The sequence below is a fragment of the Stylophora pistillata genome, chromosome 5 (assembly GCF_964205215.1).
Source record: "Stylophora pistillata chromosome 5, jaStyPist1.2, whole genome shotgun sequence".
In the NCBI taxonomy this organism is placed as follows: Eukaryota; Metazoa; Cnidaria; class Anthozoa; order Scleractinia; family Pocilloporidae; genus Stylophora; species Stylophora pistillata.
In genome coordinates, this window is record NC_142523.1 from 23796620 (window position 1) to 23935994 (window position 139375).

At 39.5% G+C, this 139375-nt stretch overlaps 13 protein-coding genes, 6 long non-coding RNA genes, 1 other non-coding gene and 1 pseudogene across 31 annotated transcripts in view; 15 read left to right on the forward strand and 6 right to left on the reverse strand.

Annotated features, from left to right (window-relative positions):
- The window catches only part of LOC148730920 (uncharacterized), a 45050-nt gene extending 39089 nt beyond the window's left edge, over positions 1–5961 (forward strand). The window contains exon 4 of the long non-coding RNA XR_016001934.1: positions 4105–5961. This is a non-coding gene — a long non-coding RNA (uncharacterized LOC148730920). The remainder of the gene's footprint in view (positions 1–4104) is intronic.
- LOC111344307 (uncharacterized) overlaps positions 1–19588 on the forward strand; it is a 34290-nt gene extending 14702 nt beyond the window's left edge. Inside the window, exons 6-11 of the long non-coding RNA XR_016001935.1 lie at positions 6903–6952; positions 7561–7621; positions 12099–12213; positions 15526–15580; positions 17683–17858; positions 18861–19588. This is a non-coding gene — a long non-coding RNA (uncharacterized LOC111344307). The remainder of the gene's footprint in view (positions 1–6902; positions 6953–7560; positions 7622–12098; positions 12214–15525; positions 15581–17682; positions 17859–18860) is intronic.
- A 1951-nt stretch (positions 19589–21539) lies between these two features.
- On the forward strand, positions 21540–22904 carry LOC148730921 (putative skeletal organic matrix protein 5). Its single transcript, XM_088761673.1, has 2 exons — positions 21540–21855; positions 22172–22904. Exons 1-2 carry the CDS (start codon positions 21835–21837, stop codon positions 22625–22627), a joined length of 477 nt encoding a protein of 158 aa, XP_088617799.1. The 5' UTR covers positions 21540–21834; the 3' UTR covers positions 22628–22904.
- Positions 22905–25260: 2356 nt separating this feature from the next.
- On the forward strand, positions 25261–26234 carry LOC148730922 (uncharacterized; annotated as a pseudogene).
- A 6618-nt stretch (positions 26235–32852) lies between these two features.
- On the forward strand, positions 32853–37036 carry LOC148730923 (uncharacterized). Its single transcript, XR_016001944.1, has 3 exons — positions 32853–33031; positions 33410–33523; positions 35894–37036. It is a non-coding gene; the product is annotated as an uncharacterized LOC148730923 (long non-coding RNA).
- A 266-nt stretch (positions 37037–37302) lies between these two features.
- On the forward strand, positions 37303–54935 carry LOC148730924 (uncharacterized). 6 transcript variants are annotated; one of them, XR_016001936.1, is made up of 7 exons: positions 37303–37950; positions 41327–41354; positions 43649–43763; positions 49971–50020; positions 51414–51558; positions 51996–52076; positions 54710–54935. It is a non-coding gene; the product is annotated as an uncharacterized LOC148730924 (long non-coding RNA). The 6 variants fall into 6 exon arrangements; XR_016001937.1 differs by lacking the exons at positions 37303–37950; positions 41327–41354 and adding an exon at positions 49392–49448; XR_016001938.1 differs by lacking the exons at positions 37303–37950; positions 41327–41354; positions 51414–51558 and adding an exon at positions 49392–49448.
- Positions 42087–43538, reverse strand: LOC148730925 (uncharacterized). Its single transcript, XR_016001943.1, has 2 exons — positions 42608–43538; positions 42087–42504 (listed from the first exon to the last, which is right to left on the reverse strand). It is a non-coding gene; the product is annotated as an uncharacterized LOC148730925 (long non-coding RNA).
- Positions 54936–55691: 756 nt separating the features above from the next.
- LOC148730926 (ATP synthase F(1) complex subunit gamma, mitochondrial-like) lies at positions 55692–66402 on the reverse strand. The gene is made up of 8 exons (XM_088761728.1): positions 66283–66402; positions 66163–66197; positions 65228–65359; positions 64157–64375; positions 58816–58951; positions 58284–58354; positions 56680–56835; positions 55692–55889 (listed from the first exon to the last, which is right to left on the reverse strand). Exons 1-8 carry the CDS (start codon positions 66333–66335, stop codon positions 55786–55788), a joined length of 906 nt encoding a protein of 301 aa, XP_088617854.1. The 5' UTR covers positions 66336–66402; the 3' UTR covers positions 55692–55785.
- Positions 59358–61598, forward strand: LOC111332583 (uncharacterized). The gene is made up of 2 exons (XR_016001497.1): positions 59358–59917; positions 60280–61598. It is a non-coding gene; the product is annotated as an uncharacterized LOC111332583 (transcript).
- Positions 66403–66464: 62 nt separating the features above from the next.
- LOC111324630 (translation machinery-associated protein 7-like) lies at positions 66465–69371 on the forward strand. Its single transcript, XM_088761733.1, has 4 exons — positions 66465–66567; positions 66657–66712; positions 67719–67806; positions 69183–69371. The coding sequence occupies exons 1-4, from the start codon at positions 66552–66554 to the stop codon at positions 69215–69217; spliced, it is 195 nt and encodes a 64-aa protein (XP_088617859.1). The 5' UTR covers positions 66465–66551; the 3' UTR covers positions 69218–69371.
- Positions 69372–72238: 2867 nt separating this feature from the next.
- Positions 72239–77704, forward strand: LOC111324625 (uncharacterized). Its single transcript, XM_022928233.2, has 4 exons — positions 72239–72422; positions 73362–73494; positions 76379–76654; positions 76979–77704. The coding sequence occupies exons 1-4, from the start codon at positions 72389–72391 to the stop codon at positions 77232–77234; spliced, it is 699 nt and encodes a 232-aa protein (XP_022783968.2). The 5' UTR covers positions 72239–72388; the 3' UTR covers positions 77235–77704.
- A 1214-nt stretch (positions 77705–78918) lies between these two features.
- Positions 78919–82031, forward strand: LOC148730927 (uncharacterized). Its single transcript, XM_088761729.1, has 3 exons — positions 78919–79124; positions 80837–81124; positions 81687–82031. Exons 1-3 carry the CDS (start codon positions 78955–78957, stop codon positions 81988–81990), a joined length of 762 nt encoding a protein of 253 aa, XP_088617855.1. The 5' UTR covers positions 78919–78954; the 3' UTR covers positions 81991–82031.
- A 1276-nt stretch (positions 82032–83307) lies between these two features.
- LOC111324622 (uncharacterized) lies at positions 83308–89740 on the reverse strand. 2 transcript variants are annotated; one of them, XR_002694277.2, is made up of 2 exons: positions 89635–89740; positions 83308–83798 (listed from the first exon to the last, which is right to left on the reverse strand). It is a non-coding gene; the product is annotated as an uncharacterized LOC111324622 (long non-coding RNA). The 2 variants fall into 2 exon arrangements; XR_016001942.1 differs by lacking the exon at positions 89635–89740 and adding an exon at positions 87811–88168.
- On the forward strand, positions 83637–86653 carry LOC111324621 (neuronal pentraxin-1). Its single transcript, XM_022928231.2, has 3 exons — positions 83637–83871; positions 85185–85416; positions 86159–86653. Exons 1-3 carry the CDS (start codon positions 83637–83639, stop codon positions 86544–86546), a joined length of 855 nt encoding a protein of 284 aa, XP_022783966.2. The 3' UTR covers positions 86547–86653.
- On the forward strand, positions 88183–97862 carry LOC111324627 (uncharacterized). 4 transcript variants are annotated; one of them, XM_088761730.1, is made up of 5 exons: positions 88183–88307; positions 90005–90136; positions 94874–95024; positions 96557–96838; positions 97541–97862. In XM_088761730.1, the coding sequence occupies exons 2-5, from the start codon at positions 90103–90105 to the stop codon at positions 97827–97829; spliced, it is 756 nt and encodes a 251-aa protein (XP_088617856.1). In that variant the 5' UTR covers positions 88183–88307; positions 90005–90102; the 3' UTR covers positions 97830–97862. The 4 variants fall into 4 exon arrangements, with proteins under 4 accessions (XP_088617856.1, XP_022783970.2, XP_088617858.1 ...); XM_022928235.2 differs by lacking the exon at positions 90005–90136 and having other exon boundaries at positions 88186–88307; XM_088761732.1 differs by lacking the exons at positions 88183–88307; positions 90005–90136 and adding an exon at positions 93936–93956.
- A 7936-nt stretch (positions 97863–105798) lies between these two features.
- Positions 105799–107891, reverse strand: LOC111324618 (uncharacterized). Its single transcript, XM_088760987.1, has 2 exons — positions 106957–107891; positions 105799–106397 (listed from the first exon to the last, which is right to left on the reverse strand). Exons 1-2 carry the CDS (start codon positions 107754–107756, stop codon positions 105869–105871), a joined length of 1329 nt encoding a protein of 442 aa, XP_088617113.1. The 5' UTR covers positions 107757–107891; the 3' UTR covers positions 105799–105868.
- A 3641-nt stretch (positions 107892–111532) lies between these two features.
- Positions 111533–115321, reverse strand: LOC111324606 (neuronal pentraxin-1). Its single transcript, XM_022928213.2, has 3 exons — positions 115040–115321; positions 113883–114114; positions 111533–112024 (listed from the first exon to the last, which is right to left on the reverse strand). Exons 1-3 carry the CDS (start codon positions 115272–115274, stop codon positions 111637–111639), a joined length of 855 nt encoding a protein of 284 aa, XP_022783948.2. The 5' UTR covers positions 115275–115321; the 3' UTR covers positions 111533–111636.
- A 2996-nt stretch (positions 115322–118317) lies between these two features.
- LOC111324607 (uncharacterized) lies at positions 118318–125816 on the forward strand. 2 transcript variants are annotated; one of them, XM_088759947.1, is made up of 4 exons: positions 118318–118545; positions 121269–121407; positions 122070–122336; positions 123678–125816. In XM_088759947.1, exons 1-4 carry the CDS (start codon positions 118488–118490, stop codon positions 124096–124098), a joined length of 885 nt encoding a protein of 294 aa, XP_088616073.1. In that variant the 5' UTR covers positions 118318–118487; the 3' UTR covers positions 124099–125816. The 2 variants fall into 2 exon arrangements, with proteins under 2 accessions (XP_088616073.1, XP_088616074.1); XM_088759948.1 differs by lacking the exon at positions 118318–118545 and adding an exon at positions 120723–121001.
- A 1066-nt stretch (positions 125817–126882) lies between these two features.
- Positions 126883–130942, forward strand: LOC111324620 (neuropeptide FF receptor 2). The gene is made up of 2 exons (XM_022928230.2): positions 126883–127743; positions 129761–130942. The coding sequence occupies exons 1-2, from the start codon at positions 127319–127321 to the stop codon at positions 130542–130544; spliced, it is 1209 nt and encodes a 402-aa protein (XP_022783965.2). The 5' UTR covers positions 126883–127318; the 3' UTR covers positions 130545–130942.
- A 38-nt stretch (positions 130943–130980) lies between these two features.
- LOC111324603 (neuropeptide FF receptor 2-like) lies at positions 130981–136747 on the forward strand. 2 transcript variants are annotated; one of them, XM_022928208.2, is made up of 3 exons: positions 130981–131122; positions 131199–131643; positions 134126–136747. In XM_022928208.2, exons 2-3 carry the CDS (start codon positions 131231–131233, stop codon positions 134886–134888), a joined length of 1176 nt encoding a protein of 391 aa, XP_022783943.2. In that variant the 5' UTR covers positions 130981–131122; positions 131199–131230; the 3' UTR covers positions 134889–136747. The 2 variants fall into 2 exon arrangements, with proteins under 2 accessions (XP_022783943.2, XP_022783944.2); XM_022928209.2 differs by having other exon boundaries at positions 130986–131122; positions 131202–131643.
- LOC111324610 (uncharacterized) overlaps positions 135706–139375 on the reverse strand; it is a 4275-nt gene continuing 605 nt past the window's right edge. The window contains exons 2-4 of the mRNA XM_022928218.2: positions 138070–138205; positions 137232–137480; positions 135706–136558 (exon numbers count right to left, since the gene is read on the reverse strand). Of these exons, the coding sequence (XP_022783953.2) occupies positions 136225–136558; positions 137232–137480; positions 138070–138205 (719 nt within the window). The 3' untranslated portion in view covers positions 135706–136224. The remainder of the gene's footprint in view (positions 136559–137231; positions 137481–138069; positions 138206–139375) is intronic.

Below are 139375 nucleotides of genomic sequence, written 5' to 3' on the forward strand. Positions count from 1 at the left end.
CTGCTCTGCTTCAACGTATTGAGCACTGTTCCATGCGAAAATCGACTTGCAGACTTCCTATATATATATATATATATATATAGGAAGTCTGCAAGTCGATTTTCGCGTGGAACAGTGCTCAATACGTTGAAGCAGAGCAGAATAGATATTATGAGAGGAAAAAAGGACGTAACTACATTTCCCGACAAGCCTGTTTCGTGAATCGCTTCACTCTTCAGGGGTTTAATAGAGTTTCATTAAACCCCTGAAGAGTGAAGCGATTCACGAAACAGGCTTGTCGGGAAATGTAGTTACGTCCTTTTTTCCTCTCATAATATCTATATATATATATATATATATATATATATATATATATATATATATAACTGCAGACAGTGCACACTGTTTCGACCTATGTGGGTCTCATCAGTTTTTTTATGTTTAAGGTGGACGGCCGGGCCCCCGATGAAGGGCGTGTGCAATGCCCGCCGACCAACAGGACTAATCCCACCCATGGCTTGCGTGCAATGCCTTAGGGTTGGGGTCCACCAGAAACGAGGGTCACCAGACACCAAACTCGCTGGGGAATCGAACCCCACCTCAACAAAAATTAACACACTCACACCAAAAATTGAACACACACACTCGATAACTTAAATAACTTAAACTACTTTTTAGTTTTCATTTTTAGGTTTTAAATTTTTAAACTAATATTAAACTATTTCTTCGGAGTGTACTTTAGCACATGTCTAGGAGGACCATTTTGCGGGTTGAGAACAAAGGCAATTGAACCAGGAGGAACTTGAAGGTGTGATGTTAACCGTAGGAGGTCTACTCTATCACCTGAAAGGCCAGGAGGTGTGGATAGCAATTCGAGAATTTCACTTCTGGACTTGGAAGAAATGACCGACGTAACGGAGGGTGGCGCGGTTATCTTATAGGCGACTGGTACGGAAATCGACTGGGTTGTATCCGTTGTAGCAGGCTTCTTTACAGTTCCTTTTGAAACCGGAGAAGTCTGGGGAGCAGCGCGTTTACGGGAGACATTGTCTGATGGTACTTGGTCAACCGATGTGCAGGTTGGAAAACGGTCCTCGCTGGCCTCAAGGTTATAATCGCACTCTTCAGACTCAGCAACAACGTCATTAGGGACGGGAGCAATTGTCTCAGCTGTCACATCATTTTCTTGAGCTACAGACGAGGGTATGTCCATCTCTACTGATGTGTCTACAGCAGGTTGAGCACCCACGGTCGCCTGACAGTTCCGAGCTAGATGTCCACCTTGACGGCATCGGAAGCATTTGCCCCTAAGGGGACACTCCGCCGACTTATGACCAACTTTATGACAAGTAGTACACTGGAGGGGTTGCCCCCTATACCAAATTTTACAGCGGACGCCACGGATAGAAATAAACGGTGAAATGACATTCCTAATAACTATTTGGACAATGCGTGACCCGGTGGACACTGAAGGCCTTCCGGGCCAAACCTGATTGCGAACAGATTTGACCGTACCATATGCGGACAAAGCTGTGCTGATGGCGTCGTTTGATCCCTCAAAGGGAAACCAAGAGACTACAACAGTAGTAAGCTGGGGAGGAGGAGGAGGGGGTTTAACCACCCTACACTCTACATCGCCCAACTTGATGACACCTAGCTCCTCAAAAAATAACTTAGCAGCATCGCCGTTCTCAGCAAAAGTGACTCTCGCGACACGGCCAGGACATGCCTGCACCGCAGCCACCCGATGGTCAGACTCACGGTCAAAAAAACCCAGCAACAAACCAACCGCTTCCGAGAAAAGTACCTCCTCAGGGAGCCCCTGACAGTCAACGTCGATGGTCCTATTAAAGGACACGACCATGCTGAAACTCGGACCCAACCCAAAGACAAGTCAGAGGGATGGGTAACCGAAACAGAGAAAAAGCAAAAAGGAAAGCAAGTTCAGATCGACCGAGAAATCAAAAAAAGGGATGGGCGACCAAAACGGAACCAAAGAAAACAACCACTGCCAGGGAGGAAAAAGTCGCAAGTTTTCCCTCCCGGCAGGTACTCACTTATCCAACTCAGACCTCGAAAAACACCAGAACCAACTTCAAACTACAAGAGTATGAAGCAACACTTACCATGCGAGACGTGGGTCTCATCAGTTTTTTTATGTTTAAGGTGGACGGCCGGGCCCCCGATGAAGGGCGTGTGCAATGCCCGCCGACCAACAGGACTAATCCCACCCATGGCTTGCGTGCAATGCCTTAGGGTTGGGGTCCACCAGAAACGAGGGTCACCAGACACCAAACTCGCTGGGGAATCGAACCCCACCTCAACAAAAATTAACACACTCACACCAAAAATTGAACACACACACTCGATAACTTAAATAACTTAAACTACTTTTTAGTTTTCATTTTTAGGTTTTAAATTTTTAAACTAATATTAAACTATTTCTTCGGAGTGTACTTTAGCACATGTCTAGGAGGACCATTTTGCGGGTTGAGAACAAAGGCAATTGAACCAGGAGGAACTTGAAGGTGTGATGTTAACCGTAGGAGGTCTACTCTATCACCTGAAAGGCCAGGAGGTGTGGATAGCAATTCGAGAATTTCACTTCTGGACTTGGAAGAAATGACCGACGAAACGGAGGGTGGCGCGGTTATCTTATTAGCGACTGGTACGGAAATCGACTGGGTTGTATCCGTTGTAGCAGGCTTCTTTACAGTTCCTTTTGAAACCGGAGAAGTCTGGGGAGCAGCGCGTTTACGGGAGACATTGTCTGATGGTACTTGGTCAACCGATTTGCAGGTTGGAAAACGGTCCTCGCTGGCCTCAAGGTTATAATCGCACTCTTCAGACTCAGCAACAACGTCATTAGGGACGGGAGCAATTGTCTCAGCTGTCACATCATTTTCTTGAGCTACAGACGAGGGTATGTCCATCTCTACTGATGTGTCTACGGCAGGTTGAGCACCCACGGTCGCCTGACAGTTCCTAGCTAGATGTCCACCTTGACGGCATCGGAAGCATTTGCCCCTAAGGGGACACTCCGCCGACTTATGACCAACTTTATGACAAGTAGTACACTGGAGGGGTTGCCCCCTATACCAAATTTTACAGCGGACGCCACGGATAGAAATAAACGGTGAAATGACATTCCTAATAACCATTTGGACAATGCGTGACCCGGTGGACACTGAAGGCCTTCCGGGCCAAACCTGATTGCGAACAGATTTGACCGTACCGTATGCGGACAAAGCTGTGCTGATGGCGTCGTTTGATCCCTCAAAAGGAAACCAAGAGACTACAACAGTAGTAAGCTGGGGAGGAGGAGGAGGGGGTTTAACCACCCTACACTCTACATCGCCCAACTTGATGACACCTAGCTCCTCAAAAAATAACTTAGCAGCATCGCCGTTCTCAGCAAAAGTGACTCTCGCAACACGGCCAGGACATGCCTGCACCGCAGCCACCCGATGGTCAGACTCACGGTCAAAAAAACCCAGCAACAAACCAACCGCTTCCGAGAAAAGTACCTCCTCAGGGAGCCCCTGACAGTCAACGTCGATGGTCCTATTAAAGGACACGACCATGCTGAAACTCGGACCCAACCCAAAGACAAGTCAGAGGGATGGGTGACCGAAACAGAGAAAAAGCAAAAAGGAAAGCAAGTTCAGGTCGACCGAGAAATCCAAAAAAAGGGATGGGCGACCAAAACGGAACCAAAGAAAACAACCACTGCCAGGGAGGAAAAAGTCGCAAGTTTTCCCTCCCGGCAGGTACTCACTTATCCAACTCAGACCTCGAAAAACACCAGAACCAACTTCAAACTACAAGAGTATGAAGCAACACTTACCATGCGAGACGTGGGTCTCATCAGTGCAGTGCAGACACTGGGCCAAGCTCTGGAATAAACCATTGCCTGGGCGCTACACTTGTGGGACCAAGTGCAGACATGTTGCCATGCGAGAGTGCTCAAATCACAATATATATATATATTGCTCTTTGGCATTACAAAGCTTTGCCTTCATGCACTCTCAGGAGTGAGAGTGCACTGTAAATGTTGTTTTGTTAGAAAAGGTTAAATGCTTTGGCTTTGATGTAGTTTGATTGTTTGTTTGTGATTTTTTGCAGCACGAACATATTGAGCAAGAAAAAGTTGTGCAAGGAGATATTGTGTGTGGGGAGGAATTGAATAGTCTAGTAAAAGTTTGCCTTGCCAGTGTATGGGACCATTAGATTGGAAAAACTGAGTGAGGGAGCCTTGTTTCATTTTTCAAGAATCAGCCAGTTCTTGGCGTTTTCACCTTTTTCTTCGTGTTAAAGGAATGTACATGTAATTACAGTTAGTCTTTAATTGAATGTCTGCTTTTTGACTGGTAAATCTTACAGTAGCAACTGCAATGTACATAGGAATGTTTGAGCTTTGAATGAAGGTCGATTAAGTGTAAATCTTAATGTAACAGACCTGTACAATTCGTTGATTCTGTGAATGACTGAGAAGCTGTGTTTCAGAAGTGCAAAGACTATTCCTTGTGAACATATAGCGAATATTATAGACTGATATAAATATAAAGGGACTTCGTCCGTGGATTGTGATTACAAAACCCGATTAGGAACTATCTTCGTTTGTTTGGATTTGGCTTTTAGAATTTATGGGAAAATAAATGATCGCAGCGTTAAAAATAAATAATTGAAAATAACGAAATGCTTAATAATTCCATCGTGGCTACAGCTCTTGGTTTTCTTTCCTTTGAATAATTTCATTGTCGAGTCAGAAGACAGAGGATTATTCCTCATTGAATCCCACCTTTCTCCAGCCTCCCCCTACGCTCTACATGTGGGTTCTTCTGCCAAATAAACGAATGTAGTTCCTAAAATCACATTCTGCAGGTGATGCGTCCGCACCTGCGTTTTGTTTTGGCTTCGAGCGAGTTTTTTCCTGATTATTCCGTGATATCTCTTTTTTCCATGAAAATCGTACATAAAAGTGATCTTATCTGCGCACGCGATCAGATCTGCATTCGATACATGTCCACAGGAGGCAGTCTCTGCAATTGTGAAAGGAAGGACTTTAAAGAGCAGGATGGTTGAAATTCCACATCCATCCCAGATTCTTCAGATTTTACTGGTCTGCTACGAACAGCCCGCATCTATTAACGGTTATTTGACCCTCCTCCAAATTTCGAAATCATTAAAAGGTTTGATAAATTTTTGTGAATAAAGTCCAAGCGCGGTCAAGTTTTGCGTCATTTCGGTCACGTGACCGGTGTGTGTGTGTGTGTGTGTGTGTGTGTTTTTTTTTTTTTTACTAGCGTGGTCATAAAGTTTTTGACTCGAGTTTTATGTGGATTTACGCTCTTTTAGCGTGCCTTTTTCGGCCCTTTCGCAGTCCCATGGCTGGACTAGGTAAAGAAGTGTTTTTTTATATCCTACTATTAATTAGCTTCTGATTTGCACTTTGTTTCAAACTTTATTTACTTTTTTTATGTAGCTTCGTTCGGGAAAACATTTGCATTATTTCATCAGTGTACTTTTTCCATTTATCTTAGTTTTAAGGCTTCCGTTTTAGGTCAGTAAACTTTACCAGCAATAACTACATTGGCTTGTTTAATCTATGTAGCCACAGGTTGTAATAAAGGCCAAAGGCGTTTGAAGAACGTTTGGCCTGGAGTCGTCATCACGTAGTCTCATTAATCAATAGTAGAAGGTGCTCAAGACAGTGAAACGGCCAAGTAGCGAGGAAATTTAGCAGTTATCGTTCTAGTTTTACTGCATGATCTTGCCATTGGAGGGATGTGTTCGTTTTATAATGATCTCTTTTGCAATAATAAATCAGATAAATAATATGATCTCGTTTGTGTTGATATTTGGGATCGATGTATCAGCTTCTTTATCACAATACTTACAGACGATAACGATCGTGCGTCACTACATCAGACATTGGAATACCTAAGGTCAAAACTGAGGCAGTAAAATTTTTTCTACGTATCAGGCTCACTGGTGTTTGGTGTCTTTGTAGGAAAGAGTGGACAAGCGCCCCGCCAATGAATACAGACTTTCTTCACTGAAATTTTTAGCTTCACGCTGTGTCTAACTAACTTTTGACTGAGACCCTCGACTTTCATTATAAAAGCAAATCTGAGACCATGAGAATTTGAAAGAAAAAACGTAATACTAAGGAAATGAAACTAGTGCAGTTCAAACGAAATTTTGCGACCTATACCAAAGGCGGACAACACACTCGGTGTGACGTCCGCCTTTAGTGTAGGTTTGAGCAAGTGGTCTTCGTCTGAATTTTTAAACCATAGTGACCCTGCTTACCCTTTAAATAAAAGATCTTCTGAGCGAAAATCATTAAAATAGAGAATTCTTAAAATATTTGACAAATTACACTGACTGGCGTGTCGTCAGTATCTAGTTCCGGCCATAGACAATTTTGTCTATATTTTGAGACGGCGTCAGGGTCCAAAATCTAAAAAATTAGGCTCACACCACATTTTTAGTCCCGCATTCAGTTTTGTCTCTGATATATGGCCCTCTGGGCCCAGTTCATTTTATATTGCATAGAAAGAGCTTCGCGTCGGTCAATAGCAGTTTGAGTGGCGTCGGTTAAATTGTGGGGGAGAAATCACAGTGTAAAGTCGAGCTGCGTTGAGTTATTTGGGATGGTTGAGGACACACATGCTATCACTATCATGGAAATTTGGCTATTTATGGGATTTTTTTCGGAAAAAGGAAAAAAACCCCAATAGAGCTCGATATACATACTTCTCAATTATCAAAGCAAATGTCGAGTGCAAGTTGGCTTAGTCCAAGTGCACGGTCTTTGTGGTTGTGACTTGTTACCTTGGGCCGTCATGGTGTCATGGCTTCCGCCAGCTATCGATTTTCTTAGTATTCTTAAAGACCTTTTTGTTTTTTTGTTTCAGCTCAGGGATGATCATATCTCCTTCTTGGCTTTGTGACAGAGGACTGTCAGGTAAGACGGTCTGACAAAAGATTATTCATAAATAAGCTGCCGGTTCAATTTGAAATAATATTGTCAACTGGACCACTAAGAAGTTCATCCCAAATGGGTCTGCGCTTTAAGCACACGAATGATATATCGAGTCCGGGAAAACTCAGGTCAGCAAAAAATTATTTCGACCTCAAACGATTTTTTTTTGCGGACGTATCATCTTGGTTAATACTTACCTTGTGTAAAAAAAAAGCTAAAGGGCACCTTTCAAATCTAAAGATGGTCGAAGTGTGTTCTCTAAAAATTTTTCTAACAGAACTACTTCTAATATGAAACATTTCCTTTAACGTTCATGTGGAGATTGCAATTGAGATTGAGGAAAATATGTTATTTAACTAGCTTCCACGAGGTGTCTTTTAGGCAACGGATAGAATTTGATAACAGAAACTGCAAGCAAAATGTGGGCACGTACAACGTATAACAAGGTGCTGATCAGATCATACCGTATACTACTAAATACATGCATGTCACCTATAATAAAGTGTTCCCCAGGGAACAATTTTGGGACCTCTTTTATTTTTGAAATATATTAATGACTTACCACATTGTTGGACATATTCTGAACCTAGAATGTATGCAGATGATACCAGCCTGACGCTTGCCAGTACTGACATTGAGGATCAGTTTAAAGTAAGATCTTAGACACGGCCTCCATGAAAAGCATAACTTTTTTTTTATTTCTTTTAATTGAATTGTTATTATCAAATTATTATTGTAGCTAGATAGATAGGTTTCTAGTATAGAATTAACTAAATCAACTGATGGAAAAACCGTGTATAAATAAAGTTATCCTTTTCTATCCTATCCTATGCTAATGATTTTTTTTTGGGGGGGGGGGAGAGGGGTAGGCCTGTTTTGATTGTGCTCGTAAAATGCTTGCTCACTGGAATGGATAAAATACAATATTCTTTTGGTATATCAACAAAGTTCAAATGGTAAATTGGCCACCGTAACGATTACAAAAGCTGACGTTTCGAGCGTTAGCCCTTCGTCGGAGCGAATAGAGGAATTGTGGGTTGTGTGTGCCTTTAAAGGCAGAAAATGGAGCAACGTTACTGGTGGGAACATGGCAACGAGAAAAACAAGAATAAATTAGTATGTTGCATGCTTTGACGTAGATATAATATGATACAAACAATGACCTTCTAATACAATTACCGTGAATAGAGAGAAAAACGACAATCATAGCACATTAATTCTTCAAGATGAGAAACATTACTAGCAAACTTCAGGAGCAAAATAAGAAGTTTATGCTTAAAATTATTTAATCTAGATAAAAACAATAGCAGAAGAAGGAGATACACAAGCTATTTGCTTAAGATCAGTGTCAAGGCAATTAATAAGCAAATGTGCGCTTTCCAGAATTAGACCGGAAAGGAACTTGAAGATTGAGAGCATAAGCTCTGGTTCACGAACCAGTTGAACTAACTGAAGACAAGAAATTGAATCTACGTTTAAGACAAAGAGGAGCACCAGGATTATTAAGAATCAAGGAATAACCAAAGTTGCAAAGAAATTGCCAAAAATCCAAAAAGTTGCAGACCAAATTTCAAAAGTTGCAGCTTTAATCTCCAGATATTTTTATGTGAAAGTTAATTAAAAGCTGTCTTTTTCGTTTTTCGCAATAATTGCTGATATTGGTCAAGGAATGGCTTGAGACTTAGCTCTAAAGAGTTTCTTCCAATGTCCTCGCATTTCCGTTCGTTAATGGTAAATTGACTTTGACAGCCATTTTTGCGCGTCATTATCCGTTCTAATATTAGATAATAGGCTTGCGGAACGTTTTCAAATTACAGTTTACGTGTTCGAAAGGGCAATAAACGTTCAAGAAATTCGCATAAATTAAAGCTTTCATATAAAACAGTCGACTTAATCGAGCGTGATATGTGCTCTAAACCTAAATGCTGCTCAAAAACTGCACAAAAAGGCAAAAAAGTGTTCGAGGTTGCTGGAATCGCAAAAAGTTGCTCCAAACGCCAAAAGTTGCACAAAAGATGCCGAGTGCTATAGGATTTTCTGAAATAATTGATAGTCTTAAGATATGTTGACTTTTCCCACAACAAACCAAAAGAAAACAGGAAACGGATTGAGGAAAGTTTGGTAGCTTAGAGCGTCGCAGAGACAGAATTAATAAACGTATTGAAATGATTAATCGCCTCTTTGTCGACTTCATTTCGAGAATTTCTCGGCGATATTTTCTAATTCCTAGTGAGTAGAACAGAGTTTTTAAAAATAGCTGCGACTTATCCCGAAATAAAAGAAGAAACAACGCAATTACCAGTTTAGGAGGACCTTAGAATTCACGACACAGCTCTATGTTTCGGTGTTCCTTAAAACTTCCGGACGCACCAGAGGACTTTTAAGAAAAAAATATAAGTAAGAAATTAGTATTATTTTGGTGATACTAATTACTTACTAATTTTTTTTTTCCTTAAGCAAGAAAACCCTAACATTTATCACAGGATGTCATATAATTTCCTCTTCTCATTTTAGACTGTCTGCGGATTGGCTATCTCTATTCTACATTATTCCCGCAGCGCTGTTACCGATGACTTCTCACGCAGATGAGCAATCGATTATGATATCATCTGTCAGTTTTGAGGTTCTACTCTAAATACTAATGCTACCTAAATTAAATAGATTTTTGAAGCTCCGAACTAAACCACCAATGACATGCGGCACTGTTATCATAAACACCGAGCAATCATGTAAATTCAACTCTTAATCTGTATTCCTTAGCAGATCAGTTTCAGCATCTCAGTTTCAGCATCTCAGTTTCATTATCTGTTGGAAATTTTTCATGAATATTAGATTTTTTAGTTACTGTCCACTGTGAGCTATGCTTTGATCGTTGGTGTTACAACGAAGTCTGTGGAAAAAAGCTTTGCATTTTGGTAACTTCACGTTTTCCAAGGTATGTTTTAACTGAAAAAAGTTTGTTATGATTTCACGGTAAAAGTCTTATTACACAAACAAGGCACATTAGAAGTTCTTATGGTCTTGCTTATGGACCCGTGGCCCAGCAAACAGAGCTCAGGCAAAGCAGCATGACCAGCACTTACTTTCAAGCAGGTAGTTATAAGACGAGCATAAATTAAAAGTTTGTTATGATTTCACTGTAAAAGTCTTATTACACAAACAAGGCAAGTTAGAAGTTCTTATGGTCCTTATGGTGATAATGGATTAACCGTGAAATATGATACGGAGAATAAGAGTTAGCCTTAAGGATACCGTAGACCTTAGCGGATGTCCTTCGCCAAAAAAAAAAAAAAAAAGGATTAACGCGCCATTTGAAGCATAACCACCATAAACTAAATATCAGTGAAAAGCGTTTGAAATGCACTCTCCGGCAAAAACTATTTTGCTTTAGCTTGACCTAATCGTAAACCTAATGGAGCGCGACAATTCGAAATGGACGATATTTCCATAAGCGAATTAATTGCATATCAAATCTGACCGCGCTGTACAAATAAACCTTCTGTGCACAATTTCAATTTCTCCCATTGTGGGAGGTCTATTTTGAAATACGGAATTCCCCCACACGATTTTTTTGAATTTGTTTAGCAATTTTTCAGTAATTTTATGGCATTCCAGTGAGAATCTTTCCAAAATTTTACGAGCACGGTCGGGACAGGCTTACTTCTGATTACTGATCGCTAAATTGGTGACTGTTCAAGTTGTCTTTGTTTGATTATTTTCAAAATCTATTTTTCCAAAAACGAAAGTTTAGCATCGCTGATTGCTTATGTTTTCGGGACAACAAATGTCTTGTATTGAAATGTTTTAATTCACAACACTCCTTCATAACTCTTTCGTTGTGGTAATGTAAAAAAATTAATTGTAACAATAACAATTACAGTAACATACACCGTAACAGTTATGATGAAAATAACAAAATACAAAAAAACCTTTCAACTTTCTCATGTAAAAAACCTTCGGAAGAAATTGTTTAGAATGTGCAATTTCTCCTTTGAAGCATCAGGTTTAAACCAAGGGAGTTTGGTTGTTTCAACTTAGCTGAATACTTAGTCAAATTCTTGTTCAACTGAATAAGATCTTACGAACAAGACGGAAAAGTCTTCATTCCCACATACTACTATGTCTTGTGTAAGTTTAGAAGATCGTGGAGTCGTAGAGCTTATAAGATTGAGCCGTGAGGCTCTCCCTACGAATATATTGTGTTGACATAGAACGTTACACAGTAACTCTGGTCAAGGCTAAAGCCTGAACTTTTTCATCTGAAGTCCAGCGGTCTTCCCGTCAATCCCTACATTCCCTCTGTGGTTCGGGTACATTGTGATGCATTCGCACAAAAATAACGAGAGTCTGTGAAAAGACATCTCTTGATTTGCTAAAAATAACTCATAAAAGAATTTTAAACAAGAGAGTGAATACGTGAAACCCATTCGTCAGAACTAATGAGTTTGTCACCAAATGCTAATGACAAGAACAGTTATTAAAGATCGTTGTGAACATTCATTCAAATCAAATACATCTTTACCGCTACAATCAGCAAAATACATCATGCGAGTAATATTCTCATGACTTTTTGGGCACGCACGAGTAATTCACATTGAAGTGTACTGGACTGTTCCAAATAAGTGGTTTTCCGCAATTAGCCAAGAACGAGTGAAAAACAATTTGTGGAGCCAAAAGGTCAAGGAGGTGCACACATGCGTATAGAGCTTGTGAACATACTTGCCTTTTTGCAAATTTCTAATTGTGACTTAATTGTGACCAACGAAAATCCTTACCCTTAGCTGCATCGGTTTACTGGGTATTTATTGCGAAAATACAGTGGTGAAGATGTTCTTAATTGTTCATCTTATTGGCAATTAGCCGAAAAACTCTTTAGTACATAACGAGTGGTTCATTACTGTCATAAACTATTACCATTTGCGCATGTTTAGGAATGTTCGCTTCGTATTTTCCATTTTCCAAGAAAGACTGAGGCTTTAAATCTTTATTATAAGATTTTTATCAAACTATTTCTCCCGTCAAGTGAGTTTGTAAAACCAGCTTTATGAAATTCTACACTGTTTTAACTCAGAGTTGGTCAATTTGAATACTTTGCAAAACTTTCCATTCGTTTTTCTTCTTATTTTAGGGCTACAGAAGCAGTGACATTGGCAACTTCGGCTTCTTTTACGTCTGTCATTAACGTTTCGCTATGAACTGAGCGAAAACTGCACTACTAGATGAAGTTTCGATATTTAATTCAGGTATGTCAAAGTAGCCACAAGTCAACAGAATAATGATAATAATAATAATAATAATAATAATAATAATAATAATAATAACGATAATAATAAGTTTTTGTATAGCGCACATTTCAAGAAACTCTTATGGCGCTTAACAGCACTTTCGGAGGACTTTAGCCAGACTGCATCAAACAGTTTACAATATCAATCGAAGGAAACTTATTTAACGATGCCCCCTTCCCCAATTCCTGGTAAACAGGCCAGACCACATCACAGCAATCTCGTGAGTGGGTTCTCTAACGTCCCCTGCCTAACCAAATTAAATAATTAATAGATGCAAAAGACGGGACCTAAAAATTTATTCCTCCTTATTTGAGAAGACTAGAATGTCTATCAATTTCTTGATATTATAGAAAGGTAGCACATTCTACTCAGTTCTTTTAAGACCTTAAGTGTTGGTCCGAAATCTCGAACCCAACAGTCCGGCGCTCTAACCAATCGAGCTAACTGGGAAGTGATTAGATGAAGTTCTTATGGAACTGAAGTAAACATGATAGCAAGCCTGACGCAATTGTTCCTATGAAATGTGTGTGTTTTTTTTTGGCTGTGCACTAGTTTAATGCAAACTCGATTTCTCTCAGAAAATCAAAATGCAAAAGTTTAAATTTTTCTAAAGGAATTGACTCACAGTTATTCGACGCATGTCATACGCTAATGGTCACTAAAAATTATTTAAAATTTGTCTAAACTAAGATAGGAAAAAGTCATTAGTCTTAAGCAGAGAAAACAAACAAAAGGAAGTTAACACAGCCTCAGGCTAAAGCAGTCAAAGATTTCCGAGAAACGCAAGCCTAAATGTTGTGACATTCACAGCACTTTCAATTCCTTCACAGTGAAACTCCTAGTACTATGTTGGAAAAAAAGATTTTGATCCCTTTTGGATATTTTCGATAGTTTATTCTAATAAGAAAACAATATTATCTGATTAAGTGTCTCTTAGATATTGAGATCGACGAGGAAAATCACAGTGAGTGTTAGTTTGTCTGCGAGTTCAGGAAAGCCCACCGTGTATGTAATATTATTCGACTACAACTTTGCAATCTTGATCAAGAACTGGCTTTTTATACCGTCATATAGTTTCTTTAATTGTCTTTCATCTATTTCTTATTTTCATTCCGTGCTCGCGATAATAAAGCTATCGAGAAGAGGTCGTCCTGCAGGGATAGACAGCCGCCATAGTATATATACTAGATCGAAGCTATTAGAAAAAGGTCGTCCTACAAGGGATGGACAGCCGCCAAATCATATATACTAGATCAATTTCAAAGTATTGAATGAACGTAAGACACCTTAATTAGGATTTGGCAAAAAAACCAGCGGCGAGTTCGTAGAGGCCCTGCTACACGACATCTCGGATGAAGTCAAACAGAAAGCCCCTATTGGCTCTTGGGTGACCGTCAGATGGGAAATACGTTTTCAATCGATCGAAAGCCTAATCCCATATAGGTTTTTGAGTGACCTTTCTCTCCCAGTAAAATCGAATACAGAGATACATTTATCCGAAATTTCATCTTGGTATAGTCTATTCTTTAAGCGCATTTAGAAACACTGCATATTTTTATCAAGCGTGGAGCGTGTCGAGTTTACTCACGGGATGTAATGGAAGGAGGGGAAAAATAATCGCTTCGGGCCAGGCAGTGCACACTAGATGAGCGTGGCCCCTGCTCAACCAGACTGGATAGCGGGCGAAGTGAGCATCCTCATCGAAACACTTTGCATGTCTTACAATTTCTTCTATTTCGTATTTTGTTGTGCTCTACAGAAAAAAAGGGTCGTCATAATTCCTTTTCCAAACAAGTGGTTTAGTTTTGTTCTGGTTGATAATAGCTTTTATATTTTGTCATGATAAATATTGGTAAAAACCACGGCCATTGCCGTCTCGTGGGTTTATCAGAAGCAGTAATGCGTTACATTTGGTTGCCCATTAAATCTCGGCCAATGAGAACACAGGATTGTCCAAGATGGCTTCCCTCGACCATCTTCTCTTCGATGCGGACCCGGATACTCGAGGATAGCCATGATTCCACGTTGTCATTCGTGCAGGGAGGCTCTCGGACGAGTGTTTATATCCAATGAATCTAAAGAGCACATCCTTGAAAAACACTATGACCTAAAAAATTCCATTGATGTCTCCGTATTTTATCCAAATGTTGATCTCCAGTCGGTCTTCGAAATATTCAAGGCCAGCCTTCGCGCAGGCATTCTGGAAGCAAATTATGATTATTCAACCCGACATGAAAGGCTGGTTTATAGATGCTCATTCGCTTTTGTAGTGGGTACCTTTCCAATTGAACATCGATGGGGCATCACAACACACGAAACCTGTTATTCCAGAGTCGTTTGTGACACCTCCAGATGCCCACGATGTCATCGTTCTGTGCCCACAGGGGTAATAACAGCTTTTCCGGATGGACGCCCCAACTAACCATCCCACATCGAGAGTGAAGCGTGCTGAGCTAAAATCCATAGTTTTCACTAAATGGAACTGAGGAACTATCGAGTATACCCGTGAAGTAGAATAGTCAATCAGAATGATGTACCTTAATCATTGTAAATGGGTTAGATGATGGCTGAATTGAATTGAAGCTGAATTAAGAAACAAAGTAGAGCTGTAACTTTCTAATGTAGGTGATATAATTGCATCAGATTGCAATGACATAGTTCAAGTGCTGTAGGTGTTACCAACCTCAGATCCATTTCAACTCAATCAAGAAGCATCCGATCATCTCCTGCCTAAACTACCTGAATTTCCGCGTGATCTAGCTCAACATACTCCAATTCATTCACTCTAATTCCTTTGAATACGTTCTGTTCACACTGTTTGACAGATGCAACATGGAGTGATCTTTACCTTTACCTTTAGTGATAGCTTCTCAAAAAAGTTATTTCCAGCCCTCCTATGTCCTTAACGAAGTTTCCTTGCATTTTTGGAAAGTGGGCATTCAGCAAATAAAGAAGATAATCATGTTCTGCAAGTCCACGAGTCTTTTTAAATAAGCTGATCCTATAAAGGAGGGGCTGGGGGACAAGGGTAGTTTTGAAAAGTGATGAACTGAGAATAACTATACTAAGACTTAGGGAAACAAAAAGTAGGATAAATTTCTAACTGAATCAAAGTACTGCAGTATAACTGACATGTGTAATCTCGAGGTATTCCGAAGACTTCTCGCATAATTCGTTTGCGAAAATGTTTCTTAGGGAACTGACTTGTGGGAAAGCTTAAATGCTGTATTTTGGATGTAGTTTGATTGTATTTGTGTAATTTTGTTGTAGCAAACTCAACAAGACCTGAGCGGGAAGATGTTGCATGGAGGAATTCAATAGCATGGTGAGATTCTACTTTGCCAATGTATGGGACCGTTAGACTAGCAAAAGTGAGGGGGTTGTTTCATTCTTCAAGAATAAGGTAGTACTTTCATGCCCAAAAAATACATGTGATTGGATTTGCAAAAACCTGCTCATTATGTTGCAAGATTGACAGTCTTGTTTATACCCAGACAGAGCTCAGCCATTGGGTAAATACCTTGTATTTGTAGGGTGGTTGAGAGCTTATGACGGGCAGCTAACTCCTGTTGCATCCCCTGTCTTCAAGCCTGCCTGACATAAGAAAATGCAGGTGACCAAACGTCAAGACTAGTGCCGACATGCAGCCCAGCCACCAACCTATATAAAGGTGGGTTGTAAATGGCTCAGTGCAGAAGGCTAAGGGCAAAGGGAGTATATGTTTTTAAAACCCTTTGACAGACTGGCATTTTTCTCCAAGGCTGGAAGGGGCTAGTCTTATTCATCGAGGCTCAAAGACTGCATTGTAGGATTGGTAGTCAGGCTTATGCCCTGTCAAACCTCAGTTACTGGGCTAATAGTCCATGGCTAGAGAGTGGTTGAGTGTTAAAAAGCATATCATTTGGGGAGAGGGTTCAATTGACATTGCAAAGCCTGATGGCTAAGATCTCGATTTGGATTTTCACTTTAGCCATGGAGTGTTAGCCCAGTAGCTAAGGTGTGACAGGTACAAGCCTGGTTACTAATTCTGCAATTCAGGCTTTAAAAGGCGGTGAATAAGACAAGCCCCTTACAGCCTTAGAAAAAAATTCCAGTGGAGCAAGTGGTTTTAAAAACCAACCATTCCCACTCTTTAGTTCCGCACAGATTAACTTGGAAATCACCCCAGGATAGAATGTTGCGATGCCCATCTTCAAGTGAAAACCTAGCCACAAGATTTTTGCAATGTCAATTGAGCCCTCTCTCCCAAAGGCGTGCTTTTTAGCATTCAACCACCCTGCAGCCATGGAGTTGCAGATCTGTGGCTGGTGTGTGACAGGGTACAATCGTGACAACCAATCCTGCAGTGCAGGCGTTGAACGTGGATGAATGAGACAAGCCCCTAACAGTCTTAGAAAAATATGCCAGTTGACCAGGGGGTTTTGAAAACCTACCCTCCCTACTCCTTACCTTTCCCCACAGAGTCCTACGCAGCCCTCTGTTGGATAGGTTGGTGGCTGGGTTGCTTGCGTGGATATTTAGGTTGGTGCAGGCTGGCTTGAAGTTGGGCGATTCCCGCCTCGAAGGGAAACCTAGCCATCAGGTGTTTACAACCCCTTCTAAGCCTGCTGCTGTGGACTTTCAACCACCCCTCCAACCACAGGGTGCTCACCCACTTCCTGAGCTTTTGCAGGGTATGAGCCTGAGTCTCAATCTTGCACAAATAGGGTCGGTGAGTCTAATCAAATATATATCTGAGTGAAATCATTAAAAACATACCCGGCAAATAAACAACAAACTCGAAGTCAATTTCCAAGCACACACCTTTCAAAATTGAAAATTTTCCCAACCCAACCACACCCCCAGCCGAAATAATCTAGTCCACTAGAAGAAAGGTAGAAAGTATAGGTCTGACTCTGACTTAATGAAAAAATTCCAAAAGAAATTCAGCCTGATAAGAACTAAACCAGGGTGTCCACTTTTATGCAAAAAGCAAATCTCCCATGAAGCCTACCTTCCCAACCCCTGAGCTTTCCAATCAAAACCATTTGAAACCCACCCTTAGTGGTTGGGCTGCAGGTAGGAATTAGCCTTGTCGTTAAGCTCACTGTATTTTCAGTGGCCAGGCTCAATTGATATTGCAAACACCTTGTAGTTGTTTTCATTTGAAGGCGGGCATCGCTCACCCTCAAGCCAGCATGGCTGAAGAAAACGCGGGAAGCTTAACGTTTAGGCTAGAGCCACCATGCAGCCCAGTCACCAACTTATCCAAGGGCTGGTTACAAATGGCTCTCTGAGGAAAGCTCAGGGATGGAGAGGGGAGGTTTTGAAACCCTCCTAGTCAACTTGCATTTTTCCTTTGGGCTGAAAGGGGCTTATCTCATTCATCTTGGTTGACACCCTGTATTGCAGGATTTGTAGTAAGGCCTGTATCCTTTCTTACCTCAGCCACAGGGATAACATTCTAGGACTGTATGGTGGTTAAGTTTGTAAAGAATACCTTTGGAGAGAGGGCTCAAGTGACATTGCAAAAACCTTGTGGCTCGGAGGTAGGCATCGCCCGACTTCAAACCAACCTGGCTGAGAAAAATTCAAGGGGCAAAAGTCAAAGCTAGCGCCTGCAGGTAGCCCAGTCACCAAACTATATAAAGTTGTGTTGCAAATTCCTTTGTGTGGAAGATGTAGGGGGTGGGGAAGGTAGGATTTGACTCATCAGTCATGAGAGATCTTTGGTGGAAATCTTGGTTGAGTTCTTACGAGGTTTAATTTGTTTTGGACTTTGTCCCTTTATTCAGTCAGACCCATGCTTTATAGCATTATTTATCATTTATTTATTATTATTTATTTCTTTTATTGAACTTTATTTATACACGGGTTAAACATCAGGACTTAAACTAAATATTAAAATTACATTAATTACATTGTTAAGATACTAATCTACTACTAGTTGAACCTAATAACAACAAAACAACAACGAAGTGCCTACTTTCCATGAATGCTGTGTGATTAATTAATTCATTTACTATCAAAAAGGAAACCTCTGCAACCGGATTTAAAAGGAGCGATAGTTTCTGCTTGCCATAGATTAGTAGGTAAGCTGTTCCACATCAGCGCACCATTATAGCTGAGACTGTTTTTTAGAAAATTGATACGGGGGAGTGGAACAGCTAGTTTGCCCTCACAATTCCTAAGAGAGTAGGTAAATATTGCACTCCGATCAGTAAACATTGATTTCAAATAATCAAGGGCGAGATCATTAAGAGACTTATAGACCATAGTGGCTGTCTTTAATTCTCGTTGAAGGCTAAGTTTTGCCAGCCTAGTCTAACAAAGAGATCATCCGCATTGGCATCGTATGAAGAAGAAGTTAAAATACGCGCAGCGCGATACTGTAGTTTTTGTAATTTAATGGAAGAAGACTTGTTGAAACCCCTTGTAGTGGACTAGATCATTTTGATTGGAGTTGGGGTGGGGCTGGGGAAGTTTTCAACTTTGAAAGGTCACTTGTTTTCTTGGATATTGACTATGAGTTTGTTGTCTTTTTGGGCATGTTTTTTTTTTCTAAATATATATAATCGTCATTATTTTTCTTGTAGTTTGATTGTTTGTATATGATTATTTTGCAGCAGGAACATTTTGAGAAAGATGTTTTGCAGGAAGATATTGCTTAGAGGAAGGAATAAGATAATATAGTAAGATTTCGTCTTGCTAGTCTATGGGGCCATCATGAACAGAGAAGCCCGCCGCTGCAGCCACGATCAAAACCGGCTTAGTTTTCAACGAATTCTTCGTAGCTCACTTTTCACATTTGTACTCTTTATACTGTTAATACAAATTTTTCTGAAAATTCTGAAGGAAACCATGAAAGGACTGACAATAAATCCAACTAGTTCAAGCATGTGTTCCCATGCAGTTTACCGTGGAACGTTTTGAGACTATATGTAAATTACGTCTCGCTCGTAAAGCACCACAAAATTTGCATATCAGGCTTACAAGAGTTCATGACATTAATTGGTATATAGGGTGGATAAGGTATTCTGAGTGGCCAAGATTTGGTCTTTTAGCCATATGTTTCTTTTCTTTTGTTTTTGAAGATCGTTGTACCGAAGTTTTCAATCAAATCAGTTCAAAACAGAAAGGACGTCTCGATGGTTTTACCCTACGTAATTTGCATAGCCCGACATTATAATATGATAAATTTGCGAACATGGACTGGCGACTATACTCCCGAAAGAGCAAAAACCTCTACCATTTCTCCAAGAGCAGGAACACGCAAAGTATTGTATTTCTTAAATTTAGAATTTTTGTTTAGTTCACTTGGGAAATAAAACATGCACTAATGAGGTTAATTTAATTACATAAAATTGAGGTGTTCGATTCTTTAAAAGTAAGTAACAAGAAAGATAAATTCTTGGTAAAATAGTTTATTAGCGAGCTAAAGAGAAATCTGTTGCCCCAAAGTAACTCATTACAGAGAAAGACCGCATACTTCCTTTCCCCTCTCCCCCCACTTCATGAACAAATTCAACTGTCACGCAGGCTCGTTCGGCCTCCATGGTAATATTTTTATACATTCAAGCGAAACAAATTTGTACACAGTCTATATAGTCGGCTCGATCAGTGTTTTAACGAATTTTGTCGCAAAGAACACCACCACGTTGTATCAAGCACACAAGGAATACAAATTGCTAAGTTGAGACGTTTTCAGGAGCAGCGGCCGTTCTGATCGAGCCGCGACATAAAGTGACAGCGCAGATGTCAAACTTACAGAGACCGCAGAATGGAGAAAACGGCAAAACAGACTGAAACTCTGGACTCATGTGAATAGCTAAGAATATAATGTTTGAGTTAAGGTTATTATAGTTACTTCCAATTTGTATATGCATCGGAGTCGTGTCTTTCTTCACGATTTTCAAAAAATTGTAAAAAATTCCAAATTCATTTCCCCAAACTAAACTTTACATATTCTGAAAGACCATTAACTTTAGTGTCATCATTCGTAATCTTACGAAATTCTGAGCAAAGGCATATGCTAAAAATAATCGTTGTTTTTCGCCTACCGTTTTAAGCAACACGGTAAAGCCATAAGCTTTTGACTCCTCTTGAATATTAATCTAATCTTTATGAAATCACGGTATGTAGACAATGACAAGTTGTACAACAACTTAGAAGTGTGATAGCTTTCACTCGCGCAGTCTTTTTGATACGCGAGTCGAGTGAATCATGAGCTATTTTAAACCTGTTCAGTGCCGCCAAATCGATCCCGGGACTGAAAACGAAACGTTTTGGTTTTTTCGGAGGCAAATAATTTTTTTAAGAAAAAAACTGCACAGCAATTGTCTACTTTGTAAAGGCTACTTGTATGCAAAACAACGGCGAATTTAATTTTTTTTTAACTTTGCCATGCAACGTTTGATTTTTGCACGGATTTGCTCTTAAGTTTTGGAAACAAAACGACGTGAGGGCAGTAAGGCTGGACGGCTTTTTCCGGACTGGCTCACGTCCCACCGTATGGCCCTGCACACGTCAGCCTTTATTATGGTTTTCTATGGAATTGCTCAAGCGGATTCGGACTGGCCATATGCTAAAATGCGATATGCAAAGCAAGAAGCGTGTAAGAAAAAAAAAACTACGTATGATGCACGATCCTCGCAGTAGAGAGCGCTATTTATGCAATAGCGAAAATCAGACCTGAAAAAAATCAGGCCTGTACGGGATTCGAACCACTGACCTCTGCGATACTAGTGCAGCGCTCTACCAATTGAGCTAACAAGTTCACAATACCGCAATACCGCAGTTCACAATACCGCAGTTCACAATACCGCAGTTCACAATACCGCAGTTCAAAATATATGAATTTCATATATACATTGTATCTGATTTATCATCACGGTTTATTACGAATCAACTTAACGGCCTGCTCCCAGTTGGCTTGTTAGCTCAATTGGTAGAGCGCTGCACTAATATCGCAGAGGTCAGTGGTTCGAATCCCGTATAGGCCTGATTTTTTTCAGGTCTGATTTTCGCTATTGCATAAATAGCGCTCTCTACTGCGAGGATCGTGTATCATACGTATTTAGTACCGCAGTTCAAAATATATGAACTTCATATATACATTGTATCTGATTTATCATCACGGGTTTATTACGAATCAACTTAACGGCCTGCTCCCAGTTGGCTTGTTAGCTCAATTGGTAGAGCCCTGCACTAGTATCGCAGAGGTCAGTGGTTCGAATCCACACAGGCCTGATTTTTTTCAGGTCTGATTTTCGTTATTGCATAAATAGCGCTCTCTACTGCGAGGATCGTGCATCGCACGTATTTAATACCGCAGTTCAAAATATATGAACTTCATATATACATTGTACCAAAAAAAAAACTTGTAATAACATTCTTGACGCTTGATCACAGGCTGCTGCTCCTTTCTTGCGTTGCGTGACATTCCAAATAAATATCTCATGACATGCTGATGCCCTCTTTCTCAGTAGCAGCCCAAACAAGGCGTATACCTTGACGTTAGGTAATGAAGATCTGTCTGTGTATTGTTCCATGAATGGGGAAGAGCTTGGAGCATGCGGTGGTGGGGGATAGAAGCTGGTCATGAAGATCGATAGCCAAGGGGTAATGCAAACATTTCATGGTTGCATAGCGCCACTGATTAAGTGAATAGGGTGGTCATTCTTTATCGCCTGGAGGGAGGGGGGTCGAATGATTTTGGTTCTGTCCAAATTAACCTGATTTCTCACCCCCTTTCTCCTCTCCCCCCCCCCCCCCCCACCTCCAAGGCTCTGTAATACTCCAGTGATCCTCCCCACTGGTGGTCAGCTGTCTTTAGTCCTCCTTTTCTACTATGTTATATTCTGATTCCCTCTCCGTTCCCCCTGAAAACTATTTGACTCCCGCCCCCCACTAAGTTGCAAATTTCCTGATCTCGCAGGACACCTTCCATTACAATTCAAACACATGGTCTCCTGAGTCATCAATCTCTCCCGAAAATGGAAATACCGGACTGGGCCATTTCGAGACCCTGTTACCAACCTACTGGAGCACGTCCTTTAACAAGATCTGTCTCGGCATGAATGTCGATGGAGAAAGCAGTTTCTTGCCAATGGATCAGAAAGCACTCTCACCGAATGCTCTCATTGCTGATGGTCAATACCGTGCTACCTCGCTGGGTCGTGATGAATGGAAGAAGCTGATCGGTCCCGCTGCCTCCTTGCAGGAACACCGCAACCATGAAGAGTTCAATTCGTTTGTGGAAGGTGACTATAGGAAGGTACGAATTGGAATTCTGGGTAACGAACAAGGTGATTGTAGTAGCCCTGATTCCATGATCGGATTTGGAGGATCGTCGTTCGAAAACACGTGTGGAAATACAGCTCTGGGATGGTGACAACGGAGACAAAGATATCAAGGCCCTCGGATACATATTTGTTCAGTAAATAGTAAAGACATTGAACTGCTCTGTTCAAGGGATATACTGCCTGCAACATGAAGCAATGATGATGCTTTAATTTTACTAATGGGGATTTAGAATGTAGGGTTTCGCTTTTGCTGTTAGATGAAGGTATGTGCAATAAAATTGGGCCAATGAATCAAAATTACGTCTCTCTTTGCTAGGTAGGCACTCAAAGGAAATCAGTCTCTCTATGTGGGTTTATCACTCTTACTTACGGCTTCCGCAAGCGGCCAGTAAATTACTTCTCCTTATTTTCTAAACACACTGTTTGGCGGATAAGAAAATGAAATAACATCAAGCGTTTAAGAGAGGGCCAGGTGCGAATGCTAAAAGTACACGAAATAAAATGCAAGCATTGCTGAGGGAGGGGGAGTTTGAAGAATTTTTTTAAGGAGAAGGAGGGGTCACATGGTTTTCTGGTGAACGGGGCGGGGATCTTTCTTCATGAACAGACTATACAGAGCGGTAAATAGAGAATAGCCCCTCTCACCTTTTTTCCTCTCTTTAACCCTCTTACCTGTTTTAATAATAATAATAATAATAATAATAATAATAATAATAATAATAATAATAAGATTTATACCGCGCCAGAGTCCTCCTGTTCAAAGGCGCCTACAGAAACTTTAACATTAACACTTAAGACAGCTAATATTAATTATAAAAGGCTTTTCTAAAAAGAACAGTTTTTAATCTAATTTTAAAAACAGACACAGACTGAGCATTTCTAATTTTACATGGCAAAGCATTCCATAATGATGGTGCTGCTACAGAGAAGGATCTTGCGCCATATGTTTTCAAGCTATAGGGTGTAAGATGTAAGCAAATCACAAATGTACGACGGTGCCAAGTTCTGCTCATGGATACATACAGCAGAGTTGAAAGCAACGGCAATGATAATAGCAACAATAATGCCATCTATTCTTGAGGTCAAGCTGACTAGACGAGTGAGGTCAGATACTACGTGCTCAGGAGGATCCATGAGCAGAAGATTGGAAATAGATTTTTTTCTTTTGAGTTTTCATTTCATGTTTGAAAAACAGTAAAAAGATCTCATTATTAATTCTCCTTACTGTCTACTATACAATTCTTATGATGCTCATCAAGAGATGCATTTAAGTCTTCGCATGCGCGAGTGGAATTAGTTTGGCGCGTTGGGCGCCAGTCTAATGTTTTTAACGCGCTTCTGTGGGTTTTCAACTGGATTATCTCATGAGCTAAGAATACCCTGCAGAATACCCTGCCACTCGAAGCTGTACCTCTTAAAATAGTGGCTACGTGGCCACAAGGCTTATGAGGTACACGGGTGAGGATATAAATTCTGCACAAGGCTACATACCTACGTGGCTACGGAGCAACATAGCTACGTGGCTACGGAGCTACATAGCTTTGTGGCTACGTGGCTACGGAGCTACATGGCTACGGAGCTACATAGCTACGGAGATACAAGGCTACGTAGCTACGTGGCTACGGAGATACAAGGGTACGGAGCTACGTAGCTAAGTGGCTACGTAGTTACGGGGTACGTAACCTAACCTTCACCCTAATGATAACCCTAACCTTAACCCTAAGCATAACCTTTTTAGGCACATAGCTGCGTAGATGCGTAGCTCCGTAGCCGCGTAGCCACAGATTCTAGATGTGTTTTGGAGTTGTATTCATTATGAAATGATCATGAATGTAACTGTTTAACAATGTATTGAAAACCATTAATTTATAAAAATATTGAAACTATCAAATAACAAAATGCTAATCCGCATCAAATCCTCTTTTACACAAATAATGTGTTCCATGCAATATTAATTGTTCTATTAAATGTGAAAGTGTTACATATATAAACATCTGGGAGCATTTCTTGTGGAATAAAGTCTGCATCAGTCAATGCACGCTTGATAGCAATAGATATACATTTGCTGGCATTCTGATTGTACTTAGATCTGTAGTCGTTTTGGCTGCATAAATCTGAAGGCCAGTTTACATTCTCCTGTTTTTCCTTGATGAACACTTGAAATGGATGTGGTGCAAATCGTACTTGGACGGTTCGAAACTTTCCGAGGCCTGATTGCTCAAGGGCATTTACTGCTTCAGTGAACTCTGAGTTTGAGTTTAAATTTAAATTTATTATTTATTATTCATTATTTATTATTATTTATTATTTAGTATTTATTATTAATAATACACACAGGGTAAGGTTAAGACAATTACTTGTTTGCTCTCCAGTCGTTTATGCTGTGTTGGAAAATGTAGGCTGTTGTTATGTGTGGGAATAGTTTTTGCTTTTTCTTTCTAAGAATACTATTAATGAAGGTGTTTATGGTTTAATTGTGGAAGCTGCGTTCTGGAAAACTTAGAGAGATTTGAAAGGTATTGTTTGTAGTTTGGTGTAAGGAGCGGCAGGAATAAAGATTTTGAACACTTAAAAAGAGGTGGGAAAATTGAAGAAATTAGCGTTTCTATAGTGTCTTTGTTTGAATTGTTTTAATGAAGCTCATTGAGGGGTAATAATACACGCAAGGTAAGGTTAAGATAATTAGTTGTTTGCTCTCCAGTCGCTTATGCTGTGTTGGAAAATGTATACTGTTGTATGTCGTAAGACATTTGGAGTGCAAACTGGTTGTTCGAAAGCTCATTTAAAAGATCAAAGCACTCAGTGCGGCAGTACTCAAGCAAGTTATCAAAGAAAATAGAAGAAAGAGAACTTCACATCGTATGAAAATCTGCTAAGAAATTGCCTGTGGGACAGAGAGTTTACGCTGTCATGGCTAAAGGAAGAAGGGCTGATTGCGTCGAGTAGAATTTGTACCATGTGTGGATCAGAAATGAATTGGGTTCAGCGGGGAGATAGATCCGATGGCTACATCTGGGAATGTAGAAGGCAAATGAATAGTAAGCGGCATAGATGTGAGAGGAGCATTAGAGAGGGAAGTTGGTTTGAAAATTCGAACTTGACAATTGAAGAGGTTTTAAAATTTACGTACTGGTGGTGCCAGGACTTAGAGCAGTGGCAAATTAAGCAGCAGCTTGGACTTGGCTCGCACACAGCAGTTGACTGGGACATGTTTTGCCACGAAGTATGTGAGGTGGCGTTGTTCGATAGAAGGGAGAAAATTGGTGGTCCAGGGAAGGTGGTACAGATTGATGAAAGCAAAATTGGAAAGAGAAAATACCATCGTGGCCATGTAGTGGAGGGTTAGTGGGATTTTGGTGGCATCGAGGAAGATTCCCGCAAATGTTTTATTGCAACCATAGAGGACAGGAAAGAGGAAAATTTGCTCAATGTAATGAAAGAATGGATTGAACCAGGAACAACAATTGTGTCTGATACATCCATAAGAAAGAAAAGCACTTCGTGGAGTTCGTTAACGAGGAGGGTTTCCATACCAAGAAGATAGAAGGCCATTGGCGGCAAATGAAAGCGAAGCTTCCGACGCACGGCCGTAAAAAAGAACACTATTCATTGTACCTAGCTGAGTTCAAATGGCGATACATCAACAGAGGAGAAGATTTGTGGAAGGTGTTTTTAAATGACATTAAAAAAATTTGAATGACATTAGATTTTGTTAGACATTTAAGAGTAAATATTAGCGAGAAAAACACACAACGTTTCGATGACTCCATGTCATCATTCTCAAGTGAGAAGAGAATAAAATTGAATAGTTAATTTATACCGTACGAAGGTGACAAACGTAAAAAGTTAAAATTTTTTTTTTTAAAAATTCAAATATTAAATAATTGCGCGTGTTGAGTTCATAAATGTAAACTATTAAATAAATAGTTTCGCGCGTATGGAATCCGATTGTTTGTTCAAAGAGGGCTTCATCTTCTTTATGAAAAGCATTTCATGAACTAACCAGTCCAGTTTCCCGGTGAACTTTTTAAGTACGATGAAATGCTAACCATCCGGAACGATATGCAACCTGTGGTAATTTGCATATGGGTCTCAGTGATCACGATCTTATCTATGCAGTGCGAAAGAATAAATTACCAAGGGCTAAGGCACGTGAAATTGAATACAGAAGTATGCGACAATTTGATATTAATAGAAAAATTTTTAAATGACCTAAAAACTGTTCCCTGGAGTTCTGCTTACATTTATGACGACGTTGATGATCTATGGCACCATTGGGCTCAATTGTACACTGAAGTGTTGGACAAACACGCACCAATAAAGAAAAAACGGGTCAGAGGTGATCAGTTGCCATGGATAACTCCATTAATTCAACTGGAAATCTCGCGTCGTAATCGACTGTTTAAGAAACATGCAAAGAGCCCAACAACAACCTCTTGGGAGGAATTCAAGAAACAGAGAAACAAGGTCACATCCCTGAAACGAAAAGGGTTCAAGGCGTTCTGCATGGAGGCATCGTCAAACACTAAACATCATGGTGAGTGTTGGAATAAGTTGAGACTTTTGTTGCCAAGCAAAGAAAAGAAGCAATCAAAGATAATTCTGATTGAGAATGAGCGTGTAATTACTGATTCATTAATGGTGGCTGAAATGTTCAACAACTACTTTTGCGAGGTGTCCAGGAGTGATGGTGACAGTAAGGAAATGGTTGCGTTTGTTGATCATCCTAGTGTTAAAGTCATTGCTGAGAAAACTTGTGATGATGTTTTTGACCTCGTCCCAGTTGATGTGGGCTGCATAAGGAACATTTTGGATACTCTTGACCTTCGCAAGGCTGTTGGTTGCGATAAAATATCTCAGAGGCTACTTCGTTTATCCTCACCTGTTATTGCCGAGCCGGTTACCCGTTTAATCAATTATTTTATTACCAATCGTCAATGGCCAATAGTTTGGAAAAGCAGTGACGTTGTTCCTGTTTTCAAGAAGGAAAGTATGACGGATAAGACCTGCTATCGTCCAGTTTCTGTTCTGACTTCCTTATCGAAATTATATGAGAAGGTATTGTTCGATCAAATCTATGAAGCCTTTTATTGGCGACTCTCACCGAATCTGTCTGGCTTTCTCAAGGGCCACTCGTGTTGTACGGCCATATTGAAATTGACTGAGGATTGGAGAGCCTGTCTTGACAGAAGAGAAGCTGTTGCAGCGGTGGCTATCGACTATAGTAAAGCTTTTGACTCTGTTTGTCACCCGCTTCTCGTAGCTAAATTAAAGGCATATGGTTTTACGCATGATGCGCTGGAAATTATGACCGCTTACCTTACTGGACGGAGACAGAGAGTCAAACTTGATGGTGTATATTCTTCGTGGAGAACCGTTAAAACTGGTGTACCACAGGGGTCCCTGTTGGGTCCACTCTTATTTAATTTGTATGTTAATGATCTTAATTATTTTATTACTAATACGTCCTTGAGGCTATACGCTGACGACACTATTCATTACGCCTCTGATGTCTCACCAACAGTCTCGCAGTATATAATTAACTCTGATCTGAGCGTTCTATCGAGATGGTTCTCAATGAATTTTTTACAGATTAATGCCGCCAAAACGCAAGCTATCGCTATTGGCCCGTATTCATACCAGTATGATTTCCATCTTAATGATTCTAATGTCCATACAAAGGACACACTCAAAATCCTTGGGGTAGTCCTAGATAGCAAATTAACATTTAAAGCGCACATAAAGCAACAGCTGAATAAGGGATGCGCAAAGGCTTCGGCTTTACGGAGAATACGTAAGTTTATTTCAAAGGACGTGATAGTTCGTTTATGTAAGGCCTATGTTATCCCTCATCTTGAGTACTGCAGTCCCCTTTTACTGGGAGTAGGTAACGCGGAGACTACTAAAATAGAGACAACTAACTACTTTATATTAAGAACTATATTAGGCTTCTCGAAGTCTGTGTCATACGACTTCCTCCTCAAGTTGGCCGACATTAAGTCCTTGGAGAATCGTAGGCAATTCCAATCGTTAGTTATGTTATATAAGTGCTTGTATGATAAGGGGGCTCCTTATATAAGTGATTTTTTTAATTTTAGAAATGTACCGTATAGTTTACGCGGGCTCAGTACAAGGCTAGATTTACCTCCTTTTAATCTTGAGTTTTTACATCGGTCTTTTTCATTTTTAGCTAGTAAACTTTGGAATGTGCTACCCCCTAAACTCAGAGAATCTCAAGATACTGTTTCATTCAAGCGTTCTCTTAAAGCCCACATGGCTTAGCGGTAGTGATTGTAAATATCGTTATTGTTAATATTGTAGCTTTTTGTTGATAGCTCTTGTCTATGATCTTCGATCCTGTTTTTAGTTATTTAATAGATCTACTTATTATTTGTATTCTTACAGAAATTATGTTTTATTTCTAATTGTACATACACGTACACGTTTTAACGAGAACTTCTGTACTCCCAGGTGTCAAGTGTTTAAATAGAGGATTGATTGATTGATTGATTGATTGATTGATTGATTGAAATGCTTGGTCAGGTCGCCGATGGTTTGTAGGCCGTGGTCTTTCTTTAGATGTTTGCCGATGGCCGAATTACGGTGCTCATTAATACGTTGATGTAAATGCCGGCTGATGTCCCCGACGTACTCTGCATCACACAGATCACATTTATAATTATATACAACGTATTGTTTGCTAACTATAGGAGGTTTAGGCTCACGTACTCTGAGATCTTCACAGATTTTGCGACTCTTGAACACGGGATGAAGGGTGTGATCGATTTTGTTGCTTATATCTGATAGTTTCCTTTTCACTGCGTCAGCTGACTTTTGATCTTTAAAAGGCAAAACCGCTCGGTGAACAGTATTTTCGTTGATGGATAATTGAGCTTCCACCTCAGGGTTTTCCGACCTGACTGAGGTGACACTGTGAGAGATGGTGGAATTGATGAGGTGGTCGGGATACTTGAGGTTTGTAAACATCATCTTTAGATGATCACATTCAGATTTGAAGGACTCCCATGTGGACGACAGGCGGAATGCACGATTCAACGTGGTCTTAAGTAGTGATTTCTTGTACCTTTTATCGACGTGGCTCTGGTGATAAAGCAATAGGCCTGTGTTTGTTGGTTTCCGATAAACACTAGTTTCTAGTTTACAGCCTTTCTTGAGCACTTCCATACCGACCACTTGTGACAATAGCAAACGTGTCATCCACGTACCTTCTGTAAAATTCATGGAGCTTGTTGTCTTCGATAGAACAGAGAAATGCGTTTGCCATAAGTGGGTCCAATGGAGAACCCATGGCCACACGGTCGATCTGCTCGTAAAGATTGCCATCAAATTGGAATAGTTGATTCATAGTTGCAACTTCTAGAAGTTGAACCAGTTCAGGCTTTGTAATGCTGAGGTCGTGTGTAGTATCGGCGACCTGACGAAGCATTTCAACGTACTTAAAAGTGCACCGGGAAACTGGACTGTTTAGTTCATGAAATGCTTTTCATAAAGAAAATGAAGCCCTCTTTAAACAAACAATCGGATTCCATACGCGCGAAACTATTTATTTAATAGTTTACATTTATGAACTCAACACGCGCAATTATTTATTTAAATTTTTTCAAAAAATTTTTTTAACTTTTTGCGTTTGTCACCTTCGTACGGTATAAATTAACTATTCAATTTTATACTAATCTCACTTGAGAACGATGACATGGAGTCATCGAAACGTTGTGTATTTTTCTCGCTAATATTGATTCTTAAATGTTTAAAAGAATTTACAAATTTTAATAATTAGACGAATGCGCGTCCTGAAAGTATCTAAGAATATTATCGAATCGGTTCCAGCAGTGTAAGAGCAAATATGAACACGTTGAAATTTGAGTTGTGTTAATTGTAACTATTGTAGATGATATGAGACAGTTTTTCGGTATGATGCCCCGAGTTGCAAGAACTGTTTATTTGCAGAAAGAGTTCGAAATTTAAAGAAAGCAGATTTGGAGGTACTGAAAGAAAATGCATTACATTAAAGTTTATTGGTTCAATTGAAAGCATCATGTAGTTATTGGTTCACTTAGGTGGTAATCATGTGGGTAGAGCGCTCTAAGGTCGCCAGGCCACTAAGCTGCGTAACTGTGTAGCTCCGTAGCTTAGCCCTAACCTACGTAGCTGTGTAGCTCCGTAACCGCGTAGCCACAGATTCTAGATGTGTTCCGGATTGGCAGGATATTCTGCAGTTAAGCAAAACTGATGCCGTTTTCTTCCTGTTCATGTGTCATTCGAAACGAAGGGCGTCAGCTGTACTCTGTCCTGTTTATTTCAGAAGAATGCTTTTGCCTTGCGAACTGAGTTTTGAGTCAAAGTGCACTAAGAATTTTAAACCAATTGAGTTATATTTCATTGCTGTATGTGTCTTGATCTTGAAATTCTTATTTCTTGAGACTGAGGATAGGAATTTACTGTTATGTTCTCTTCCTTGTGAGGCAATGTGAAGTGGTTCAATTCTGTCGATAGCAATTGGTACTATAGACAGAATTTTTAGCTGTGACATTTATTGTGGCAAGCTGTTATTCAAGAGTTTTTCGTTATTACCAGAAGCCTACTACTGGTATAAATTATCAATATTTCGTTCTCTGCACACAGCTGGCTTGGACTCATGATATGCTATATGGGGGTTATGTCTGCTTTATTTGTAATTGTAAAATTACCAATAAAGTTTTCAAAAGTTTTGTCCAGATTTTATTGAAAATAAATGTAAGGAGAGATCAGTTGAAATATTTTCATATTCCTTAAGAGTATTTGAGCTTCCAGGATGAGAACTAATAAAATTCCTGAGTGATTCATAAATGATTTGTCTGCTGTAAAATTGACACAGCCAAACCCCCTGGCAAATGTCTATAAATTTCTTTAAATAGCAGCCAAGTTGGTGCCCATTACCTCTTAATGTGCAGTGTCAAAGTCTCCCATTGACTTCAGTCTAATTTCTCTAAAATCTAATAAGTGCATATCATCCATTTTCATGAAGAGGTCAACAAAGCTGTCCACATTATTTTAATCTGACTTCATTCAGTCTTCTTCCCAAGGGATGCAGGCTTTGGGAAATATTTTGGTTTTAGTCCTCAATGATACTATTAGCCGTACAGGTTCTTTCTTGTTTGGTTTATAACAAGAGTCTTTTTCCACCATAAAATTGCCAGAAAACTCCTGTAATTTAATAGGTTGAAAGATAAGGTTGCAAAGGTGTATCTGATGTTTTTGGGAAGTTAGAAGGATAGATGAAATCACTTTAATTTTTATTGGGGAAAATAAATGATTAATTTAACTGTAATAGTAGCATCGATTGCACCATCAATCATCAAAGAGGACTGGAATTGAACTCGTTTGTATACCCTTTTCCTTTTGGAAAATCAATTGATTGTGACCTCCTTTCGCACATCACTCAACCATATTAAGACTATGACACTTCCATCCAAGTTACAGAGGAAAAAATGACAAGAAAATTTGTCTCAAGTACTCGTTCCAATGTTGTTTGCCGACGCATTTTCCTCCTCCAATTCTTTCGCGGAAAACTAACACAGGCGCATAGCAGAGGTTACTCGCTTCAAACAAAAACTTTCTGAACATGCGCAAACAAATTACCTCTATGCTATTATGATGAGGTCTAATCCCGTGCCCAGACCTTCCATGGCCAAGCCTACGTTTTAGTTACAGTTACACGGTGGGATCTGGGTACGAGATTAGATGAAGTCCTCTTTGAGGGTTAGGGGGCTCGAAATTGTGGGGGTGAGAGGACATAATCCATATTATGGCTACCATTGTTAGGGAACAACGAATTTTCCAAAATAATCGATCGTCTTGAGACATAATGACTTTTCCAACACCAAACCAACAGAAAATGGATCGAGGAGATTCTGGTATCTCAGAGAGTTAGAATGAGACAGAATAAATAAGCAGATTTAAATAACTAATTCTCTACGATATGCGCTTAATTTTAGAGAAAAGAAGATAATTTTTAAAATCACTTCGAATTATCGCGAAATAAAAGGAAAAACGCGATTACCTGTTTAGGAGGACATTGGGACTAACGACACGGTTCTCACTTTTGATGTTCGTAAAACTTCCAAACGTGCCACAGGACTATAATCTCCATACCGAACTTTGCAAAGATTCATGGTGACATATGACAGATTCATGGTGACACAAACACACTTAATTGAAAATATATCTACTTCCTGGACTGAAAATAGATTAATAATCACGCTCAGACCTAAAATACTAATCAGATGCAACAAAAAGCAATTACGCAAATTCACTTTTAATCAACGTTCCATTAACTCCCACTATGAGTTCCATTATTTGTTAGATAGTTCTCGTGCAAAGTCAAAGATTTAATACTTACTTGCCATTCACTGCCAGCTGCGCTTTCAGTCGTTGGTGTTAGAACGAAATCATAGGGGAAGAGCTCTGCATTTGGCAAATTCACGTATTCCAAGGTAAATTTTAGTTGAAAAACAATAGTTTTGATTTATATAATAAAGATTTTATTACACAGACAAGACATGTTTGAAGGTTTTATGGCCTTAACTCGTGCAGATAAAAACACAAGGTTAAGAATATAGCACGGATACTTAAAACTTCTTAAGCTTAAAGTCCTTAAGTTATTTATGAAGGGATCTTTCGACATGTTCAGGCAAGACATTTGTCGAAGCAAGACTGAAGCTTTAATTCTTTATTATAAGTTTCTTATCAAACGTTTCTTTCCCTTCAAGTGAGTTTATATCAAATCAGCTTTATGAAATTCTGCACTGTTTTAACTCAGAGTTAGATAAATACTTTGCAAAATTTTCCACCTGTTTTTCTTCTTATTTTAGGGTTACAGATGCAATGACGTTGACAATCCCGCTTCTTTTACGTCTGTCGTTAACTTTTTACGATGATCTGAGCTAAAACTACTATTAATAATCAAGTTTCGACATTTATTTCAGGTATGTCAATGTAGCCAAAATTGGAAAAAATTATGAAATCAAGCTTAACGTAATTTTATACAATCTGTAGTTTTTTTTGTGTGTGTGCATTAGACCTACTGCAATTTGAGTTAGATTAAACGAATAATTCAGCTTTTAAAGACCATGGGAATATGTGAAAAATAATTTACAAAAGCTTGTTAATTTTACATTAATGTTGCATGAACACAAAGATTATACAAATTTTAGCCACGCACGGTATTAAATGGCCAAACGCCCCGCAGTCAAAAATTTTCGCAGAATTTATACAAAATACTTCTCTCAAGCTTGTTATCAGATATAATTTTACGAGAAATGTAAACATAATCCAAAAACTAATTTGGTCTTTAGTGGAGGAATTTTCCTAGCGTGTACGTGTCGTGTGATCAACTATTTTTTAGTCTGCTTGACCTTTATTTCTTTTACATTGTGTTAAATGCAAAGGGGATTTCTCTTAGCAAACATAACGTAGAAGTTGACATTTTTAAAGTAAATCTAGAAGTTTGAATTTTCAGAGGAAATAGCATAAATGTATGTGAAGCATGTCGTGCGCTAATAGACACTAAAAACTATTTAACATTTGCCTAAAATGTTGGGGGAAAAAGTCTTAAGTCTCTTCTGCGCCTTGTTCTGTCTCGTTTAGCGCAGAACCGAAATAATTGGAAGGTAAGACTTCCACAGGTTGAAGTGGCCAACAATTTCGAGGAACACAGGCTTAAAGGTTTATACTTTCACATTACCTACAGTTGCGCTTCCACTTCTAGATCAACACCAGCACTTACCTTCACATTGAAACTCCTAGTACTATTTTGTTAAAAAAAACTTTTGATTCTTTTTGGGCTATATACTTTAGTTTATTCTAGTAAAAAAGTGACACTTTCAGATTGAGTATCTCTTAGATATTGAGACCGACGAGGAAAATCGCTAATTAATTGTTAACTTGCACAGCGAAAGTGTCTGTTTGTCCGTGAGTTGAGGAAGACCTACCGTGTGTGTAGTATTCGCTACGTATTTTTGTTATTTTCATTTCGTGTTCGCGGTAGCGAAGTTATCAAAAAGAGGTCATCCTGCAGGAATGGACAGCCGCCATATTACATATACTAGATCAATTCTAAAAGCATGAAATGAACATAAGACAGCTCAGTTAGGGTTTTTGCGAAAAAAAAAAAACCGGCAGTGATTTAGCAGAGGCCATGCTACACGACATTTCGGAAGGAGGTCAAACAGAAAGCCCCTCCCGGCACTTGAGTGACCATCAGGCGGGAAACGTTTACAATCGATCGAAAGATTAATCCTAACTAAGTTTTTGAGCGACCTTTTTCTCCTAGTAAAATCAAAATACAGGATTCATTCTCCAACATTTCATCTTGGTATCCTCTATTTTATTCAACATGGATTGTGCCAAATTTTCGCGTAGATGCGTAGCGCTTCTCTTCGTACCATGCTTTGTACCTGGGAAATGACACCAATATAAATTCAAGTATTCGAATGTCTTCGTCTCTATGTAATGTGTATCCAGACGTTAAGGGTCAATTCCTTGTTAAACCTCTCACATTTTTACACTTTTATTTTCAAGAGCATAATTTCTGAGTCTGATATTTCAGCCATGGGTTGTGATTGTATCGTGGTACAATGTACATTTGTAATTTTCCCGTCTTACAAATTCTCCTATCTGGTATTTGGTTCTGTCATATTGAAAGCGTCGTCAATATAACTCTTCCAAAGTAGTGGTTTAATTGTGCTCTGAGTAATAATACCCTTTTTTCTAATTTCGCCCTTAAAATAGTGGTAAAAATTACTACCGTAGTGCTATTCTTTGCATTATTCGGGTTCCCGGATAATAAACACTAAACACGGCGCACAAAGTATCCCGAACTAGGGCCATCCTCGTGGTTTCAATAGTCTTTTCTACAGTTGTGGGCTTGGTGGCTAGGCCTTTGAACAGGAGTGAGGTTTAGGGTGACCTTGTTATGATAGAGATGTTGCTGCTTTTCAAATGCAAATTTCTTTGTTATCATGCTAACTAGATACAGGTCTCTATCACAACAGGGACACCCTTAGCCTCACTCCTGTTCAAAGGCTTGGCCACCAAGCGCACAACTGTAAAAGGGACTATTTCGTGGTTGGTTGTGATTTACAGATAGAAAACGTTGTGTTTTTACCTCATTCTCGGGGTTTTAATTACGGGGTGGGTTGTGCTCTACAGACAGAAAACGTTGTCATTTTATCCCCTCCACACTAGCGGTTAAGTTGAGCTCTGTTTGATGATATTTGTTTTATTTTTGCCATGAATGTACCTTTGTTTCGTTTTATTTTATTTTATTTTATTTTGTCTTATTTTATCTTATTTAGCTTCGCCAACCGGCAGGGACACCGCAACAGCTTGCGCCGATTACAGCGGCCCCAATAAACCCACCCATCCCATCCCAGGGGAGGACATCCATCACACAGTAATCTCGTGTGTGGGAAATTAACGTCTCCTACTACTTCTTACTCATGCAGAGAGAGAGAGAGTGGCCATATTTAGGAAACACATCCTGGAGGCACATCCTTGAAAAACATTACGACCAAACTAATGCTATTGGCGTTTCTAAATTATATCCAAACATTGATCCATTTTTGATCTTCGAAACATTCAAGAACAAGCTTTGTGCAGGTATTCTGGAAGGAAAAGTTGATCTCTGCGACCCATCCGCGCCAAGATTGATTTATTATTGCCCAATCGAATTTGAAGTAGGCACCTATCCAATCGGAAGATGGAGCATCCCAACAGAGGAAACCTGTTATGTAAGAGTCGTATGCACCCCCTCAAGTTGCTGCTGCAACCCTCTTGTTCCTAGAAGGGTGATAACAATTTTTCCGGAAAGATACCCTAACTAGTTGGACAAGTTAGACCCTAACTAATGATCTCTTATTGGGGTGATGCTCATGGAGCTAAAGTTTTGGCAAAATTAAATAAAGAACTATTGATTGGAGTCATGAGGTGGAAAATTCAGTCAGAATGATAGACCTTTTCAACGTAAATGCGGGAGAAAATAGTCAAGGATTGAGGCTCGATAAAGAAACAAACACAGCTGTAACTTTCTAATTTAGCTGAAATATTTACATTGCTGTAACGACATGATTCCAGATCTAGTTGAGCTCGATCAAGAATTCATCTCCTGGCTAAACTGACAGAAGCCTCACGTAATCTAGGTCAACATAGTCCACCACAATTCTTTCAACCTGGTTTTTCCCAACTAGTACCATGAATCAGAGTGAATTAATCTTCTGCTTTTTCCACCGACGTAAAATAAGTTTGATATGCTGTTTAATAATTTCCCTTGTACCATTACCTGGAAGCTTTGCAGCTAAATGGCTTCCTTTCTCACTAGAATCAAAGCATAGTAACAGCTGCCGAGTATTATTAGTTTCCTCAATCTTGGAAGTCGCATTGATGTTTTATTTGATTACAAGAGATAACGCATGGTACAATGGATTAAAATAACGAAAGAAGTTGGTGTTAAATTCGATTTGGGTACCTCTGACATCATCATGCAATGCACAAAAAGGAGCGTATAAAAAAGAATGCTCGATAATTTGGCTCTCCTCTTTTCGATTATGATAAAAAATAGAGATGTTATATGCATTCTTGGAAATTATTCTGATTTATTTCTTTCCTTTGGAACATTTCAAAGTCTCCTCATGCAGGTACTTCTTTTTCAGATTAAAACTAGGCTAAAGGGTGTTGTTAATGATATTCCTACAGAGAAAATAGTGAGAGAGAGGGAGAGAGAGAGAGAGAGAGAGAGAGAGAGAGAGAGAGAGAGAGAGAGAGAGAGAGAGAGAGAGAGAAAGAGAGACAGGGACGGGAGGGGAGAGGGGGAGAGAGAGAAAGAGAGACAGGGAGGGAAGGGGAGAGGAGGATAGAGAGAAAGAGAGAGGGAGGGGAGGGGGAGGGAGAGAGGGAGAGAGAGAGAAAGAGAGAAGGAGACCTCATATTTGTCATGTCCTTCATGCCGCCCCTCGCCACACAGAGTGGGGAATAAAATTGACAATACATGCATTAGTTTTTATCTGAATTTGGATGTTTACTTACCGTAAAAGTTTTTTTTATTAGAAGGAACATAAAGAAATAGCTATTGGCCGTGAATTGGCAAAACATTTTAAATGTTGGCCGTAAAAGCCATCACCTTATGAATACCCTCTTATTGCAGATGTACAATAATACTTTTGCATGATTTTAAATACCATTTCATTAATATTAACCTCCTTCTAACCGAGTGTGAGGGCCTTACCGAGGGATATTGACCAGAGTTAATGGCAGTGACAGGGAAATTTTTACGAAGACGATGACTGACTAGAATGACTGAGGGCCAGTCGTGGTTCTCCAGTACGGCTGGAGAAAGCGAGGGCTGCATGCAAGATTAGTAGTATATTTTTTCAATGGCACTAGGACCAAACTTGTTTATTTTGAATTAGCTGGCTTATGTGACCAAAACTACATAGCTTATGACGGGAGAAGGTCTGTATGGTAACATACGGACCAAGTGGGAACCAGTCAGAACTCTCGGATTATCTCAGGACTACCTCGCAATATGATAAATCATAAATAAAAACCTTTCATCCTCCTCAAAGGAAAGCAACATTCAACTTCACCTTAACTTTAAATGGGAAACAGTTGCAATAGGATTCTTGTATTAAATACTTAGGAATTTTAATTGATATAAATTTATCCTGGAAACCTCAAATCTCTTGTATTGTAAAGAAAATCAAAAGAAGTGTAGGGATCTTGTCTAAGCTTCGCCATTTTGTTAATATTGATATTCTTACTAATCTCTACTACTCTTCAATCTATCCATTTCAGATTATGGTATAATTATCTGGGGTAATGCATATTCAACTACACTTCAGCCTTTATACATTTTATAAAAAAAAGCAGTGCGAATCATGACTTTTTCCTTATTTGATGAACATTCAACTCCGCTGGTTAGATTGTTGGCAATTATGAAGCTCTCTGATCTTGTTGCAATTCATATTGCACCTTTTATGCATAAATTTCATAACAAGTTATTACCTTCCTACTTTGGTAGGAATGATATTTTGATATTTTCCCCAGAGTAGTCAGTTTCTTCCTAGCTATTCCAGACCTGCGATTTATTTGTTGCTCTACGCTTTTTTATTTTATCATAATTGTTCAGGATTTCATTTCTAATATATACATACCTATAATATTTATTCAATGACTTGTAAATTTAGTTTTTTCATCATCATTTATAGTTAAATTATATGTGTGTGTGTGTACATGTTTGTGTGTGTGCATGTGTGTGTGTCCCGACCCTAATAATGTAATTCATTCTATGTAATTTGGCTTTCTAGCCTTGTAAACCTTTTGTTATTTTAGGAAGCTAACACCCTCTTAGTTTATATTTTCTTATTTGGCGTTTATTTAATCTTCTCAAGATAAGGGTGAATAAAATTGTTGTTGTTTTTGTTGATTTCAAACGGTAGTAGTGACCTGGAAATAAGTAGAGATCTTGGAAATGAAGTAATGTAGAAGGCATGTGCCGATGATAAAAATAATTTTCAAAAGTTCTTCTCAACTGAATGAATAAAATGCACGCATTTTCTGAAGCCACCAGCATTAAAACAGTCACAGAAGGAAATAAGAAAAACAAATGAAACAAGACATCTCTTGCTCTTTTTTCAAAGAAGGAAATTTGCTCTGGATTCAATTCTGTTTCAGATTCAGAATTACCGATTTTGTATTTTTCACTAAGTAAATGTATAAAATGAAGAAAGAAATTTGAAATTGAGAAATGAAAATTAAAAAATATATATGAATGACTTTTGATTTAATTCTGATTAAGATTCAAAATCTCCGAATTGGCATTTTTGTCTAAATGAAAAATGAACAAATCAAAGTGAAAAATGAAATTTTTGACTGCGAGCAACTAGGTTTATTATTGCGAATAACGAAAAATATAGCTTTTAATAACGTTAATATAAAGATATCAAGAACTTTAGAGAGCAACTTTTTGGATTTTTTTAGCAATTTTTCAGTAATTTTTTAGCATTTCAGTGAGCACCTTTCTAGCATTTTACGAGCACGATCGGGACAGGCCTACATGTGATTACTGATCGCTAAATTGGTGGCTGTTAAAGTCGTCTATGTTTACTTCCAAAATTTGTTTTTCCAGAAACAAAAATCTGACATCGCTGACTGCTTATGTTTTCGGAACAGTAAACGTCTTATAATCGAATGTCTTAATTCATAACACTCAACTCTTTTTATATGGTGATGTAAATATCTATAGCGATGATAAAAAAATAATAAGAATAGAAAAGAACCTTTCAATTTTCTCGTCTAAAAAACTTTTTGAAGAAGTTGTTTAGGAAGTGCAGTATCTCCTTTGAAGCTTCAGGCCTAATCCAAGGGAGTTTGGTTGTTTCAACTTGGCTGAATACTTCATCAAATTTTTATTTAACTGAATAAGATCTTACGGACCAGACGCAGAGGTCGTCATTCCCACGTACTTCTATATCTTGTGTAAATTTAAAAGATCGTGGAGTCGTAAAACTTGTAAGGTCAAGCTGTGAAGCTCTCGTTAAGAATATAGTGTAGAGAATATTACACAGTAACTCACGCTGGGGCGTGAATCTTTTCATCTGAATACCATAGAAGGATTTTAAACAATAGAGCAATTATTAAAGACCGTTGTGAACATTACTTAAAACAACTACATCTTCACCGCTAAAATCAGCAGAATATATCATGCGAGTAATATTCTTGTGACTTATTTGGCACGCACGAGCCATTCACATCGAAAGGTACTGTTCTGTTCAAAACAAGTGGTTTATCGCAGCTAGCTAAGAACGAGCCAAAAATATTTCGTGGAGCCAAAAGGTCAAGAAGGTTCTCACATACCTGTAGTACCTGTGAATATACTCGCTTTTTTGCAGATTTTAATTATGACTTAATTGCGACTGACGAAAATCCTTACCCAAGTTAGCACTATCGGTTTATTGGGTATTTACTGCGAAAATTCGGTGGTGAAGATGTGCGGACTTGACTAAATGTTCACAACTGTTCTTAATTGCTCATCTCATTAGCAATTAGCCGAAAAACTCATTGATACATAAAGAAGGGTTCATACGAATTCACTCAATTACTGTCATAATCTATCAAACCCTTTCCACATGTTTAGGCATGTTCATATTTTTTATTTTTCCAAGCGTGACTGAGGTTTTAAATCTTTCTTATAGGTTTCTTTACCTATCCAAAAAGGATCAAACACTAGAAGGAAAATTATTTACATGATGGCTATCATTTTCAGGGAGCAACTAATTTTCCGAAATAATCGATAGTTTTGAAATATTGACTTTTCCGACACCAAAGAAAAAGGAACCAGGAGATAGATAGAGAAAACTCTGGTGCTTAGAGAGTAGCAGAGACAGAATGAATAAAAAAATTGAAACATTTAATCGCCGCTTTGTGAACTTCATTTCGAAAATTTCTCGACGATATTCGTTCATTCCCAGCAGTGACAAGAATAGAATTTTAAAATCACTACGAATTATCCCAAAATAGAAGAAGAAACTACGATTACCAGTTAGGAGGGCTTTGAGATACAAAACGGCTCTAAATTCCGGTTTTCTTAAAACTTCATCGCAAGACTCAATGAAACTAATTGCCAACTCAACTTTTTCTTTAGCAAAAAAACCTAGCATTTATTATAGACTGTTATATGATCTTCCTTTATTTTGACCCTCTGATTGGCTATCTCTATTTTATCCTTTACGCAGAATGTTCCGCCGGTCACTTCCCCCGCAGGTGAGTTATATCAATATCAGAAACGTATTCGACGCTAAACGAAAATATAGGGATTGGCCTTACGTATAACAATATTACACGTCTCTAACAATGCTCGGAATTACCAGCTTTGATCCCGTGCAAGAAAAAAAAAAAGCACGTAAAGGGGAGTCATGTTCCCATCGAGCCCTACATCCCTTCTGTGGTTCAGATATATTTTCACAAAAAAAAAACTCGACTTTGTAAAAAGAATTCCGGGTAATTTTGATTTGCTCATAGTAATGAAATTATGTCAATAAAAAGATGTTAAACAATAAGTGACACTGAGGGAATTCATCCGTGTGAATCCATTCGCAGCTCTGGTCAAAATACCTTGTTTATGTTCCGTTCCATCACTACGGACGATGTGCAGAAGATTATTATGAGTATACCGTCTAACAAAGCTCCCGGTTGCGACAAAGTAAATGCAAAAATTCTGAAAGATAGTTCACCAGTTATTGCTCCCATCATAACTAGTCTTATAAATGACTCCTTTTCTCTGGGCAGTTTTCCACTACAATGGAAGAAAGCAGAAATCGTTCCAATCATTAAATCAGGCGACAGTGAGGAACCTGCCAACACAAGACCAATTTCACTACTACCCATTTTATCTAAAGTATGCGAAAGAGCAGCTCACTCGCAACTAGTCAACTTCCTTGACTCAAACAATATAATATATCAAATGCAAAGCGGAAACAGAAAATTTCACTCAGCCGAGACCTCATTACTTTATTTCACAGACGAACTACTAAATAACATGGATCACAGAAAGATGTCGGTTATAGTTCTCTTGGATATGTCCAAAGCTTTTGATAGCATTCGACATGACTTGATGTTGCGAAAACTTCGCAACGTTGGTTTATCGGAAATAGCTTGTACCTGGTTCGAGAGTTATTTGACACAACGTCAACAAGTTGTAAAGATTCAGGATACCTTGTCCAGCCCTCTACCCTTAACAGTCGGAGTACCGCAAGGATCCATCATGGGCCCAGTATTGTTTACATTATATGTAAACGATCTCTTTCGAGTTCCAAAACACTGCAAACCCCTGGGCTATGTGGATGACACAAAAATTTTCCTCGGGTTCCCCTCAAACAAACTTCAAGACGTTATCTCTGCTGTAAACGAAGATCTAGAAGAAATATTGAGTTGGTGTTGTACAAATTCGCTGCTCATAAACCCTGATAAAACAAAACTTCTCTATGTGGGCGTCCCCCAACTAATGAGAATTTTACCTGCCACTCTTCCAAGTGCCACAATATTGGGAACTGAAATCAAGCCTGTGACCGTAGTTAAGGACCTGGGAGTGCACATTGATTGCCATCTCAACTTTAATGAGCACATCACAAAAACGGTATCTGACTGTATGTTTAAACTAACGAGAGTCAATAGGATAAAACATTTACTGGATCGAAGCACTCTGATATACCTCATAAACGCTTTCGTCTTTTGCAAACTTTTTTATTGTTCGACAGTTTGGAGCAACACAAGTAATAAGAATATCAAAAAACTTCAGTTAGTCCAGAACTACGCTTGCAGGATCGTGACTGGCTTGAAAAAGTACGATCACATCACAGAGGCACTGAAGTCTCTTAAATGGCTTAACGTAAAGAAAAAACTACTTTTTAATGACTTAGTCATGGTTTATAAATGCATCAACAACTTGACTCCTAACTATCTCTGTGAACGATTTAAACAACGTTCCGAAATTCACCAAAGAGATACCAGACAGAAGAGCGAGCTTACGTTGCCCAAGTGCAGGATCGCGGCTGGGCAAAGGGCTTTTGCCTTCCGTGGGGCTAAAAGTTATAATTTTTTACCCAAATTTATCAGAGACACAGATAGCCTAAGTGGTTTTAAAAAGAAAATTTTTAAGAATATTCTTAATTCGTAACATGTGACTTTAGTATTGAAATATAAGCTAATTTTTTTTTTTTTTTTTTTTTTTTTTTTTAATATCATGTTATCTTATTATGACGTTTTTACGACTTAATATCTTATATTCATGTATGGCGGAAGAGCCCCCAGGGGGGAGCTATGCAATAAAGTATGTATGTATGTATGTATGTATGTATGTAAATATTTAACTTATGATCTTTGGACTAAAAATGTTTAAGTCTTAAATTTAAATTCATAAGTTTTTAATAAGACTCTAATATCCCGTCAAGTGGGTTAATGTCAAAATAAGTTGTTTGAAATTCTTCACTGTTTTAACTCAAAGTTGGTCAATTTGAATATTTTGCAAAACTTTTCACTTATTTTTCCTCTTATTTTAGGGTGGCAGAAGCAGTGAAATTGACAACTCCCGCTTGTTTTACGTCTGTCGTTAACATTTCACGATGATCTGAGCGAAAGTCATGCCTAATGATGAAGTTTCGATATTTAACTCAGGTATAGTAAAGAAGGCCTTACTTACAGATCATCATGATCACCTAACATAAAATTCATATTTTTGTCGCATTAACTCTTAAAATGGACCAAACGATCCGCAGTCAAAAATTTTCGAATAATTTACACTATTGGAAGTCAGATACATGTGGATGTCATGAAATCAACTATTCTTAATCTGTATGACCTTTTTTCCTCTACAAACCGGATTTCTCTCAGCAAATCATAATGTGGAAGTTTACATTTTTTAAAGGTTTAAATTTTTAAAGGTACCAAAAGATAGCGATCGAAAGTTACATAGAATCCAATCCTTTACATAGAATCCAATCTTTTTTCCTCTGCAAACCGGATTTCTCTCAGCAAATCGTAATGTGGAAGTTTACATTTTTTAAAGGTTTCAATTTTTAAAGGTACCAAAAGATAGCGATCGAAAGTTACATAGAATCCAATCCTTTATTCGCTTTAATTACCTGAAGGAGAAATTTTTTCTAGAACATTAATCAGTTCCCTTGGAGAAGTAAACAAACGGAAATTTGCATATGTTCTTAACAGCACCTGCATTGTACTACAAAGGAAAAGTTGAATCGATGTTGAATGTAATGACATGAAATCTATTACAACCAAGGAATCTTTCGAACCTCGTTTTAAATTCCAAGAATCATGTTTACGTCGTTCGCACGAAAATTTCCCTCTCTGAATAAACGATGAGGATATAAAACCTGCCTTCTTTGTCCATTCAGCCTTTTTTGTGCACTGAACCTTGCACCCTCGGTGGCGTGTTGATATTCAGCGGTCGAACACCTTTGAATATGATTTTCGGTGGGAGTTTTTCGACATTTGCCTTCACCGCCAGAGCAACCATGAAACTTTCTCAGATCCATCGCATCCTTTTGTTAACTCTAAACCTTTTGGTGTGACTTATAACCGAGTATTTTCACGTAATTTTCAGTTTGGGAACTTGACTTGACTAAGTTGCTAAGTTTGGGGTGCGTCTTACAACCCAGTGCGCCTTATAACCGAGAAACTACGGTAATAACAATTATGTAAGGCATTTCGTGTGATAAAAGACAATGAAAATTGAATAAAATTTGCCTGAAATGTGAGGGAATAAAGTCTTGAGTCTCCTCTACGTCTTGTTCTGTATCGTTTGGCCCAGGAGAAAACAAACAATTTCTGAGAAACACAGGCTTAAATTTCTAAGTCATGCCTTTCTTGGCGACGGCGAGAAATGGACTTTTTAAACGTTGTAACGCCGCTGCAATGTTAGGGTTTTGAAGTTCACTTTGGGCGCCGCTTTAACTCGTGTCCAGTGTCTTCCGAGAGTAGAGCCTAGTCCTTTTTTTCAGAAAAATCTACTTATTTAAATAAAGTCGTCTACTTTTGTGCGTCCTGTTTTTGTGTCTAGACGACTTTAACGTCTCTAGCATAAAAACGTCCAATGTTACGACATTCACAGTACTTTCAGTTCCCTTCCACTTGTCGCCAACACCAGCATTTCGGTACCTTTCTCTCCCATTAAAATTAAATGCAGAGATACCTTTTTCCAAAATTCATCTTGGTACCGTATATTCTAAAGCGTATTTAGAAACATTGCATGTTTTAGTCAAACGTGGAGCATGTCGAATTTACTCACAGGATGTGTACAATGACAAGAACAATTATTAAAGCCGAACCGTTGTGACCATTAATTTATTCAAATCAAATACATCTTCACCGCTAAAATCAGCAAAATATATCATGCGAGTAATATGCTCGTGGATTATTTGGCACACACTGAAGTGTACTGCATTGTTCAAAACAAGTGGTTTCCCGCAGTTAGCTAAGAACGAGTCAAAACCATTTTGTGGAACCGAAAGGTCAAGAAGGGGCATACGTACGAGTAGAGCCTGTGATGATACTCGCCTTTTGCAGATTGTTAATTGTGACTTTATAGTCACCACCACTCGGCGAAAATCCTTACTCTTTGTAGCATCGGCTTATCGGGTTTTAACTGGGAAATTCAGTGGTGCATGGTGAAGATGTATTTCAATAAATGGTCACAACTGTTCTTAATTGTTCACCTCATAAGCGGTTAGCCGAAAAACTCATAGGCACATAATGCATTATACGAATTTACTCCAATTGTCATGAACTGTTAAACCATTTCCACATGCTCAGGCACGTTCATATGTTTCATTTTTCCAAGCTAGAATGAGGCTTTAAATCTCTATTATAAGTTCCTCATGAAACTATTTCTCCCGTCAAGTGTGTTTGTAAAATAAGCGTTAAGATTCTGGACTGTTTTTACTCAGAGTTTGTCAATTTAAATACTATACTTTGCAAAACTTTCCACTCAATTTTCTTCTTATTTTAAAGTTACAGAAGCAGTGACGTTGGCAACTTCGGCTTCTTGTACGTCTGTCGTTAAAGTTCCATTATGATCTGAGCGAACACCGCACTAAAAGATGAAGTTTAGGTATTTAAGTCAAAGTTGCCACAATTCAGGAGAAGTTCTTGTGGAAAAAAACCATGATATCAAGCCTAACGTAATTTTTTCATTTGCAATGTGTATTTTTTTTTCGTAGTGCACTATCTAATTAATTCAAACTAGATTTCTCTCAGAAAATCAAAGCGCAAAAGTTTGAATTTCTCCAAAGGCAATGACTCATATTTATTTGAAGGATTTCGTGCGCTAATTGACACTGAAAATTTTTTAAAATTTGTCTAAAATGTTAGAGGGAAAAAGTCTTTAGTCATAAGCAGAGAAAACAAACAAATCGAAGTTAACACTGCCTCAGGCTGAAGCGGCCCGGCAAAGACTTCCGAGAAACGTAATCCTAATATTATGACTTTCATAGCACTTTCTTTTCCTTCACATTGAAACTCCTGGTACTATGTTCTGAAAAATTATTTGATTCCTTTTGGGTATTTTCGAGTTCTAATAGACACGTGAGACTTTCTGATTACTAAATATCTTTTAGATATTGAGACCGACAAGGAAAATTACTAATTAATTTTTAATATGCACAATGAAAGTGTCTGTTTGTCCGCGAGTTCAGGAAAGCCTACCGTGTGTGTAACATTATTCGACTAGATCTTTGCAGTCTTAATCGAGAACCGACTTTTTATTCCGTCATTTAGTTTCTTTAAGTGTCTTTCGTCTATTTGCTAGGTAATGTTGTCACCTTCATTCCATGTTCGCGATAAAGCTATAAAAAAGAGGTCATCCAGCAGGAATGAACAACTGCCATATTACATATTGATACTAGATCAATTCTAAAAGCATGTAAAAAACGCAAATCAGCTCAGTTAGGATTTGGCGAAAAAAAACAAAATCAAAAAAGAAGAGCAAGCAGCGATTTCGCAGAGGTCCTGCAACACACAAATTCAGAAGAAAGCCAAACAGAAAGCTCCTGTCGGCTCTTGTATGACCATCGGAAGGGCAAACGTTTACAATCGATCGAAAGCCTAATCTAATCGGTAAATTTTTGAGTGACCTCTCTCTACCGGTGAAATCAAAATCAGAACTACATTTGTCCAAAATTTCCTCTTGGTATCCGCTATTCCTTAAGCATATTTTGAAACGTTGCACATTTAATCAAAGGTGAAGAGCATGACGACTTCCTGACTTCCTTCCTTCTTCTCCACTTACCGTCAATCCTTTCCCTGTGCCTGGTGAATCACACGGATAGGAATTCAAGTATTCGAAGGTCTTCGTCTCTTTGTAATGCGTTTGGACGTCAAGGGAAGCTTCCTGTTAAACATCTCGCTTTCGTACCCTATTGTGTCCAATAATATAATTTCTAAGTCTGATAATTCAGTCGTGATAGTGATTGTATCGTGGTACTATGTACAGTTGTTGTTTGCCCATCTTACAAATTCTTCGATTTTGCCTTTGGTTCTATTCCATAGACAAAAAACGTCGTCAATATAAACCTTTCAAAGTAGCGGTCTAGTTGTGCTCGGATTGATAATACCTTTTTCCCATTTTTGCCACGAGAGTAGTGGCAAAACCCTCTGCTGTTGTAGTGTTATTTGCCATTTCGTGGCTTAGTGAGAAAAAGTATCGAGTTCCCGGATGATTAGGATACCAACGGCGCGAGGCATTATGGGTATTCTATCGATACTAACTAGAATGCCTTTCGGGCGAAGGGGATATCTACGGATAAAAGTCGTAACAACAGCGCGCAAATGACATTGATTGAAAAGGACCAAGCTCGAAATGCCTTATGGGATGGTGTTTTAATGATAGAACAAGTAATTAAGTTGAAATTTAGTCCATACCTATTTCTATTTTTGCCATGATTCCATGTTGTTGCAGAGAGAGTCTCCAGCGAGTGTGTATATCAAGGAAAGATAAGAAGCATGTCATCGACAGGCATTTTGACCCAAATGCTTTCGACATTTCCATATTTTATCCACACATTTCTCTTCGGTTAGTCTTCGAAACATTTAAGGCCAAACTTTGCGCGGGCATTTTGGAAGGAAAAGTTGTCTATGATTACGGTCACAGTCACAGTGATCCATCGGCAAGATTGATATATTATTGCCCGTTCGATTTTGTAGTGGGAACCTTTCCAATGCGACATCGATGGGGCATCACAAATATTGAAACCCGTTATGTGAGAGCGGTGTTTGCTACCTCAAGATGCTTGAATCCTTTTTGTCATCGTCTTGTGCCTACACTGCTGATAACAATTTTTCCGGATGGAAGCATCTCTTATTGAAAGTGCCTCTGAAAGTAAAGCTTATGGAGCTAGATAGACAAGTTCTGGTAAAATGAAACTGACGAACTATCGATTATAGTCACGAAGTGGAAAAGCAAATCAGAACGATAGATAATAGATAATAGCTGAGTTGAATTGAAACTGAATTAAGAAACGAACAGAGCTGTAAATTTCTTATGTAGCTGAAATATTTACTTTACGTTGTTACGACATGATTCACGAGCTATAGGTGTTACCAACTCCAGATCCAGTTGAACTCGACCAAGACGCATCCAAGCATCTCCTTCCTAAACTGACGGATGTCCCACGTTATCTAGCTCAACGTAGTTCAATTAACTCTTTTGAATGCGTTCGACTTACACTGTTTGACAAATGCAATATGGTGTAATCTCTAGCTTCAGAGATAATTAGACATTTCGAGATAAAGAACAGAACTATGTTCAGCAACTCAAGGAGTCTTTTTAAGAAGGCTGATCCTGTGAGGGAAGGGTTCAGAAAAAGAGCACTTTTCATGATAATTACTGTGATGATTACTGCGAATAGTTATACTTAAACTTTAGGGAACAAGAAGTAGGATAATTTCGAACTGAATCAAAGTACCATAGTGTAACTGATATATGTAGTCTCAACGTATTCCGAAGACAGTTTGCATAATTCGTTTAGGAAAATAGTTCTCAGGGAACTGACTCCCAACGGAGGGTAGGATGATATCATCTCTCTTAAATGAGTATGCAGACCAATTCTAGGAACATTTTCGAAAATTGTTGGGCGAAACTTATACGGAAAAACTTCCCATTCAACTTAGTGTGATATAGTTACGTCCAAAAAATGACACTCCTAAGCGAGTAAAGGGGGCTCGTTTCAACTCTCTCTCCCTCAGCTGTGTCACTTGTGAAAGATACTGCAATATGAATCCTTCTTTCAGGGATACCCATGCAAGCGAAGAAAACAAGGGTGGTGAAGCTTCCTTTCAAGTCTAAAAGTGGGTTTCAAAGCCATGTTTTGTCTCAGTAACCTTTAGCTAACAGTTATCACTGAACGTAAAATCAGTTAGTTTTTAAGATGATGACTGATCGAGAAAACGATCGCTGATGGGTGGTATTCCAACATTACGTTTCAAATATTTCAAAACGATGTATGGCTATCGCTGAATCTAGGAAGTATATTACTATCTTCAATTCTCAAGAGCTGAAAATTGCAATACATTCCATCACAAAACTGTAACGGCTCCTTTAGAAGCAACGTGATAGTCTTTAAGTCTAAAATTCAAAGACTTGTTTTAGGTCACAGTAATAAATGAAAGCCGTAATTATTGTTGTGAGCATCATTTCCGACATCTCATCATTTTTAAAATTGACTATAATATATAATTATTATCGTGTTATTTGACTTGAATGAATGACAATGCATAAGAGGGCACTGAGCCAGTGTACGTTTTTTGTGGAAAAAGTTAAATGCTGCGTTTTTGATGTAGTTTTTTTGTTTGTGTGTAATTCTTTTGTAGCAAACTGAGCAAGACTTGAGTGGGATGATGTTGCACCGAGGAATTAAATGGTACGGTAAGATTTTTCTTTGCCAATATACGGGGCCATTAGATTGGCAAAAAGTGAGGGGTTTGTTCCATTTTTCAAGAATAAGGTAGTACTTTCATGTCCAAAAAATACATCTGATTGTATTTGCAAAAACATTCCCATTATGTTGCAGGATTGACTGTCAGATTCGTATCCTGACAGACCTGAGCTGATGGGTGAACAGCCTATGGTTGAAGGGTGGTTGAGACCTTAAGAGGGGCAGCTAATTATAACACCTGATGCATCGCCCCCTTCAAGCCTAGCTGACTAAAGAAAATGAGGTTGCTTAACGTCAAGGCTAGCGCCCACATGCAACCCAGCGAACAACCTAACTAAGGATGGGTTGCAAATAGCTTACTGTGGAAGGCAAACGGGAAAGGGAGGTTAGGTTTCTGAAACCCCTTGACCAACTGGCATTTTTCTTTGAGGCTGGAAGGGGCTGGTCTTATTCATCTAGGTTGAAAGACTGCATTGCAAGATTTGTAGTCAGGCTTCTGCCCAGTCAAATTTCAGCTATTGGGCTAACACTCCATGGATTGAGGAGTGGTTGAGTGTTAAAAAGCATACCTTTGGGGGAGAGGGCTCGATTGATATTGCAAAGCCTGATGGCCAGGATCTCGATTTGGATTTTCACTTTTGCCATAGAGTGTTAGCCTAGTAGCTAAGGCGTGACAGGTACAAGCCTGACTACCAATTCTGCGATGCAAGCTTTAAAACTCGGTGAATAAGGGAAGCTCCTTGCTGCCTTAGAAAAAAATTCAAGTTGACCAAGATATTTAAAAAACCAACCATTCCCAGCCCTGAGTTTTCCACACAGAATCATTTGGAACCCATCCTTAGATACAATATTGGCTTTGATACATACAAGGACTAGTCTTGACGTTAAGCTTCGTGCAATTTCTTCAGCCATGCCCATCTTCGTATGAAAATCTGGCCACATGGTTTTTGCAGTGTCAGTTGAGCCCTCTCCCTCAAAAGCATGCTTTTTAATACTCATCCACCCTCCAGCCATGGAATTTCAGCCATGTGGTTGGTGTGTGATAGGGTACAAGCGTGACTACCAATCCTGCAGCGCAGGCGTTGAACCTGGATGAATGAGACAAGTCCCTTCCAGTCTTAAAAATATATGTTAGTTGACCAGGGGGTTTTCAAAACCTACCCTCCCCACTCCTTAGGTTTCCACGCAGAGTCATGTGCAGCCCTCCCTTGGATAGGTTGGTGGCTGGAATGCTTGCTTGGATAGGTTTGTGCAGGCTGGCTTGAAGTTGGGTGATTCCCGCTTTCAAGCGAAAACCTAGTCATCAGCTTTGTACAGTCCCCTCTTGTGTTAGCTACTAAAGTTAATTTTTTTGTTTTTGTTTTTTTTAATGGAAAAGTCCAAAAGAAGTACAGCCTGATAAGAACTTATCCAAGGTGTTTACTTTTATGCAAAAAGCAAATGCCTTATGGAGCCTACCTTACCCACCCTGAGCCTTCCATACAAAGCCATTTGAAACCCACCCTCAGTGGGTTGGGCTGCAGGTAAGTAGTAGCTTTGTGGTTAACCTCACTTTATTTTCGGTGGCCAGGCTCAATTGATACTGCAAACACCTTGTTGCTAGGTTTAACAATTGGTTCATGCATCAGTGTGCTTTCATCGAGATATGAAGCACGCGGGAAGTTTGGAGAGCACGAAAGATGCGTAAGAGTCGCTCGAGGCGTAGCTGAGAGCAACTCTAGCCTCTTGCATGACTGCTGCAGTGCTCTGCACCAGGAATGCAGAGGTCACGGGGTGAACTCCTGCTCAAGCCAGAATTTCTTTTGGGCTATATTTTCACTACAGCTTAATTAGTGTTCATAACTGCGATGATCATTCACACATTCATTGTACAACATGCAGCCAAAAGTAGCTCATATATGAATCCTGATCAAATTGTCACTGTTGAAAGCTGATTTAGTTTCAACTCTTTTTCTCTTAGAGCGTCGCAGTGATACATTTAGTAAGTCTGATGAAGATTCAGGGGGGTCCGATAGTGGTGATGGAAGCACTTCTTTGAGAGGTACATTACTGTAGTGTATAAATATTCAATGCTGATTGATCTTTTAAGATGCGTAAGAGTCGCTCGAGGCGTAGCTGAGAGCAACTCTAGCCTCTTGAGTGCTCTCCAAACTTCCCAAGTGCTTCATATCTCGATGAACGCACAGCTGACGTATGAACCAATTGTTTTATAACATTTTCAACGCTGTAGTTTATGTATAAAGGGCATAAATTCCCTCTCCTACGCTTCAATGCGTTGTTCATTTTGTTTCGTAAAAGTGTTTCACTATGCTTCAATGATCTGGTCTTTTGATTGGTCAAAAACTGACAGGTGAATTAAAGCGTGAAATGAAGTTTGAATTGCGAAACGAGATGAAACCGTTGATTGTTTTGTTTTCCTTTTCTCTGGGTTCTTTCTCGGGAGTTAAAAAATCCATTCCCCAAGAAAAGTAGGCAGATCTTCATTGGCTAGTTCGCTTGTTGCCATATCTAATTGAACTTTTTTCTGGACGTTTTTCCCGTTATTTAATGAAAAATGCCGAAGTTACTCGCGAGAAAAAATTTTTTTCGCGAGCCATTGGTTTGCTGACGTCACCAGCGTGCACAATGAAAATTGAAGCACGCTCACACAATTGAATTTGATTGCACGAATTCACAAGCGATATATGTTATAATTTCATTTGAAGGCGTGCATCGCTCACCTTCAAGCCAGTATAGCTGAAGAAAATGCACGAAGCTTAGCATTCGAGGCTAAGGCCTGCATGCAGCCTAGTCACCAACTTATCCAATGGCTGGTTACAAATGACTCTCTGTGGAAAGCTCAGGGATGGAGAGGGGATGTTTTTGAAACCCTAAGTCAACTTGCATTTTTCCTAAGGCTGGAAGGGACTTGTCTTATTCATCTTGGTTGACACCCTGTATAGCAGGATTGGTAGTCAGGCCTGTTCCCTTTTTCATCTCAGTAACTGGGTTAACACTCTACGGCTGGAGGGTGGTTGAATGGCTAAAGTATGGCTTTGGGGGAGAGGGCTAAATTGACATTACAAAAACATGGTGGCTAGGTTTTCGAGCCAGTCTGGTTGACTGAAGGACACTTAAAGTCAAGGCTAGTACCCACAGGCAGCTCAGCTACCAACTTATAATTTATCCAAGGGTGGGTTGCAAATGATTCTGTATGGAAAGCTGAGGGGGTGGAGAGGATAGATTTTTGAAACACCTTGGTTAACTGGCATAACTCTCTAAGGCTGGAAGGGGCTGGTCTGATTCATCCATGTTCAAAGCCGGCACTACAGGATTAATAGTCAGGCTTGTACCTTGTTACATCTCACTCATTAGGCTAACACTCCATGGTTAGAGGGTGGTTGAGTGTTAAAAGCATGCCTTTGGTAGAGAGGGCTCAATTAACCTTGCAAAAACCCTGTGGCTAGGTTTTCACTAGAAGGTGGGTATCACCCACCTTTATGCCAGTCTGGATTTAAAAAAATAAATGCCGAGGGATTAAAGTTTAGGCTTATGTTTACATGCATCCCAGTCACCATCTTATCCTAGGGTAGAGTAATTATGTGTGGAAAGCTCAGTGGGTGGGGAGGGTAAGTTTCTGAAATCCCTCGGTGAACTGGCATTTTTCTCTAAGGCCGCAAAGGACTTGTCCTTTTCATCGTGGTTGAGAGACTGCATTGCAGGATTGGTAGTCAGGCTTGTACCCTATCAAACCTCAGCTACTGGGCTAACACTCACCGGCTAAAGGGTGGTTGGGTTTTTAAAGAATACCATTGGGGAGAGGGCTCAGTCAATTTTGCAAAAACCTTGTGGCTCGGAGGCCGGCATCGCCCGACCTCAAACCAGCCTGGCTGAGCAAAATGCAGGGAGTAAACGTCAAGGCTAGTGCCTGCATGTAACCTAGCCACCAAACTATCCAAGGCAGGGTTGCAAATGGCTTTGAGTGGAAAGCGTAGGGGACTGGGAAGGGTAGGCTTTTTACTTATCAGTCATGAAGATTTTTTTGTGGACATCTTAGTCGAGTTCTTCTGAGGCTGGATTTGTTTTGGACTTTGTCTATTTATTCAGTCAGACCCATGCTTTCTGGTATCCCTTCTGGTGAACTAGATCATTTTGACTGGGGTTGGGGTGGGGTTTGGGAAATTTTCAATTTTGAAAGATCGCTTGTTTTCTTGGATATTGACTATGAGTTTGTCATCTTTGTGGGTGTGTTTTGGCGAATCCATATAATCGTCATTATTAAAAACTGTATCATTGGATAATGCAATTCAAGAATTTTTATTGGCTTAGCCATTATGGTATATGAGCCAATATACCATAATCTACAAAGATGGAAAGCGTACACATCAGCTTAAAATTAAAAGGGAGCTAAAACATTTAATAATTTAATTTCATGTTTTTAATAAAACAATTACTCCACTCGCGCTTGTTGGAAATGAGATGATTAAAGCCAACTCGGCGCTACGCGCCTCGTTGGTCATCTATCATCTCATATCCAACGAGCGCTCGTGGAGTAATTGTTAATTATCATGTCATTTGACCTGTATAAATGGCTTTTTAATGACTTCTGAGAGAGCACTGGGAGTGTTGTGTATAAAAGGCTAAATGCTTTTTTTTTTAAAGTAGTTTGATTGTTTTTATGCGATTTTTTTGCAGCAGGAACATATGGAGCAAGATGTTTTGGAAAAAGATATTGCTTAGAGGAAGGAATTAAATAATATAGTAAGATTTTGGTTCTTTTTCACCCCTTTTCCTCTCTCCAACCTTCTCACCCACAAGATCTCATTAGTAATTCTCCTTACTATCTGCCATACAATTCTTATGATGTAAGTTTGGAGAATTTGGTATTGGATCGGCTAATAAACTCCAAATTGATATTTTTCTTGATTCTCATCACTTATCTGCTTGATATTGTATTGGAATTGTAAGGAGAAATTCTGTTTTGGTCCCTCAATGGGAGTTAAAGGGTTCAATCCTCGCCACGCAGGCTACGGTTACCTGATAGTGGTTGATCATTCATATTGCACGAGTTGAACGTAGAAATTCAAACTGAAGTTTCATTTGAATAAGCTTGGTAGTCTGGCAGATGTAAAAGGAACTTGCTGTTCTGCATAATGCCACACCCTTAGGGCCGGTTATTAAACCAAAGGTTAACCGTTGTTTTACTAAAGCACTTCCTAAAAAAATCCCCAATTTAGCTGGACCTTCATCTGAACATTCACCTTTTTAAACGGTGTCAAAAAGCCTGAAAGCTAACAGTGGAAAGACATCAGCTAATTAACCCAACCCTCTAATAGAGAAAGCCCGAGGCCCCGCGATTACGTAAAACCGTGGTTTGGGTCAGACCTCGTGAAAATAACTGGCCTTTATAAGGTGTTATACTTCATACTCTGTTGTATGCATTCAGGGTGATTACAAAGTTCAAAATCTCTTGTTAAGAACAAGAATACGGCTATCAAAACCCACAGCCTCTTGAAGATCTCTGCCTAGTTTGTATTCCATCAGCGTATTCAGTCGTTAGAGTGGATGACAGGCAAAACCGAATCAAATAGTATGCATAGGTTAACGAAAACGCAATGGTAGGCGAGACTATTAAATTTTCTTCCCACATTTTCGTGGGCATTATTCAAGAAAAACATTTTGTCAAGGATGGAAACATACCTCCAAGGGCTTCTTTATTTCAAGGGTTACAAATATGAATTAAGACAGGGTTTTAATAAAAAGTTCTCAAACTAATCCAATGCAGCAGCTCCAGAGATGATCTCGATCAATTCCCTTGTAATCACAGCTTGGCGAGTTCGGTTGTACGTCAAAGTTAACTTGTCAATCATTTCGCCTTTAGAGAGACAAGGAAACAGTTGGTAAACCTTGACGAAGGAGAGATTATTTTGTTCTTTAAACTAACACAGTATCAACAGCTATTAATAGTGAAAGATAAAAGGGTCACGGAATAAGCTAGGTAAACCAAACAATTCAAGAGATAAGGGAATTTTTTTTAAATATAAATAAAGGAACCGTCGCTCATTTGCTATCTTGCCATCCAGTATCTTGAAGCTAACGATTCCATATAATTTTGAAAAATGCAGCTATCCGTGATCCAGCTCTTTAGGGAAAGTTTCAATTGAGTGTCGATAGAAATCCGGGATTGCCTTATTTTAGCTTAGGTTTGCTGTGATTGGTCCAGAACACTGGTCGCCCGCGTTTTTCCCGCGCTTCGGGCAGTTTCGTTGGTTTTGATTGAGTTCTCATTAGCTCTTCAAGGTATTTTCCTTTCTTCTGATTGGTCGTTGTGATGACTATGGTCTTGGTTTTATGACACTCAATCGGGAGGCTCACTGGCGTTTGAATTGAATCCTACATGTAACATGCTAACGGCCTAAACAAATTACGGTAAGCCATTTACGAGATGCACAGGGCTTCTGTTAAGGGCGAGGATAAGTGTGGACCCTTGCTATGAAATACATTTTCATTCTTACCCAAATAAATCACACTTTCACCTCAAAAGTTTTACACTTCGCCTCATTTTGAAAGAGAAAGAGGTTTGTAAAAAGAAATTGGCACACTCGCCACAAAGCTCTCCCAACTCCCATAACGTTAAAAAGCAAATCTTTACACAAACAACTCACCTGCGTTTTTACTGGCACTGTCCATTGCCGTCATTCGAGAGCTCTGCTCACTGCAGGCTCCCTCCTTCATGCCGTAAAACAGAAGACTAGCCAAGGAGAACTCAGAGTAGTTCTTTATCACATCAGAATCCAAGTCATCATAGGTACTGAGTATATCTGAGAGTTCAAAATTCACAAGACTAAGGGCCGGCTATTTAAATAAGTTTAGCTGTTGTTTATCAAAACCGCGTTCTAAACTATATTCATTTTAACCGAACCTTTTATCTGAACACTTCTATTTGATTAATCTAATAGAGAATAGCCGAGGCCTACTGCATAGGTGAACCCGTGGTTTGGGTTAGACCTCGTTTAAATACCAGACCCTACATGGTAACCATTGATACCCGAACATCAGTAAGCATTTTCTCTATACTGTTAGATCTCTACCGAAGATAATGACAGGGAGAATTTGTTAAACAATCAAGAGTTCCTAGAAATGGTAATCATTTTCTTGTATAATTCAGGGGTAATTAGATACTATTCACCTATAATAATAATAGTAATAATAATAATAATAATAATAATAATAATATAATAATAATCATAATTATTATTATTATATTCACCTATTCGCTCGAAAGAGTAAAGAGTGACTTGCTCCAGAGGCACAGCTGAGAAGACTCACTCTTAGCATGATAAACAAGGTCCTTACCACAACCAAAAAAGTTCCTTACATTGTAAATGAAGTTATTACACGACTCGGGCAGTCAGAGGGCCAATAACTAAAATCAACCCATCAAAATGCTCTATTGCTGGTCAATATTCTCTCAGTATTGAACCGAGCACTTTCCCGAATGGTCCCAAATGACACCGCTCTCGTGTCCCTTTGAACTTCAGTCGTATTATAAATCTCTTATTAACCAAGCTTCCTTGGGACCGTACTGGAAGAATATCGGCCCTCGGTCTTTTTTGTACAGACCTTGCTGTGCTTGGTCCGTACTGTCAAGACCTCGGGCCGATATTCTCCCAGTACGGCCCTCGCGCTTGCTTAATAAGATATATAATTGCACAAAGAGAAGTTTTACAAAAATGTCAGGCTTTGCCAGAGGTCACACTTGTGACTCCTACATGTACATGTAGGTATACATCTGAATGGTTCTAATGTCAATCAATTGACAAAGCCAGACTATGGAAGCAGGGCAAATTTCAGCAGATAATCAGAGAAAAGCATTTCTATACCAACAGCTGAATCAAGCTCAAAAAGTTACTACAGTCTCATGATTTCCTTACTTTGGTCTCTTGTAATTAATCCTTTCATCCCAGGATCTTATTAGAAATTCTCCTTACTGTCTGTAACACAACCCTTATGACATTAGTTTGGAAAACTTGACATTGGATCAACTCATCATCCCCTAATTTATATTTTTCTTTATTCTCGTCACTTGTTTGCTTGATATTGCACTGATATTGTAAGGAGAAATTCTGTCTTGGTCACTCATGGGAGGTAGAAGGTTCAGATACGTCACATACTTTGATCAATCAGAATGTGTGAATGCCTATAGTCACTCAGAGAATTTAAACTTATTCTTAAGCTTAATGAGGAGTAAATAAATATTTCTCCTTACCTCCTGAGATAGAATTCAAAGTATCAAATGAATGAAGCGGTTTTGTCTGAGTCCTGTATGAAACCACTGACCTGATGAAAAACAAAAAAGAACACTTTGTCACCATGGACCTACAAATGCAGTTAAATGGCCTAGCCTACCATGAGTCTGCTACCGCTCAGTGATAGAGTATCCAAAGTACTAATTGGAATGTGGTACAGGATGAGTTCATTTTTCTGAGTATGGCTCTGTAATTTACTGAATAACAACATCGATCATGAAAAAATCAATTTATTTGTCTCTCACTGACAAACACTGAACTGATACATTTCTGGACCTTTGTCTTCTACTATTAAGAATATGCAGGGCTGTAGCTGAGAAACTAGGCTGCCGGCTGGATTTTCAGGTGGTGCCTCAAAGAAGATGCTTTGCGTGCATCTTATACTGACATGCTTTATAGAGTGATTGCCAACTAAAAATCCAAACGGAGATCACAATCAGCAGCCACAATTAGCAAAAACCTTGAACATTACCCTGAATATGTACAACTTACTTGAACCAGTTATAATACATCTCTCCCATATCAAACTGGAATCCACTATCAAGAATTTCCTGTGCAATGAAGGTGGCTTCAAAGAACTGAGGGGGCCTCTTGCCAATCTCTGAAAAGCTCATCAGCAAATAGTCACCTGAAAAACAGTAATAATCATATAAAAAAAAATGGATTAAAAAGAATCTTCAGGAGACCGTTTATTGTGAACAAAAGCAATGAGAAGCAATTATACAGGTACCATATCTCTCACTTATGACATACGCATTGATTGGTCAATTTAACAGGCCGTGTTTCACTGTAAGGCTTAATAAATTCAAAGTTTGTCTTATCAGACCATACTGCAAGTGACAGAACCTGGTTTTTTCTGCATGGAATTTTGTTCTACCCTCATTGCACTAGGGTCATAAATCCGAGCAGAAAAAAAAACGTGATTGTAACTTACAGTGCAGACCTTGAATAGGCCTTTCCCAAGATATTTGAAACGCAAAGGTGGCTGGAAGAGTGTAGCTCGTAAGCGAGGCTATGGTAAGTACATTTCCAAGATGGCGGAAATTGAATGGCTTCAGTCACATGCCCGCAAAGACCATCTACAAACATGGCTTAAAGCTCGCGGGTTGAAAACAACAGGACAAAAGGAGGAACTTGTCCAACGTGTGGTTGAAGCGGATAAAGATGGGACTGAGACGATCGAAGAAAGGGAAATGAGAGAGAAACAAGAGCGAGAAACGAGAGCTGCTGAAAAACTTCGCAGTCCATCTGAGGATCTTCCAGATCCTAGAGCTTTGAACAACTGGACGAGTGATCTTTCGAAACTGCCACCGATTAGTTATAAAGAAATTATAGACTATTTGGTTTATGGAAGATGTAAATTCTTCCAAAGGGAAGACATGAAGTGTTTCAAACAACTGAAAGCATTCAAATTTTTTAAGGACGGGCACGTACAAAAGATCGAGTTAAGTCTTATCAGTGAGACGAGCAGTTACTGCTTTGTGAAGGCAACAGTGTTACCATCCATGCGTCAAGACCGCTTTTACAGAACTTGGGTTTCGGTTGTGAAAGAAACAGCTAAAGTGTTTTCAGCAGATTGTAATTGTACAGCGGGGTAAGGGAAATTAATTTTTATAACGAGTTTAAATCTTCTTCCTTTATTTGTCTTGTGCTTTGTCGTTTTATGGTACTTTATGTCAAGTGACTTGTACAAGGAAACTGAAGAATTGCTTTTGCTGTTTTCTTCTTTTTATTGGTGATATCTAATAATAATACTTGGTGTGCTATTGTGCAGTGTTTATATTGTAATCAAATATCATGAAATAGACTTTAAGTCCCAGTCTATGGGTAAGAAATTGATTTCACCTGTAAAAAATAGGTTACAAGAAAGTGAAGGGAGAAAATATCTGCTCAATTTGACTTAAAAAGACAAAGAGCTTTCTTCTCACCACTCCCCTATACTCCCTTTGGTTTCAGGTTAGGTGAGGCTTGCAAACACATTGCAGCATTACTGTTTGCCCTGGAGGATTATGTGAAGAACCATCGCAACACCATGGCTGACAACATTGCCTGCACATCCAAACCTTGTGAGTGGAACAAGCCATGCAAAAGGAAACTTGGCCCCAAGCTTATAGATGAGATGAGACCAGTTAAGCACCAGTATGGTAAAATACCAAGATTAGCAGCTGTGCCTAGTGATGGAACATACAAAGCATGTCCCACAGTACCAAATTTTTTTTTCTCTAGCCTTTTGGATGGCCTGAGATTAGTAAATCCTCGATGTGCTCTATTTACTGCTGTTAAAAAGCAGCAAACTGTTTTCTCAGAGCAAGAAATTTCAAGTGATAACAATGTTGCTGCTTATGAAGTATCAAGTTGCCCTTTTACTGAGAGTCCATCTACTGCTTCCATAAATAAAGGACCTGTGGTAGACATGTGTGAACTGGAGAAATCAGATCAGGATTGTAATTTCTTTCATGTAGGCTGCATATCACCTTATGCAGCCCTTCCCCCAAGCATTAAGAACATACAAGAAAAAGGGAAGGGAATAAAGAGAAAACTGAATTTTACTGAGGATGAAGTTGAAGTTGTCGAAAAAAAAAAAACAAGGCTCCAAAGTAAAAATGGTGATTGGTTTTTGTACAGAAAAGGAAGAATAACTGCTTCAAAATGCAAGCGCGTGGCTTCCCTCAAACCAACCACTTCCCCTTCAAAGACTCTCAAGGAGTTGTTAATGGTTATTAAGGTGCCCCAGACTCATGCAATGCTCCAGGGTTTGCAAAAGGAGGATGCAATTGCAGATTCCTTTATTGATAAAATGGAGGCTGAGGGAAAGTGTGGTTTTTCTTTTACAAACTGTGGTTTTTTTTATTAGTAAGACAAATGGCTTTCTGGGGGCAAGTCCTGATCGTATTGTGCATGATCCAACAGAAGAAACCCCTGGTGTAGCAGAGTTCAAATTCATCCAAGTAAAAGATGGAGAGACCCTATCAGGAGTCCTGCTTAAACAGCACATCTGTACAAAAACACAAGAGGGCAACTCTACCCATCTGCAGCTCAATAGGATGCATAAGTACTTCTATCAGCTGTACCAGCAAATGTTTGTAACAGAATTTTATTGGGGAATGTTTATAGCTAAGGGAACTAATGGCTGCATATTTCATGAAAAAGTTAGGTTTAATGCAAACTTCTGGTTGCCTATATTGGAGAAACTAGAAAAGTTTTTTGATTCATTTCTCATGCAAGAACTTGCATACCCAAGAGTTCAACTTGGGCTTGATCGAATAAGATATTGAAATTCTGGGCTACTAAAACGTATTGTGTATGCCATGCTTATTTTAGGAACATTTGTGAGAAAATAGATATTAAATTAAACAATGATAGGTGTCAGGTGCTACCAATCAAAAAGTTGGCAACAAATTGACTATATTGCAAAAGACAAAACTGACAGTGCTTCATAAATTACTCTACCTTGCTACAGTACCTGAATAGTTTCTACTACATGTTGTAAGCCTATACATTAATTTTCAAAACTTGTTACAAAAATCATTCTGCGAGAACATGAACTTAAAAACACTGCCTTGGAACAACAGAAGAAAATAATTAATAGGTAACAAGACCTTGAAAAATAGTACTTGGTAACTAAACCAAAGGTATATCATTAAAGGCAAATACCAGATTCCCTCTGGTGTTGACCTCAGGCTCACAGCAGAGATACATGTATGTTGGGAACTAAGGGGAATTGCAACAATTTTTTCAGCCCAGGTTTAGATAATACCACATGGAACAAAGACTAGGGGAATAAAAATGTATCTCAAAACACTGGGGACTTTGTGTTTTGAGAAACCCATAGCCCTGGGAATTTCATCTTCAGTATGATGACAATTACTACTGAGTTACAAGGGGAGGTTCAAGATTTGAAAGAGCTGCACAAATTAGCACAATATTGTTCGCATTATGCCATTCTGTAGCAGGGATGACACCTTGCAAAATCCTAAAATTCTTTATCTGTTCCATTTTATGTTCAACGTGAATTCGCACTGCAGCAATTCTCCTTGTTTGCTCAACCTCACACCTTGGCAGTTGCCTATTTGAGTCACGCCTTGGGGGCATATTTAGGGTAACACCTAGTGGATCCAGTAAATCTTTAATTGTAAAGCCCTTATCTGCCATCACACTGTCACCTTTTTCAAGGAGATTCAGAAAACCACTTTCCTTAACAATTTGCTTGTCAGATGCATTACCTCCCCATAACTTTGACAAGAATGTGACTACTCCTGTAGGGCTGATACCCACTAGCAGCTTGAATGTATTATGGGACTTGTAACTGGAGTATGTTATCGCTTGATTAACTAAAGATGAAGGAATCTCTATGAAAAATTCAGTACAGTCTATTATTACACGTGTATCGGGAAATTTCTTGAAACATTCTGGCATATTGGCTGCAATGATGTCTTTGCTTGGCCACATAATTAAATGGTTTAGATGCATAGCAAGCACATTGTACCAAGTGATTAGAGTCCTTGAAACTGTACTAACTGAAACACAAAACCTCTGTGCCAAGTCCTGTTCCAGTAGTCCAAGCCTTAGCCGCATGAAGACCATCAAAAACTCATCCACAAGTCTCATTTTCCTTTGAGGGCCTGGCTTCTGCTTAACATCATCATCCAGATATTTCTTTTCCTTAAGTGCATCCTTTCCATTCCAGTAATTTAGCTTTCCAGTTATATGCGATAAGCTGGTAAAAATTACCATGAAAGTTCCAAAATTGACCAATCCGGTGTAAAATCTGGTTTTCTGGTCATCACCTTCAAGGTCCTCTGCTGTGAGCAAAGGCAGGTTGACTTGTACACCAAAATCTTTCATTTCAACTGCAGTTTGAACACCATTATCAATCGAATTTGAAAACTGAACACCTTTATCTCTTGATCCATCCCTGGAAATATCTCCCGAGTCATAATTGAATACCTTGGTAGGAATATAGTCGTGGAAACAGTGATTGAAGTTGTTTCCGTTGCATAGAACTTGTGTGGAAATCGATGAATGTTTAGATTCCTCTTGACAGGTTTACACTTTTGAAGATGTTACTGATCCCCTCGATCTGTTAGGCAAGGGTTTATTCCTTCGAAGTGGAGATTTCGGGGCGGGCTTCGAAGGGAACACAGTTGGAAATTGACACCATGGCTTTCGGCCTTCCTTCCCTTTAAAATGCAAGCTGCAGACTCTTGTTCCAGACTTCGCAAAAAAATTTTGCCGCACATTTCTGAGTCTAGCAATCCAAATTCTTCTAGCTTTACTATCCGTTGGAATTCTGTGAAGTTTTACCTTCTTTCCGTTGATGACTTTGCCACTATAACTATGGCAAAGTGGCACACAACAGTAAATTACTCCTCGAGGAACTGTTTCCCTTGCCACCATATTGGAAATGTACTTACCATAGCCTCGCTTTCGAGCTACGCACTCCCAGTCACCTTTGCGTTTCAAATATCTTGGGAAAGGCCTATTCCATTAGTAAGGGGTTCTTTTTCCCGTGAAGCTTGTTTTTGGAAAATTGTGATCTATCAAAATTTCTATGGCATTGTGTTTGCTTTCCTGGTCTCTCCAAACTTTCCACCTCAATGCATAGGCACATGAAACATTTAGGTGATGCACTCCTTTTTAGCTTTGTTTTTTACAAATTTGTGGCATGGTTACAGCTGTACCATATGTTCTTGCAGATAAGCTGCAACCCTGATTTCTTGTGAGAATTTTTGGAAAAAAGGTGAGGCTTATACCCTGCTATCCCAGATGTTTAGGCAGCCCAAGTTTTCTACCAGGAGAAATCAATAGTTTCCTAGAATTTCTTTCCACTTACCATGTGTTCGTAGAAATAGCTGCCTTGCTTTCTCTCCACAAGCTACAATTTTTGTGCTATCATCAGCCTCTTTTTCTCCCAAAGCAGCCTTAACAGCCTTCACCAAGCTAGAATGGATTCCACCACACAATCCACGATCAGATGACATCACAACTATGAGGTTGTTGGGTTTTGTCTTTTCTGCCTCACTTGGTTTGATTTCAACTTTCTCATACAAAGCTGACGAAAAACATGTAAGCAAATGATCAGGGCTCAGTTGTTTAAATGGCGGATGACGCTATCCAGCAGACAAATTACTATCTGGCAGATAAATGTTGACAAAACCTACTATGCTTTCTACCTGATCCACATTTATCCACTGGATAGTGTTATCCGAAAAATCCAGGTCCCAGATGGGATTTGAACCCACGACCTTCTGTGATCTAGTCGGATTCTCTAACCACTGAGCTACTGGAGACTCTATGGTGAGCAAGGGTCAACTTGTGGGTATTGACTGGAACCGCATCGAGCGGCTACACAGTCAAGTTTAAATCAGTGCGTGTGAAACTCACCAACAGCATCGCGCTGTCACATCAATGCATTTCAAGATGCGGCCAACCAACCTCCAAAGTGAGCACGTAAAGATGAAACCATTTAATGTCCATTTGGGACTTGGATGTTTCTTATTACATTAAATTGTTTCATCTTTATAGTGTTATCCAGCCTTTAAACAAATGTTGGTTGCTTCACCAACATGTCGGTTTGCCAACATATGAGGTCGATTTTTCAATGTCTAGGGTCAGTTCACCAGCACTTATGTGTCGGTTCCCCAATGTCCAAATTAATTTAATTACAAATGACCAGAGGAATAAAAATTTACTTTTGATGTATTCACAGGTGTTTGTACATTAGTATCATTTGAAATTGTTTGTTGGCAAAATGACTGGTTATCCTTTGAACAATGGAGGCTAGGTCAACAAAAACATTTGTTTAAAATTTTGTGTACAAAATTCACACCGTTTCCCTGACCACTGCTCTTATTTTCAAGACTCAAGGCAGTGAGTCAAAGTGAATTCACTTTAATTTACACACCTGAAGCGCCAGCTCCATAAATTCTTGCAGGACGTAGTTCTCTCTCTGCTTTACCAAACTTTGCAGCTGATACCATCTTCATGGATTTAGTGATCTTCTGAATATTCTTAACACTCCTTAATCGCAAGGAGACTAAATTGAAAAGCAAAATGTTGTAAGGCTTGTATTATCGCTAGGCAGTAAACCCCTCAACTCCCAGAAGTGATTAACATGCAACTTCTCCATTTAATATCTGTACATTATCAGGGCTCGACACTAACTTTTCAACTCACTAGTCAGGTGACTGGTGACATCTTAAAAGTTACGACAATTTCAGTTTGTTTACTACCCAAACTGGCTGGTGGAAATCGAAAGCCACTAGCCAAAACTGAATTTCTACTAGTCTGTGGCTAGTGGGCTACTGTTAGTGTCAAACCCTGATTATTCAGGAAACAGAGGTTGTTATCATGCACTGACACCAAATTCTTGTAACTCATCTACAAGGAAATGTGTAAATGCTAGACGAGGGACTCCACAGATCTTAGGTGTTGAAGGATTAATTAATATCTTCTTGAGGATGCAATAAATTACAGATAGAAAGAACTTTGGAAACTAGAAATGTCATAATTTTGAAACAGATGGTAGCATGGCACTTTATAACCTATACATAGATTTTTTGTAAGGCTTTCACATCCCTTCAGATGAGGGGCGTAATATTTGCACGAAGTAGCTCGTACAAACTGCTTGGCTTGTAATTATATGACTACAAAACAACAATCCACTACGAAAAAGGTTTTATCAGAAGAAATATTTTTGATTTCCTTTAGAGAAATTAAAGCCTTTTATCCATTTTAACTAAAACAAAAAACTTAAGCCAGATGCTAGTCATTCCCTGACAGTGAAACGCTCGATCAACACAAACATGGTGAATTCATCAAGCTAATATTTCAACTTACTATCTTTCAATGTTGCCATGTTCCTTACGGCCAGGCTACGAATAAAAGTAACAGCAAAACAGTGTTGAAAAAAATCTGGAAATTTCTGAATTTTTAAGACGTTAAAGTTAAGTTTCTCACCATGATGTTGGCCTAAAAACAGCTCCTTGGATGAAGACCGCGTTAGCCGCCATCTTGGATGTCAGTAATTCGCTCACTAAGTCACGTGGGTTAACTGCACCGCTGACTAGCTAAAAATTTTACAACACCGTATGTCATTGGTCAAAAATTTGAAACTGGTACATTGACCAATTATCATTTATATAATAAAAAGAAACTTTGTTACTGCAGGCTCAATTAATTGTGAACACGTTTTGTATTTTCGAAAACCAGTAGAAAGAGAGGTGAAAATGTCGGGTCGAGAAGGTAAGATATATTAAATTTCCAACATCCTTTTTTTGGTGTACTTTGAATTTATTTATTATGAAGCCCATCAATCTTCCATTTTTTTGCAGGAGGAAAGAAAAAACCTCTTAAACAGCCCAAGAAAGAGAAGAAGGAAATGGATGAGGTAGGGTTCTGGAATCGAACGACAAAATTCTTGAGATACGTAGACGTTCATATGTTATAATGCAATTTTGTCCTTGCTTTAAGTTGTACCTGCCTCCACTTTTGTGCCACTTATCATAACATACGCTGCCTCTTCATGGTGCGTATAAATTGAGACTGATATTACAAAATGAGCTTATTACTCTTTTGGCAACTCATTGATTGGCGCTCACCAAGGTTAAACGAGCTTTCAAGGGAAAGCGGTCAGAAGAAAGATTGATTTCTTCATAGTCTGTGGTACACTAACAAAAACTTTTCATAAGACTACATATTTTTTTTGTGACGTACATTTCTTTTGTTTTTCTCCTGATAAAAGCTTCGAGAATGTTTAACTCAAAAGGGCTGTTGGGGGGGGGGGTGGGATGGGGGGATGGGGTGGTGGTATGAAAATCACATATGGGGAAGAGTATGTATTAAGGTTTGTTACAGAGTGCAAGAGGTATAATTTGAGTGGTAGCCTTTGTGTGGAATCGATTTTTAAATTAATAACCCCTTTAACTCCAATGAGTGACCAAGACGAGTTTCTCCTTACAACAGAAATGCAATATCAAATAGAAGAGTGAAGGGAGTAAAGAAAAATATCAACATGGGGAATATTAGTTGATCCAATACAAAGTTTTCAGAACCAACATCATAAGAATTTTATGGCAGACAGTAAAGAGAATTGCTTATGATATCTTGAGATTTTTTTTTTTGTTAATTTAATTTGAACTTGGTTAGGATACATTAAGTTTCTGATCCTGAGGGTTGTATTTGAGAAATAATGCTGGAATTTCAAGTAAAGTGGCTCAAAAGTGGTGAACAACTGTAAGTGTGCACCAGGTAACCTCAGAAATGCCCATTGTGTTTTTCCAAGCAATTGCCAACCAAAAATCCAGCTGGCAATCACAGCATTTTCATCTGGCAAATTTCTCCAGCAGCCTGTGCTCGGCAACGACTCTGCTGATCCTGCTGTATATTTGTTGTAGGATGAGGTGGCACATCAACAGAAGATGAAGGCTGACAAAAAGGCGCTTGAACAAGCTAAGGCAAAAGCAGCTCAGAAAGGACCAATGGGTAAGAACAATTCGTGACCTGTTAAACCCTTAACTCCCAAGGCTGACCAAGATAGAATTTCTCCTCACAATATCAGTACGGTATCAAACAGACAAGTGATGAGAATACAAGAAAATATCAGTTAGGGGATTATCAGTTGATCCAATACTAAATTCTCAAACTAACATCAAAAGAATTGTACAGCAGACAGTAAGGAGAATTTCTAATGAGATCTTAGAATAAACTGTAAGAGTGACCAGCATCTAATGTCTTCTTACAGAAATACTGCTGAATTATTCAATAGGATCTTGAGAATGAAGGAAATGAACTAACCTAAGAATCTTTCATTATTAAACAAATTCTCCTTGATGGTACCAAAGGAAATGTTCAGAGAAAAGTACAAAGAATATGGGTACTGACTGATGTTAGGATGTAAATGACCTCAGAAAGTGTAGTGGATGTATTTTCTGAACTGAGTAAGAGGCTGAATTAAATTATAAAGGGTGTAAGTTTCTAAAGAAACTGTGGTACTCGGGGCTCGAAATTAACGGTAACCCGTTAACCAATGGTTAGTAATTTTCAATGTTTGGTTACTAAAAATTTGTCCAACTAACCTGACATGGTTAGTAAAATTTTCTAACATATTTAAATATTGGTAGACCTCACGACAAAGAGCACGTAGACCCGACTCTCGGTGGAATACTTAGAATACTCAAGTTGTTAAGTTAATTTTAACTCTTTTAGAGAATGTGCTGTAGATGTACTGTTCTTGACTAATCATCCTGAACGAGAGGGAAATAAAATAGGTGCATAATTGTCAATGTTTTTGAGGTCACCATGCAATTTCAGCTACTCTTTAATTAATTTTGTCCAAGTCGTTATTATCAAAATGTTCAATATTTGAGATATCGCAACTTGTGAGCTTGGATACCAAACTTTATAATTTGGTTAGTAAAGAAGATGTCTCCTAACCTGAAGGGTTAGTGATCCAAAAATTAAATTCGAGCCCTGGGTACTACACCAGTGGGGGTAACAGGCTAATTTGGTTTTATCAACTAAGTTGAAATTGTAAATTGGCCACCTTTAAGAGTGTGAAAGTTGACGTTGTGAGCATTAGCCCTTTATCAGAGTGAATGACAAAGGGTTAACGCTCAAAACATCAGCTTTTTAACTCTTTATAGTGGCCAATTTACAATTTCAACTTAGTTGATAAAACCAAATCACTGAATTAAATTATGCTTGCACACTGATATCAGTATGTAAGTTCTCCACACTTTTCTCAGACATTTCCTAAGGTTCTTGCAAAGTGAATTTGCCCAACAATCAAGAGCTTCTTAAGTTGATGATTATTTCCGTTTTTCTCAAGTTATAATACAATATTTGTCTTATTTTGTCAGGTGGAAGTGGCATAAAGAAGTCTGGAAAGAAATGACACTGGATTATTCATCTTGCACAAAGTCAAAAACAAGGAGCTGACTTTTTCAATGGCCTTGTACATAACATGTATATCTTGTAATAGTTTAGGAAATGGAAATCCCTTAGTTAGCAACAAAGAGATAAATTAACATGATATTCATTTTTAAAAAGGTCTCCATTTTTATCCCTTTTGATAAGTACAATTATTTTTATCATGGTATTGTTATTATCATTTTTATTATTAATATTATTATTTTGCAGTTGGAAATACTTAAGTGGGGATTTTTTACTTTTCTCCACAACTTTTCGCTCCCAAGATCCAATTATCGTTTCTTTGCACCTTCCTCTTCTTCCATACTTTTTACATAATTCTCGCTCTGAGATTTCGGAGATAAATCAATCGATTTTCTTAGTTACTTTTTTTTTTCTCTTTTTACAAGAGTCTGTGCTCTGAATTGGTTTTGCAAGGCTGTGCTCTAAGAAAATTGAAGAAAGCCCAGTGCTCTGAAACTGTGAAATTCAGGGTACCATTATGGTTTTTTTTTTTTTCTTGCCCAAGAGCAAGAGTAAGGGGCTAGGGGCCACTGGGTGCCGCTAGACCACAGCCCTGTTTTGGAAGGGGTAGCTCTCTTTTGTCACCCCCGGAAGTGAAAGGATTTAGACACAACATGATTCATTTTTTCTGTTACCTGTCATTCATTTAAAAACCCTCAGGAGATAAGCTACAAAAGAATAAAAATGAAAGAGGAAAAAAAAGGAAAAGCAATGCCTCGATAGCCCTTATCGCATTTACGCCCACTATACGAGAGTTCAGCGGACTCTGAAGTTTCGAAACGAGGCTACGGGTCACGTAGGTAAAACTTTCAAGTAAAATCGAAGCAAACGGCTACGTTTGGAGGCATTTTTATTCATTTTCTTAAGGATACAGCGTGTTCTCTTCATGGTTAGGCATTGTAATGCGTACGGGTTCAACAGTCTATTCTGTGAATCGGCAACTGACGAGATCCACAAGATTAGGATCGCAACCGCGGTCTTGCCAAACACGTTCAACTATCAAACTAGAGGCGAACAAAACGCAAATAAAAAACCTCTCAAATATAGAACTCACAAACGACTAGATTAATTTACTGGCAAAAGGCCTTAATTTCATTCCAACACCCGCTACAAAACAAAAACAGATCAGACAACTATTGTGACTTCGATCAGTTCGTTAGGAGAATGCGTCTGAATTACATAGGGGAGGACAAAAAAACCCATCCCTGCCACGTCAAATCTACATGGATACCACCAATACAAAGATCAGTAGCCCTTGAAAGCTATTTAGAAGAGGTTAAAAGTGACCTTTCAGAAATAGAAATTACAAAGCCAAAAGATAATTTGCTTTCGGCCGAACGCAAGGCGCTGAGGGCCTTGAAACGTGACTCTGAGTTACACCTGAAAAAGGCCGACAAAGGAACAATAACCGTAGTCATGAACAAACGCGACAAAATTTTGCCTTTCCTTTCCGAAATGACAGCCATTCTTTCAATCTTCCTTTCGTGATGCCAGGAGAGTTACCACTAAGAACTTTAACCTTTTCCTCGGCAGAAAAAAACGCAGATTCCAGAGTTATATGGCCAGACATGGAGTGTTTCTGGTGTATCCCGAGAAATGTTGACCCGATAGCCTCGTCCTGAAACTGTAACTCCACGGACCCTTTGCATTGCAGACGCAAATGCGACAAGGGCTATTAAGAACTTTTTCCTTTGTGTGAAATAGTTCACCAAGAAATTTTCTCCTCTGCATGAAAATAGTTAATCAAGAAAAGTTTGCATTGTGCTATTATTGGCCACCAGGCTACAAAAGTCTTACTGTGAGTGAAGTGTATCAAATTGTCTAAGGTCCTGTCTACAAGCAAGGAGGGTAACCCTTGTGTTAGGGTGACCCTAGCAGGCGGGTCAAAGATAGCCCGGATTTACAAGCAAAATTTCACAGGTAGGGTTACCCTACCACCAGGGACAACTTACCTATGCTTGGTAACCGCACGCATTGTTATCACTGTTCAAAGGGTCTGGCATCCTCGGAGACCCAGGGTCTGTGTGGGTCGATTTCAAGTTAGGGCATGAAGAGCCCCTGGGGACATTAAAATAGTTCCAAACGGTCGCAGTCGTTCTGCCCTCTGATTGGTGCCAGAAAATCTTTGTGTTTTTCTGCCCAATCAGAGTGAAGTGTACTTTAGAGTCCTTTCGTGTTGTAACACGGACAAATACTAATAGCTCAGTTGCTCGCTATGTTTGTTTGGGCCGTGCGACGGAGATTTGCTTGAGATGAAAAGTTTCAGTCTCAGCACACAATGTAACAGAAATCGATCAGATTGTCTGCGAAAATCTTACCGGAAATTATACGGAATACTTTCGCAGGTATCACTAGAGAACCTGTTTTAAAGTTTGCGAAGTTTGTGTACAACACGATGGTTGCAGTCATTGATATGTCGCTTTAAACGTTAAACGAGATTTGAGCTAAAATCTTTTTAGATCTTTTGCATAATTTGCTGTGACTGAAACTTTGCCAATCCCGTGGTGGATGAGCTTTTCTGTGCTCATAATCAATTTGCAAGATAACAGCGGAATCCAAGAGAAGCATGAAGTGGACGTAACACTCTTAAGCATCTTAATGTTGGATAATGCGTTGATATTACAGGTAGAGGGTAAAATTTATTTTTAGGAATGTAAATGTTTGGAAAAAAATCGAATTTCTTGTTACCGGGCACCCTCAGGCGTTTTAATCTTCAAATGCCTCTCCATAATCTGTAGGTGGTCCCTTGACTGTTCTTTGGGCGTTGCGTGACATCTGCGAGATTAGCAGTGGAATTGTTTACATTTCGATCGACGACTGCGCAGTTTCAAGGTTTAATTAAAGCGTTTAACACGGTCCTTGCGGCAGCAAGAATAGAAAAGCAAAACGAGTGAAGTGAGGGATAAAGGTCGTCACACGCGGTTAACCCTTGCTTTGAACGAACGCGGTAGCATTGCTCTCTTGGGAATCACTTCTTTTGACAAAGCGACCTTCGCAGTAATCACTTCTTTTGACAAAGCGACCTTCGCAGTAATCACTTCTTTTGTCAACCTGAGCCGACGCCCTGTTGTGTGCATATTTATGCTCTCAAGGAGGGACACGAGTTGAAGTTAGAGAAACCTAGGAGCTGAAGATGACCTCGATTTTATTTGCAGCCTTTTCCTTGGGTAAGTAAAGCTCAATGACGTTAAAGTTGACTGGATCAGAAACCTTAAGGTAGGGTGGTTTTAATCCTTCGCCTGACGACCAGTGAAATTGAACATGGCCGTATTATGTCCGCTTCGTAGATTTTAGATCGAGATCAGAACATTTCCGAATAAAACAAGGAAAACTTCGTAGCTGTGTCAGCCCTCAATACTCTTAGCCAATTTCGCTGAGCTCGAAAGACAAATCATTTCAATGATCACTTAAACTTACACCGAAATATAATATAAACCAACAGAATTAAGAGCGTTGTCTTCGACATAAATCCTGTAATTTCCTTTCTCTCTGTTTTTCAAAGAATGGTTCTCGCCGAAATAAGAAACTTATCTGTGATATTCTCTAAATGGTCTCCTTTCTTTTTTTTTCTTTTTTTTTTTTTTAAGAATGTTTCTCATCGAATAACTCTTGATTAGAACTGTACCAAGCGAATTTTGTTTCGGTTCAAAGCAGATGGTTATTCATTCGGGTTCTGGGATAGAAACAGTCCTGTAAATTTTCCTTTCATCTTACAAATTAGACTTATACTAAAATCGCGAAATGCGTTGTGCAAACCACCCTACATTCATTACTTTTTTGCCTCCCTCTTTGTTCACCCCAAATATTCATAATTTTTTGCGCGCAGGTATTACCCCAATTGAAATGCATATTCAAATTTTCAACTGAACTCCATGGTTGCTTGTGAAACAAAGCAACCTGTTGCGTGACGTCTTGAATCGCGCAATATTTGGAAACAGGAGTTAACAAAATTTTGTACCGTCATTTTGTCTAGCACAGCTAAATAAAATGTAAGGAATTGTGACTTATCGGGTTTCAGACGATATGTAGTTTCCATCCATTTAAATATAGAGCTAGTGCGGTAATTTAATAATATTGTGACGATGTTTTTGTTTTGGGGTTAATAGTATTTGTTGTGGAAAGTGAAGCTGCCCTGCCGAAAATTGGAAAATGCACATATACAGAATACTACTGTAAAGGACGTAAATGTGAAACAGACTTCTTCATAGAGCGACAAAAAGATCCCAAAGGAAACTGTAGGTAGGTTGACACTGATTCTTATTGGGTTCTCAGCTGCCTTTTCTTGAGTCCACTAGGGAGAAACACTTGTCAGCGGTAAGGGTACGGTGGCCCACTGGTGCCACTGCTGCACATTGTAAAACAAACACGTTTCTAATTAAAACCTCGCTTTCTCTTTGAAATTGTTCTTGTTTTCCATACAAATGTAAGCCTGTTGCTTAGAAATGAGCCCCCTCTGTAGAAATCCGCTTCCTCCGTAGAAATGAGCCTCCTCCGTGGATATCAAAGTGCTGGTACCTATAACCCAGGCTTCTCTCTAGTAGCAGTCCGCCATTTTTTGATAATGGCGAATTTTTGCAGCTCATGTGGCGAAAGTCTGGGCCAGTATGCCATGGCCAGTTTTTGCCCCAAATGTGGCACGAAAGTGCATGCAGGTTAATGATCGTTTCTTTTATTTTTTTTTTTTTTGTGTTTGAAATGTGATTTCATATTTTATATGAAACCTGATAAACGATGATCGAGTACTACAGCTAAATGAAGTTAGCCTATTCCATGCAAAAGAGGAATGAAAACAACACAGTTTTTAAGAATTACATTTTAGTGTAGCCTGTTTACATTGTCTTCCCTGAAATATTTGACTTTCTAGTTGGATATTCATGTGTGCTGTCAAAGCCTTATCTTTATTAACTATTCCCAAAATATTACTGGTGGCCCACCTATTTTTCACTTGAATCGTTGCAGTATAGACTAGGGTATTAATATAATTAATTCGGATGCACACGCACCCCATAATCTTGGTGTTGTTTAAATATTTGCAATACTAAGAAATACTGGCCATGGGGTACTTGTGCTACCAACAAGCTTGGCAGTTACAAATAGTTTTTAAACATTATTTTTTTTAGAGTTCACTGTGATAGAGAGCGTGGTAATAGAGAAGTATTCCATTTGGGTTATGATTATAAAACAATCACAGATCTGCTACATACAGGTCTACCAATGGCATCACTATGAGTGTTCACACTCTTAAAAGGAGACTTCAGGGCTATAGACCACTTTCATAAATGGCTGCCGGATTAATACTCTTTTGTTTAAATTTAAATTTGCCTAGGTGGCCTCGTTCTCCAGTACAAAATTCAAAAGAATACATTATCTCAAGCGAGGCCACCCAGGCAAATTTAAATGTAAACAAAAGAATATTAATCTGGCAGCCATTTATGAAAGTGGTCTATAATCACGTGAAAAAGAAAATAAACGTTGATGAAGACTTGATTGGAACATCATTAGAACATCATCGTTTATCAGGTATTATATAAAATATGAAATCACATTTTAAACACAGAAAAAAAAGAAACGATCACTAACCTGCGTGCACTTTCGTGCCACGTTTGGGGCAAAAATTGGCCATGGCTAGCCCAGACTTTCGCCACATGAGCTGCAAAAATTCGCCATTATCAAAAATGGCGGACTGCTACTAGAGAGAAGCCTGGGCTATAGGTACCAGTACTTTGATTTCCACGGAGGAGGCTCATTTCTACAAAGGAGGCTCATTTCTATGGAGGAAGCGGATTTCTACAGAGGGGGCTCATTTCTAAGCAACAGGCTTATATTTGTATGGAAAACAAGAACAATTGCAAAGAGAAAGCAAGGTTTTAATTAGAAACGTGTTTGTTTTACAGCGTGCAGCTGTGGGCCACCGTTTAAGGACCACTGTAGTGTCTAACCACGAAAAGTAAGCCACAAAAGACAGCCACGAAGGCGAAAGAATAAAGGCTGATAGTTTCGAAAGAAACTGTTTGGGGCTGCGTCGTTGGGGGTAACGATATAATTTGGATATATCAACAAAGTTGAAATGGTAAATTGGCCACCGTAACGATTACAAAAGCTGACTTTTCGAGCGTTAGCCCTTCGTCGGAGCGAATAGAGGAATTGTGGGTTGTGTGTGCCTTTAAAGGCAGAAAATGGAGCTACGTTATTGGTGGGAACATGGCAACGAAGGCGAAAGACAACAGTACACACAATAATCGTTTTTAACACTCTCTTCCCGCGCTCACACTCTCCCGGAAGTATACTTTCACATGTTCAACCGCTGTCCTGGTATACTACAACCACTCCTATGTCAAGGCGACTAGTCGACCAGGCATTGTTTTCGCCGAAAGGAGAGGGGGGGGGAATTTTTGGGGGATCACATGGCTTTCAGCGGAGCAGAGGAGGGGATCAGTAGTAACCGACAGAGAATAAAGGGGAGACTATGGAAAATTGACTGTGAGGGGGATCATACTACTTAGCAGACCCTCTCCCCCTCCTCCGCATAATAAATTATGACAGGTCCCTTTAAGAAATTTGTCCAAAGAAAAAAACAAGAACCTTTCATTTTTTAGAACCGGTAACGTAAGTATATTTTCATTTTAGTGTCGCTTCGCGTTATCAACTCCGTGTAGACAGACAAATTATCTTGAAATACTCCCACTGAAGCAGCACCACAGTTTCTTTAAAGCTTACCCCCCTCCCCCACTCAGGCAGTCGATCAATCAATCAACCAATAAACGAGACTAAATATTCAATGACGGGGAGGTTGGGTCCGGGGAAGGAGGGTGAAGCGGATCCTGCGCACGTTTCACGTACCGTGAAATAAAAAATAGAAATAAGGAACCACGAACAATCGAATAAATAACCAAAAGGTTCACGTATCACGGGGTTTTAATTTCGTATCTTCATTGGTCATGAAAATCAAAAACACTTAATCCCGTATCACGCAAGAACCTCCCCCCCCCCCCCCTCCCCCCATCAATTTTGATCGATCAAGCAACCAGTTATTCATTAATAACAGGAGCCCATACCGGGTAATAATAATTAGCCAGTAGAAGTAAATTAATAGCTAATGAGTAAATCATATTATACATTTCAGTGATCTTCACGATGAAATGCTGAACTGTGCCACAAACACTTTGAATTCTTGTACTGATGAAAACTTTCCATCAAGTCTCCTAAAAGGACAAATTGAACAGAATTTCGGAGTAGATCTCTTGTGCAGTAAAGGGGCAATAGACACCCCAGCCAACATTCTTGGTAAATTGCTTCCAGTTTTACCATGCACCGCATCTTTCAACAATGAATCAAGCGCGTGTGTGAAGAACTACCATGAAAAATTTTTTGCAAACGCATCGGATCCTGCTCTTTGCAAGTAAGTATCAGTAAATGAACCGTCGTCTCTCAGAGGGTGAGTCGGAGCGTGTTCCCTCATCAAAATAACAGGGATATTCGTGGGACAATTTCACAACCTCCCCTCACCCCCCTATTCCCCCCTTATTCCCCCTCCTATTCCCCCCAAAACATCGTTTTGTGAGTGAAGTCCAAATTTAATTCCAGCCATTGTAGATAATTATTTGGAAGCAACCTTTTTCCCTGAGCAATGGTGGCCGAAATGGAGCCTAAGACACTTCAGCACAGTTTTTGAGGAATTTTTTTGCAAGATCCATTTATTTATTTATTTATTTATTTTGCACAGGGAACAAGCTGATGCAAAGAAATGTCTGAAGAATCTGATGAAGTCCAACTGTACCTTTTCCTCTCAGCTCCAGGAAATATCTGATCTGAGTTTTAGTGACCATAATCCTTTCTGCACCACCAAGCGTGATCCTGGGGCGACCGGAAAGGAAATATGCGATGGGGTGACCAAAGATTCTTCCGCTGGTCGCATAAATGGCGTATTGAAGGCGCTGTTTGTTTCTTTCTTTATGATGTTATTCTTTACTAATATCTAAAACTGAGCGGCCAGTTTTTATTTTTGTAATTTTACTGTATTAAGTTGCATTTGAGACATTTAGGTAGTATTACTCTCTGGTTATCTTCAAAAATGTATTACCTTGGTTCATGTCAACACGGCGCTTGGTTCACCGAATGTTTTGATGATGTTCTTATTTTGTCCTGTGATCAGTTGGAAGAGCTCTTCTTGCAAAGCGTCATTTTAAAAATCGAAACAAAATCAAAACCAACCAACAACGTCGTTCCCGAGGTCCTTTATCTTCTTCCCTGGTGGGAGGAATAAAGAGGACCCTGGGAACGAAGTTGATTTTCCCACGGAAAATAGGAGACCTGGGTCCATCTTTACATCAGAGTAACCCTTTCACATCTCCGTAGTATAGTTTGTGAAAGAGAGCTGGGTATTTCATGTAAATTCAAGGGTAGAAAACTTCATTTAGTTTGTTTGAATAAAGGGTTTTGCTTTACTGTGTTACTGAATACTTGTCTCTCTGCGCCATTAAAAATGAGTACTAAATACTTCAGGCTTCTCTTTGCAAACAGAACGATACAATAACTAAGTCATATGTATTTTTTCCTTGAAACTTGAAATCTCACCCGCAAGAATAAAAACGCTTGCAGCACTTACTGTGGGCTTTAAGCGGGAAAATTGAGAGACTTGCGAGCAAGCCGGCCCTTATCATTAGGTCGTGAATTACCTATTGTCTCTTTTTCAAAACGAGGTTTGGTGCTCCACCATTCTTGTGAAAATGAGTTTAATTTACATGTGAATGAAAACTTATTATCATATGAAAGGATGAGCACCAGGGCTCGCTTAGGTGATTCGTAAATGGGCTATTCCACAGGCTAAAGGTACAACCGAAGGGTACCGGTGACGAGTTGTCGAGTCGGGTGATTTTCGGAAATGCGGCTCTTGCAATATGCAGTGGAACCGCGACTTTACGAACCTCTAGATAACGAAGTCCTCGGTAGAACGTTCAGTCTTACAATGAAAAGTAAGCCACAGAACCTCGATACAGTGGAACCTCGATTTAACGAAGTGTCAAGGGACTGGGTAAATTGGTTCGTTATTTCAAGGGTTCGTTATATCGAGGTTCTGTGGCTTACATTTTATTGTAACTTTATCCGGACTGTAATAGAAGAATCGCTCGTTCAAGTTCTACCGAGGACTTCGTTATATAGAGGTTCGTTAAATCGAGGCTCCACTGTACATAACGAAGCCTCGATATAACGAACCAATTTCCCATGCCCTTTGGCACTTCGTTAAATCGAGGTTCCACTGTATTGTGGACCACTCCAATGCCATATTTACTCTAATTAGTGCCCAGGTGCCTATTTTAAATTGCGGTTTAAAGGAGGAGCGCTTGTTGAGAGGAGGGCATTTAACCTGGGGGGGGGGGGGGGAGGACGGGGGATTTATTCATTATCAACTGTTTTCTAATCTATTTGATAGCATCCCAGTAATTTCATTACGCTGAAGCTGAAACCCAACAAGTTATAAATAAAGTTGTAAAAGGAACATGTTTTCCTTATTCCTCTTCTATTTAAGAAAGTGAGGGACTAGGTAGGGAGGGGAGGGAGGGGCTTGTTTAACCTTATGGTTATAGGCTAAGGGGGCGGGTGCTATTTTGGGATTTTAGGGGAGGGCGCTTATTCCAATAACTTCTCAGTTTCCTGTGCGACTGAGCGACTCTCAATCGAAAGGTGTCCAGCGTGTCCAGAATGAGATACAAGACGCTGTGTTTCTTGGTTTTAGTTTTCCTTAGCACAAGTGACGCTGTCAGCTTGGCTAACTTCACCGACTGTGCTCTTACGGAGTACCTCTGTGATACGCGCAAGTGTACCACACAGTTCATTAAAAACGTACAAAATCACCCTAAAGGAGATTGTGGGTAAGTTTTGTTTGCTTTCTGATAAAGTGCGAAAGCTTTAATTTCCTCGCAAACTCATCGGGCTCACTCGTTGTCAAAATAAGCTACAGTATGTTCCGAAGAGGCTCGATTTCTTGTGTTTTTTTTTTTTTTTCGGGAGAAACTTAGAAGTGTAAGATATTTACTGGGTGTCGTTCTGGAGTGAATTTTTTTACCGCGAGTTGATAAAGCGATTTCCAGTCTTTCAGTATTTAACTGGAGTATGGAGGTGCTAGCTCATGTGGCAATTTCAGCCCAACAATTTTCTGATGGCGTTGAATTCCGCGGTCGCTTTCTTGTAAAAGACTTTTACTTCATGCCCTGATCTTCCGCGTGAATTTTTGGAATTTATTGACTATCATTTCTGTTTTCTATTTGCCTCTAACCCGGGAGAGAGTAGGTTTTATTGGTTTTTCTTGCTCCCGACGGGCAGAATACAACCTTCGGATGATGTTTTTGTCGAGAAGGAAAACTCTTAAATTCACCGGAAACGTTCAGAGCATAATTGTGTAGATTGTATTGTAAATTTCCTCGCATCAGACTTCACATTGCGTGACCCCGAGAAACTTTTAGCATCGGCTCTTAAGTTCTTTTCAATTAAAAGTAGGGATCAGTTATCATGACAAACAAGACTGAATCTTGAAATATTCGTCCCTCAGGGAGAAAAAGAAAAAATAAACTAGCCGAACGTGATGGCTCAAGAAGGCTTGGTATGCATAAAAAATTTAAAGGTTTAATCAAGTCTACAACTACTCGTTTTCACTATTACGCTTCGAGATATTGGATAGGGTTACAAAAATGCAATGTTCTAGGGGATAGGAAGGAAGCACTTCTCCAAATTTTAGGGCTCTTTGTTTCCCAAACTTAAGATGTGCATTGAAATGTTTTGCGTAAATTTACAGAGGCCATTATGGAGCCGCCATGTCCATTGGTATCTGGTCCACCATCATGGCGGCCGGAAAACTGTGCGAAACATCTGGAACTTACTTTGGGTATCTAGCCCACTGATTACCTAAACTAGACTAACAAACATGTACAAACACTTTATCAAACACTTATTTTCTTAATAAGGCTTAAAATCACCAGATAAGTCTGTATTTTTTTGACAAACGCGGTCGGAGCTGTATGTCACGCAACAACCATAACTTCAAACTGCGGTGGTTTCCAAACCAAGCACACTATTGAGCTGAAAATTTGAAAACAGATACGAACTTAGACCACCTCGTGCCTGATGAGGATAAGAATTTTCGTGGCCATTTATCTTTAGGTTTTCGAATTTGAATATATCGCGCGAAAATTAGCAATATTATTTTCACATTGAGTAGCTTTTATCATAGATCACTCCAGAAAATGATATCATTCTCTTCAGTATACGTTTGGGTGACTGACTCATGTAAACATGATTATACCAACTTTCTCGTCACAAAGAGCACGTGACATGCTTTAACTTTTTGACACTGTGCACGCTTGGACATTTGTGTACAAAACCAGTGATGGAGTGGGATACATTTTAAAAGTTCTCGTGAGATTTAGGTTTCAGCGGACCTTCGTCGTAAGCCTGAATATCAAAGAGTTAATGCTTTTGTAATGGTAAAAGAGTCAATTACTGTCCGAATCGCAGTTTTACTCCTGACTGAATGCTAGCCAAAGGTTGAGCAATCATGAACGGGGTTTTTCTACCTTTTATTCCGCAGAACTCAGTACAACGAAACCTTAGCTTGCATCATCATGTCAAACAAGATTTGTGGCAGAGTCAAGGATTCCAGCGACTTATCCAATCAGACGTTGGATGATTTGTTACGTGCAGGCATCAAAGAGGAACAAATGTGTAATGAGGCCTTGCTGGGTGGATTTATCATTCCCATGGATCAGCACAGTCTGGATAAGCATTGCTCAAATGTGTTTGTCAACAACACAGAGGCGTGTTTAAAAACTTATCATGATAAATTCATGGCTGACAGATCAGACGCTACTCTTTGCGAGTAAGTTTAAGTTTCACCGGATTCAATTGTTTTTTAGCAACAAATGTCAAATGCAATTGTGTCTCGTTCATCGAAAAGACCGGTCATTATTTATCATAATCACCTGGGGGTGGGGGTGGAGGTCTGAGGATTTTGTTTGTGTCACAATAAAATTACCTGATTTCCCCCCTGAGGTTCTGTAGTATTGTAAAAATCCCTCCTTATTGACAGCCAAATTTCTAAGCCTCCCCCCTTATTCTCTGTTAGCGACGACTGATCCCCTTCCGTTCCTCCCTAAAAAGCATGTTATCGCCCAGAAATCAATCGACCCTTCCCCCACTCCCTTCGCAGTAAAAATTGAACGGTACCCTAGTAAAAGAGAGAAGAGCCCAAACGGATTGACCAAGGTCGACGATGGACCAATTTTCTTGTCAGATCTTGTGGGTATACAATTTCTCCTAGCGAGTTTCTTCTGGGAGAAAGGTGATTATTGCTTCCCGGCTCTTTTTGTTAAGTGCTTTAACATCTGTGCAAGTTTCAGCATTTGTTTATTTTGTATGTTTTCTTTTCCTGATTTCAACAGGGAACATGCCAAAGCAAAAAAGTGTTGGATGAAGGCCATAGAGTCTGACTGCAAATATCCTTCAGATTTCTTCGAGGCGATTAGATTTGATTTGGTCGAATACAATCCTTTCTGCGCCAACAATCGGCATCCTGGGGCGACCGGAAGTGATCAGTGCCTTGGCGTGAGGGACATAAAAAATCCCTTCAATAGAATTCGAAAGAACGACTTCAATGCAACCGCTGGTGTAAAGATTAATGCATTGCTAGCTTTGTTCCCTCCTCTTGTGTCAGTTTTTTTTTTTTTTTTCATTCGTAAAGTTTAATTAAGAGAAGCATAAATCAAATAAACACTATCGCGTGATCAGATTTTTATGAGTTTATCCGGGGTTTACCCCTTTCTCTCATCCGTAACCACATTAGCAGGACACAGCGATATTGCTCTCTGATTGGTTAAGAAAATTCACGTCACCCTAATAACCGCGGGATCACAAGCAAAATTGAAACCTATGGCAGTTTGGTCATCTGCGTTCATTACTTTTTCGTGTCTGTTATGAATTCGAGTCAGCGGGGTCCCCCTGTATTTATGGACTCATGGTAAATCTTAGCTCGTTCACGCGTATCCGTCTTCATTTGAAAACGCAACTTTTCTCCTCCATTTTCCGAAAAACTTGCGTCCGCACGTAGCGCCTACTGGTGGAGTGTATTGGGAAATAAGTGAGTATATTATCCCTAGTAATATTCCTGTGGGAGTATACTGAAAGATGTTAATACGTTACCATCAAATATCCCAGATCAGTTAAGCAGTCTCGGGAACATGGCTAGTTTAGAATCGTCTATTTATGCTATAACTAGACATGCGCGAAATCTCCACCCGTCTCCGGTCCTACGTGAACACTGGTGCAATACAATAGTTTACACTGAAGTGCTTTAAGCCGAGAAACTTTAGTCCGTAAACGTTACAATGTCAGAACGTGGCTGATTGACACCTCCCAATCTTTAAACGTGATTGATACGAACGTGATACCCTTTATGAAAACTCAATCTGTTGTGTACCCAATTAGAGACACTCTCCCTTTGATTTCCTTATTTATTTATGTCTTTATCCAACGATTAACCACCAATAATCTGGCATACAATCATACTATCTCATTAAAAAACCTATTAGTCAATTCCAGTCGTATCACTCCTCACTCTAGAACCAATCCCCAGGGCCAGCCCCAGGTGCATTAGACAAAAAAGAAGCAAAATTCTTGGGTTGGGGAAAAAAGAGTCGGTTAAACACTTCGGGTTGGGACCAAAACAAGAAGGCAAATGCACCATTACCGGGTTCTTTCAGAAGCTCATGACCTTTAAAAAGTCACAAAGAAAAAGTGCCTCTAATCATAATTTTAGACGCCCTGACCCATGGGACTTGGCCCAGGTTTTGTCAACACCCCTTTGCTGACATGCCAGATTGCGTTAAACTTCTCAGAAACGTTACATCCATATGGCAGTGGCTTTTGTTTTATTCTTTTGTTCATACCCAATACATCAGTGTACGTGCATCTTCGATAAACTCGTTACAATCCATGTCACGCGCAATTCCGTGCAATTAGGTTTAAAACCAAATTTACACATTTTGGCCTCCTCTCTAATGAAAATAGGTTAGCTATTTTTTTATTTTCTCTAAATAATGTACTTCTGGTGGCAAAAAAAGTACATCACGTATCTTTTCTTCCTGATGGCTGCTGAACGAATGATCGACATAGGTTTTTTTATTAGCTGCTGCCAATCGCCGCTTGACAGCCAAGAGGAGTGGCTTGTTACGCGTACTGTGAATAAACAAAGATATGAATAACAGATAACAATTTGATTGGCTGTTGGTATAATAGTCTCAATATGCTGACGACATGTCTATTTCTGACCGGAAAGTATAAAAAACATTCCAGCTTGAAAGAAGCCATATTTCGTGTACTACTTGTTTAGGATCATGGCAAGAGGTTTCTTCTTTCTGGCTCTCGTTGCTGTGTTTGTCTTGTTCGGAGGCGGAAACAGTTCCAACAAACTGTCTCCGTCAGCGTGTCACTGCCGTCCAGTCATAAACGTGGCTGTGGATGGCAGCCAGTGCGATGTGTGCTCAGAAAACAAAAAGCTGCAACAAGAAATGAGCGGTTTGAAGGAAGAACTGGAAACTGTGAAAAATCGCATCAGTCAGATTCAGACGGGTGAGTGAGAGTTTCACAAAACGTCTGCATTTGCAAATTTAGCTTCTAGGAACAGTCAAGTCAAGCATTCTGTTATTTAGTTGCGGTTTTCTTATTACCGTTTTTAACTGCAGCTGTAGGCTTGCATTACACGTTTACACGTTTATTTAACAATAACAATAACAATAAATCCTTATTCCCCTGGCTCCGCAAATAGCAGTGTTAGGATAATCAGTAAAAGAAGAGGAAAATACACACAATTAAAACTACAGATGAATAAATAGATGGTAAATACGAAAACAAATTAAGTCTACGGAAACAACTATGTGGTTAATTCAAGTTGACTGCGCATTATGTTGTAAGTGAATACATAAGATAAAATAGATAAGGTAGGATGGGCGAGACAAAGGTGATAGCTACTAAGAGTATTTACTAACTTTAGGGATTATCGATTTTAAATCTTCGTAGGAGTCTTCTAATGCTAATATATTGAACAAGATCGTACGAATTTTTCTTTTAAAGATGAATTTTGGTAGTGTTCGGACCTTAGTTCATTGTTTGGTATTGTTCGGAGCTTAGTTCATTGCTTCAAACTGAACGCTGCAAAATCTGGTCTGAGCGACTGAGTACAAAGTGAGACGAAGCGAGCTCTCAGCTGTTTCTTTCCATTTCTAAGCTATAGTGGACATCTATTTACGATTATGTTCTTAAAACGGAGTATCGTGTAAGGGGACCACGATAATATGCGTCAGGGGTCGGTTGGGATTTCTTGAGTTTTTTCTACCAAGCAGAAATACGTCAAAGCGATGACAGTGTCAGGGGAAGTTCAGACGCTTTCCGCCATTTTCCGTAATTTTAGCACACGATGTAATTTGAATACAGAAATGACCTCATTTGATAAACGTACAGCACCTAGATGGTGTGAAGAAACATCGTAACCTTATCTGTCATGTAGTACATGTTTCTTTTAATCTTTCTTAATATTTAACGCAAGTAGAATAAGGCTAATTTAAAACAGAAATGGACTTCATTCTAAAAGAAGTGCATCAAGGTCAGAAGGGAGCAGGAGCACTGAAAAGGAGGGGGGTGGACGGGGGAGTGGAATTGTATGAAGAATATTCCCCCTTCCCATGGCCACCCTTCAATGTGTTATGCAGTTTGCAATTGTTTGGATTTTGTCTCAAAGACTAAAGGCTATGTTCCAAGATTTCCTAAGCAAAATTCTGTATAACGGAAAATAGTTGTTGGACAAAACACGAGGTCAGGTCAGATGTTCAAAATCGTAAGCTGTTTTAGGTAATTAATCGATACTCGTGTTTCATTTGCCTCAATAGGTTTGAATAACAGTTCATATGACCTTTATTTCACAAAACCTGTAACAAGTGACTACGTCATCCACCACGGCCTCCAGATAACAAATGTTTTCACGATCTGCTTCCGAGTACGTACGACCGATAAGACTGGTAACGATCGAACGGTCGTGAGTTACAGTTTATCCGGGAATCACAATGAACTTACTATCAACAAGGTGCAGGAACTTCAACTATTCATCAACGATGATATGGTGTAAGAAAAGTCGTTCAATGATATCTAGTATTTTTATCTCGTAAACGATCTTCTTTTCTCATTGTGGACGCGTTTCGCGGTCTCTAGACAAGGGAACGAAGCTTGGGTACGACATTGGTAGACAATTAATTTGCTTCAAGGACAGATGCCTTATAATTATCACATTCGTTATTCAAATTTAGCGCCATGAAAAGAGCTACAGAAAGTCCTTGCGACAAAGTCAATAAAGGATTATGTGTGTATGCATGCATGCATGCATGTATGTATGTATGCATGTATATATGTATGCATGTATGTAGGTATGTATGTATGCGTGGTTGAATCTTTGTAAGTGTGTTGGAGTTCGAAAAAAAAAAGGTCATGTCACGCGAGAAAGGGGTCATTTGTTTTTTGCCCAGTAATTAATTTGAATAACGAATGCGCTTTGCTTTAGCAAATATGAACAACAACTGGTGCTCAAGGTATGATTGCGGATAAACAAGTGTAATTTCTTTTGCGCATCTCGTTTACTGCGTTGTGGTTAGGAGACCACTGAGTTTTGGTAAAAGTAAAGGCCTGAGTTGAATATTGGGTTGTTCCCCTCGATCATAACTGGAGAGGACATTCAGATCGGACGTGAATCCATTGTCTGAACTGGAATTTATGAAGCTTAAAGGCGAAAGTAGTCATAATTAAGTCAGTTACAGTAAAAACATTCGATGTTGGCCTTATCAAGATGATAAACCCTTTTATATTTCCTTAGGCGCACTGGTGTTGTTGTAAATGATGGCAACTGGCATCACGTATGCACGACATGGGAGAACAAAGCTGGTTCATGGAAAGTCTACAAAGATGGCGCCGTGCAAGCCAGTGGATCTGGATTTAAGACTGGTTACAACATTAAGACTAACGGAATCCTTATCATTGGACAAGAGCAAGATGCATTCGGCGGTGGCTTTGACGCCAATCAAAATTACATTGGGGAACTAACAGACCTCAACATATGGAACAGGGTCGTCTCGTCAAGTGAGATTAATAAACTGTCGAAATCATGCCACGGTGGGAAAGGCAACGTGAAAGAATGGTCGGACTTCAAAGTAGGAATAAGAGGCGATGTAAGAGTTATCTCCCCATCGGCGTGTGAGGTGTAGAACTCCTATTACTTTTCAGGTACAATTGGCAGAAAAATGAACGTTGGTAATGTTGTCGGTAATAAGTTGAAAAGGCATGACATTAAAAATATCAAATATACCAAAAAGTGTGAGCAACTTATTCAATGTACACTCCAAAGTACCTCATATATCCCAGTGCCCTCTCCCTTCGCTTTTCTGGAAATATATCTGGTGTATTTTTATTCACTCTTTGCATTTTTTACTTCCCCCTCCCCCCTCCCCCATCTTCTTCTGGAAAGTCTCGTCTCAACAAATCGAGATGCATTGCTAAGTCTTTCCACATTTCAGAAAGGGGTTTCTGCCAGTTAATGAAAATACAATTAAGCTAGCTCAGTGAAGTCTGAACTTTAAAGAGGACCTGACACTAGAAACAGGAAATGGCAGCTCTAAAAACTGGCGATACACCAAAATGAGGCACAAGATTAGACTTGCTGAATTTTGACCTGCCAGTGAATAAAGAACTCTTTTTAATTTATTCATATCGACTTTTCTGGTCGATCATTGTTGATCCAAGTCGATCCGAGTTAAGCTGTTTTTTCAAAGTGACCTTTTCCCTGAATAATGGTGGAAATCAAGACCAAGTAAAAAGCCAGTCAGTGAAAAATAAAAATTGATAAAAATAGATGAATGTTATGAGGTTTGAAATAAACGAGCTTAAACGCCGCGGACCCTTGTTATTGAGAAGGAATCCTTACGTGAAATGAGAAAGAAATGTTTAATTGCATGTTGTAACAATAACGAACACAAGGTTTATAATTCGAGCAAGAAGTTCTAACCGCCCTTTAAATTAATTTGGTCGTCTGCGAGGGAGTAACTCACGGGAAATTCCTCGAAATAAGTGTGTTCTCAATATGTACGATTTTATTCTTTTACTCAATCCGAAAATATTACTTTCGTTGTTGAGTAGCAATCATGCAATTCCCTTTCATACCACCTTGCAGAACGAATATCAAACGATTTTCTTTATGTTTCCAAGGGCCTAAATATTTCAACTCTCTGAATATAGAAATCCAAAATGCTGACACCCTTTCCCTGTTCAAGTCTAAATTGCGAACATTACTCCTTTGTTGAATCCCTTCTTATTCCCTTATTATTTATTCATTTTTATTTTTCTCAAGCCGCTTAAGTAAATGTTTGCTTTAGCGCCTGCTTTTGTTGTCTTCGTTTTACGTGTGTGTGTGTTCCTTCCTTTTTAAACTAAAACACTGTGTTTCTAAATCACGCCAAAAAACTGATAACTCACTTTTGTAAAATAGGAGGAGCCTGTAGTTCTCATAAGCCTCTTGGTTTCCCCACGGGTTTCCTCGCCACAGGCTAAATCCTGAATTATATTACATTAATGGATATGTAATTCCTTTTATTTCTTCTTCATAAATTACAAAATGGCAAAAACAAAAAACAAAAAAAAGGGAAAAAGAAAAGAGGCAATTGCGCAAGGAACCAATCAGAACTCTAAGTAAAATCACCTCACCAGAGAGAAGCGTGAGAAAAAAACTAATGCAGTGGGTGACCAAATAACCATTGGCTAATTTTGGCGTCTGATTGGGTGACCTTTGGTTGACCAATCAATATTAATTTTAACAAAGGGTGTGGCGTTATCTTTGTCAGTTTGACAGCCAGGTGAAGTGATGGCGTTACAGTCGTAAGGCTCGGTTCTGCCTTTCAAACAAAGTTCTATTCATTCTAATCGACGTTCTAAATCCACGATGCTTTTTCTGCATTATGTCGCAATTGTTGCGGGTAAGTTGAAAGCCACTTCGTATTTGTAAACGTAAATCCTTTTATTTGTGAAAGAAAAACATTAAATCAGTCCGTAATTTAAGGAAATTTGCATTTGCTGCTGGCTGTTCCAAAATATTCCCTGGGGTTCGCTGGGTCGTATCTTATTTTTTATTTTTAGAAGCTTACAGGTGAAGGGGCTCTCGTCTTTTACATAGAACGAAGCCATACACCTATTAAACCCATCTGAAAACAGTTTTCTAAGCAAGTTTTACTTCAACCAACTTCATAAAGGCATATGCTAAAACCCAGACACGTTAATCTCATATACATCTTTCATTATTGTCGCGAAAGAGCCCCAGCCGAAGAAATTTTTCCAGAGCTTACTTTGCCAAGAACCCACGTTTCCTACATTTCTCCAGATGAAGTTTTGGACCTGACACTAGAACCTGACACTAGAATGGCAGCTCTAAAAACTGGCGATACACCAAAATGAGGCACAAGATTAGACTTGCTGAATTTTGACCTGCCAGTGAATAAAAAACTCTTTTTAATTTATTCATATCGACTTTTCTGGTCGATCATTGTTGATCCAAGTCGATCCGAGTTAAGCTGTTTTTTCAAAGTGACCTTTTCCCTGAATAATGGTGGAAATCAAGACCAAGTAAAAAGCCAGTCAGTGAAAAATAAAAATTGATAAAAATAGATGAATGTTATGAGGTTTGAAATAAACGAGCTTAAACGCCGCGGACCCTTGTTATTGAGAAGGAATCATTACGTAAAATGAGAAAGAAATGTTTAATTGCATGTTGTAACAATAACGAACACAAGGTTTATAATTCGAGCAAGAAGTTCTAACCGCCCTTTAAATTAATTTGGTCGTCTGCGAGGGAGTAACTCACGGGAAATTCCTCGAAATAAGTAATGTGTTCTCAATATGTACGATTTTATTCTTTTACTCTATCCGAAAATATTACTTTCGTTGTTGAGTAGCAATCATTGCTATTACACCAGACAATGCAATTCCCTTTCATACCACCTTGCAGAACGAATATCAAACGATTTTCTTTATGTTTCCAAGGGCCTAAATATTTCAACTCTCTGAATATAGAAATCCAAAATGCTGACACCCTTTCCCTGTTCAAGTCTAAATTGCGAACATTACTCCTTTGTTGAATCCCTTCTTATTCCCTTATTATTTATTCATTTTTATTTTTCTCAAGCCGCTTAAGTAAATGTTTGCTTTAGCGCCTGCTTTTGTTGTCTTCGTTTTACGTGTGTGTGTGTTCCTTCCTTTTTAAACTAAAACACTGTGTTTCTAAATCACGCCAAAAAACTGATAACTCACTTTTGTAAAATAGGGGGAGCCTGTAGTTCTCATAAGCCTCTTGGTTTCCCGACGGGTTTCCTCGCCACAGGCTAAATCCTGAATTATATTACATTAATGGATATGTAATTCCTTTTATTTCTTCTTCATAAATTACAAAATAGCAAAAAAAACAAAAAAAACAAAAAAAAGGGAAAAAGAAAAGAGGCAATTGCGCAAGGAACCAATCAGAACTCTAAGTAAAATCACCTCACCAGAGAGAAGCGTGAGAAAAAAACTAATGCAGTGGGTGGCCAAATAACCATTAGCTAATTTTGGCGTCTGATTGGGTGACCTTTGGTTGACCAATCAATATTAATTTTAACAAAGGGTGTGGCGTTATCTTTGTCAGTTTGACAGCCAGGTGAAGTGATGGCGTTACAGTCATAAGGCTCGGTTCTGCCTTTCAAACAAAGTTCTATTCATTCTGATCGACGTTCTAAATCCACGATGCTTTTTCTGCATTATGTCGCAATTGTTGCGGGTAAGTTGAAAGCCACTTCGTATTTGTAAACGTAAATCCTTTTATTTGTGAAAGAAAAACATTAAATCAGTCCGTAATTTAAGGAAATTTGCATTTGCTGCTGGCTGTTCCAAAATATTCCCTGGGGTTCGCTGGGTCGTATCTTATTTTTTATTTTTAGAAGCTTACAGGTGAAGGGGCTCTCGTCTTTTACATAGAACGAAGCCATACACCTATTAAACCCATCTGAAAACAGTTTTCTAAGCAAGTTTTACTTCAACCAACTTCATAAAGGCATATGCTAAAACCCAGACACGTTAATCTCATATACATCTTTCATTATTGTCGCGAAAGAGCCCCAGCCGAAGAGATTTTTCCAGAGCTTACTTTGCCAAGAACCCACGTTTCCTACATTTCTCCAGATGAAGTTTTGGATTTTGTTTAATCCACTGTAAATAAGATTTCCCCGTTTTGCGAAATCCCCTTTCCCGCGAATTGCAGAGGAGTTCCTTGACCTGCCAGAATTCTTGGATTTTCATGAAAATTGGCTGGAATGTTCGTCAAATATTAACGCACCAAGGTTTGTGAGGCTTTTAAGAAATTCGAAATATTAATTTCCCAACTTCAAAGTAGATTTTCTCAGGAAGCATGAAGCGTGCGCAGGATTTTTCTGGAAGGCACTTCATTTGTTGACAATAACCTTGAGCAGTTACCCACGGGGAATAACGACTACAGTAAAGAAAGAAAGACTATTGTGACATTCACGAGATTGCGTTACAATTATGAGTTCCGTCACAGAATCCATCGTCTAACGTCTATCGTCTTAGTCTCCCACGCAGCCGTTTTTTTTTTGGATGTCACGCAACGCTCCCCCAAAAGAACGGCTGCTGACAACCAAACTACATTCCTTTCTCCGAACTGGCCAATCACAGCTCGGATTCCATTTTCAGGAACCTTTTCGAGCCAGACTCACCTTTTGAGACTCGTCCAATCAGATATCGTTTTCTATCGCGATCCTCGTGTGGAAAACACAAGACAAATAGCGGTGCTTGAAGGAGCTTTTCGCAATGCGTCGTCAAAGTTCAAAATTTTCGAGCTTAATGCTCACCAGAAGCTTGCAATTAAAAAAGTTTTAGTCGAGAAAGAAGATGTTTTTGTTAAGTTGCCTACAGGATCCGCGAAATCGTTAATATATCAAGCACTCCCGCTCGTGTTTGACCATGTTACCGATGAAAGTGGTCATATTATTGTTATTGTTGTTGCGTTGTACCAACGTGCGGAAACACTCGATAATTCGGGCCGATTTCCTGTACCGGTGATAAGAAGCCACGAACATAACTAATCGGGTTCGCTCCAGCTAGCAGCGGAGTGGCAAATGAAGAAGTACAAGTAGTGTAGGAGACGTTGGCCGACCTAAATTGCAGTGTTCTCGAAGCTTCGCCCGGTTTGTTGACGGCAAGCACGCGCTTTTTTCCTCCTGATCTCCATCTGTAGGTCGAAGCAAGCGTTTGGCCCTTGGCCTAGATTGAAAGGCGTCTTGTATTTCCTTTTGATTATTGATGTAATTTACTGTTTCTTACATATTCTGACTTTTATAGTCTGTAGTAACCTCTTGAAATAGTGCGCATAAAGAGTTTCAGTTCAGTTTTTGGCTTCTACTTTCTCAGTTGCTCGCTGAAACTTTAACAACCGCTCAAACAATCTAGCGTTCGTGTCGTTGGCGTAGCAGTTGACGTCTATGTTAAGCGTAGATTCTATAATTTCAACCAAATTGTGAGAAGTTTTCCCAAAAATATCTACTCTATCTTTACCAGGGCACAACGATGAACATGTGAAACATTTCGAGCTCTCATCGACAAATTTCTTCAGTGTTTCTCCCGACATGATAGCTAGATCATCTGCCACAACCACATTTTCGCGTGAAATCTTACGTCATTCAGATTTTCTCGTATGTGATTGGTCTGTTCACTAGAGCGCGACCAAACCGCAAGGACAATGAGAGAGGAATGCAGTTCGGTTGTCAGCAGCCGTTCTTTTGGGGGTGCGTTGCGTGACATCCAAAAAAAACGGCTTCGAGGGAGACTACTATCGTCTGGGTCTTAGTGCATGTCCAACACTTCAAGGTTAGTCTGCTACACAGCCGTTCTTAGAGTCGTCACGCAACGCTCCTCCCCACATATGCCACCTCTTCACTCCGGCCATTTTAGCGTGTTTATTATTAATCAACAAGGGAACATTAGATCGAGGTTACATAACTTACTAACATATCCCAAGGGCTGGACTAGTAACCTCTCCCTCTGTCCCATAGTTTTCTCTTGCCCTACCCTATCAACCGAAAAAATTGATAAAAAGGATCAAACATTTCTAATTATTCTTAGACAACCGATCATGTTATTGAATTTGAAAGCACAAGAGTTACCACAGGTGGCCTAAGCCATACTGTGTGTGATTTTGGGGTCTAAAGTTCATTAACGGCAATAACTAACATATGAAGATCGGATTTAATGCGTATTTGTAGGCCGTTAAAAAAGGAAAAATTATATAGAAAAATAAAGAAAAAAATGAAAAGGATAATAAAAGCGGGGAAGAAAACGTGTGAAGCCTCCTTACCTTTTTTTCCGTGGCCGCTTTGTTGCCAACGATCGTTTTAACTTAACGCTATTTTGGCGACCTTCTTTGTAACGCGTGCGGTGTCACCAGTCAACTGTATAATATGAAAAAAATTATAAAAAAAAATTAAGAAAAAATAAAAAGGATAACAAAATCGAGGAATGTACCGTATGAAGTCTCCTTACCTTTTTTCCCGTAGCTGCTTTGTCGTTTATGGTCCTTTCAACGCTGTTTTGGAGACTTTCTTTATAACGCGTGTGGTGCTATTGGTCAACTCTCGGGGTATCAGTAAAAAAAACTAAAGGATGGAAACTTCAACTGGTCCCGAACACTAACCGTCGCCACTCGAAGGCCGATAATTCCACAGAATTCCACAAAAGTCAACCGATCTCCCTTAAATTTCCACCCGCGAGAGCGTTTAGCTACTACCTACCCTTTCCAGCGGCAAAAGTTTCCAAATTTTGCTGCATCGATCTGAGAGCCGCTCCGTTTTACCACCCATTCTGGCTAAATTGCTTTATAGGTACCCGTAATCCTTTTGCCCTTACTACGGGATTCAAATATCAAAGCGCGTCCGGTCGAATTACACGCACGATTCCCCAGACGGTGTTGTTTGACAATAGGGCAAACTTTACAACCTTCCCAACGATTCCCTGGAGAGTCTTTGATTTGGTCTGATGCGCTTTGATATTTGAATCCCGTAGTAAGGGCTAAAGGATTACGTGTACCTACGAAGCGATTTAGCCAGAATGGGTGGTAAAACGGAGCGGCTCTGGGATCGATGTAGCGGAATTCAGGAAACTTTTTCCGCTGGAACGGGTAGGTAATAGCTAAGCGCTCTCGCGAGTGGAAATTTAAGGAAGATCGGTCGACTTTTGTGGAATTTATCGGCCTTCGAGTGGCGACGGTTGGTGTTCGGGACCGTTTGAAGTTTCCAGCCTTTTGTTTTTTTTATACACAGTTGACCAGTAGCACCACACGCGTTACAAAAAAAGTCGCCAAAACAGCGTTAAAAGAACCGTAAACGACAAAGTAGCTACGGAAAAAAGGTAATGAGACTTCATACGATACATTCCTCACTTTTATTATCCTTTTCAATTTTTTCTTAATTTTTTTTTATAATTTTTCCTATTATACAGTTAACTGGTGACACCGCGTGCGTTACAAAGAACGTCGCCAAAGCAGCGTTAAAAGAACCGTTGGCAACAAATTAAGCGGCTACGGTAAAAAGGTAAGGAGACTTCACACGTTTTATTCCTCGCTTTTATTATCCTTTTAAATTTTTTCTTAATTCTTTTTTATAATTTTTCCTTTTTATAACGACCCACTCATACGCCTAAAATTCGATCTTAATATGTTAGTTATTAATGAACTTTATACCCCAAAATCACAACCTCATTCTCAGGGGCTTTTCCCTTAGTTGGGGGTGGGGCGCCCCACCTCCAGCTAAGGGAAAAGGCCCTGGGAACGAGGTTTCCCAAAATCACACACCGTACGCTTGGGCCGCATGCGGAGTTAGTGACCACGGTAATTACCGCATTCGGAAAAGCGCTTGAGCTATGGCACACCACTATGTTTAATGAAGCACACAATAGCTTCCAGCCGTTATCCAGACATTATTGAATCCTTTGTAAATGGCTTATTTATAGTTATTCTAGTTTTTATCATTTCTTTGTGAGAAATATTTCAATTGATTCATGCTTGACATTTTAGGGCTGCTAAAGCTTTATTACTAGGTTTTAAGTTTGAAAATATTTCATGCATAATGTCATATAGGTTAGAATCTTGATGATGTAATGTAATGGTTTTTTTAATAAGTTTTCATAATGTAAAGCGCATTGGGGTTAGAAATGCGCTTACTGAGAATCTATTTTATTATTATTATCATTATTATTATCTTTGTTATGCATTTTTATTCTGTTCTTTTGCTACCATGGTTTCATCTCGTATATTCACACACTCGTGTTTTTCTCATCATTCGTCAAATGCTGTTGTCTGGTAGACTAACTGCTTAACGTTTTACAATCCTCAATCAGAGATTATTTTAAGTATTATAGAGTTGCGGTGATTGCTGCCATTTTGATTTTGTGACGCTCGTAGAGGGAAGCTCTGTATTAACTATGAACTACAAGATCCTGTTTTTGTTAGTTCCAGTCACTGTGTTTTTTAACCCCGGCGCGGCGGAAACCAGCATGGCTAACTTCACTAACTGTACACTCGATGAATACCTTTGTGACGCGCGCAAGTGCACAGCACAGTTTATCATAAACCTTCAAAATGACCCGGAAGGAAACTGTGGGTAAGTTTGTTTAATTTGATAAAAATTGGTGAAATATATAAATGACCGATTATTAAACGAAGTTTAGCCGTTGTTCAACAAAACTAGCATTCTAAGCCATCTTCAATTTAGCCGAACCTTTTACGTGAACATTTATTTTTGTGAACAGTATTAAGAGGGCCGAAAGCTAATGGTAGAAGGACATGTGTTTAATTAAATCAATCCTCTCCTAGAGACTTCCTGAGGCCCACTACTTGCGTCAGTAAACCTGCGGTTAGGGCTAGACCTCGTATATAAGTGGCCTTTTAAGTCTGGCCATGCTATCGAGTTCCGGCTTTTGTTTTAAAAAACGTCTTTTCCGATATACATACTGGTCGTTTCTAGCTCCATTGAACTCCACTGAGAGCTGTCTTCAAACTAAGTAAATTCTTGCAATTAAAGTAATCCTCCTTTCGGAAAAAAAACCGAATACGAAGGTTCTATGAATTGGTATGCACAAAAGCAAATTTGCATTCTTTTGGAAAAATATTTCATTCGTATGCTTTTCGACAATGGGCAATTTTCACAGGTTATTTTGGAAAATACCAAAATACTCTTTTATATGCAGGTTTGGGTGGTACTTTATGTAAACGTGATTCTTTTAATCCTTGTTAGCGTGAACTGTACGCTTATAGTTCTCGACACGCTCCATGCTCTCTACATTTATAAACAAAACCAGTGATGGAGGAACGTTAGTTGAAATATAATTAATTCTATAAGGTCTAGATTCGGAGGTCTATTTTCCATGATTAAAAACTGGATCATTGGATAATGCAATTCAAGACGTTTTATTGGCTTAGCCATTATGGTATATGAGCCAATATACCATAATCTAATATCTGTACATTGTAACATCCAGTTTCTTCTTACAAAATCAAGCCGAGACTTTTGTCTAATATCTTGGGGGCGTTTTTCTAACAAAACAATTATTCCACTCGCGCTTTTTGGATATGACATGATTATAGCCAACTCGGCGCTACGCGCCTCGTTTGCTATCTATCATCTCATATCCAACGTGCGCTCGTGGAATAACTGTTAATGAAGACATAGACATAGGCCAGAGAATTTTGGTTGCGTCACGATAACATTACTTGATTCCTCCCACAAGTTTTATTGATATTTTTATAATTCCCCTCTCACTGCAGTTCATTGGCAGTCAGTTATCCATAGTCCCCTATTATACTCTGTTGGGGGTGACTGATTCCCCCCCTCCGTCCCAGTGGCGGATCTGGGGAAGGGTCCCGGTGGCCTGCCCCCCCCCCCGATTATTTTGGGTAAAAAGATAAACGCAGAGGGAAGAAAAGACGGTAGGTGTGCACACACTCAAAAAACCGCCCCCCCAGCTCAAGGTCTGGATCTACCACTGGCTCCCCCTGAAAACCATGTGTTCTCTCCCTCCAAAAATTAAAAAAAACTTTCACCCACCCCTGTACCAAGGCAATAAATAATGACTGAAAGTTGGCTAACGTTTGCACAATGCTCAATGAAATGCTTCGTCTATTTCATTACCGTAGAGTCCAATACAACAAAACCTTAGACTGTGTCATCATGTCAAACAAGCTATGTGGACGGGTTTTTCCGAGCGACCCACTCAACAAGACAATAGATGATTGGTTACGAGCGGGCATCAAAGAGGAACAGATGTGTAACGAGGCCTTTCTGGGTGAATTTCTCGTTCCCAGGGAGCTGCGAGGTGACACATTTTGCTCAAATGCGTTCGTCAACTACACAGCAGCATGTTTAATAACTTTCTATGAGAAATTTCTGGCCGACAAATCAGACCCGACTCTTTGCGAGTAAGTGATGGGGGGAGGTCGGAATATTTTAGTTCGCTCTGACGATGGGCTAACGCTCGAAACGTCAGCTTTTGTAATCGTTACCGTGGCCAATTTAGCATTTCAACTTTGTTGATACATCCAATATATTTTAGTTGCGTCACGAAAAAAAATCACCTGATCCCTCCTAGGCACTGTAGTATTTTCGTGATACCCCTCATTGGATGCGTTCATTAACTGTTTATTAAAGAAAAACTGCGCACAGAAAGATTGACAACGGTCGAGGATGGTCCAATGTTTTTAGTCAAATATTGTGGTTAGACATTTTCAGAGAGGGAAAGAAGTTTGCCCTTATAAAATCAAATCTTCTTGAAGATTTAGGGACGATTCTTTAATCAAAGAGGAGAGCGCTCTATATCTGGGTAGGACCGGGGAAACGGAATATTTTTGTTGATTTTGGTCGTGTCAGGATAAAATCCACCTGATTCCCCCATAAGGCTCTGAAATATCCTTATGATCCCTTCCCTCTCCCCTGTGAATAGCAGACAATTAGCAGTCCATTTTCTACGGCCCCCCTTTATACTTTGTTGGTGAGGACTGATCCCCCCTCAGTCCCCCCCCCTGATAACCACCTCATGTGATCACACCTAAAATCGGCCCTCTCCTACCCCGGCAATAAATATTAACTGTTCCCTTGTATGTTGATTTTCCTGATTTCACCAGGGAACATGCCAAAGCAAAAAAGTGCTGGATGAAGGCCATTACGTCTGAGTGCAAATATCCTTCGGATTTCTCTGAGGCGATTAAATTTGAGTTAGGTGACTACAATCCTTTCTGCGCCAACAACCGGGATCCTGGGGCGACCGGAAATGATCGGTGCCATGGCGTGAGGGACATAAAAAATCCTTTCAATAGAAAAGACGTCGTGAGTGCAACCGCTGGTATAAAAGTGAATGCATCGCTGGCTCTGCTTCTTCCTATTGTCTCATTTTTCTTCGTATTAAAGGTTTAAAGAGTCATGAATTAAAGAAACATTCTCAGGTGATCTCCACATTTTTATGACTATCTTGTCTTGGTAATTTGATCACTTACGCTTTTTTATTGTTCTTCTCTCCAGCTACTCTATTTCCAAGAATAAGTGCCCACGCTCTCATACTGCCCAGAACAAGCGACCAACCCCCAGGCCATGTTGACAAACAAGCACCCCCTCCTCGAATAAGCGCTCCCCCCTACTCCTTCCTAACAGTCTTTTTTGAAGCGTAGAGATACAAGACAAATCTGTTTCTATTGCCACCTTGTTCATAAATTTTTAGCCTTAATTACGGTGGAATCAGTACAGGAGACAGGCACCCCCCCTCCTCCCTCGATTAAGCGCCCCCCTTACAATAAGTGCCCCCTCTATTTAGCTGAAATTTTTAAGCGCCGGAATATATTAATTGTTTTTTTGCACTGCGATCGTCTTCAATTTTGCGGCACAAAATAAATTGCACCAAAATGCTTATTACTTGTACAACACAAGTATTTTTTTTTTTGTTTGATAACAAAGCAATTATGGCTAAGTTTGTCTTACTGTGTGTAAGTATTAGGAACCTTAACGTATGTTGAAGACCTAAATTTAACAACCGTCCTAAATATAATAAAGTCCTAAATGTAATAAAGTCCTACATATAATAACATTTAGTCCTAAACGTAATAAGCCTCCAATCCCAATGCATTAAGAATATTAAGAATATTTAACAATTATTCGCCAAAGGCGAGGTGTATAGACCACTTTCATAAATGGCTGCCGGATTAATATTCTTTTGTTTAAATTTAAATTAGCCTTTCTGGCCTCGTTCTTCAGTACAAAATTCAAAAGAATACATTATCTCAAGTGAGGCCAGAAAGGCTAATTGAAATTTAAACAAAAGAATATTAATCCGGCAGCCATTTTTGAAAGTGGTCAATATCGTCGAATAATCCCCGAGACTTCGTCTCGGGGATTATTCGACAATATTTACCGAACCTGAGGCGAATAATTGTTTTAGTATAATTTCAGAGCTGAACAACAGAGAAATTTCTAAAATCATAACATTTTAGTAACATTTATTAACATTTTATTTTAACATTTTACATAAACCGCGTGGAGCGGTTTCTATAGCGTCATATAAGGAACCGCTCGACCAATCAGGTTGCTGGAAACTCTTTGCTTAGCTCTGAAATTATACTAATAACTTATATTGCGCTAATATCAATATTCATTTTCATCAGCATATTCATTTTCATCATGCATTGTTGTTCTTGCGGACATCCAATTACAATTGAGTTGTTACAGTGACAGCTGTTGCACTAAAAAATCCTCTGACCAGTATTGATATCACATTGCGGGTTCGCTGATATCGATCAGCGTTTTTTCAGTTGCAAGACTTAAATCGAGAAGCATTGTCTGCAAACCGCTATGCGGATGAACAACTGGCCTCAAATGACTGCATTTCATTTGCTGGCACTTGCAAAACAATGAGTACGCCGACCAATACCTCTCCATCTATTACTGGCTCAGACTCTTAAGTACAATAGATTTTGGACAAGTGTGATAACGCTATACTTTTGTGATCAGTGATGGAGTTAACAAGTCATAAACCAAATTATAAACTCGGAACATGAGAGTCCGCCGACTTGAAGGTCGGACAATTTACGGGCTCGGATATATATTTTTCGTCTTTCCTTGCCTAACTAGACCTCGTTAGCACGCACATTTTGTTTCCCAATTCGGACCTCGTTACAGCATTTTAGAGAGTTATTACTTTCAAATTCTCAAATATCTTCGTGAAGATATGAATATCACCAAAATGATTTTGAAATGAAATGTAATGCATGCAACAAACCCAACAAGCGAATAAGATATTGCATGGCGGGTCTGCATCAAATTGTATACTCAGGGAGTTACATTTAATTAACAGGTGTAGTAACTGATTTACGGTATACTAATTGATTTAATCAAATGTTTAAAAAAAAAGGGAAATAGGGTTTTCTCGACGCAGACGAGAAACGTTCAGACATTAGATAAAACAGCATGATCTTACTCTTGAAACGGACTTTTCTTCTACTGAATCGACACTATGAGAATGACATGCACGTAAAGAGAATACGTACTCGATTGTTTCGTAATCACTCGGATTTTTTTGAAAAACGTTGATTTCAATTGACGATGAACTAACACGGATGTTGCTGATGTTATTATTGGTGTTAAAGTCATCAGTAGTAAACTTATTCTGCCAGGATGGCCAGATATAAGCCACTTTCTCTTCTGCGATTTTATGGACCTCCAAGTCGTCTCGGTCCATAAAAACGCAAATAAAAGAAGTCAGCCAATATCAAGCCATCCGCTTGGTCAACAGCGCGTATGGATATATTTCATGCAGACCCATGCAAATCTGGCAAGGGAAGACAGTACAAAAAAATGCACTTCCGAGCTTTGAATTCATCTAACGTATGGGTCAGTGGACTTCTTTTTCCTTGTAATTTGGGTTTATGGAGTGTTAACTTTAGCATTGGTCCCACAAGTGTATCGCTAAGATCTATTGCACTAAGGAGTGTGAGCCGATGATATTAAGAGAGGTATTGGTCAGCGTTCTCTCCATTTTGATGTCTGTCAATATGGTGCCAAAAGCGCATCAGTGTAAGGGTTTGTAACAAATGCTTCTCGGCCTACGTCTGTAGCAAATGAAAAGACGCTGATTAATATCAGCAAGTCGCAGTATGCCATGAATATATTGGTCAGAGGATACTTTAGTGCAACAGCTGTCACTTAAACATCTCGATAGGGATTCCTCTATAACAACAATGCACTTGCGCAGTTTAACGATTGCATTGGAGATTTATTACATTTAGGACCAAGTGTTAGCTAAAATCTATTGACATAGATGCACTCAGAGCTGATTTAACGACGAGTGAATGGTGTACCAATGGTTTTACGGATTTGGATGTGATGGTCTCCTGCTACGACTCCACACTGTCGTTGTTATTTGATAAATATGCCCCCCACCCCCCCCTGAGAACTAAGACTGTTGCTAATAGGAAGCGTGTGCCTTGGTTTAACCACCAAATTAAGGATGATATTAAGGCTAGGCGGAGAGCTGAGAGGAAATGGTGCTCTTCTAAATCTGCACAGGATCTAAGTGTTTTCAAAAAGAAGAAGAACCATGCAATATACTTTATGAACCAAGCTCGCTGTGATTATTACAACAATCATATCCAGCAAAATAGTTCTGATCAGAGAAAACTGTTTAAAGTTACAAAGTCCCTGTTGTGTGACACCAACACTGCATCGTTTCCCCGTGTTGACACTATTCAGCTTGCTAATAATTTTGGAAATTTCTTTGCTCATAAGATTGAGAATATAAACACGTCTTTGGCTAATTTATCTACACCATCTGTACCATCTCTACCTGCTACTGCTACTGACCTTACTTGCCTGAAAGAACAGTTTACCGGTTTCAAGACCCTCTCTCAAGAACAAGTGCGCATGTCGATTAGTAGAGCATCGAGTAAATCTTTTCAACTCGACCCCATTCCCACTCCGATTGTTCTCAAGTTGCTGGATGTTCTATTGCCAGTTATCACTAAGCTGATTAATCTCTCGTTTGACACCGGTCGATTTTCTAAGGCCTGGAAAGAGGCGCTTGTGTTACCATCTCTCAAGAAGCCTGGCTTGGACTTTTCGTTCAAAAATTTTCGTCCTGTCAGTAGCCTCTCTTCTATTTCTAAATTGTCGGAGAGGGCTGCGGCTGAGCAGTTAATGGAGCATCTGACTGCTAACAACTTACATTCTCTGCTCCAGTCGGCGTATAAACAGCAACACAGTACGGAGACGGCCTTACTTAAAGTCAAAAATGATATCATGATGTCTATGGATGACCGACATGTCACATTGCTTGTATTATTAGATTTGAGTGCAGCTTTTGACACGATACATCATGATAAGCTGATTGGTCGTCTTAAGTCTGATTTGGGAATTTCTGACAATGCGCTTGCCTGGTTTAAATCGTATCTATCCGACCGGACCCAGCGTGTTTCTGTAGATGGTAGTCTCTCAGATCAGTTTCCTTTAAAAAAAGGTGTTCCTCAACGATCATGCGTGGGCCCTGTGCTTTTCACTATCTACACGCGCAAACTGTTTGAGATTGTTGAACGCCATCTTCCACAAGTTCACTGATACGCGGACAACACACAGTTGTATGTATCATTCAGCCGTTATTGATCCGTGGATGCTGATTTTGCCATCAAGTCCATGACTGACTGTATCGATGACATTTGGAGTTGGATGATTTCAGATAATCTTATGTTAAACGATAACAAAACAGAATTTTTAATTATAGGTACCAGGCAGCAGCTGGCCAAGGTTAACATCAATTTCAATAGGGTTGGGTCGATTGATGTTTGTCCAGTAACAGTAGCTAGAAACCTAGGCTCATGGTTTGATAAGCGGCTTACTATGTCAACTCATGTTGGCAAGTTATGTGGTGCTGCCTTTTATAATTTGCATAATATCAAACGCATTCGCAAATATTTGTCTCGAGAATCAACAGAAATGCTTGTCCATGCATTTATTACATCTCGTGCTGATTATTGTAACAGTCTTTTGTATGGGCTGCCCAAATACCAGCTTGACAAACTGCAGAGAGTTTTTAATGCCTCAGCCAGGCTAGTTTGTAATGCATCTAGGTTTTGTCATGTCTCACCCCTTCTTCGCGGTCTGCATTGGCCTCCTGTTAAAGCCCGGATAGAGTTTAAGATTCTGCTTATTACGTTTAAAGCAATTCAAGGCCTCGCTCCTAAATATCTATGTGGTTTACTAACATTTAAATCGTCCTTATATAACCTTAGATCTTCAGATAGTATTTTACTTTCTATGCCAGTTACTCGATCCAAGACGTTAGGTGATCGAGCTTTTATGGTAGCAGCGCCAAGGCTCTGGAACTCTCTTCCAAAAGAACTTCGTTCGGTTACTACTGTGAACAGTTTTAAGGCGCATATTAAGACTTATCTTTTTAAAACTTTTATCGGTGAGCAATTTTTTTATTCAGTTCTATTCTCAGTTTGACATTATGTTGTGTAAATTCATTTTTAATTTAATCAAAAGTGTAATGCGCTTTTGATCATTGTATGTAAAAAGCGCACTATAAATTGATAAATTATTATTATTATTGCTATTATTAGTTACGTTTAGGACTTTATTACATTTAAGACCTCAACGCAAACCACCACGGCGACTGTAACGAGAACGTGGCAAAACAAAAAGATCTAATGGGTAGAATAATAACTCAGCTGTGCGTTTAAAAACTTTCTACTTTTCTCAACCGTCCTCTACGAAACAAACAACTTGAAATCGACAAAATTTGCGTGGCGTGTGCACGAAAACCCTTTTAAATTTAGATTTGCAAAATTATTTAAGTTTCCATTCGGACCCCGGTTCACATACTTTATACTGAAGTGGAAGTGTGGCGTCTTAAGAAACCATAAACATATCCAGCCATTCGCGAAATTCTAACTAAATATATAAATTAATTTGTTTCAATTAATCGACGTCTTGCTCCCGCTGCCGACTTCTAAAGATCCCTAATACTGATTGACTGTCTGTAAACGTCTGAAGTAGAAATTCAGAGTGCCTCAGTACATTTCAAACACATGGAGCTAAACTGTACTTTAAGAGTTTAATATTCCCTAATAAGGTTAAAAGAACATTTGCCGGTGGAAATTCTGTGAAAATTGGTGACTGCCGGGCATTTAGCCTATTTGAGACCATGCCCAGCTGCTGGGAATTTGTTGACAGCGAAAAAAAAAAGAAGAAGAAAAGGTACAGGTTTTTTTCACCTTCGTCCATTAACAGGAAAAGAGTAGCAGAGAACGATACAAAAATATACTAATTGCATAACATGACTTTCATATTGTTGCCGTCGCAGTTGTAGTTACGTGAGGTCGCTATTTAGCCAACGACGACAAGCCTCAATTTATTGCATAAAGTCTTTTCACAGACGTAAGAGTGGCAAAGGGTTTATTGGTGACGCACGATTAGGGCCAAAGAGTTACTATGACGCGTGAATTTTACAAAAAGGCGAGCGTGATTCGAGAATCTATGAACCAGCCGGAGGCGTGATTGCTTCCGGAAATATACATGACCCGTTAAGTTCTCTATCATTTCGTGAATAGCTAAAATAGGATAAAACTGACTCACATTAAAATTCAGTAATCTTTTTGCTTGCCAGGCGTTCGCACAATCGATTTCTCTTAGGCATGAGTCTCTATCAGAATTTATTGGCCCAGTTTTAAGAAATTATTTCATTTCTGTATCCCGTTAAGCCAGATGTGTAAGCCGAGTGTAGAGGCCTGAAAAGGCCACAAACCCATCAATCTCATATCATAGTTCAGGAACGTGCTTTTCAATTAATGCTGTACGGTCCAGTTGATAAAAAGTGAAACTTAATTTTACAAACCCTAGGAAGTAGGTTAGCTGGGTTAAGATACTCCTTTTTTTAACTCACGACTAATGACTCTGTTTGACACTGAAATCAGTACCGGAACAGTCAACTGCAGTTTATAATTTGAATATATCAACAAAGTTGAAATAGTAAATTGGCCTCCGTTACGATTATAAAAGCTGACGTTTCGAGCGTTAGCCCTTCGTCGGAGCGAATAGGGGAATTGTGGGTTGTGTGTGCTTTTAAAGGCAGAAAACCAATCACGTAGCTCCTTTTTTCTGCCTTTAAAAGCACACACAACCCACAATTCCCCTACTCGCTCCGACGAAGGGCTAACGCTCAAAACGTCGGCTTTTATAATCGTAACGGTGGCTAATTTACCATTTCAACTTTGTTGATATATTCAAATTATTTCGTTACCCCCACCGACACAGCCCCAAACAGTTTCTTTAGAAACTATCAGCCTTTATTCAACTGCGGTTTATGTTAGATCGAGCAGACAAATGCTCTGGTTTTTAAACGACAGGTTAAATGCAGGTTGGATATAGCGGCAGAGTGGGTAATATAATGATCGACAAAAACTTCCTTGTTTAACTTTCTAAAAATAACAATTAACTTTCGATAGATTCGACATCAACAAAAAGAAAAGGAATTGATTAATTAATTTTACGTAATAAAAGACCTCCTTGACCTTAATTTCTTCGTGATTGTTAACCAAGCCATTACGCAGCAAAAATGGGCCTGTTTAGTTGTCATGGTTCCGTATTTGTTACACTATAAGAACTTTTAATTTGTTTTCGTGTCCGTAGCTACAGGAACCGTTTGGCTTTTCCCTCTGCTTAATTTGTTTATAAGAAAAAAATTAAAAGCTTTTGGACACGATTTCTGTCCCAAATATGTAACTTCAATTTCACTGGCCCTGCAATCACGTGAAATTGTAGGAAGAAATGGCCCTCCGGCATTCTAAAGGATTCCGTGCTACGTGCCGATAAGGTTAGCCGATCGCACTAAAGGAAATTGGTTTCCCATCAGTTCACTTAATGATTAGTGTCGTGTTCGTGGCCAAAAGAAGTTTTATGTTTTATTTCTTCCCAAATTTGTAATTAAATGTCTAGATACAATCTGCTTTCTTAGCACTAAAATCTTGTTTGACTAAACATAGATACAAAAAAAAATTGAACTAATTGTTTACGAAATCACAACACTTTTTTTTTTTCCAGTTTATTAAACCATTGATGCGTACAAGCTGAAACTCTTCAACTTCATGTCCATGTTGATAGCCATGGGAAGTAATGAGCTTTTTTCCTTTATCCAATTTGCCCAAAGATTCTGGATTTGGGCAGGTTGAGAGGCAGCTTATTCTAGGATTTACATTGCTCCTGGCAAATAAGTGTTTTTACGGGAACGTGGTCACGAATACGCATACGTGGATTGTTACAAACTCGTACCTGTCTCTCTCGAATGAGTTAGTTTTCGGTTCAGTTCTAAAGATTCAATTTTTACGAGATACAAACGAACAAAGAGTCAATAAAACAATGCAGCACACGCTTTTAATAGAATGTTCTAAAGAAAAATTAGCAGGTTCTCTAGTCCTTTACTCTCTAGACAGCAGTTTCGGGTGCAGACTTTGGCCACAACCGCGGCAGTCGATTTCATCATCGAAAACTTCAATGGCTGCTTGGCGTGGATTATAAGATCGGACCTCATTCACTGTTCCTATTCCAGTCCACTTACTTATTGTGGTAGGATCGCTGAGGTTTTCCAGATCAGCTCTGCGGAGTAGTTTGCCGTCTTTAACCTGAAACATGGGATAGTTGTTTCGCTCTTTAGGGTCAACAAACGGGATGAAGTCGGTCACTTTACTTGAACTTGTCGCTTTCTGTGGATGTTGGAAGGCTTCGTAAACATGATTAACCGACGTCTGAACGGCAGTCACAGCAATTCTGTAATTTCCCTCGCTTTCTTCATCCAATAACATGCCATCGCCGTATGCAATCCACTTGTCTCCTCTCTTGTTTGTGACACGCAGGCCACATTTGTTGTCTTCGTCGTGCATGTATTTACTCAGCAAGGAGCCAAATATAGTTGGAGTTACTTTCTTTGCTAATTCACGTCTGGGAGTCCTGAAAATTAAGTTTCAATTGATCATGTTGTAAACTGTACTACAAGGTGGTCTTCGAGCCCATGGCCACTCTCAAAATTTACAAACAATCCTTAGCTTTTTTTCCTTTTTTTAAATTTGGATTATTCACACTCACGCAATTATGTATAGGATAGGACGAGGAAAAATGCTTTTCCATTGGAAAAAAGCCTCTCCCGCGCGCCTCCTTTACTTTGATTCCACTTGCCTCTTGGGATATTTCAACGCGCTATTCAAAGCCTTTCCTACACTGACTTTACAATTTGACTCCTAATGCGCAAAATGAATCCGGTCAAGGGAGTAGACCTTGTTTGAAATTTCAGACATTGTCGTTCTTAATTATAAAAGCAATGAAAAGCAAGAGATTCGGTTAAATGTTCAACCCATTCCACTCCAAATTATAATATAGTGGTTCATGCGTGATCCTTGTTTTGCCAATTTTCAATCTGCTCATTCCTCGGAGGGATTATTAGTCACCAGGCCTCACCTCACTTGTAGGGAATGAAATCAGGTGTTTAATCTGTATAAGCTAGCTTTCCTACCTTAAATGGCCGCTTGAGAAGCTGTCTGTAAGGAAATGACAGGCAAACGCGTCGATAGAATAGGCTTCTTCCAGGACCTTTATCTTTTGGTCAAGGTATCCGGCTCTGGCTGCTTCTCTTGCCTTTTCCAGAGCTAATTCATGTCCGGCTAAATAAGCATCCTTCGCGTACGGTAGAAAATGGTCGTGATTGTTTTGAGCCAGCTTCATGATGCGGCCGAATATGAGCGGAACTCCAAACGCCCAATAACCACCAGTCGCCTTGTCCCATTTCTCCACTAGTGTGTGTCCGAGTTCTTCGTAGACCTCGCTAGGGATGGCTACTTTTCCTTCTTTGCTCTCTAGTGCAGCTTCAACCTCACTCCTTTCTTTAGTCATGATTTTCAATATCTGATCAAGTTCCTTTTTAATATGCTTGTAATCACCATTCGCCAACGTAGAATATGCTGCAGTAAAGCGGTCACGACGGCCGGCCGGGATCTTTGCAGGATCTTCACTTGGATCAATGATGGGATGTTCGGGTACGCCATAGAAATCGCCCGCTAGGGCAATAATTTGGCCAAAACAGAGCTGCAACCCGTTCGGTAGCCTGAGTGGTCTATCGGCGCCCAAAACCTCCTGTCCTCCTCTTCCAGAGCCCGGAAATTGAAGCTTGACCTGGTTTCCTATATTTTCATGTTCTGCTGCTTCGAATTCCTCTCCTCCAGGTTCACTGCTTGCAAGCGAACCAGGTGTTCGTTTGATAATGTTTATCAACTGGCCAAACATGCTTTCTCCCTCCAATACTTCGTTTGATTCCATTCTTTTCTGAATTTTGAGGGCTGCTGATACGAAACAACGGTTTGCTCCAAATTTACGCGAGGCTCACTCTTGAGTATTTTCTCAATGCGGAAAATGCAGCGTAGTGGCTACATGAACTCACGCGATCGAGCTAATTGATCCAGATAAGCTGGTTTTCAACTTCCTGCAGCTGGGTGCGGTCGGCTAAATGTCGTTCCAAACATAACACAGCTTTCAGTGTTTATGATGCATATTGTTTCACAAAGTATCAAATTTATTGGCAAGCAACAAAAGCCACTCTTTACCGATCTTGTAAATAACTCTTTAAGATGGCCTTAAGATTGTTTAAATAACTTTGATCTACATGACACGGTCGAGGCACAGCTCGCACAAGTTGTAAGCAATTGATCAAGTGTGACTGTGTTAACCTTCACAGGTTCTTCAGCGAAGGATATTTTTCGACCAAAACTTTTGCCATTTTACAAGTAATGTGTGTAACTGCGTAGTTAACAACCACTTGATGTGGTTATGGGGACAATAAAATGAACTTTCTTAGGTACAGAGTGAAACAAATTCCTTACCAGTAGTGCGCTTCATCAATTGCGGGCTACGTCAGTGTCAGCAGGACAAGTGGTTCTAACAAAGAGATCAGTTCCGCATCCAAACCTTTGTACGTAATTAACGCTGCTAGTGTTACGAGTCTTTCGTGGATTTTGTTTACTTTGTGCGCGGCGGTGAAATGGCCTCAAATAAAATAGTAAGTTTTGACACTGAGGGAGAATTTGAGGAAAGAAACGAAGAGATATCAGGATTAAAGAGTGGGGAAGGCGAGGAGGCTGGCAGAGGTTTAATAAGGAATAATACAGCTTGGAAGTCATGTGATAAGAAGAAGTACCACCAACGCTATATTCCACTGAAGGATGCCCTGGGCTTCAGAGAACTATCAACGAAAGACAAAGAATCTTTTGCCAGTGAGAAAGGACTTACTGAAGAGGATAAAGTTTTTCTTAGTTCAGAGGAGGCAGTAAAACTTCTACAAAACCTTTCAGATGCCGTTGTGTGCATCACTGTCGGCAAGCCGACCTCACTGAAGTCGGCTTACGGCACTGGATTCCTTGTCCGCGTAAACAACGAAAATGCTGTAATTACTAACTCCCACAGCATTCGAGAATCTGAGAGTGGCGACGGAATTGACTTTCGGCTAGTCGAAGAAAGCGATGTTAGGGTACATTTTTTTCACGACGGGAAGCGGTCTGCACAAATATCTCGAGATGTAACAAGGATCGAAAGTGCCTCACCACCGGACAAGAATAAAGACAAAAATGTTTTGCTGAAATCCATGAAAAGACAATTACGCGGAGACGAAGTCAAAGACACATCTGACATCAATAAATGTGATATTGCCTTGGGATTGCTCTCTTCATATTTCAACCGTAGAGACGCCTTCTTAGATTATGCGTTGTTGTATATGAAGCCACTGGAAAAAGACGAACAAACTAAGTTTGAAAACGTAAGGCCATTGGAAATGAAGGAATTTTCCATTTTGGAAAACTTTCGGAATGTCTCTTCTTTCGGATTTCCTGATCCGGGGAGCTCGAAGTATCCGCGTTCCCTTCGACTTTTCACCATCTCTCATCCGCATCAAGCAAGCAAACAAGTGTCATTTGGAGGAATGGAGTCAAATCTCACCCATGTATATTTTCTAAACATGGCCTACGGTCAAAATGACACAGGAATGTTGGGAGGTAAAGAGCCCTTTGCTGAACACTCCATTACCACTTGCAAAGGTTCTTCTGGTGCCCCAATCTTCTTATATATCTTTAATCATGACACTGGAGAAGTGATCTTAGATGAGGGAGTTTACTTTCTTCACTTTTATGGACAGGAAGTGGATGGAGACCTTCGCGGTAAAGCTGTTTCATTTTCTACTATTATCCCGAATCTTGATCGTCAAGCTACTCACAAGGAACTGGCCAAAGCTTTAGCTCAGGTCGGGGAAAACACTAATGACTCTTCATAAGTATGTTTGCAAGGCTCATATAAAAGCAGAGGTCATGTTTACACAAGGACTAAATGTTTTGAACATTACTGTGTAATATTCTTGAGGTCTCTCGTTTTACTCGTGATGGATGAGGTAAAAATAATGTGTATATTTTTGAGTTGATCTACACAAGTTACATATATTAACCCGAAACAAATCAGTATAGAGAGTTTAGTAGCATTTGTCGACCGCATGCTTGTTTCTATGTAAACAGTAGCATTGAACCCCATTTGGCTAATGTTGATGAATTCTTCAGCATTTTCCTGCGCTAATTGTCTAAGCGTTGTACCTGATCTACCATTCTCCCGTTCAAGCCCTGATGTTTTCGATCAGGCTTTATCATCGCAGCTGCTCAAGTGCGTCTACTTTAAATGAAATTAAAAAACAAACATGGAGAAGATTCTGTTAGCCATAAAATGTAAATAACCTTGGACAGTTAGATAGAAATACAAATTAAACAACTTCATGCCTTTTATTCCCGGAAAGTTAATAACCGCAGAGGGTGAAAAGCAACGACTTCGCCGGTCATTTTGTTTTTTAGTTACCGTTAACTTTACTTCAATATCTTTAACGCCACTTTAAAACAGAGCTACCAACCTCGAAGGCAGAACCAGTGACAACACTAAAAAAATTGAATGAAAGCAATGACGTCTTCGGGTGCAATTGTTGACAGAAACCCGATTTCCCTCAAATCCCCCGTAGTATTTACAAAAAAAAAAATACTGGGCTCAATTCGTCAACGTTACATGTAATCAAAATATTAACTGTTTATGTTCGATTGTGTGGGTCGCAAGTCTTTGTTTTACCAAAGCGGAACTTAACAAATCGACGGTGATTTGGCGTGGTCTGTACTCTTATCGACAACGATATTCGTCATCACAACGGTCAAAATGCTATGTAATTATGAGGCGCAGTCGATTGGGTCTGGAACAAATTGCGACCACCGTGATGACGAATGTCGTTGTCGATAACATTTCAGACCACGCTAAATCATTGTCGATTTGCTTTTTACTACAATATGGACGTAAAATAAAACGATTATATCAGGGCGTGACACGTCTCGTGACACATTGACGCGAGCAGCGGTAGCCTAGTCTGTACTCTTATCGACAACGGACAATTAGCCAATCAGCTTGCAACATTACTGCCAAAGGAGTCGGAATAAAAAATGTACACTCAATATTTCCACGTCTCAAAGTGGCGCTTAATTCGGATCAGTTCACTCGGACCATTGATTCGGGTCGGATCAACTCGGATTGATTCGGATCGAGTCCGGTTCAACTCGGATCGACTCGGATCAACTTTGATGAACTGAAATGTCGATATGAATAAAGTAAAATGAGTTCGTTACCTATTGGCAGGTCAAAATTGACTAAATTTAACTTTGTGCCTCCTTGCGATGTATAGCCAGTTTGTAGAGCTACCATTTAGTGTTTTTAGTGCCAGGTCCTCTTTAAATCGTACCCGGGTGGAGGTTTAACTTGGCATTTTCAGTTTAGACTTTCCTGGGTTAGGTTATAGTATTTTCATTAGCTGGTTTTTCCCTTTCTGAAATGTAGAAAGACCTAGCAATCTCTTCTCTTTTTTTTCTTTCTTTTTTTTTTTTTTCAAAGAGAAAGAAGAAGGTGGAGTAAAAAATGCAAAACACGAATTCCGAAAAAAAAAAAAACGCCAGCAATATACCCAGAAAAGCGAAGAGAAAGGGCGCTGGAATAAATGTTGTACTTTAGAGTCTGTATCAGATAAGTTGCTCACATTCTTTGAAATATTTTTAATGACTTGCCTTTTGAACTTATTTCCGACAACATTACCAACTTTTTTTTTTTTTTTGCCAATGGTGCCTGAAAGGTAAAATGAGTTCTACACCTCACACGCCGATGGGGAGATAACTGTTACATCGCCTCTTATTCCTACTTTGAAGTCCGACCATTCTTTCACGTTGCCTTTCCCACCGTGGCATGATTTGGACAGTTTGTTAATCTCACTTGACGAGACGACCCTGTTCCATATGTTGAGGTCTGTTAGTTCCCCAATGTAGTTTTGATTGGCGCTAAAGCCACTGCCGAATGCATCTTGCTCTTGTCCAATGATAAGGATTCCGTTAGTCTTAATGTTGTAACCAGTCTTAAATCCAGATCCACTGGCTTGCACGGCGCCATCTTTGTAGACTTTCCATGAACCAGCTTTGTTCTCCCATGTCGTGCATACGTGATGCCAGTTGCCATCATTTACAGCAACACCAGTGCGCCTGAGGAAATATAAAAAATATTTGTCTTCTTGATTACTGACTTAACTATGGCTACCTTTGCTTTTAAGCTTAATAAACTCCAGTTGAGACAATGGATTTACTGAACCTGTCCAATCTGAAAATCGTCGCCCAGTTTCATCGAGAAGAACAAACCAATATTCAACTCAGGCCTTTGCTTTTTAAAACTGGTCACTTAATTGCAATGCAATAAAAGAGATGCGCGGAAGAAAGGACTCTTGAACGCCAGTTCTTTTTCATATTTACCACCACAAAACGTATTCGTTATTCAAATAAATCACTGGGAACAAAAAGGACCTCTTTCTTGCATAACATCCCCCTTTTTTCGTTTTCACTTTCTTACGAACTCCATATACACACATACATACATACACACGCACACATACATACGCACGCACACACACACACAGGCACACACACAAACAGACAAACGGACAGATACAGAGACACACAGACAGACAGACAGATATACACACAGACAGACACACGGACAGACACACAGACAGACAGTCAAACAAATATACACACATACATACATACTACATACATACATACATACATACATACATACAACATACATGTTACTTTCATACCATAATAGTTCGTTTGTTTATATTTAGCCGTGATTCCTATCTTGTTCTCGATGATTATCTACTTCTTGCGCAACTGTACATACTTGCGTGACAGGTTTAGCGATCGGATTTCATTGTGTAAGGGACGTAGTTCTTTGAGAGGTTTATTGTTGCAACGCTACTTGTTCACTAAACGCTACTTTCCTTTTCACCGCCACATATCAGCTACCTATTACCGCTAGGAGCCAGACTAAAGTAAGCCATTTTATTTACTTGATATTTATAGTTAGCTTCATTATCTTAACTGGCATGATTATCTTAAGCGCTTGTGTAGTTTCGCGATTCTATGCCACGTGCGTCTAGATTAAGTACTCCATCCACAGGCGTTGGCTTATTTAGGTTCCTTTCTTTGCTTTCTAGTTCGAACCACAACAAATCCCACTGCAACAAGACCTTATCGCCACGCAAAGCTATACATCGAATCATCTATCCATCATTCTACAAGCCGCTGCCCTTTTACGCTATTTCAATTAAAGTTTACGATGTGCGTTACAATTGTCTGGTCTCCAAATTCGTCGCTTACGACTTTCGCTACACATGTGACCTTTCGGGGTTACAATACATACATACCTACTTACATACATACTGTGATTACATCGGATATACTCAACAAACGCTCGCCGTTGCGCCATTGACTTTATTCTCTATGTCCATGTAAAGCAAAAGGTCAACTTAAAATAGGATATTGAAAAGTGAAAAAAAATGAATTTACGTACTAACATTTGTGGCTCTAGTTCTCAAGAGGATATCCAAACACGTGCGTTCACTAACTCGACTAATTGTTAACAAATCACATTACATCTACTGTGATACGATATAGATTTTGACGTCACGGTAGCACATACATACATACATACATACATACATACATACATACATACATACATACATACATACAAAGATACATACATACATACATAGATCTATATGTAGGTATGATATGACTTCCCCATAAGGTTTTTTAAAGCTCCTATCATAGCTCCAACTGTAAATAGATGACAAAGCTTTTTTTTTGGATATCGGTACCAGATCGGAATAAGGCGTGTAATGATTATAGCGCATCTCTCTTTCAAGTTGTTTAAGTATTTACCAATCTCTTACCCAAGTCTTCGGTCCCTTGTCTGGAGACCGAGAAACGCGTCCAGAATGAGAAACAAAGATCATTTACGAGATGAAAATACTAGATATCATTGAACGATAGTCCTTACGTCACTTGCTCGTTGATGAATAGTTGAATTTCCTGCATCTTGTTGATAAGAAGTTCATTGTGGTTCCCGGATAAACTGTAACTCACGACCGTTCGATCGTTTCCAGTCTTATCGGTCGTACGTACTCGGAAGCAGATCGTGAAAACGTTTTCTATCTGTAGGCCGTGGTGGATGACGTAGTCAGTTGTTACACGTTTTGTGAAGTAAAGGTCATATGAACTGGTACTCAATCCTGTAGAGGCAAATAAAACACGAGTATCAATTAATTACCTGAAATCGCTCACGATTTTGAAGATCTTAAAAACTGAATTGACTATGTGTTTTTTGTCGAACAACCAAGCTCCGTTTTACGGATCCGGAATTTTCCTAACAAAATTTTAGAGTGTAGCCTTTAGTCTTTGACACAAGATCCAAATAACTGGAAACTGCACAACATAAGTGGGGAGGTGAGTATATTCTTCGTACAATTCCTCACTCACCCCTCCCCTCCGCCTTGTTCCCTTATAACCTTGCAGCTTTCCTTTTGGAATGAGGTCCTTTCCTGTTTCAGATTAGCCCCATTGCACTTGCGTTAAATATTAGGAAAGATGAAAGGAAACGTGTGCTACGTGACAGACAAGATTACGACGTTTCTCCAGCGTTCATCACCAACCAGGTGCTGTGCGTTTATTAAATGCGCTAAAAATTACGGAAAATGGCAGAGGCCGTGTGAACTGTCATTGCTTTGACGAATTTCTGCTTGCTAGAAAAATACTCAGGAAATCTCAACCGACCTCTGACCTGTTTATCAATGGTTATCGTGGTCCCCTTGCACGAAATTCCGCTATAAGGACATAATTACAAAAATATGTCCATTGTAGCTTAGAACATAATCGCAAACAAATGTCAACTTTAGCTTAGACTTGAAAACAACAAAACAGAAAGAAATAGTAAAGCCTTTGCCTTACACAATCATCAGCTGAGTGCTCACTTTGTCTTACTTTGTACTCAGTTCGCTTAGAACAGACGTTGCAGCAATCAGTTTGAAGTTATGCAGGCCTAAAGCTGCAGTTAAAAATGATCAGAAGAAAGCTGCAACTGAATAACAGAATGCCTGAACTGACTGTTCATAGAGGCTAAATTTGCAAAAGTGGACGTTTTGTCAAATGTTCACTTACCCGGCTGAATCTGACTGATGCGATTCTTTACTGTTTCTAGTTCTTCCTTCAAGCTGATTATTTCTTGTTGCAGTTTTTTGTTTTCTGAGCACAAATCGCACTGGCTGCCATCCACAGCCACGTTTACTACTGGACGGCAGTGGCAAACCGACGGAGACAAGTTGTTGGAACTGTTTGCGTCTCCAAACAAGACAAACGCAGTAACCAGAACCAGAAAGAAGAAACCTCTTGCCATGATCCTAATCAAGGAGTACACGATATGTGACTTCTTTCAAGCTCGAATGAGTTTAATACTTTCCGGTCAGAGATAGACATGTCAAATTGAGACTACTATACCAACAGCCAATCAAATTGTTATTTGTTATCTATATCCTGGTTTACGTACATGTGACAGGCAACTCATTCCGGCTGTCAAGCAGCGATTGTCACAAGCTAAGTTAAAAACATATGTCAATTATTCGTCTTGTAACCATTAGTAAGAAAAGATGCCTAATGCGCTTCTTTTCCACCAGAGGTACATTTTTTTCGAGAAAATTAAAAATAACAGACCTAATTTCATTGGAGAGGGGGCCAGAATATCAAAATCTGTTCTACCTTAGCTTGCATCATCATGTCAAACAAGATTTGTGGCAAAGCGGATACCAGCTACTTATGCAACAAGATGTTGGGTGATTAGACACGTGCAGGAATGAAAGAAGAACAAATGTGTAACGAGACCTTTCTGAGAAGATTTACCATCTCCGTGGTTCCCGCGCTTATCTCCGGCTAAGGTGTTTTATTTTGTGTTCTCGTTGGCTGCTTGTCTGGTTTTGCCTGTTTTGATGGGTTCTTGTGCACGTGATTAATGTCATTTGTGACATGGGCCTTGGTGTTTTAAATGCCGATCAGGGTTATCGTAAATCATCTTTGAACCACCCGGCTCTAAGGAGTGAAAATTGATCATCTTTCTAATTACATAAACCGCACACGCATGCGACTTTGGTTCTTGACCGTCGATGCCTGTCAGGGTGTAATTAAAGGGTTTTATTTCATCCGCGCTGAGATTTAAACTTTCTCATTCGCTGCGCTCACTCGTTGGTTTTTTCTTTTGATGCATTGCAACTCGTTAACAAAAATCGTTCGTGCATGCTTTCCAAGGAATAATTTCTATAAATACTTATTTCCTGGGAACGAATTTCTTAAAGAGAGTCATTATGAACTGGAATAAAATAGAGGGAAATGTTCAGCAAGCAATCGTGGACGATAATCCTACTCTTGTACGTTGGATCCGCAGTGATCTAATCGGCACACAGTGCTCCATCTTAAAACTTATCTAAGTTGTATTGATCTTGTCTCTATATTAATAAAATAGAAAACGAACCTTATCACCCATTCCTATAAGAAAAATACGTTTTTTCTTTGACTCGAAAATGAAAATACAAATCGGAGAAAAATAATGCTGTTCATTGGCTTTCTAATTCTCTCAGGGTGGGGGGTGGGGTAGGGAACGAGGTCTCTTCTTTCTTCTTCTTTGTTCTGGACTTCCTCTGTGAAAAAATCGATTTGTATCGATCGCCTTTCATAGCCTGCGAAGCAAGCCCTGGGGGAGAGGAGGGGGGATTGGAGCGAGCGGAATGTGCGGTGGGAGAGGGAGGGCTTGCCACAGACCCCCACTAACCAACGAAATTTCCGATCTCGTATGGACGAAAAATTCCCATTGGCTGAGAGCAACACGTTGTCAATCAACCCTCGAACTAAATAGTCTTCGTGGCGACTACCTTTTAGAAAATGGCGGACGACGGTGATTTCGAGAGGTTCTGCCCTCAAGAATCGATGTCGAAGTAGAATATTTGTGGCAGCCAACCACTTGTTAAAGCTCAGGGTCTTGATAAGAATGGCGTCTTCATTCTCAAACTTGCCCTTAACCACAACATTGCAAAGCCTATGAACGTTAGATCCAAATCATCAATGTTAAATTTGCATCCATCGCTGAAGCTGAGGGTTGTCCTTTCGTCGGCGAGTCAAACAACGCTTCCCTGCTAGATGTAAGTTTTGTATGAGCCGGGGAGCGGACACACAAGCTCTTTCTACCTGGACTTTTTCCTGTCGGTGTTGAGAACTTTCATTTCGACGAAACATCACGGGAATCCGGACATTGAGAAGCGGCCTTATTCAACAATTCATAAAACTGGCAAAAACTGTTAGCTTTTCTTGCACAAGGAAGGCATATAATTTGAGATATGTGCGACTTATTTTCGAAGTGAAAACCGACCGTTCGAAGGCGATCAACGAAGACACACTGAAATTCTTCCCTTTGACTTTGATAAAAAAATGTTTACAAAACTCTTGAAGCCACTTCCAAATTTAATTCTTAAATCTATTGCTCAAAACCGGCAAACAACGTCTTCTGGATTAACTTTTGGCTTTCTCCCTCTCTTAGAGTTTGATACCAGATTCTCCTTGTCGTCTGACATTTCTCACTCACGTGGAGCAAGTTTTAGTTGTTGGTTTGACAGTTTGCATGGCTCACTGAGCTCTCGCTAACGGCGCTTTCTGATTGGTTAATTTTAAGAGGCGCTGATTGACATATGCAAGACGATATGAATATGAAAATAGGGGGCGTTTCGTTAGTTAGTGCGGGTCTTTGGCAAGCCCTCCCTCTCCCCTCCGTACTTTCTGCTCCCTCCAATCCCCCCTCCTTTTCCCCAGTGCTTGCTTCACAGGCTACCTTTCACAGTTACTTTGTTCTCATGGCTAAAGACTGCAGGCTTTATTTCCTAAGAGTGCACGGATATTTTTTTGCTCATCATTGTTCTCCAAATAGAAGTCTCCCCTGTAGGTACGTGGGCTTGTTTGTCTTCAACGAAGATTGTGCTTCGTCTGGTCGAGGTGTGACTAATTTTTATTCAGTCGCAGTCTATATTCAAAATGCAGTGCAATGTGCTTGTTTGAATGGGAACGATTATTTTGTGAATCGGCGAGGAGTAATCATCTTTATTAACGCTCTCTCGTGGACGAGCATGCCAAGTACTTTTTCATCGGGTTTCTTCGGGATGCAATCGTTATGATCTCGTGAGTTTGGTCGATGACTCGGCGTACGTTGACTTTGCTGCTCACTCATGGGCGGGACTGAGAATTGGGTAGGCCGTCGGGTTTCTTCGGAATGTAATCGTGACGATTTCGTGAGTTTCATCGATATAAAGGACTATATCGCGAGTCGGCGTGCTTTGACCTCGCTGCTCACTTGTGGTCGTGCTTGAGGATCGGGTTCGCCGTCGGGTTTTTTCGGGATGCTATTGTAATAATATATTGAAATCTGGGTACGGAGTCGGACTTCTATATTCGGAACGTAATCTGTCGTTTAGAAGCGGTAGGTATGTTCCCATTTTACTGACGACTTTGATCAGACGGTGTCGGCACATCTTTGAAAGAGTAAACTTAATTCTTCATTGCTCTTCGCTCGACGTCTATGGAGAAGCTTGTGGCAGTTCGGATGCGCTCGTTCTCCGCCGTACTCTTTGTTCTCGGTAAGAAAATGAGTCCCTTTCAACTTGACTCACTTTAGGTTAGCCGGAAAGATTTTGAGATTAATTAAGTGTTTGTAATTCTTGAAAGATTGTGGCAAACTGTTTTTATTTGTTATTTCTAACACCTAAACTTCAATTTCACTGCATGACTGAGCGAATCTGTAAAATCACGACAGGAGCTGGTCATTATGCTTTAAAAAAAATGCTCTTTTATGAAGCACTGTCTATACGCTATCTTAAGTATTCCTTATTAATGCTAACTCATTCCAGAGAAGAGATATTTCTTCCTGTTGACTGCTTGTTTAGGCTAAAAATATTGCGACTTCATACCATAAGCGGTAAAAAACGAGTTTGGAATTTATCGAGTCTTGCCAAATTTTGCCTCTTGAAATGTATCCAAACTTATTTACATGAATTATCCATAAATCTGCGTTTTGCATATAGTTATGTTTTTTCAGTTTCTAATAAATTTCAAAGAAAGCAGAGAAGCATGAAGGTTTGCTAACAATGGAAATAACGATATCAATCTACAGACGGAATATATTGAATATTAGAGAAGTCGGGGCTCGACGTGAGAAAAAAAATGATGATAAGAGAAAACGCTTCTGTTGTTTCGTGACTCGTAAGTTTCAGAGCTTAGCTCTAAATTTTGGCGAATGGCAGTCTAAAGGATTGCTTTGGACTCAGCTTTTTAAAACAGTCTCAAAATAAATTACAAGTCTTTTTTGCGTAAATGAAATTGGCGGGAGTCCAAAATTTGAAGAGGACAAAGTTATAATTGTTTTCGAAGGAGCGGTGATAGATAGATAGATAGATAGATAGATAGATAGATAGATAGATAGATAGATAGAAACTTTATTAACGTGTCAAAGAACCTTCTAGTTTGGGAGATATCCCATACTAATGTGGGGACACAAATAAAATGGATAAAAATTATTTGCCTACTTAAGATTTATATACGGACTCGCTTCGAGATGTATTTATGATTTCAACACTGATAAACTCTCCATAATGAAAGCCTTGCAGATAGCCCTAAAAATCTAGACCCCATTTATTTTTTCTTGCTTGTAAATAGTTGCAAAATTGATAAGTACTTTGAATTCTTAAAACTGACTGTAAGGAAAGAAGAAGCTGAACGGTCAGCTTAGCTTTCTAAATAAATTGATACATTTCGAGTCTGGCTTCAAATATACTTTAGTTTGTAGATTGAAGTGGGCGACGAAAATTTTGTGATGGCAGATAAGTGAGAAAGATTCGAGAGAAATCCTTTTTTGAATGTAAAGAGAAAGTGGTTTGTGGGTTCACACAGAATTATGGTGGTTTGAAATCCACACTGCTATAATTAATCAGCTGTCTGCTGTGGTCGGGCACTAGTTCAACCAGAATTAATCATTGAAACAAATTAATCAAAGCAAACGAAGAGCTTTCATTTACTCGCAATATGAAACGCAGTTCTAAATTTGTTTTAGAAAAGGTTGTTCAGTTATTGATCTACGGAGATAAAATATATAGCAGCAAAATTTTGTGCCATTACAATATCAATAATTATTGGATCGGCAAGGGTTTCCTCGTATTGTTAATTAATAATGCCGGCGATTGACGCAAGTAAGAAACCTACTGAGATCAAGGGTTGTCAAATGATTCCCGCGAACGAACTGCTCTGTTATGGTTTCAATTTTTTTTTTTCTATCAACTGAAGCTGACGTGCAGTGAAAATGTTTCGTCTTGGCCACTCAATTTGATTTCTTATTTTATGATTTAAAACCTATTTCCTATATTTTCTACTTTAGGCGACTAAGCGAAGCTGATATTTAGAAAGTGCGGGTACCTTTCAGTCAGTTTCAGTCAGTCAGTTTCATAAAATGAACAGAATTTTTATAACTGTACATTTTCCCTTAAACCAGTTCATGGTATATGAAGCCACTTAAAGGATTCACTTTCTACAGGTTTGGGTTCACCAAAGGGCTTCATTTTAGATTTCACCCATCATTGGTTAGGTTTTCCTTAAATACCTGTAATCAATATATAACCAAGCGGTTGACGTTATAGGGACCTTAAGCGGTCAGGATGGCAACGCCAAGGAAAACGTCGATTAAAAATAAATTTCTACTTCCAATCAGAATTTCGAAAATGGCTGCATGTGTTTACCATCTCATACGGCGCCACAGCTCAACCTCAACATAACGTATGAGAGTAGCGTGGAGTTCCAAATGGAAATTAAAATAATTTGTCGGGGCGGTTTCGGTTCGCAGACGACGCAAATTTTTTCTGATTTCAGGCTGTTATTTTGCAAAGGACGGCTAAGTAAGGTGTCAAGTTTTAAAATGCATGTACTGGGCTATTGTTCTACCAATTAGATCTTTCTGCTTTTCCACGTTCCGTCGCCGTCGTGGTTTGCTTGAGGTCCCTATTGCCTTTGACGCAGGCTGAGTGGCTGGTTTAGAAATGATAAGCAGGTAATACTTCACCATTCACCACTGAGCTGCTGAGTAGATGAAACTGTGCTTGAACGATGTCAAATTCGTTCATTTTTCGGAATATTGACAAAAATTAAAATGTTTTGGTTCTTGAATGATCAAAATTAATCCAGTATCATTTAAAGAGATAAATATTTACCTCGACTTTGGTAATTAATTATAAAAATCAGTTGTTAAGTTAAGTCGTTGTCGGCCTGATACCGGATATCTACTAGATGTTTTTCTAACTTGTATTGTTTGATTTAGTTCTCATGTGTGGAAGCGAGGCTTCTCTGTCCAGCTCATACGTTGGCGACTGTAGATATCTGGAGCTCTTTTGTGACATGCGCAAATGCATCACGCTTTTTATTAAAGCGCTGCAAAACGATCCTGAGGGAGATTGTGGGTAAGTAACAGCCTGTTTCATCTGCATCGTCGTATCTATAATTTTTAGTTGCCTTTACCCGTTATGCGCTGAAAATGAGCTGTAATTTTAGGATTGTGAAACTGAATTTGTTCTTACTTCCGATGTGGATTAGAGGGAGAAAAATTTGCCACTGTTATAACTCGACCTTTCTTTCAATTAATAAGATATCATGTTACCAAGAGTTTAATACCACGGTCGACTCCTGGTTCTTAGCGCAGACATTTTACGGTCACAATGTCTCTCACCCTTAATTCCCCCGGGTATAAATAAGTAACGGCAAACAGCTGGAAACCTGACAAAATGCTGAGGAGGGAGGGGGTGGGGGAGCGACCAAGAGAGAGGACCATTCTCCTGATCACCTCGGGCTGTAATCCTGGATAAGCACCGGCAAAGTTTTATTCGGGATTCATCCCGGGGATTATTTCTGGGGTTATCCCCGGGATGATCCATTATAATGCAACATCCCATTTAGTAGGGTGTTAATAGATTGATGGCTTTAAACGACAAACTGTTTAAATTTTGCCATTTTAAGGCTTACTGTTACTCTCTGCTGCTGAGAACTTTTAAAGCTCTGGAAAGATTGGTGTTCTTGCTTCTGAGCTGTTCCAATAAATTTAGCTTTCTTCTGATTTCCATTGCAGGGTCAAGGTGAACCAAACAATCAGCTGTGTGAGAAGGGCGTACACGATCTGCCTTGGAACCCATCATGCAAATCACTTTGAGGTTGTTCGAATACAATTCACAGAATCTTCCATGTGCCATGAAGGGTCATTAGGATTACCCACCTCACACTCGTTGGAAGTTTTGGTCTCTCATTGCTCCGAATCGTTCAACTCTAATTTAAATACTTGTACAAAGTCCTTTCAAGAGACTTTTTCCAGAGACAAGGCTGACCCAGATCTTTGCGAGTAAGTCATTATAGTTTACCGATTTCTTTTTTATTCCGCACTCTAAAGAGGCCCTCAATAGGCTATACAGTAAACACCCGAAAATAAGAACCTAGTGCATTAAGAACCTCTTGTTAGAAATTTGCCACTTTAATACCCCTTCAAAATAAGAACCTGTTTAGCCAAACATGATCAAGCAGGTTCTTATAATATGGGTTACAGCTCAATTACAGGATAAACAAACCACAAGTTACTGACAGAATTTATTGGTGTGTGTAAAAGAAATAGAAGATAATTTACACAAAATGCCCAATATAATAAAGTAGTGCAAATACTATATATGCTATAGAAATAGCATCATTTAGTGTTATTTACTTGTTACAGTAGCTGAAAGTTACAGTTATAAAGTATTATATGTAATTTTAGCCCGTATAAAGCTTATTTATTGTTCTTATGATATATATGCAAAACAATGACAACTGTATCCCCCTCTTAACAATTAAGAACCTGTTTTGCCAAAGTTACCAACAACTGCCCCTTTAAACAAGAACCTTTTTAGCCAGACTGCCAAAAAATAAGGTTCTTATTTTCGGGTGTTTCCTGTAGTCCTGGCACGTTAGGCTGCATTCACACTTGGTGCTCGAGCACAGTGCCCGAGTACGATTCTTGATGGGCATTAACGTGAGCACACATTTTTTTTCAAGAACCCAAGCCAGAAATCGAGCACCTTGCCCTTAGCCGAGCATAAGGTCTTGACCTTGTATTCGCGCACCGAGCCGGGCACTGAGATATCGGGTACCCAGAGTCTGAGCACAGCACTATTTTGTACTGGTGCCCTGGCACTAATGCTCGGCCACCAAATGCGAACGCAGCCTTAGTGTGTCAGTCACCTTATCAAACAATTACTATAAGCCCGAGATTTGAATCACGTCGTATTTGAGAGGAGTGAAGCCTGAATCTATTATGCCTATGCAATCAGGAGTGGCCCCTTAGAAGCATCTTTCAAAAGTAAGTTTTTTTCGGTAATTTTAGGTGCCCTTTGATCTCCGCCCGGGGAGTTAGTAGTTTTTATATAGTTTTTTTTTTACGAACTAAGTGGTCTAGGTAATTTAAGCGCTGATGAAGACAGCAATATTGATATCGGTGCTACAAAGTTTTATTGATATTATTATTATTATTATTATTATTATAATTACCATCGTCATTATTATTATTATTATGATTATTATTATCACGTACAGAAAGCAGATAATCTCATTGTTTTAGCATAAATCCACCAGTCGCCCAAACTAAACAAGAAAACAACAATACAGGCTCATGTTTTTATTTTATTTTACCTAACGTTCCATCGAATTTCAACAGGGAACATGCTAACGCCACTGAGTGTCTGAGAAAGCTCTATGCTTCGACATGTACCGGGTTAGTAGCATCTTACCAAGAATTATTTAATTTGACTTTCATCGAAAACAATTATAACCCCTACTGCGTCGACAACCGTGACCCTGGAGCTTCCAAGATTGCGGATCAGTGCACTGGAGTGCGTGACCTAGACAACCCCTCGACAAAGTTTTTGAAGAACAACTCGACAGAAAACATCAGAAACAACTCCAAGAACGTACACAATATCACCGGCAATGCTATCAATACTCCCTCAGATGACACTCTTAAAGAATCCGCGAGTAAATCACCGAAGCATACGAACGCAGCGACCGACACTCGAATCAATACATTTCAGGTGATCCTATTTACTTATGTGGTTCTGCTGTTGTCTTTTGAGTTTTAAGTATACTTGTTGACACATTCGGAAGAACATGCAGGCCCACTCCCCACAAACAGAGTTTGATGGTTGATTGTGGTTTTCCGAAGGATTAGACAAAATTATATTCGTAACACTTTCCAACGGAAGTAAGAGGTAAGATTGCCGGAAGTCGTGACGCGTATGGTAGCGAAAGGGAGGATACTAATGTTGTCCTTACTCTAGCAGAACATATCACGTTTGTTACACGTGATCTTTGTGTCCCACCTGGCTCACCAATGAATTCTCTGGGCCGGGCTCAATTAGCAGAGCAGCCAAACGAGGAATTGGAAGATCTGTTGATCGAATCTTAACAGAGGACCAACAACTTTCTTTTCTGCACGCTCATGACAAATCAGCTTCTTTTCTCACGCTTCGATTAGTTGTTCTTCGACAAGTTTTATCCATCAACTAACTCGTACACTCACTAACTTATTTATAGGACAATGCTAACTTACATTCGCTTATAATTAACGACTATATTATCTTCTCGATGTAACATCACGAGAGAACTGGCGCCGAGTAGTGAAGGAAATACAGAGAGGGGAATGGACGCAACTGCCTCTCCCTACTCATGAGGCGCTGTGTGCTTCGCAGTTACTTCACTTGTGATTAGACAAGTTTTTTCAAGTCAACTTAATGCAAGGCTTTATATAGGGGGCCGTGACTTACGCAACGATGTATATAATGTAAATTAGACTGAGCAGCTTTGAAGAAAGCTTATGAACTATTTCCTCATTCGGCAAAAAAGTCTCCATGTTTTCGGAATCGGTACTCACAACTCACAGTTTGTAGAACTTACTTATAGCTTAAAGCCATTCAAATTAATTAGCTGACGCCTTTATAAAGAGTGCTTGTAATTAAAACCCTACCGATTTACGATTCTTAGAAGAAAATAAACACATCTTGTCGCGCAACTGCGCATCTTTCTCAGCTCAATTTTCATTCTCACAGGTTCTTGGGAATGAGCGAGCTTAAGTGAAATATTAGAATCTAGAAATCGTGCCTTTTTTATATAAATAAGTAGGGGTGCTAATTTAGCCTTGGATGGTGGAGGGTTAAGACAGACACATCAAACGCAAGCGCAATGAAGCTATGGCTCATCAGTGTGTCCCACGTGGACAGAAGGAGTTTTATGTGGCACAGGATTAGGGTTGGCCACTATGGCTACCGACAGAAGAATAATTATTTTACATTGCTAGATGTTTTATCAAATTTCGTTTAAGGCCTTAAAACGTATTAGTTTATACAGAGCCTCGTATACAGCTTCAAATTGTTTAGCTTTTTTAATTCCATTGTTGATTTTGTGAATTTTCACGTAAGAGACTTTCTTTGAGATGTATACTCAGTTCTTACTCGTCCGACAAACTTTTATAGGAATGAATTAAACTTGTCAGGGTGGAGGCAGTGGAGGGGAATATTGGTTCTCTTATCCTCCACTACTCTCACGCATTTGCATAAGCTCAAATTAAGGACACTCAGAGTACGAAAGAGTGCGAGCAGTCCATTCCTTTCGGCGAAGTCCATCGCGCGTGTATAAAAACATCTGTGAAAAAAAAATTGATCCGCGCGGAATGCTAACATCATTATTTTTTAACTGATTTTTCTTTGACTCTCGCGACGCACTTTGCCGAAGAGTAAGGACTGGTCAAAGTCTAATAATAACAAGAAAAAAAAAAAAACCAAGAATAAAACGTGAAAACACATGTAATGTTGCTTGGGGCAAGGCAATTAGAGGGTAATCATTTGTAGACGTTCTTAAAATGAAATGCATTTTTCGGATTTTTGTCGACAAATAAGTAGATAGATTCGAATCATTCATCCAGATTTAATGCACTATCCAAATTGCTTGATCCATTCCAACACAGCTTCTCTGAGCTTGAAGTTAAAAGTGAAAATCAATCTGGAAAAATTGCTCACTTTAATGGGATTTCCGCTTTATATTTCTCCCAATATCCGTATCATTGTCACTAAAAAGGTTTATTTAACCTACCTTCTTGTTATTCTTGTCAACAATAACGCCCCGCGAAAGTCTGATTGTAAAAGCTTCTGATTTTTCAAGAACCCACTTGCAAAGGTCAGTAGACCGTGCACATGATATTGTGTTTGAAAGTTGTATGCCGATATCTTTGCTGCTCAAGAAACAAACAGTCAAATTGCTTTTAAGAACAATTTCAGGTCGTTATGCATCATGTGCAAAAAGCGAAGTACTAATCGGGAAAAAAATGAAGAGGAAGTAGGAAAATTTGCTTCTTAAAGTTAGGATGGTTTCTGCAATGCAAAAGCTTACCACTTAACCTTGAAAACAATTTTGCATACCACAACAGAAACTAGATCTGATAACAACAAGACTTTGAACGAGGCAAGGGGGGAGGCTTAAGGCCCGTACAGGGGGAGGCTAAGGCAGTCCTGTTTGACAACTTATTTAACGCCACTGATTTCACGAAACGATTTGGTTTGTCAACTTAAAAGTTTTAAAAGTTGGGCACATCTAGGTAAGAGTATTAACTTCAAGACTTTTTAATTGAGCGCAGCATGCCTCGGGCGTTTTGTCTGTGTCACGCCCTGCTGCCATGCGAGTTCTCCGATTAGTCATCCATGGCGGCTTTTAAAGTTTTTGCAGAGGAAATAATTACTAGCTGTTTAGATTTTTCTTTTTCGGGAACCGTAGTACCAGAGCACCATTTGTTTTTTTTGCTCTGACTCCCCTCCCTGAGAAATTGTTGCACTGATTTTCATCTCCCCCCGGGGCATATATCAAAGACGTGATTGTTGCAATTAATTCTGGTTCATGCGAAACTAAATTCTGAAGTATTGAAACTAGCACGGCGAGTTGATGAAATGCAAGGTAATTTTTGGGTCGAAAACTGCAACAATCCAGTTTTGAACAAAGGATACTAAGCGGTTCACTTGGCTGATATTCTGAGTGCAGCATAGCTCGAAGCATATTATGCCAAACCGGTGGGAAAGATGTATTTCAACAGCATCTGGGGATTATTGTGAACAAATCGAACATCTGCACCATAAGTGACGTTTTTCTGAGATACTGCAGAAGACAATAGTTTAGGGTGTCAGATCAAAACTTGAGGGTTGTGGAAGAAATTCTGCAGCTTCGCTACGGTCATTTGTAATCGAGTCTTTGATTGTGCACTTGTTTCAAGCTCCCACTTGGCTTGTCAGGCGCAAAAATATAGTAAACCATCGAACCATGGAAGAAAACTCAAGTTTAACCGAACAAGCACAAACCAGTGCAGCAAGTGGATTTATAAATGGATCGACATTTTCCGTGAACTCGACAACGGACGTTTTGTTCGGCGAATCACCAGAATTCAAAACTTCCAAGTTATTTTTGTATTTCGTTATTTTAGCGTTCAGTTCACTTGGCAATGGACTTGTGTTTTGTTTAATTTCTTGCAATCGTCGGCTTCGGCGAGCTTCGTCGAACAGGTTGTTGTTAAATCTGAGCGCATGTGATTTTCTTACGTCACTACTAAGCATCCCTTTCGATTTCGCTTTGGAGGAACGGGGCTACGTGTGGCCTTATGGATCGATAATGTGTCGAATGTTGTGGCCTGCATCAACATTTACGGCTACAGCTTCTGCTTTGACCTTAGCTGGCATTTCCTTAGACAGGTTAGTATAGAAATAGTTTTAAAATACGCCATGATTTGCATACTTATTAATTAGATACAATGAAATATATGAAGTTCATATATTTTGTTCGCGGTATTAGATACATATGATGCACGATCCTCGCAGTAGATAGCGCTATTTAAGCAATAGCGAAAATCAGACCTAAAAAAAATCAGGCCTGTACGGAACTCGAGCCACTGACCTCTGCGATACTAGTGCAGCGCTCTACCAATTGAGCTAACAAGCCAACCGGGAGCAGGCCGTTCAGTTGAAAAAATCAGGCCGCACAGGCCTGATTTTTTTCAGGTCTGATTTTCGCTATTGCTTAAATAGCGCTATCTACTGCGAGGATCGTGCATCATATGTATCTAATACCGCAGTACAAAATATATGAACCTCATATATTTCATTGTATCTCATTTATCATTTTCACGGGTTTATTACGAATCAACTTAACGGCCTGCTCCCGGTTGGCTTGTTAGCTCAATTGGTAGAGCGCTGCACTAGTATCGCAGAGGTCAGTGGTTCGAGTCCCGTACAGGCCTGATTTTTTTCAGGTCTGATTTTCGCTATTGCTTAAATAGCGCTATCTACTGCGAGGATCGTGCATCATATATACTTATTAATGTGACGAAAATTGTTTTCGCAAAAAGATAAAGTGTAGCAATTCTAAATATTTGGAGTTTGGTCTTTTGAAGGTGAAAAGCTAAATGAAAGCCACAGATTTATCATTGAATTTACTTAAAAATTCAATTACTGTCAATTAATTAACCGAAAATTCATCTGAGAAAGTGTAGTGTAATCGTCTGGGTAGAAAAATTTATTACTCAAACCAAACCAGTAACAAAGGAAGACACATTTTTTTGTTTTTTTTTTTCGGGTCTTTTTTACTTGTTATTTGAGATGTGTTTTTCAACGCAGTCTGTCTGGCAGGGTCAGATAAATAATCCTCACACTTTTGAGCATTCTGCTTTTGAGCGTCATCTCTGAAAACATGGCATTATGCCGAAAATTTAGCGAGGATTTTTCCTAAAGCTCAATGTAACAATTCAGAATAAAAGCTTTTAGGAGGGTCTCAATCTTCCCTTTCCATCAACTGATAGAACTTGCTATGAAATGAAAGGCTCAATGAAGTTCAGAACACAACATTTTGCCAGATCATTCTTAAAGTAAAAGTAAGAAAAGCAGGCTAATTGTTGACACTACTCGGGCAACATGATTTTTCTCTTATCGACTGTAATATTGAGGGAGCTTGAAGAAATTAGTAGTTATGCTAGTATTCTTCTCGATACTCTGGATATAAATGGCATCATACCCAAAATTATAAAAATATAAAGCTCGCGAGTGAAAAGACATGTGTTATTGACCAAGCTTGTTCGATCAAGATGGCTGGATATTGGCCAAATTTATTTTGTTTTTTTTCTTTTTTTGGCGTTTTTATGGACTTTGACTTCCTCTCGGTCCATAAAGACGCAAAAATAGAACGGTGCTAATACCCAGCCATTTTGACTGAACAAGATTGGTCTGTAAACGATTTACTTTGTAGCAAAAAGATTTCGCTATATATATAAGAATTAATTTTGAGATCAGAGTAAGAAAGCCAACTGTAATTGCAGCAAAATGACCTACGAGAGTCGTTTATATTTCCTTTGTTTTGACTGTCCTCTACCACTTTTAATGACTCCATCGCCAACATTGTCCAAAATTTACGAACTTGGTAAGTCCGCTCCACGAAATTTTTTTTTTCTGCCGCTATTGATGGGCCCATCCTGGCCGCTCAGGTAGCTACTCAGAGCACAGGATTCACTTCACATTGCCCACGAGCGTTGCCAGCTATATAATAAAGTGAATTGGTGTATATTGAAGATGTAAATGACTCTGAAGCTTCTAAGAGTCTTATTGGAAATGTTACCCAAAGTTTTGTGTAAGCATTTTTGTTTTTATTTATTACACTCCCACAGTAATATTATAAGTTATGATAATTGTAATTATACCAAGAAATGTGTTTGCTTTTCAGATTTCGCCTTCTGATGCACCCTTTTACGCCGCGTCTTACGAAAAGACAGATAAAAGTTCTCATCTCAGGCATACATATGTTGTCAGCGGTTGTTGTCGTACCATATATCATTTTCTTAAAACTTGAAGACCACAATTGTGTGGAAATATGGCCAAACTTCACCTCCAGACAAGTCTATACAGTAGTTTTGTTCCTGGTACAGTACGCGCTGCCTCTCAGCTTTATGACAACTGTATACACATTGGCGTTGACGAAATTATACAAAGTGACCAGTAACACGACTAAGATGCGCATGCGCTCTAGGGAAAAACTACGCCAAGATGGCGCGAGCAACAACAACGCTGAGCGAGGGAGAGGGGTGGTTCGGAAACTAAGCTCCCGCGTGGCTTACAGCATGAGGCGCGGTTTCGAGGTGGAGTCGAACGTGAGGGTGACAAAATTGTTCATTGCCATTGTTGCAATTTTCGCCGTCTTCATGCTGCCCAATCAGGTACTATGGTTGTGGTCAGATTTTGGTGGTGGAAACAAACATCAGGATTTGAACACGATAAAGATTATCTGTTGGCTTTTTACGTATACTAATTGTGTCTGCAATCCTGTCATTTTTATGATATTCTGTAAAGAGTTCCGAGCAGAGTTGGCAAAGATTGCTAAGAAATTGTGTCCGAACGGGCCCAGGCCCCAGCTCAGCATATCACGGTCGAGTGGGCCTCCTACCCAGTGTATCCCTATGATAGAATGCGTTTCTTCCCCCAACCATTACCAGTCGCTAGACGATAAATGAATTGACGAAAAATGCCATGACAGACGATGTTAAGCAGTTCGACTTAAAGTAGTTCTTTCAGTAAATTGTCAGATTTTAGAGATTTCAATACTGAAGCTTTAGACTTCCCCAGTATATGAGGACTCATAGCGAAATTGAATTAGTCTGACAAGCTGTTGACAAAACGAAAATTTCTTACCTGGGTTCGGAAACAAGAGAAAGAAATTTGACCTCAATGAACAACAGCTTTTTCAACCATCATAACCAATTATCTACAACGAGCCGACAAAATGCAAGAAAAATACATGAAATTGCACGAATTTGATGCCCGTACTTAAGCGGAAGCAAAATTTTGGTACCGGAAAATAACTGCTCTCATAAACCGCTGATGTGATTGATTAAAAATGTCTTTGATGCTATGCAGAGTCAGCCTGGTCAATGTTAATTAGTTTCAACAAAGGAATTTCGGTCATGCGGATAAGATCAGTCGTGGTCATATAACTTGATTTTTGGTGTTAAATACTAGATTATTCTATCTACGGCGCAGCAGCGCTCTCTGATGGAAAGTTTAGAAAAGCCTTGTGAAAAAGAGTTTGAAGGTGTGTATAGGAAAAGAATTTACGAAGTATTCTATACGTCTGTTTGTCACACGATCACGGTTTTATTTTACTTTAGCAGAAGGATCCTGAAAACGTAACAAGCTGAGTATGCAAAAGAATATCATTGTTAAAGAGGATGTGCTGCCCGATGTAGCGAACCGGTCCGTGCTGGGTGAAAACCCATCTATGGATGACATCTTCGGTGAATCATTGGAATTCAAAACAAGCAAGTTGTTTCTATACTTCGCAATTTTGATCTTTAGCTCACTCGGTAATGGGCTCGTTTTTTGCTTGATCTCTTCCAATCGCAAGCTCCGTCAAGCTTCATCGAACAGGTTTTTGTTAAGTCTGAGCGCGTGCGATTTTCTGACACCATTGCTGAGCATCCCGTTTGATTTAGCTCTGGAGGAACGCGGATCTGAGTGGCCTTATGGAGCGATAATGTGTCGCGTTTTGTGGCCCTCGTCGACGCTAACTGCTACAGCTTCTGCTCTAACTCTAGCAGCCGTCTCTTTAGACAGGTAAGAACTTGTGTGGATCTTTTGAAGCCAAGAAACCGTTGTCTCATTTCTTTAATCGCGTTCCAGTTGCAAAAATAGCCCGCTCCCCAACACCCTCACGCGAGGGGCGGGAGGGATGAGGTCGTAAAGATCAAGCCCCACGAACTCTTTTCACGTTTTTCTCGTGCCTGCACTCGTGCATGTGAACCAAAAACGTTCTTACGTAATGCATTCCATCACGACATCACGAACCCGCCACGATGGTGGCTCGCCTTGCAACCACAATGACGGTAATCGGCTTTAATGCAAATATTGAGGCCTTACTTTGGTTGGGTAACCCTCTACCGCCTAATATTGGTCTACATATTCTCCATACCATATTCCGTACATTTCCTATGGTAGTGACTAGAAAAATTTTCTTAAAAAAATCATAATTCGCTTAAGCCGAGACAGAGGGTATTCTCAAATAGTTTATTTATCCCGCCCAACTTGTGCACAACTTGTGTTACAGTTTCATACTGGTTCTCTCTCGTGTTCTGTTTAAATTATGATGGAGTATTGAATGTTTAATCTATGCGCGTGCTTTGGAGTAGTTTTAAGCGCGATTTTAAAAAGCTGGGACGAGATTGTGAGAGTTATCGCGATTTTGGCACGCAAAATGGTAATGGGATAATACCCGGCTTACTTTTCTTCCTCCTACGCACCACTTTCAACCATTCTCTAGCTTATAGGTCAGCATTTGTGCGTGGCGCAATTGGGCCACTGTCATACTAAATCAGCATAACAACAACTGGGAGGTTTGAAAAATCATCAGTATAACCTAACAACTAAGTGTTATACAGCAAAGAAGGATGGATCTTCTCTTGAAGGCTCCTTACGCCGAGGTTCCACTGTATCTGAATTGCACAACAAACTAATCCGAGCTCTCACCCTTTCAGTTCAAACTCCGATCATAGGTTAATTAATTAATTAATCCGTCTGCGTTGTTGATGAATTAAGGTTTCTTCATAGTTTCATTCTCGAATACCCCGCACCTTCTCCCGCGTGAAAACAGCCCCGGCCCAAGAATGTTTCGTGCATTCTGTTTGAACCTGTACAGAAACACTTTTAATTTAAAGACTTGAAAATCAAGAATTTGCAGTGACTGCTTCTTTTGAATATTCGTACCCACTGGATTTGTTCTCAGTGGTTGCCCGTAGTTCAACTACTTGTCTATGTTTTGCACAGGCCAAACTAGTCTGCATCCAGCCAGTTGGGATTTTTTAACACTAAGTTTATTTAGTGTGCGTATTGGTCTTGAAGAACCGCATTGAGGAATTGGTCAGTCATGTAATTTACTTATTTATTTAAGAAAAAAGAGAGAGCGCCACCGTAAGAATTATAAAGCCTGCATTCTGAGCGTTCAAATCAATGTTACTTAACCTCTGGCTGCGATGTTTTCATTAAAAAAGGACCTAGCTATCAATAAATCTAACTACCACAAACATCATGTTGTTGATATCATTAGGGACCTTGAGCAAACCCCGGACGGGACGGCAACAGGAACGTGACAAAACAAAAGTTCCAATGAGCAGAGCAATAGCTCGGCACGTGCCTTTTAAAACTTTGTACCTTTTTCAGCCGTCCTCTGTCAAACAACAGCGTGAAATCACCAAAATTTCTGTGGTCTGGGAACGCAGACCCTGACAGCAGATTATTAAAGTTTCCATTTGGAACCCAAAGCTGTTCACGTACGTGGCGCTGAAGTTAAAGTGTGGCGCCGTGATTATACTAGAGACAGTAAACGTGAAATTATCACGAAAGATATAAACTAATTTTTTAGTTGAAGTCTTCCTCGGAGTTATCTTCTCAACTCCTTAAAGTCCTTAACAAGTGAAGTCACCAAAATTTGCGTGGTCTGAGAACAGAAAATTCCAAGCAAATCTATTAAGTTAAGTTAACACTTGGAACTCAGTGCTGCCCGCATGAGGCTCGGTGAGATGTGGCTTCATAGGAGACAGCAGACACGTCTAGCCATTCGCAAATTTCTAACTAACAAAATTAATTTTTTAGCCACGTATTTCCCGTCTTTTCCGTCCTCGCCGCTTTTAAAAGGTTCCTAATTCTCTGTTTCTCATCGCCTTTGTACACGAATTTCGCTGGCACCTTGGGAAGAAAATCTTTTCTATTCTTTCAAGTTATCACTGAGAATGAAAGCATCAATGACTTCGAGTGAGGTCAGATTATTGTCCTCAACTGCGAAAGCGCGATTATTTCTAAACTTGCGCGCAGTTTCCGACGGGAAGTTGTTGAGGCAGTTTTTACTCGAGTTAATTTCTAAAAGGGCGCTAAAGTAGTTATCCTACGACACGTTGCCACTGGAAACGGAGCCAGTTTCCCGTGACAACGGCACGATTTTAACGTCAAGATGGGGTCACTAAACTTCCGTTGCTCCTCACTTAACTGAAAATTGTAGTAAGGATCAAGTCATTTCTGTTGATTTAAATTTTCTTTCTCGTTTCAGATTTCGTCTCATGATGCACCCCTTTACACCCCGACTAACAGAGACGCAGATTAAGCTCCTAATCTTAAGCATTTACACTTTGTCCATGGCCATAGTCGTACCTTACATTATATTTTTGAAACTTCAAGACCACCAATGCATAGAGAGCTGGCCAAAGTTTAGCTACAGACAAGCATACACAGGGATCTTGTTCCTAGTGCAATACGCATTGCCACTTGCATTTATGACACTTATGTACACGCTGGCGCTCAGTAAATTGTATACAGTGACTAGCAACGCGACACAGATGCGGGTAGTGAAACCCAAGAACTTTTGTAAAACCGCCAAGATAAAGCAAAATGGAGTCAAAAGCAAGACCACTGACCGGAAGCTGACTATGCGCATAAAAGACGGTTTCAAGTTGAAGTCCAATGTCCGAGTAACAAAGATGTTTATAACTGTCGTAGTGATCTTCGCAATTTTCATGCTCCCAAACCAGGTTCTATGGCTGTGGTCAGACTTTGGAGGAGGTGAACAACACAAAAACTTGAACACAATCCAAATTATTTGCTGGCTATTCACTTATGCAAATTGCGTTCTAAACCCTTTCATCTTTGTATTCTATTGCAAAGAATTCCGAGCTAGGCTGAGGCGGATGGTATTTCCCAGAAAAATGTGCAACAGATCCAAGACCCAACTGAACATTACACGGTCGAGTGAGCCTGCGATCGAGAAGGGACGAGGTATTTCCTTGTTTTCAGAGGTGGAGGTCTCTCATTTATAAAAGAGAGTCGAAAAACTTGAATCTCAGAAGGATAAATGAAAGGCGTATCAGATAAACCACAATTTGCAACGTATGTCGCTTAGGTGACAAAAACTTCATTGGTCAGACTACCAGCTGTAAAAAAGAAAAAGGTTCTAAAGAGTACATCATGGGATAATTGTAATTATTAAAAACTAGATCATTGGATAATGCAATTCAAGACTTTTTATTGGCTTAGCCATTATGGTATATGAGCCAATATACCATAATCTACAAATATGGTAAGCGTACGTGTCAGCTTAAAATTAAAAGAGAGCTAAAAATTTAATAAAATTTAATAATTTAATGCAGCGTTTTTAATAAAACAATTATTCCACTCGCGTTTGTTGGATATAAGATGATTATAGCCAACTCGGCGCTACGCGCCTCGTTGGCTATCTATCATCTCATATCCAACGCGCGCTCGTGGAATAATTGTTAATTAGTATATACTAAAACAGTGGATAGCGTTGAAGGCACGCTCTGATTGGCTAGTCAAACTCCGAATATCCTTTGCTGTTTACTTCCGAGCAACTCGGGAAAAAATGGCGCCCCGGTTTGCATCCGTGACAAGCGAAGAAATCACTCAAATTAACGACGGTGGTGTATATTATCTCACCGTTTTAGTATATAATAAAACAACTATTCACCTCAGTGTCGGTGGTTAGCGGCACGGTAAATATCCACCACTAACCACCTCCACTTCGGTGAATAGTTGTTAAATAGTAGTAAATGCATGAGACTATCAGCCAAGAGTCAAGAGTAAAAAAGAGAAATCAGATCATTTTTACATCAACTATCCAAAAGTTACATTTAATAATGTTCTTAGCCTAAAGAAAAGCGCGAATTTCACAGACAGAAATTATAGACCATAATATTTTACATCGAATAGTACCTTGCAATACCAATAAGTAACGTGTTGTACAACTCTCCCAAATTGCACAAAATTATAGCACCTTTCATGGCTCATAACTTTGGATAAATCTCTGAACTAAGCATCCGTTTCCTGGGAGCTGAGCACTCTATCTCTCGTGGTTTCAATTTTAGGAATAAAGTGATATAGGGAACTTTTCGATAAAGTGTTGGTAACCAAAATTAATCTAAAGAATTAAGTTTCAATAGGCAATGAGAACAAAGAAAATATCACCAGGTGCCAATGAGAAAAGTTGACCGTCTAAAGCACTGGAAAACACGAGTGACGGACCAAGTGACCAAGTCGCGATTTTATCTTATTTCATATCTGATTGGTTTAACGGGTTACACGAATTTTTCAAGGCCAATCGCAAAGCTTTGTGAAATCAACACATGCGCTTACCAGTTACTCTCGACACTGAACTGAAAATTGTCCCAAAAGAAGAATTAGAATCAGTACATGTAGTTTAAAATATAGTTTATCGCAGTACGCACTGCTGGAAGAAAGGTTTCTTTTGTGAGGGGTCGGTTTGATGCTTGGTCTCGTTACCTTTTTACATTCGTGCTGTCTTCTGCGCGTGGGTGTGGTAGCTGTGGTCGGTGGATGATAAATTTTGCCGATGCAGAAAGGATTGTAGCCGTCAAACAATATCTTCATTAGAGGTGATTCTGAGCCCTTCTTAGCAGGGCATTTATCGTTGAAGAGTTTCTGTATACACTCCTTAGCTTTTGAGTACTCGCTGTAACACGAGAAATTAATAGAATGTTAATAGAACTGAAGACTTTAAGTTTAAGTCAAAACAAGGAAACTAAGGCTAAGGAAAAACCAGAGAATTTTGCTTTTGCATGAAGGGCCCAAAGGTTTTAAAAAATAAAAATAATACATATACATGTAGGCTATAAAATAAATATTTAAGTTTTTGGGATAAGTACGAAATACTAGAGTCAGGCAATAGCGCGCTCATGGAGTGATTCTTCGTTCGTGTACTGCTTTCAAGCCCATTTGGAATTTTTTTGGGGGAAACAACACCCGAGAATTCAGAGAAAAAGCCTCGCAGGCCAGGTTCAGAATCGAACGGGGCTGAAGGGTGGGGTGGGGGGGGGGGGAGGAGAATATCCTATTTATGTATTTTTCTTTGGTTGAATAACATTTTTCTTTGCCCTTTTTTCCACCTTAGGTCTTAAAATTCCTTCCGTTTTTGTGTCCCTGAACCCTGAAAAAGGACCCTTTTTGGGTAGAGCCTTTGAGCATGGGCCTTTCATTACCCACTCCCTCGAGACGAGCGTATTATGGCGCGCTTTCATGACTGCACCATTCCTCTTCAGCGATGATGATCGGTGTAAATTTGATTAATCAGAGAAACACTAAGGCTGGATCAGTCTCCCAGAAGTCTCTCCCTAATAGCTACTTACTCGCAGAGTGATGGGTCAGTTAGGTCGTTTTGAAACTTCCTGTGGAACCTTCGTACGCATTGCGGGCCTTCCTTGAAGTACTCGCTCCCACACAGAGCAAAAGGAAGTATCAAAGCCCCATCATGACAATAAAACTGCTTCCTGAATTTTAATCTGACATCCATGTCTATCCATTCATCGCTTCGCCAACTGTGTTCACAAACCCGAGTGACGTTCTTGACACAAGTGATGAGACTTTCAAAATTTTTGCTGAAACGACGAATTTAAAATTGATTCGTACTATTTTTCTCACTGTATAATCTGGAGTCATTCTTAAAGGACTATATCTTGATTCTGTTAGAGATTTAATGGGTAGAAAGCCGAGTTGAGCCTGGAGAGAGAAACTATCTCATGAAAAAAATATGCGATGCCGGGACTGAGGGGGAGGGGGGGAGGGTAGGTGATGTGAACCTAAGTCTAAAAGAAGGGCCTTTCGTGGCATTACTTGAGGGGCACCATTTCAAACTTCTGACGAGCTCCCCGAAATTTTACATATGGTTACCCCTTCCTTGGGACAGGCTGGTGTGTGTGTGTGTGTGTGTGTGTGTGTGTGTGTGAGTGTGTGTGTGTGTGGGGGGGTAGGTAGGGAATATAAACTTTAGTCCAAAAGAAGGCCCCCCTAGGGCATCACTGACGGGCCATGAATTCAAACTTTCGACGAGTTCCCGAATATTTTTGATATAGGAGCCCCCAGGGACGGGCTTGGAGGAGAGGATACGGGATATAAACTCAAGTCCTTCTTCGGAAAGTCATCATGCTTGGGCAAAACTTTTCCTTAAGGAGCTATCTCTTCTATCACCTGCAGTTGGTGGTGCGACCAAGCTGAAGTTCCCGATAAAAAGGAATTTCACAAATGGCACGGGTTTTGTAAAAATACATGTGAAGACTGCAGAAGCCGATATCTCCATCAGTTATTTGAACCACCACTTGAAAAACTGCAAAAGAAAATAAGAGCGCACATTAGATCTTTATAACAATTCTCCTCCACTTCTGTCCTATGGAAATTTCTCATACTTTTAGCTCAAAGAATTTGGTGCCAGATCAAAATTATTTCCCACTTGATGTTTTCTGTCATCTCATCGCCTTTCTGCTCAAAACTGTATTGACATTGTCAAGAGAATTTACCAATTGCTCCCCAAACAAGGAAATAGTTTGTTAGATTGTAACGTCCTCGCAAGAAAAATGATCGGTGAGTCAGATTTGGAGTCAGCCAGCCAACCTCATTTAAAGGCCGTGGGAACGAGGTTGTCAGCTAAATCCCGACGCAAACACGTTGAGACGCCGTAAGCTACTGAAATCCATTTACCGACTTCATTTGATGACTAAGAGAAATTAAGAGCAAAAAATCAAAACCCAACCCCTTCCCCGATTCAATTTTGTTCATCAAAGTTTAGCTAGCAACAAAGCTAAGCCGATCGGAGGGAAGGAGGGCTGGGGGTATGTTATGTCAAGATATTGTAAACTGCATCGGTTATAATCTCCTGGTTATGTTGGATCGCATGGAGAACAATCTCCCCTTTTGTCTTATATATGTCTCAACTATTTTTACAGCTGGTTGTAGATCTTTCGGGGAACACTAATTGCTTTAGGAGTGAAAGGAACGCTTTTCTGTCAATTAAAATTTTCAAGATGTTTTCTACGCGATAAGGTTGTCAATTTTTTTGTTATCCAACAAAGGTGTGTAACAAAGCAGTGAAAAATTTTACTAGAGGAAAAACTAGTTTGGATTTAAACTGTCACGACATATATTTTAGAATTAGATTTCTGTTAAAAATTCGGACAAGATTCTCTTTCTCTATTACTTAAAAATGATAAAATATCAAAAGGAGTTTGGTAATTTAATCCTGTTTAGTCATGTACAGGTTAAATTTCTCTTCCCTACCAAATAATTACGAAGAATTTATTTGTGGAGCTGAGCTGAACCTCAAAAACCACAAGGCGAAAACGTCTTTTTCATGAATAATTTTGGAGCATTCTAGTTTCATTTTGAATTTAGCAACTTTTTACAAACAAATCTAGATCCTTTAATTTTTTGTCAGGTATGATTCTCGAGATTTTTCCGCGCGAAAAATAAATGGTAACTTTGTTGTATCTGCAAACATCAT

Coding starts and splice junctions, on each gene's coding strand:
- LOC148730921 (XM_088761673.1), top strand. CDS start 21,835: ATGAAGATCGATAGCCAAGGG. Junction 21,856..22,171: donor TGAAGATCGATAGCCAAGGG/GTAATGCAAACA, acceptor CTGATCTCGCAG/GACACCTTCCATTACAATTC.
- LOC148730926 (XM_088761728.1), bottom strand. CDS start 66,335: ATGGCGGCTAACGCGGTCTTCATCCAAGGAGCTGTTTTTAGGCCAACA. Junction 64,376..65,227: donor TTATGGAGCTGGCGCTTCAG/GTGTGTAAATTA, acceptor GTTTTTCGTCAG/CTTTGTATGAGAAAGTTGAA. Junction 58,952..64,156: donor GCTATTTCTACGAACACATG/GTAAGTGGAAAG, acceptor ACTGTTTTTCAG/GTGACTATTTGCTGATGAGC.
- LOC111324630 (XM_088761733.1), top strand. Junction 66,713..67,718: donor AGAAGAAGGAAATGGATGAG/GTAGGGTTCTGG, acceptor TATTTGTTGTAG/GATGAGGTGGCACATCAACA. Junction 67,807..69,182: donor AGCTCAGAAAGGACCAATGG/GTAAGAACAATT, acceptor TTATTTTGTCAG/GTGGAAGTGGCATAAAGAAG.
- LOC111324625 (XM_022928233.2), top strand. CDS start 72,389: ATGACCTCGATTTTATTTGCAGCCTTTTCCTTGG. Junction 72,423..73,361: donor ATTTGCAGCCTTTTCCTTGG/GTAAGTAAAGCT, acceptor TGGGGTTAATAG/TATTTGTTGTGGAAAGTGAA. Junction 73,495..76,378: donor GATCCCAAAGGAAACTGTAG/GTAGGTTGACAC, acceptor TATACATTTCAG/TGATCTTCACGATGAAATGC.
- LOC148730927 (XM_088761729.1), top strand. CDS start 78,955: ATGAGATACAAGACGCTGTGTTTCTTGGTTTTAGTTTTCCTTAGCACA. Junction 79,125..80,836: donor CACCCTAAAGGAGATTGTGG/GTAAGTTTTGTT, acceptor TTTATTCCGCAG/AACTCAGTACAACGAAACCT. Junction 81,125..81,686: donor TCAGACGCTACTCTTTGCGA/GTAAGTTTAAGT, acceptor TGATTTCAACAG/GGAACATGCCAAAGCAAAAA.
- LOC111324621 (XM_022928231.2), top strand. CDS start 83,637: ATGGCAAGAGGTTTCTTCTTTCTGGCTCTCGTTGCTGTGTTTGTCTTG. Junction 83,872..85,184: donor CATCAGTCAGATTCAGACGG/GTGAGTGAGAGT, acceptor TTGCCTCAATAG/GTTTGAATAACAGTTCATAT. Junction 85,417..86,158: donor TTCATCAACGATGATATGGT/GTAAGAAAAGTC, acceptor ATATTTCCTTAG/GCGCACTGGTGTTGTTGTAA.
- LOC111324627 (XM_088761730.1), top strand. CDS start 90,103: ATGCTTTTTCTGCATTATGTCGCAATTGTTGCGG. Junction 95,025..96,556: donor GACCCGGAAGGAAACTGTGG/GTAAGTTTGTTT, acceptor TCATTACCGTAG/AGTCCAATACAACAAAACCT. Junction 96,839..97,540: donor TCAGACCCGACTCTTTGCGA/GTAAGTGATGGG, acceptor TGATTTCACCAG/GGAACATGCCAAAGCAAAAA.
- LOC111324618 (XM_088760987.1), bottom strand. CDS start 107,756: ATGGAATCAAACGAAGTATTGGAGGGAGAAAGCATGTTTGGCCAGTTG. Junction 106,398..106,956: donor TTCTCAAGCGGCCATTTAAG/GTAGGAAAGCTA, acceptor CTTAATTTTCAG/GACTCCCAGACGTGAATTAG.
- LOC111324606 (XM_022928213.2), bottom strand. CDS start 115,274: ATGGCAAGAGGTTTCTTCTTTCTGGTTCTGGTTACTGCGTTTGTCTTG. Junction 114,115..115,039: donor CATCAGTCAGATTCAGCCGG/GTAAGTGAACAT, acceptor TTGCCTCTACAG/GATTGAGTACCAGTTCATAT. Junction 112,025..113,882: donor TTCATCAACGAGCAAGTGAC/GTAAGGACTATC, acceptor ATATTTCCTCAG/GCGCACTGGTGTTGCTGTAA.
- LOC111324607 (XM_088759947.1), top strand. CDS start 118,488: ATGGAGAAGCTTGTGGCAGTTCGGATGCGCTCGTTCTCCGCCGTACTC. Junction 118,546..121,268: donor CGCCGTACTCTTTGTTCTCG/GTAAGAAAATGA, acceptor TGTTTGATTTAG/TTCTCATGTGTGGAAGCGAG. Junction 122,337..123,677: donor GCTGACCCAGATCTTTGCGA/GTAAGTCATTAT, acceptor GAATTTCAACAG/GGAACATGCTAACGCCACTG.
- LOC111324620 (XM_022928230.2), top strand. CDS start 127,319: ATGGAAGAAAACTCAAGTTTAACCGAACAAGCACAAACCAGTGCAGCA. Junction 127,744..129,760: donor GCTGGCATTTCCTTAGACAG/GTTAGTATAGAA, acceptor TTTGCTTTTCAG/ATTTCGCCTTCTGATGCACC.
- LOC111324603 (XM_022928208.2), top strand. CDS start 131,231: ATGCAAAAGAATATCATTGTTAAAGAGGATGTGCTGCCCGATGTAGCG. Junction 131,644..134,125: donor GCAGCCGTCTCTTTAGACAG/GTAAGAACTTGT, acceptor TTCTCGTTTCAG/ATTTCGTCTCATGATGCACC.